Source organism: Mytilus californianus, unplaced genomic scaffold (assembly GCF_021869535.1).
Source record: "Mytilus californianus isolate M0D057914Y unplaced genomic scaffold, xbMytCali1.0.p SCAF_6, whole genome shotgun sequence".
NCBI lineage: Eukaryota > Metazoa > Mollusca > Bivalvia > Mytilida > Mytilidae > Mytilus > Mytilus californianus.
In genome coordinates this window covers 66154715-66298893 of record NW_026262712.1, presented here as the reverse complement: position 1 = coordinate 66298893, position 144179 = coordinate 66154715, and the positions used below count along the sequence as shown (strand labels likewise).

Below are 144179 nucleotides of genomic sequence, written 5' to 3'. Positions count from 1 at the left end.
ATTCATATAAGATAGCTCGAATTTCAACTCAAAATCTTAATTAATCTAAATGAGACTTAAATTCGAATCTTACTCAAATTCGACCTCAAAAAGTGACTCAAATTTAATGTTGTAACTAGAACTCTACCTTTAAATATGACTCAAACTCAAAGTCCAACTCGAAACTAAATGCTTACTAAAACTTTAATTCTAATAATGACTTGAATTCGAAATCGAAGACTAACTCAAAGTTTAACTCAAACAGTAATCCGAACTTTAATTTGAACTCTAATTCGATGGACGGCCACACTCATCCAATGCACATACAACATGGAAATCTATCTAAAAATAGAACTGGTTTTTCCGAATTGGTCACGTGATTTTACCTCATCAAGTAATGGGATAACCACATCAAAGAATGACAGGACCACATCAAATAATGAAACAAACACATCATGTAGTGTAAAATCGTCAAATTTTGAAACATCATTACGTAATGTTAAAACCATATAAAGAATAGGCAAATCATCATTACAAAATAACAAAACCACATCATGTAATGAAACAACTACATAACGTTAAGGCACATTCACATCAAGTAATGTTAAAACCACATTCACTAATGACACAACCACATTAAATAATGGTGAAACCACATCGAGTAATGACAAAACCATATTGAGTAATGACAAAACTATATCAAATCAATACGAAACCATATCGTGTAATATCGAAATATCATTAAGTAATGACTATTCCATATTGAGTTATATCAAAATATCATTACGTAATGTCAAATCCATATTAAGTAAAAACAAAATATCATCAAGTAATAACAACATAAAGTAATATCAGAGTTCCACATAAGACAGCTGTGGCGTTCCATACCTTCGCCTAGTTAGCCCTGCATAGCGGCTTTTAATGTTGTTAAAGAATTTACTGCGATATTATAATTCCAAACAACGTATATAAAAATGATTAAGTCTTTCAACGAAGGTTATAAATGATTAGCAAGGATGCAAATACAAACTTTAGAACCTAAATAAATATATTTAACAAATGAATTTAAAATAGCAATATCTATTAAATTTAACAAATATGTACTGAATAAGTGTCATGTAAATCGTTTAATATAGAAACACGCAATTTCTATTTTTAAACAAGGGAAATAACAATTACATGATAATCCTATCTGCTAAATGTATTTAGAAACAATTTGTTTTTATAAACAATTACTAATTAGAAAAAAAAACCACACACATGAAGATAACATGTGTTTTAGTTTTAATAAACAACTGCCAACCTGTACCAGAAACAAACACTGGTTTGGAACAAACTATACACTACGAACGACAACTCGACCTAGTATGTTACTCTTATTTGTTGATAATATAAACAACAATTGATTTAAAAAAAGCGGTAATATGTAGCGACTAATAAAAATCAGAATGCCGTAGTAAAAATCATCAGGAAATTGATCTGCTTTGCCGCCCGGAGATGCCGATAAGTGAACTTGTACAAAATCATATTTTCAGGGGACGTAATGAATTGTCCTTGCCAAATTAACAATTAATTCAGGTATCTAACATTGCTAACATATATTGATACCACGATAATACTGTCTTGTTAAATATACCTTATTGTCAAAGAATGCAGCAATAGTGTCGTCATCGACGGCCAAAGAAAAAAAACCGTGATGATAAAATATGCAATTCCGGAAATTGACCGTCTCCGAAAATATTAAATTCTAAAATTGAGTTATCGTCCTTTTCGCTCCAGACGACTATTGAAAAGGCTAAATATAGTAACAATCTGGAAAAAACTGAACTTAAATGGCACGGTTATTTAAGTTTTCGTTTGAATTTAGAACGTCTTCTGTACCATTAAAACTGACCACTATAAACTTATAATCAGGACACGAATGATTTTTATTTACAAGGACAAAAATGAAGGACACACACAGCTAATCTGATTTCATTATCTTAAACTATTTATAACAGTGATTAACATTCAATCTACTGATTTTTACTGGAATTTGTTCTTTTTGGTTAAATAATGTTTTTGCGTATAGTTTTCGTGGTTTTACTCATTTCGAACTACATTTCTGTAACTTTCAACATGTGTTAAACGATAATGATGTTTTACATTGTCTACAATTTCAATACTGCCTGGTGTTTCATATATATTTAAATAAGTTTTAAGTTAACTATCATACTATCACAAGGAAATATGAATCTGTAATTTCAAATGATGATGAATTGTTTTGTTTTACAAAGGAAATATAACTTCCTGTGAAAAAAAACTGTTCATAGAACAATGAGTTGATGGTTTAAAGCTCTTTGATAAAAACAATCAGAAAATTGAACACAATGATGTGTTTAACAATTAATATTTGAGTTAATTTTCGGGCCAATTTATGTCATACTTCTGTAAAATCTTTATTAGGTTGGACAAAGACATATCGTATGGATCGACCATACGATGTGTCTTTGTCCAAACTAAACCTGTTTTAGACGAATTCAACTTTCATGACCATTATGTGGCAAAAAACCAATTCCAATGGAATATTAACTGCCCTATGACAAGATTTTAAATTACACTTTAAAAAATAAAAACAATAATCTATCAGTCTATAATTATATCATTATACAAATATGTTCTTCTTTGTTGTTTTAAGAGGTTTCTTATTCATTTTTTATCTTGATTTTCAAATTAAATAGCAAAAGCATTAGATATTGTTCTCTGCTCTCCTTCGAAAGTGAAAGCACTAGACTGCACTCAAGTACCTTTTTAAAATTATACATTTCAAAACAAACAGCTTTTAGACGGAAATATGAAATTCATCATCAACACAGGAAGTTATTTTTTTTAATATTAATGAGAACTTAAATGGATCGCTGTATGTATTGGGTATTATTTGAATTTATATGTGAGTAACATTTTAAATGTTTTAATATGTACATTCAGCTTGAATCAGGTTTCTTGTATAATTGAATGGTCAAACCAAAATATCGTACCACGGAAGTAGTAAGGTCTCATTCAGAAAGTTTTTATAGCTGAGAATTTACAATTCTACACCCTGAATTCATACAAATAAAATCCCAGATCGTCATAAATTCTATTGTTAAACCATTACGGTAAACACTTTTTTGAGATGAAACCAGTATCTATACTATTAAATGAGAAGACCTCATTTTGTGTGTCGCTTCTTTTCCTTCCACATTAAATCACTCATCAGGTTTTTATGTCCTATAGGTACCATGCATAGTCGCATTTGTTATCCTCGCTTATTAATATTTCGTTGGGTTTTTTTTTGGAGAAAAACGAAAATAAAGACGTCCGGATATTGTTTCCGTCATCGGACTGACTTTTAAGTCATAGATAAGACTTCCGTTTAGGACTTAAAGGTAGCACGGTAGTATTTGCATTCCAGAATTTAGGTTGCTCTTTTGTGTACCCTACTTAGGTCAATGTATCTGAACAGTGTGATTGGACTAAAAATACAGTATCAACTGAACATACTTTCCCAAACTGAGGGATGAATCAGGTGTAGAAAAATATGAAATAATTTTACATACAGGTGAAAATGAATTTTTGAGAATTTTTTTAAATTTTGTATTCACTGCATGATAAAAGACCTAAAAGCACTAGTGGCCTTAGGTTTTTAAAAATAGCAAAAAAAGTAAACGGTCATGATACATATTCAAATTTATTTCTGATTAGTATAATGAAAGTACTTCAGTTAACTGTGTATGTAGAATTTTTCGCAGTGCTAGAAAGTGGTGAAAATCCTAAAAAGGCTATCATTATCCCTTATGGGCCAGGAAATACTACCGTGCCACCTTAACTGGGATATATATGTTTACACAAAATCAATAAAGGTATTTTTTTTACCTATGCAATTTGTAAGTTTATCAATAAAAAGTTGATTAAGGGCAACTAGAATAAAAACAGCCCTTAAATTTCACCCCTGGGAGTGAAAATTGCTGATTCAGCAAATTTTGCCTGATCTGTGGGTAATAATGTTAAAATTTACCTAGAAAGTAAAATTTCTTTATTTTTAAGTAACTTGCAATACATTTTTAATTATAAAGTTTCGTTTTAACTTTTCGCAGTGTCTGACACTTGTGCAACAACTGGAATTTGAGACGCGACATATTTTAGTTGCCTGTACATCCTATAATTTTCACCGTAATAAATAAAGTGCATAATTTTTAATTTTTTTCCACACAAGTACAGCTATACTAGTTTTCTTCAGGTTTAATTTGTAGTTCTGTGGTAACATGACACCAGTTAAGAGCTTTTTTGGAACTAGTAAGTGGTTAAGGGGTCCTTACTTATTCATTTAGCCCTCATATTTAGCTGAAATAGAGATAGCATTAGGGGTTTCTTTACATTGACAAGACAATTTTTTGGACAAAGAATGTGATTATGATTGTATATCAGCAAGATTAAATAGTTTATTCATTTTCCATGCAAATGTCATTAATTTATTTGATTTTCTGACCCTGAAAAGCACAATAAAGCTAAATTGATTATGTAAGGGGACATAATTTAACTGAATGCATACATGAGAAATAGACAATGAGTCAACTTAAAGATATATTCTAGTACATGTATTGTCAAAAAGATCTTTAAATAATAGTAAACTGCCATCTAAAGAGTCTTGTTATATTGCCTTCATAATCTGGAAATGCTTAAAGGAATGTAAGGCATGCTGTAAAATGTGGAATGGACTTTACTATCATTTTTCATGATTTGGTGCTTAAACTGTTTCTTTCAGTCAGATTAACTATAAATAGAGTTGGCATTCAAATAATTCCTCCTGAATCACCATGGTTTACTTCTGTGTTGATTTGAAACAACATATATTTGGGTTTTGTTCACTCCTTAAGTTAAAATGTTCAGATGAAAAAAAAGTGAAAATCTGCCAGCTGGGGTAGGGGTATACTTTTTGATTTTTTTTTGGTAAGAAATAAGTGAAGACTAGTATTCTTTATTGTAATATGTTTCCTAGTAAGAAGTCTATGCATCATAGGTGTCATGACTGATTTCAAGTTTGTAATGTCTTGGTTAAGGTAGCACGGTAGTATTTGCATTCCAGAATTTAGGTTGCTCTTTTGTGTACCCTACTTAGGTCAATGTATCTGAACAGTGTGATTGGACTAAAAATACAGTATCAACTGAACATACTTTCCCAAACTGAGGGATGAATCAGGTGTAGAAAAATATGAAATAATTTTACATACAGGTGAAAATGAATTTTTGAGAATTTTTTTAAATTTTGTATTCACTGCATGATAAAAGACCTAAAAGCACTAGTGGCCTTAGGTTTTTAAAAATAGCAAAAAAAGTAAACGGTCATGATACATATTCAAATTTATTTCTGATTAGTATAATGAAAGTACTTCAGTTAACTGTGTATGTAGAATTTTTCGCAGTGCTAGAAAGTGGTGAAAATCCTAAAAAGGCTATCATTATCCCTTATGGGCCAGGAAATACTACCGTGCCACCTAAACTTACACATTATTTTCATAGGTACAAGGCGACAGGACAATTATTTTCGCGTTTTTCTGTATATTCTGAACAAACATACATGTATACTATATAAATACAGTGTATTTGCTATTTGCTATCAATTCCAAGTTTAATTCCATGGATTGATAATAAATATAAAAAAAACTGTATTTATATAGTATATGTTATTATGTATGTTCATAGTGTACAGAAAAAAACGCTAATACAATTGAAATTAACAGAAAAAAAAAATAACGGACTTTGGGAAAAGGAGGAGGGCTAAAAAAATTGTACTGTCCCCAAGTACCTTTGACTTTTAATAACTTTCCTGAAATACTCCAGTCATAAAAAAATTCATCCTACAACAACGCTCTAAATGCCCACGATTTCGCGGGTGTGTTCTAGTATGCAATTATACAAGCAAACTGGCACACGCATAGACAGATTGACAAACTCGAACATATAACAGAAAAATCTCCAGCATGAACATCATAGTTAACTGAGAGGGAAACTAAATTTGATTATCAAAGTTACAATATTAGATAAACTCAATCACTTTTTACTTTGTAGATATTGTTCAAAGCCAATGTCACATTTGCCTCACATGGAGTTTACATGAAAACACATTAAGACTTAAATGTTTAACCAGCATGATACGTTTCAAAATCTCGTTTGATGATCCTTATAGTCAGAGGCAGGGGTATTGCGGTTTTCCTTTTCCATCAACGCAATGTAGTTCCTACTACCGGAATGGTACTATTTACCAGTCACTAGAATCAAAGGAGACCGTTTTTGAAGTAAAAGGCAAATTAGGATCAAACATAAATGGAGAATGGGCTTGTCATCATGGTATTAATATAGACACGGCATTTGCAAATGTACATATTTTTAGCAGGACAGGTAATTATTGTTTTACATTGTCTAAGATCGAACTAATGAAAAGCATATCATTCATTGTTCACATGCAACTCGAATAAATAAACATGGCAGACTATGAATATTATTAAATGCAACTGGATAGAACAACTAACTAGAAACAAAGATCAACGTAAACAGAGATTATTTCATTAATAATTACACGAAACATATACTAGTTAGAGTAATTAAACAGCAAATATGAAAATAGAATGGCTTTTCTCAAAATCTTGTTGTATCACAACTGAATATCATGATACGGGTTAAGTTCTTCTCATATATTTTATGATGGTATGGAGCTGGCATGTCAGTAACTGCTAGTAGTCCTTTGTTAATGTATGTATCATTGTCATTTTGCTTAGTTTCTTATGTTACCTATTCTGACATCGGACTCAGACTTCTTTTAAACTGAGTTTTACTGTGCGTATTGCTATGTGTTTCTTTATTCTACATTGGCTAGAGGTAAAGGGGGAGGGTTGAGATCTCACAAAATATGTTTAACCCCGCCGCACTTTTGCGCCTGTCCCAAGTCAGGAGCCTCTGGCCTTTGTTAGTCTTGTATGTTTTTTTTAATTTTAGTTCCTTTATATGTTTTGGAGTTTAGTGTGACGTCCATTTTCACTAAACCAGTACACAATTTTATTTAGGGGCCAGCTGATGACCACCTCCGGGTGCGGGATTTTCTCGCTGCGTTGAAGACCCATTGGTTGTCTTCGGCTGTTATCTGCTTGTTGGTCGGGTTGTTGTCTCTTTGACATATTCCCCATTTCCATTCTCAATTTTATTAAACTTTTTATTTTATGGCATGACAGTTTTACATTCGAATAGCCAATTACAACAGAGTCATTTTAAGCAATTTTGTTGTACGTTATGAGTTGCCTAGATGTTTTAATTCTGACCAATGAAATCAATTTGAACTTAGTGAAACAACTGAAAGAGCTGAAAGAATTTCTATAGCATAGAACATACCAAAATTCTTTAAGTAAAAAGATATTGATTCTACAAAAATAGATATCCAGAAAAGAAGTCATACATTTGATCAATGTTCTATCCCAAAAATTTGGAAGTATTTCATTAATTCAGAAAACATCTATCAATCACAATTAAAAACTGACCAACGCATGAAGAGTAAAAGACACGAAAGAATCTATAAAAAAGAGCATAAGGTAGAATAATTTAAGCATAAACACATGAACAACACAGTAAAAAACAAAAAAAAAAACATTTCAGGAGACTATAAAAAACTGAACATTTGCTTATTGAGACTGATGATTTTGTGACTTTTACACAATACATGTAAGCATTATTTTTAAGATGGGAGAAATAAGACCTACAAAATTAAAAAAATGCAGACATGAATGATCCCCATCCTCCACTTACAAAAAAAAAGGTAAGACTAAAGACCACCACTTCAATTTCTGGCGGTAAATATCACACCAGGTAACTCTCCTTAAATGGTCAATACTGGTCGAATTTTCAGGTTGGTCTTTGTAACACTGTGAATAGAGGGATATATTCCAACTTCTTTACAATTGCATGAATGGGTTTTCCCAAGATTAAACATATTTTTATCAACTTTACAGATAAATAATTACTTAGTCATTTGAAGTTATGATATTACATACGTTAAATAAATATAAAATGACTATGTTATTTTTAATATAAGATATTTTTTACTAGAAAATGTATGATTTTACACGGTGAATAAAATTACAGGTGAATTACCACCTTCATCGTGGCCAAGTGTGCTATGTATGAATATGTAATTACTAAAGCAACAACCCCAATAAATGTCGTAATAACAGGGGAGAAAGTAACAAAAGTCATATTTCAAAATACTTTCCTTCTATTCAGTGTAAAAGAAAAATCACAATCTATCAATTCTGTTTATTCACTCCTCCCCATATAAAGAATTATTGGCCGTTTCTTTCATAACACTCTTATTTTTTTAAACACCTTTCACCCCCTTCCTTTGCAATTTTTTATATATGTTACAGTAAAATGGTGAAATTAGGAAGAACACGTAATTACTAAAATTTAGGAATTAAATGTAATTCCTGATGCACTTGTTAAATACAAGTAGTTCCTGAAAATGCCCAGTTATTACCAGTAATCACTATTTTTTAAAATGAATTTTTACACCTATTTACTAACTGTTAAAACAATGTGTAATATGGTCAGCTGAACAAAAATTAAAGCAATACTAATTGGAAGATCAGCGAGTACTATTACAAAGTGATCATCCTCATACATGTTTATACATTGATATTAAACTGTCTGAAACATATTTGTTGAAAATGGGTGTTGGTAAATAGTAAATGTTTACTGAGAAGTTGTTCAATTTGTACAATGAAAAATGTGATAGAGTCTTATTGTCAAAGGAGAAACTAAACATCAAAATCAGCAGACTGAACATTTTGTTTGTTACTGAAATAACAAAAAGACAAAAGATGATTACAATCATCTCTCAAGGTGAATCATGGTTTTCATGACTTTTCTGTTGTATTTCAAATTAAAGAACCTTTCTGTGCACGCTCAAATACACTACGGCCCTACATTGTCACTGGGAAAACAAAATCTCAACAGATTCTGAAGTTCAAAGATTCATTACTGATTCAAAAGTCAATTGATAAACATTGCTTGTGTGAACACATCTACATATTTTGTCCTTATTATCTATAGTTTCATGACATACTGTTGTGTGATTTCAGAGGAGTTGTGGTAATAAAGTAATGCAGAAGTATATTCAGGCCAAATTTTTAAGTTCAAATAGGCATGATTTTTATACATAGTATGTCCTAACTATCTTAAAGTTTCATGAAATAATGTTATGTGGTTTCAGAGGAGTTCGGATGACAAACTGTTGTAGTAGTATGCCTAAACAAAAAGTTCGAAGTTCGAAGTGGCATCACTTCTAGAGAAAAAAAAACATAATTTCCTGTCGATACACACATCAACATAGTATGTCCTAACTATCTACAGAGTTTCGTGACATAAAGTTGTGTGGGTTCAGAGGAGTTGCGATGACAAACTTAGGCCGAAATCCCAAGTTCAAAGGGGCATTACTCCCAGAAAAACAAATGAATTGTAATTTCCTGTCGATATGCTCATCATCATAGTATGTCCTTATTATTTACAAAATTTCATGAAATTATGCTTTGTGGTTTCAGAGAAGTTACGATGACAAGAACAATACTGACTGACGGACTGACAGGTCTAAAACATTATACCCTACGGAACTTTGTTCCGTTCGGTATAATAATTCGACACATAAAAGCTATTTAAAGTCCTAGTTAAAAGCTGCAGTAAAGGGAGGGTTTAATGGGTGCATGTGCACCCCTTGCTTTGTAAGCCCTAAACCCCTACCAGGTCTCTTTCCTGGACCCGTTTGGTGCTATCAATTTAAGCCTATTCAATATGCGGTGGGGTTAAACTAGTTCTGTCGTATCAATACCCTCCCCATCTATCTTTGTGATTAATGATATAAATCAATAAAGTCGTAGTCACGTCGTCAAAATTTTACCACAAAGCACCAAATCTATCCAGAAATAATAATGTCTGTTGGCAAATCAGGGCCAGATCTTGGCAGATGAAACAAAACATCAAGTTAGTAAATAGCTTTAAAAAATCAGTGATTACCTGTAGTCACCGAAACAATCAGTAAATGCATGTAATTACTAATTCGACTAGTAATTACAGGTATTTACAGAATTGTTTAGTAATTACGTTTTATTCCTAGTTTCACCCTAGTTTTACTGTAACATATATATATATAACAACTCACAATGAACTATCAATATATTATTGTATTCATTGAACGTATTTTGTTACGTACATATTCGTTTGCTTTTCAGCATGTAAACATAGTTTTGTAATTTAATTTTTGACTTTAGGGAGACGGATGTCTATAAGAGCACTGCTCTTGTTTCCTAATCCCAATTCCCAATTATTGAATCATATGTATATTTCGTCTTTATTTCTTTACCCTCTTAGCTTTACATAACGATTTCTTTGATAAAATATGTTTACACAAAAGACAAATCTTCTAACTTTAAGGAATAGAAAGTTTAATATGTGATGTACGGTTTCCAACAAAAAACATATATATTGATGCATAAAATAATCTTTAGCGAACACCTTCGTCTTTCCAGCTTCTGATGTCCATAACGCTACTATATTATAAGAGAAAATGCTGTTTTCAGTGATTTCAATCATTCGAACTTTGTTCTTTCCATACATATTGTACTTTCATTTGAAAAAAATATAATCAGTAGAAAGCGTTTTATGAAATTGAACTCAACTGTGTTTACAATCCAATCATCGATGTCGGACATTTCAGATGAAAAAATATTGTCTTTATTATGGTTAATTTCGCACTCAATGACTTAAACTGATAAGGTCAACCGTGTGAAAATTTTGTGTTATTAAAAAACCTCTAGTACGCAGAAAAATTATCTACATAGTCCAGTTTGAAACGTTTTCTCGACTTGGAACCTTTGATATCATTAATTTGTCATGTGATAGTTTTCTTATTAAAAATCATGATATCAAACACACTGGAGTATAGGACAAAAAAATGTTTATTCATAAGGTTTTTAGCAGAACAATTACTCGAAACATGTTTTAAGATTAATGTTTATTGATTTTTTTTTTTTTTAAATTTAAAAAGTTAAATTTGATATAGATTGCTTGTGTAAACAATTTATTTACGCCTTTAATAATCAAAAGATAAGATACCATTATTTTACTGGTTTTCACATCCACAAAAAATGTCTATCATTCCACGGAAAGTGAAAGAGTTATAAAGGAGAAAAGATTTATTAAAATTTTAAACCAAAGTTTAAATTTGGTATGGAAGACATTAAGCCGATTCTTTTAACGTCACAATGTTTTTTTCTCAATGCCGATATTGGTATAATCACGGGTATATTTCTGATGATATCATTGACACCAGTCGGAATTTTACATAACTAAAATAACTATCTTATTGCAAACCTAATAGATTATTTTTAGTGTAAATATTAATATATGATATAAAAAAGAAGATGTGGTACGATTGCCAATGAAACAACTCTTCACAAAAGACCAAATGACGCAGAAGTTAACAACTACAGGTCACCGTACGGCCTTCAACAATGAGCAAAGTCAGCTATAAAAGGCCCTGAAATGACAAATGTAAAACAATTCAAAGGAGAAAATTAACGGCCTAATTAATGTACAAAAAAAACAATGAACAAAAAACAAAGATGTTACACAGCAACAGACGACAACCACTGAATTACAAGCTCCTGACTTGGGACAGGTACATACATGCATAATGTTGCGGGGTTAAACACGTTAGCGGGATCCCAACCCTCCCCCTAACCTGGGACAGTGGTGTAACAACATAAGAATGAACTATAAAAATCTGTTGAAAAAGGCTTAACTCAGTAACTGCGAGTACTCTCAAATCGTACTTTCTTGTTTATGATCTGTTGATACTAATTTTAATGCTTTTTTTGTTATTTTATGTTATTCAGGGTTATATCTGGTCTATATACCAGCTTTGATAAGTGTTTGGTGTTACTATAAATTTTCACTTCTTCGTACTATGAACATCAAAATTATTTTTTTTGTAAAAATATTTCCTTTCTCTATCTGAACTGTACACGTAAACCTAACAACAAAATTATTTTTATTTACCTGTGTTTAAAGTAATTGCAAATGGCTGATATTTTTGTTCAAGTATATTGTTTTTCTTAAATTGTTTAACATTTCACAGCGGGTTAACATGTTACTTTAATTATTCTTCCCTTAGTTTATTTATTTTGTATTTGCATTGTATCATAGATCAAATTTATTTGTTCAGTGTATGTTCACCGGTGTAAATATGTCTTTTGATTGAGTTAAGCCATTTCAATGGATGTTTTATAGTGTGTTTTTCTATGTTGTGATGTAACACTATTGTTTCCGATAAGGGTGAAGGTTGGTACCTATTAAAACGTTTAAATCCGCTGCATTTGTTTGCACCAGGAATCTGATGTTCAGTAGTTGTCGTTTGTTGATGTGGTTCATAAGTGTTTCTCGTTTCTTGTTTTTATATAGATTAGACCGTTGGTTTTCCCGTTTAAATGCTTTTACACTAGTAATTTTTGGGACCCTTTATAGCTTGCTGTTCGGTGTGAGCCAAGGCTCTGTGTTGAAGACCATACTTTGACCTGTAATGGTTTACTTTTACAAATTGTGACTTGGATGGAGAGTTGTCTCATTGGCACTCATACCGCATCTTCATATATCTATGTATGTAACAATGATATTAGTTTGCTTTTAATTTGCTGATAACAAAATCAACATTAATACCAATAAAATTAATATTCAAAGATCTAATTACAGTGTTGAATTGGTAACCTTATAGAATAAGTTTATTTAGAGGATCGATAAGTTTACCAGCATCGTTTCTAAATTTCCTGGCACGGTGAACAACATCTTGGTTAAATGAGAATATGCTATCCCTTTTAAAATAAGTTTTCTACAGGTAGAACCAAACTTCAAAATCAAATCTTTATATCTATGGAAGAGTTTAGTATAGTTTTAAGTAGTTTAAGGTAACGAAATCCTTGACTTAATAATTTCCCATTAATAGATAGATTACGCTCACGAAAGTAAAAAACGTCACAACAGACACGGGCAGAGCAAAAGAGTTGTGAAATATAAACACAGTAAGATGTTGCCAAACGGAACATCACTATCCAAAGAAGAAAAATTAGCAATAGGCAGAGTATGTATAGGACAAAAGATGAAATGCACTCAATATTTGTATTCAATATAAGTTATCGCATTTTGTCTATCTAATTATCAAATTATGTCAAAAATTATCTCCTTAATCTCATTTCGGTTTCACTGTTATTCATGTTTATATTTATGGTAAATGTTTTAAAAACAAAAATAACGAGACACGGTAATAAAACAACTATACATCAAAGCTCAAATGATGTGGATATCAGCAATAATAGGCAACCGTACTGCCTTCAACAATGAGAAAAACCCATACCACATCAACGACTATAAGAGATCCTGACATGTAAATATAAAACAATTCAATACATACATTTATATATATAATATATATGTGTGTTCATTATTTAATAATTAAAGCCACAAGATATATGCTGCATACATACGTTGATTTGAGTGGACCTGCCGTGGTGAAAAAAAATGAACCTGTATGGTTGACATGTTCGTCGAACGTGCCATTGGAGACGAAAGAAGTTATCATCTATGTAAATAATAATCTTTACACTAAACTGACTAAAAACAGTTACACTTGTTACTCGTCATTTCATAATGGGGTGTGCAAATCGGATGAATGCCAATGTTCTAAGGATGGACGAAAGTATTTCATAAAACATGACGGGTTTGAAGGTGGAAAAACTTATCCTATTGAGTGTAAAATGAAGTACGAATTGCTGGTAGAAATGTCCGATTGTTATATGCTAAAGGTTATGGGTAAGTATTGATTTTTCTATTCTGTTATATGATTTAGAGAGGCGAAAATACAAAAGGGCCATAATTATAGCATTTCCCTTGATATGTCAGAATTCACATGCAATACTTCTATGTCAATCCACCTTTGGTGGAAATTAGCCTCAGTGATGATCATATTATATCTTCTCAATTTCATATTAATTGGATGGATCATATATGCAAAAAAAAAAAATCTACTCAGCTGATGTCGTCTGAATGTAAGAAGGGAATGACAAGAAATTCAAATTACACATATTTATTTGTTTGTATTGTTTAAAATATAGAAACTTCTATCTACTAATGTATCTAGATATTTGACTAGAAGAGCAATTGCATCGATCCTAGAAAAACAACTTACTCAAAAATTCAGTTGTTGTCAGCTTACTTTCCGTTTTAATTTATAAATAACTAACGGTTTATCGATTGATCGATTGATGTGATGTTAAGTGATGGTTTAAAAAAGCCCAGGGATGAAACATCTGGAAGTCGGCACACGAAGCGAGACGATTTATTTGTACATTTCGACTTCATTTTTTTTGTATTTGAACTATAAAAAAAGGCTGCAACTTCCTCGAGCATGATTGAATTCAGATAATTTTGACTGTTCAACTAATAAGTAAATGTTCTCTTACCTCTAATGTACTACAGTGTTTTATATTTTCATATTACAATAAAATTGAGAATGTAAATGGGGATATGTCAGAGAGACTATAAATATTTTAAATTTTAGCTGCGATTTATTTAAAAAAAACATTTTTTAAGTCTTGTCAGTGTCGAAAAAATTACTAATGAGCTGATAAAATCACCAGAGACTAGTAGTCTACCGAATGCAGCAAGCCAGAATATATAACCGATCTCTATTTTAAATTAAGAAGTTTCAATATCTTCTTACAAGGAAAAGATATTCACATCTCGAGAAAAATCGGGGATAATTCCATATCAGTCCCCGCATTAATATGAAATAGAGATTGGACTTGATTTTACGGAAGCATTAATAGAGATGACAAATAAAATGACATACGCATTCAAGTCGACATACGTACCAAGCGGGACCGGCTTTCGTCAACATACAAGTTTTTTCTTAAATACGTCGCTTAAGTCTTAACAGTCTTCAAAGACTTGTAAACTATATTATAAAATTTCCTTCCATATTAAAGAATCTTTACCTGATGTCAATTAAAAGAAATCGTGTTTTCTTTTATCAAACACGTGATTTTCAAGATTCATTAACTTTCACTGTCATATGATCACGTATAAACGCCTATCCAATATAAAAATAGGGAGATGTTGTATGATTGTCAATCAGACAACCATCCACCAAAGTACAATCAAGTAGATGTTAACTATTATCGGCGACCTTCAACAAAGAGACAACCTCATACCGTACACCTTGTTATAAAAGCCCCCGACATGAAAAATTCAAATGAGAAAGCAAAAGGCCTAATTTATAACAAAACAAGTTACGAAAAAACAAATATGACAGACATGAACCAACGACAACCACTGTGACAGGCACATACAGAATGTGACAGTACACGATAAGATCAAACTCTAAATTACCTATCATAGAGGGGGTGGACAGGGGGGTACCCTTCTCCCACCTACCGCCCCTATCTTTCACCTCCCACTTGTTTAATTTTTTTTTTATCCCACCTATTTTTTGTCTCCCACCTCCCGCCCCCACCTCCCTACTCCCTCAAAAGCTGTCCACCCCCTCATCATACGACGGGTTTGAGTTATCTTCCATGGTTTTAATAACGACACTTATATTTCAATATACTATGTAGATTAATATTCAAATATTCTACACAGTGTAGTTTTTTTTCCTCATAAGATATTTGGTTTCTTTCTTTCTTTCCTTTCGTTCTTTCGTTCTTTCCTTCTTTAATTATCTTTTTCTTTATTTCTTTATATTGATTTAATGGGGGAAGGAATTATTAAAAGGACATTTTTTCGACAAGTTCAGATGTATCAAAATCAAAGTGTTTGTCAGAATTTGTATCTTGAAAAAAAAAAATGTTTTTTTTTATAAAGCATCTTTTCAAACTTTGAAATTTAAAAAAAATAAGAAAATGAAGTTGATTAATTATCGCTTCCCTTTCATCTGCATGTTCTTACATTTAACAAACCATGTTCTTGTGTTACTCATTTTTCTATTATCCATCAATTCTTTTTTTCCCTCTCGTAGTTAAGTATGTACTTCTCAGTCCGGTTTCGAAGGGGCTGGGTAATAAACGTGCAAAAGTATGTAACTTTAATCTTAAATTTTGTATAGCAAGTACAACTTATTCTCATCCTATGTCCCTCTCCGATTTCACGAGCCATAGAAAATACAAAAATCGAAGAAAACGTCTGCATTTAGGGTTGAGTGCCAATTCCTATTGTTGATTAACTATCCAGTGCATATTAAACAAATGTCCCTTTAGAAAAATGTTCAGGTATGACTAAACACTAACAGTGAAATCATGGTAATCATTCAACTATTTCATGGAATTCAGTGGTATACTAATGCGCGAAATTGAACGATTAAAGGTTCTCTATTTGGTTAGTCGAATTGAATTCAATACAACATGTTAAACATGTATAATGTTTTTGGAGGGAGCAATAAACTAACGAACCTATGAAAGGAATGAAACCTTTAAAACATTAAAGCTTACATGTTTCTGCCGGTAATAATTGTATGTAGATTAAGTAAATTAAACTAGAATCGCTTAACTGTCATTTCATGACACAAAATCACTAGACGAACACGAAAACGTCAAAAGCATAGAAACAGCTAGTGATGCCTTCATTATAGAAAAAAATTCTACTACTACGATTGAATGCAAATTTTCTTTCGTTGAAATTTTTTATCCCAATTTGTAACATAATATTTTATCTTACCCTAAGTACATGTACGGAAATGGTTGATTACCTATGGAGAACATATGCCCTCAATGTGTTACTGACTGCCATTATATTTGTTTTTTTCATTTAATGTTCTATCATAGAAGAGACCTTTGGTTCTCTCGTTTTAATTGTTCCACTTGTTGTCAAGAAGCTACGATGATCAGAATTGTAAATCAACAAATCTCGTCTACTGATTAAATTGTAACGGATTACGGATTGATATATGTCGGTAATCGAAAAGAAGCTGTATAAAAATATGGACGTCCATATATCAGACATTAACAACAACGCCAATAAATTTGTTTATCCGCATTTTAATTAGTCTGATCATTTAATCAATTCTTTAAGAGTTCGCAGATCGAAAACATATACCATATGACTAACAAATAGCATCTTGCAACACCCCTCCGTCGAAAAAAGGATTTTGGATTGAGAAATTGGACACCTTATGGAAAGTCCCTTATCAAATTGGATAACCAAACGTACAAAACCATCGAACGAATGGAAAACAACTGTAATATTCCTGACTTAGTACATGCATTACCTTATGTATGGACTGGCGGATCAAACTTTTTTTATAACTTGCAAAACCTTAAGCTTTCACCTAATTTCTATTATATTTACAACAAACATAGAAGGTAAAAATGTCAAAAATGAGATACAGCAGATAACAAAAATGAATGTGTTATAATCTTAATCACAAAAAAACAAACACATATGTCAACAAAGTAAAAAAAATGGCATATTAACACTCTATAGACAAAGCACGTAGTCAAAAACGAAAATAAAAAAAAATGACCATTGCACAATAACATAAAGGTGTGATTTATAAATACCGAGCAAAGTCAAAAGGATATTACCAAAATATGGACTAAACAGTGTGAAATCAAATGATCTGGCGTCTTTGGTCTTTTTGATTTTGACAAGTGTTTAAAAGAACTCCTTCTCATATGAAAACAAGAAGAGGTTGACAAGGGGAAGCGCACAGTTCATTCTCATAGGAATGCCGACAATTTGTTGAAAAAGTCTACCTCAAAATTCAACAAATTGGATGTCATGACGGAATGCAAAATTTGTACTGACATGAGCAACACGATGGGTGCCACATGTGGAGAAGGATCTGCTTACGCTTCCTGAGCACATTATATCACCCCAGTTTTTTGTAAGGTTCGTGTTGCCCAATTTTTAGATTTCTATGTTGTTTGTACTGTTGTTTGTATTTTCGTCGTATTTCGTATTTTGCCATGGCATTGTGAATATGTTTTCAATTTATCAGTTTGAATATCCCTTTGGTATCTTTTGTGGCGAAATCAGACTAATCCTTTTATTTTAAGTTTAATAAAAATAACTCCATTGTAAAAGTTATTTACAGTATGTACAGTATGTCAAATTCAAAAAATATCTCATTGGAATAAACTGCTATATAATTCTTCTTTTCCTTTCTTGTTCAACTGGTATTACTTCTCTACTACTGTTAGCTACTATTTATACCATGATTCATTCACAATATTTCAAATAACAATGTGAATAACATAAACAATGTTAACTATAGGTCAATTGTCTTTATAATTGCGTACTGTTCGCAATATCTTTCGCCTCTCTTTTCAGGCTTGACCTTTTATCTCTTACTATATGGTATGGATTTTGTTTATAGTTGAAGCCTTTGCAGTGATCTATAACTGCTTACATCCACATACTCTGCTCTTAGTGAACATAGTGAAACGCGATATCTGGATAAAACTGTTATTTGGCACTCAAGTTCACTAAACATGAATATGAACACTAAGTTTCAAGTTAACGAGACAAAAAAAAAATCACGATTAAAAATTAAACACGAGAATGTTCTGGTTTCACATCATCACATTTGTACGTTTACAAAATGAAATGTGCACTAAGTTTTGAGTTGATGCTATTACGACCTCATGGTACATTAACTAAACCGAAATACTTTAAACTTTAATAGGATGAATAGCCAACTTAACAGCGGACAGATGGACGCGTATACTAGATACCAATATGCCCCCATTATCGGAGGCGATTGTGTCGAAAAACCTTTCTGCAATTTGAGCTATTATAAGTCTGATAATTTCTGGTAATTTTGAGTTTTTATCACCTATTATACTTGTAACAAATGATTTTTGTTTGATTAAAACATTATCGTGCTTAATCATACTAATAGGAAAGGTTGTTTCAGATATCGAGGGACCCAAAATTGTACACGAGAAAAGTTTGCCTTTCCTTGGAACAGATTACGTGGAATTGACATGTTTTGCATACATCAAAAGCATTGATATTCGACTAGTATGGGAATGTTTCGATTTGAAACCAGATTTTGAGCACACAAATTTGACATTTTTAAAATCTGTCTTGTCATTTGAAGCGACGTCAGCAATGAATAAAAAGTCTTGCAAATGTAAAGCAATATGCGCGGACTTTGAAATATCTACATCATTGGAAATAAAAGTTGAACGTAAGTAGTATCTTAGTTAAAAAAATTAAACACATTTATGTTAATAAAATGCAATTAAAAACTAAGAGTACTCTTGATGACTAAGAATTCTTAAAAATATGCGATTTGCATGGTATACAAAGAGTAATCTTTCAGAATAAACTTCGTTACCGAATTCTCACTTTACCTTCTTATTCATATTTACCATTTCAATATAATTTAAGAGTATCTGTTTTATGAAGTAAGATGCGTTTTTCTAAGTTTATTGTTATAATGTAAACTCAGGACAAACTACCTGACATATGAATATGACAAACGTTATAAAGAACTAATATTGACATCGATTGTGGTTGGTGGCCATATTTTTACCTCTCAAACATCGGTTGCTTTGCATTGCTTCTTTCTCTAAATATTTGTATATCAATCCATCTTATTCAGGTGCTCCAGTTCTTTCATTAAGTAGCTCATTCGTTTGCAATCAGTCGACTGCGATTAACATTTCTTGTAAGGCTAGTGGAGAGCTAGCAGTGACAGACTTCGGGCCTTGGGTGCATACTTATAATGGATATTTCATCAGACATTTAAACGGTTACAGAGACGCAAACATATCTACAATATTGATTAGAACATGTAGCCTTGAAGATGAGGGAGATTACATTTGCCAAGCCCGGACCAGTGAACAAGGAGTCAGTTTTTGGAACAACATTTCTCGAAAGCTTGTTATTACAGGTTTGTATATAATATCGTATCAATATTGAAGGCATCAAAGTTTTCGGCCGAATATATGTTAAAATTTGGTTTTTAATCTTCCTTCATATAATATTTTCTAACACACGGCACGAGTTGCATAGCTATGTCATGCTCAAATAAACAGACGTTCGGAATGAAGCTGAAATAATTGAAAATTGAATTTGAATATTTATCATTCATCATTTACAAATTTGTATGTGATCACATTTAATTTATAAAATATAGTTTTTTCTTTTTTTATTGTGAGCTGTATGATTGTAAAAAAGATTAAATCATTTAAAAGAAAATATTCAGTCTCAATTGGATACCACATTTGTTCTTTATTCTTTAGATTATTTCTGCCGACGGTCATATGTAGAATACATGTAGTACCCATATCAAATATCTCGACAATACAAAAAAAAGTGAGCAGAAACGACTGGTCCCCGATTGAATATGATATTTCTGAGCTGGTGTCCGTCTGAATGTGTACAAAAGATAAGACGACAAAACAATGCTTAAATAACAATCTCATTTTTGTATTATCCTTGTGATACGATGAAATAAACCAAAATTTAATGTTTTATTTAATTTCCTAAAAACTATTATTCCACTGTTTAAACATATTGATAGTTTAATCAATATTTGATTGGTTGAGACTATCCCACGTGTCATTGAACAAATCTTCATATTCCATTCTGAGGATCATATTCCCCTCTGAAAAGTCGGGATTACTTCGTGCGACGTTACGCGCGGTTAATGTACATAACGTTTTGAACTTTTTTAAAAAAGCGATAGCAAAAATCATAATCATGTTCAAATTTATTTCAGACGATAAAACAAAAAGACTTATAATTAGATTTTGATCCTTACTGTTTATCAATGGGTATGTCGTGTTTAGTTTGACTTACAAAAACAAGCGGATAAGGAAAAAAATGTATGCAAAAAAATATTTAATGTGTTGATAGTAAACAAAGCATAGGCAGTGGAATAAAACATTCATTTACCTTTGCCTCGGGAGATATGAAGATTTGCTCACCCTCGAAAAATCATATTTCCCTCGGGCAGAGCCCTCGTGAAATATGAATATTCTTGGGTGAACAAATCTTCATATCTCCCTCCGGCACGGGAAATAAATGTATAATATCCTTTTGATTAGACATTAATGCGTGGTTATTATGATGACTTTCGGTTATTTCAAATTCCAATCTGATATTTTTCTTACTTCTAGTCTTCAAAAAGTACTAACATATTTTTTCATTGAGTTCTGTGTAAATTGTTTTAATAATTTTTTGGTAAATTTTCAACACGTTTCCGATATTTTATTCAAAGGTAGCAACCCTTGTTTGGAATTGCTTGATTATTCGTTAAGATGATTACAGAGGTATTCCATAACCAGGAAAAGTAAAATAACAAAAACATCCGAACAGCAAGGAAAATTTCAAACGGAAAGTCCTCTATCATACGACAAAACTCAAAGCTTAAACACATCAAATTAATGGAAAACAGCTGTCCTTTTCCTGACTTGGTACAGGTATTCTCCTATGTCGTAAATGGTGGATTAAACCATGTTTTATAGCTAGCTAAATCTTTCGCTTGTATGAAAGTGTAGCTATTGGTCATTATTCATTCAAAGGTCCTTTCAGATTTTTGACGTTCAAATGTAATGATACTATTGAAATTAAGATTTGGACATATGTCAAAGAGACATCAACCAATCGATACAAAATACAGATTAGTTTCATTTATGGAACGCCACATCTGTCTTATGTGGAACTCTGATATAACGTTATGTTGTTCTATTATTACTTGATGATAGTTTGTCTGGAGATAATATGGTTTTGACATAATGTAATGATGTTTTGGTATAACTCAATATGGAATAGTCATTACATAATGATATTACGATATTACATGATATGGTTTCGTATTAACTTGATATAGTTTTGTCATTACTTAATATGGTTCTGTCATTACTCGATGTGGTTTCACCATTATTTGATGTGGTTATGTCATTAGGCAATGTGGTTTTAACATTACTTGATGTGTATGTGACATAACGTAATGTAGTTGTTTTATTTCACGATTTGGTTTTGTTATTTCGTAATTATAATGATTTGTCAATTCTTTATAGAATGGCTTTAACATTACGTAATGATGTTTTGAAATTTGACGATTTTACACGTCATAATGTGTTTGTTTCAGTATTTGATGTGGTCATGTCATTCTTTGATGTGGTTATCCCATTACTACTACGAGGTAAAACCAAGTGACCATTTTGGAAAAAATATGTTCTATTTTTAGACCGATTTCCATATGTCGTTTGTGTGAGCAAAACTATATCAAGTCAATACGAAACCATATCATGTAATATCGGAATATCATTAAGTAATGACTTTTCCATATTGAGTTATATCAAAACATCATTACGTAATGTCAAAATCATAATATGTAAAGACAAACTATCATCAAGTAATAACAGAACAACATAACGTAATATCAGAGTTCCACATAAGACAGCTGTGGCGTTCCATATTTATTCATTACACGCTGTTTGAAGTGATTGAGACGTCCAAAATCGTTCTGCATGTCTTGTCATGTGAAAAAATAATGAAAACACATTATAAATATCATGCGTCCGAAGCGCCTTTACCTTCACCAGGAACGATCAAAGCCGAATATCAAGAGATTTGTATAAAATATAAGAAAGCTAATTCAGAAACGCATTTTTCTGTGAATTCATAAATTTTGACAAATTTATTATAAGTATTTCCTTAATTGTAACAGTTTACTTTTCAGGACCACCGTTCATAACAAGTGGGATTGTTTATTATGTTTACAAGGAACGTAGTCTTATGATTAGTGTACAGTTTTATGCAGTACCACCGCCTGTTCATACATTTTGGTTTTTCGGTGACAAAAAAATCAAAAATTCAACTCAGAAGGTTCAGTCATTTTCTGATAGTTTTATACAAAGAGAAATGTATGGAAGAATAATGAGAACAGTCGGATATTCTGCAAACCTTTCAATACAAAATCATTCCAATGAATGGACAGAAATGAAATACTCAGTTTTTCTGCAAAACGAGATTGGCAATATATCTAAATATTTTAATACACATGAGAAAGGTAGGAAACATGTTTTTTTTTAATATTAAGTGATTTGTAATCTGTTTAAGGAAATATCCTCGCTATTTATTCATTTGAGAGAGAGAGAGAGAGAGAGAGAGAGAGGATATTATGTCTAATCTCAACACAGTCTTCTGGTCGGTGGGTACGTATAAATACAACGAAGATAACTGGATAATCGTTCGATATTAACGAAAATGTTTTTTTTCTTGCAGAATCTATTTTATATAAAAAAATCATGATTAGCGATACCGTATGGGTTTTGATGGGAGCATTAATATTGCTGGTTTTTATCATGTCGTCAACCATTCTCTATAAGTATATGAGAAGCAGTGGTAAGTTCATATTCTGTTTTAATTTAAATGTTTCTGTTCATTTTGCTTTTAAAAAGATTAGCATGTATATCCGTTATTCAGATCTTAATCTTCATTTCTTGATCGAAGTCTTTTCCGTTTCTTCTCTTTTGGCATGAACAAATTTCACTTTCTCTCATCGGTCTGTGTGCTTATCGTAATCGTTATGCTGTCTATTGTAATTATAAGACACATTCAAATTACGAAAGTAGTTGTTACAGTGTATACAAAGTGCGGATCCAGCATCTTCCTTTCCCCTGTTTTACGCGAGTATTACAATGGAAGAATAGAGCATGATTGGGAAACAGTTTTGTATATGTTTTGAAAATACAAAATAATTCATTTCATGGTATGTTTTAACGTAATTTTATTAAAATATGACTTAAATATGAACACTTGCAGTATTTAATTCCTAGCAATTTAAGCAACAGAATCTAGAATATTGATTATTCAAAGAGATCCATTTTAACTATAAGTGCGATTATGCATATGTCTGGTGTGGAATTTTTGGTGGTGTGATACATTTTCACTGTGGTTTAATTTGATAATTAGACTTATAAAACAATAATATGTATCTGATGACTCAATATTGATGATATATAATAATAACTTTAAAATCCAAAATTATCGTCCGTGTTTACTCGAATATACACGACGAACAATCGTCGAACACTTGATTCCGGATGTTGTGCCTTCTTGAGCAATAAACATCAAAAAGCTGAGAGAAGCCGATATATGATATCAATAATATACCGAGTTATGTGCACAATTTATATAAAAAATGTATTGTACACGTTGAATGCAAACTCAAAAGTCAACGATATGAGTAAAAGAATTCCAATTTTAATTCGAACTTTACCCATATCATATTGAAAAATAACACACCTAGATTTTGTAGATATTAAACGTGAAACAGCACTTACTGGTCAGGAGTACATATTGAGATTTCGTGAAAATATCCTTAAAAATCTATTATTTTGTACGTGGGGTCAAGGTAACACGAAGGTCATGATTGCTATTCAGTTGAGATTTCGTGAAAATATCCTTAAAAATCTATTAATTCATTCTTGAGGTCAAGGTAACACAATAGGTCATGATGAAGGCGACATGTCGTCTTGACGTTATACACGTTCATATAGTGCATGTTCAACAGAAATATAAGGAGATTTGGTATGATTGACAATGAGACAATTATCCAACGAAGTTCAATTGTCATAGATGTAAGCAATTATAGGAAACATTACGGCCTTCAACAATGAGAAAATCCATACCGTATGGTCGGGAGTAAAAGGCCCCTACATGACAAATATGAAACAGTTCAATTTAGAAAACTAACGGCCTAATTTATAACAAAACAAGTTACGAAAAACAAATATGACAGACATGAACCAACGACAACCACTTGACCTCAGGTTTTTCGGCGAGTTTGCTATTAGTGCATCATAGATTCGAAAATACTCTAGAGTAGACAATCCATGTATGCAACTAAATGTGACCGTCGTCTTTTGATGTTAAGGTGGTTTTATTTCATATATTATGAATAATATACAATGCAATCAGGAAGTAGTAAACTTTGTTTTTCGAAGCTTTGCATACTTTCTTACGACATAAATCTTGGATGAAAAATATGTGAATGTTAATCTACCAACTTTGCTTCGATCGCAACAACGTCCATAATCAACTGTACGGCGGTTTAACTAGTGATGTAAAACCATCAAAACTTGTAACAATATACTGCTCTCAATATGTCATCGTTATTTCAAAATTACGTATTTGCTTTGTAACAAACAACAGTCAAGTGATTTTGAGAATCTCTTGAATAATTTTGTTGGATGAAAAATATGTGGATGTTCTATCTACTAACTTTGCTTCGATACGCAGAAAGGTCCATAATCAACTGTACGGCGGTTTAACTAGTGATGTAAAACAATCAAAACTTTTAACAATATACTGCTCTCAATATGTCATTTTCTTTGTAACAAAATTATTCAAGAGATTCTCAAAATCACTTGACTGCTTTTTATTATTCTTAATATTTACCTATCTATGTATATATTTCATAACTGGGTGGCTTCAGGCGCTATTAGATAAAGGCAACAGTAGTAAACCGTTGTTCAAATGTCATAAATCGATTGAGAGAACACAAATCCGAGTTACACGTCTTCATATCTTACCTGTATCATGAAATTATTTTTAATTTTTATCTTATTAAAAAATCATCAATATTCCTTTTTTTTTGTCATTTTACTCCAGAAATACATGACAGATGCAGTAAAAAATTGTATTTTAGGATTCGAGCTTTATAATCACTATGTAAGATGTCTTTTTGCCTTTCAGACCGAACATAATTTATGTCTACTTTATCTGTGTACTTCAATATACTGACAGACCGTTATAGACCTAAAGCTTAAAATTCCGGCCAAACCGTTGATAGCATCCATATAAACGTTCTATTTAAACGCTTTCTCCGTGCTCAAGGCCTCATCGCGGCTTTGAAATGAATATCAGGAATGAAAGCGCAGTTCGTTCGATTTCAGTTCAGTTAAGTGAGACGAAGGAGGTATTGTCATGAGTTAAATCATCTTTTTTACTGACTCTACGACCATTCTTTTCTTAAACCTGACTTTTAATGTCCGTTTTGACGAAGAGTTAAATTTTCTTTAAGTATTTTTCCACTATCTTCTTCTTATGGGTCTTCCTGGTTCTTCCGGTTTTCGTACACCCATTATTTTCACAAACCTTTGTTTATGTCTTTTGACATTTAATTAACCTATAAATACTATTTTGTGCGATGTTGAGTACAATAGGATGGTGTGTTGCTTATCATGAATCACTTTATACGACCTTAAATTTCAACCTGATGATATAGATAAACGATTCAAGTGACATTTCTTGTCAACATTTTTCCATTGGCATACTGATTTTTTTTTTATATATTTGATACGATGTATCGCCTGCGATAGAAGATGACCACTGACATTTACCTTTGATCTCAAGCAAGGTGTTTTAAGTGCACCCTCATTTAATACTAAGGCTTTTCTACCTCAGGAATAGATTACCTTAGCTGTATTTGGCAAAATTTTTTTGGTCCTCGATGCTTTTCAACTTCGTACTTTATTTGGCTTTTTTAACTTTTTTTGATTCGAGATTCACTGATGAGTATTTTGTAGACAGAACGCGCGTCTGGCGCAAATACAAAATTGCAATCCTGGTATCTATGATGAGTTTATTGTTAATTAATAGTTAAATAATCCATTAAATGACTCAGATATATTTACAATTGCCTTGATCAAACCTTTCTATCTAACATTAAAGAGATTTGACCTGAAGATAACTTGAGAAAAACGTTATATATGATGTTCTAGTGTCTGTGTCATTTTCGCAAAAATATAAAAAAAATAATGATAAGAATAAAGATAAGTAAATAGATAGATCAAGATAAAGATAAATATAAGCGGTTAAACATTGCTATGTATTAAAAAACTTTATTTTTTTTCAGGGAATAGGGTAATTAGTTCTTCAAGAGCTATGTGAGTAACCGTGATATACGCATGGACATAATATAAGTAACACAGGAAAATAGTGTACACAGTCTATTTCTCATATGAAGAACGTATATTAAACTGTTTAGTTCGAAGTCTTGTGTTTAAAAATCACTAATTCAATGAAATGTTAAAACAAAAGAGTATCGCCACCACATTCTTAGCCACATCGTTAATTTACATTGATCTTTGAGACACTGCATTTTTCAATTCGTTCAATTAAAATGTTTGATGGTAAACATTAATTGAAATTTGAATTGTGAACAAGAAAATTGGCAGACAATTACTCGTGAATGAAAATAAAAAATCATTTTGAATAAAAAAGTTCATCGGGAGATACGAAGACCTTGTTGATAATTATTCCATATCAACTTCAACAATAATACACGATGGTCTTGAAGTATAGCTTCTAGGTACTTACGTTGTTTATAATCTTAATTGTGTGTACATGTAATAGTGTTTAATTTGTCTTTTCAAATTATTACTCTTAATGTTTAGTCTATTTTTAGTAATATCCATTGGACGTGGCTCGGTACTTATACATCCCGTCATTGTGTTATTGTGCTATTGCAAAATATTTGTATTCTTGTCTTTTTTTGCTGATGTGCTTTAACTATGTTCCGGACCATATGAGTATTTTGTCCATATGCGTATGGTCATTACCATATGCGTATATACTCAAATGGACTGACCATACATGTATGGTCCGGGTATTTAATAACATGTACGTTGCATTATGTTTGAACCTTTCAGGTGTAATAACTTAACAATTTCTAAATTGAAATTGTGACTTTATCTAATGAAATGGTAATCATTGTTACATTTTAAATGATTTTTACTCACAAATTCAAATTATAGCACAATTATTTTTGCATGGTCATTGGAGATTTTTCCTTACGAAACGCAATATGCCGATGGGTGTCAGGAATGATCAAATGAAAGACCGACCGTAGGGAGGTCTTTCTTTTGGCAATCCTGACACCTGAAGGACAAGAAAAACCTTAAAATATGCATTATCTGACTTATATACCGTCAAAAAAATATTATTTTCTAAATGAATTTGCAGAATTAGCATCCTATTTAACCGACCACACTAAAGTGGGATATTTATTTCTGATGCGTTTAGGTTTTAATACGCCCTAGGGCTCATTTAGAATTTAGAAAGTGAAATAAAAACTCACTTATTAATCTAGATATAAATGTTAGAAATCACTATCCAGACACAATAAAAATGTTACTGTAACCGCATGAAGTAAAACAAAAATGAATTGTTACCTACTGATAACAGTGTATGAAAAATACAAGTCACTTTGTAAGTTATTTATTGTACCTACTTAGTTTATTGAAGGGGGTGCTATGTTGTTTTTTTTTCCTTCTATTTGTAATGAAATTTTTATCGCGGAAAAGTAATTATTTTTTCAACAATTTTTAACGAATGATCCTTTCAGAATTATTTTCTTTTGAATGGCAATACTTTTTTTAAACAGAGAATCAGAACTCTATACTCCCCTGACCTCATTATGAGGTACGTTGCTGTTATTCAATAGAATATGTTATCAGTTGATCATTTGATAGAGTAAAATGTATACATAGATGTAAAAAGTTAAGAACTGACACGTAAGGGACACAAAATCGTGATACATGTACATGTAACATGAAAACGAATATCAATACATGTAGGTCACAGTATGACTTCCTATTCAGTGTGAATTAATAAGATTTTCAAAATCCTACACACGAATGTATTAAATCTGGCTTGTTTTAAAAAGTGTTATGAAAACCTTACACGTCCCTTAATTGTAGCGATAAATTTACAAAACTTCACCATGTTCACATTATTTGTTTCTAAAATTAAAATGCGCGTCAATGACGATGTTTTGTTAAACCTATTAAAGATGGAACTTTAAAAAATAAATTCCCCAATTGGCAACTACAAACTATCAAACGAATTAAATGTTCAAGAATATTATAGTTTGCATTTTTATCAAGGAAAAAATTGACCTCACACAGGTCATTATTTTGTGCTTTGAAGCATATTTCATTGAAACATGGTATCGTCCGGGTTGATTCTTCGAAAGAATGACCTATCGTTCTCAAAGAAAATAACTCCATATAGTTATATAAATCGAAATAAACTGTTTAACAAGAAGTTAATTAACAAGAAGTTAACTATTGAACTCACTGGCACATGTTGCATTGCACCCTCGTTTTTTCATGTTTTTATGCTCATAGTCATAGGATCATACAATACCAGTTACTGTAGTTCATATGTAAAATAAATAAAAACAGAGGGCAGCACGCATAAACTACTGTTATTGTAAGAATGTATGAATACAGTCAAGAACACTTCAAATAAGTGAGAGAGGAAAAGAAGAAATAAAAATAAAATAACCTAACACTGGGGAAAGAAGAAATATCTCCATTCCAACAGTCAACAAGATAAAGGTGTATCAAATTTACTCTAGCGAAGGCAGGCTTTAAATATCAGATACACCAAGATTCAGACAACATGTAAAAGATAACGAATTTCAGAAAGTAACTTGTGCCGATTTTGGTCGGAGAACGAGCTGTGTGTTCCTGCGAAGGAAGTTATGATTTATTTGCAAAATACCTATATGGTCTAAATACTCATATGGTCGGGCCTGTTAATACATGTAACCGAACGTGTATATAATCATATGGGCCGACCATATGAGTATACTTATATGGTCATGACCATACGCGTATGGTCCAAATACTCATATGGTCCGGTACCGAGTCAGGAATATTACAGTTGTTCTCCATTCGTTTGATGTGTTTTGAGCTTTTGATTTTGCCATATTATTATGGACTTTCCGTTTGAATTTTCCTCGGAGTTCGGTATCTTTTGAACGGCATGGTATTAGAAATGACTGGTTTTTGATCATATCATTTATATTCTTTCAAATCATCAAGGGAAATTAGATATAAAGAAGAAAAAAAAACTGTTGTCGTTAAAATCTGAATTCAGCTCTATTATTACTGATTTCCTTCATCCTCTCATGAATGGGCATGAATAATGTCTGTTTGCTGTTCAACATTTTACAACTCTTATTTCGCTTCCCCAAAATTTTGATTCTGATGGCATCAAAACCGAGATAGAATATTTTTCATTTCGAAAAAAAGATAAGGTGTACATTTCAGTATAAGCAAATTTAAACTGCTAGAATAATGGATCTATAATTGCTATTCAGTCTTTAGTGGTGTAACAATTCTTGTGTCCACTGGTAAAGTATATAAGTTTATTGATATGTTACTCTGCAAAATATAAGTAACAATTAACAAAATATTTTTGCATTTTTTACTTCATGGTAATTGTTGGGAAAACAAATAAAAGATATACATGACTATAATATTGTCCGACGGTTAAGTGTATGTCATTCCAATGTCTTGAGCCTATATCATGTATATCCTCAATCTTCAATCTTTATATATCTCATGCAGTTTAGTCGATACTGTAAGTAACTGCTCACTAATGTGTATCCTCATATGCCCTATGAAATATTGTTGGCTTAAAAAATGAGAGAAAAGATTAGTTAACTACAAGTAAAGAATTACAATTGGCGGAAATAATTGAAAAAAACCTCAACTACATTAGAAATAAAAGCACCATATGTTTTGATTGACTTCTTGAAACGGTCTGTCTCTGTCTGTTTCGAGATTTAAAAGGTTTATTGGTAGTAAATTATCTGTTTCGTTGGGTTAAATGTATAAAAAAAATGACTTTTGTGTTGATAAAATAAAGACTATAATGCGTTGAACACCGACTATCATGTTCTTCAACCATTTATTTCTTTTTTATTAAATTATGCATTTCCTATAAAGCTAAATTTGCAAAATTCACCTTAGACGGTCTTGGTTGTTATATTTATGCTTTTTATGTTCTTTTCTTTATATTGAATATAAAATAAGGAGATGTTATCTAACTGCCAATGATCCACCAGAGTTCAAGATATTTGTTCAGAAATTATTATGGATTACCGTTTTAATTTTAATTTCGTTCTATGTCCCCATTTTGTAATTTTGTGTTCGTTTATTTTGCAAATTTGCCTTTAATAATAATCCAATAGGAAACCACGAAAGATTAAAAACCATACATTAAGTTTAATTATAAACAAATGCAAATCAAAGGTAAATTCCCTGTGTTTAAAAACCTACAATCATTACATCTTGATACATTTGCTTGATAAAGACTGATTTGCGAAATAATTTCTATTTAACTTAAATAATTGACGTATATGAAGATCTGTAGTAGTTTCTTTAAGGGAATGTGGTTGCTCTATAGTATTACAAAAAACAACCAGCATTTACTGAGTATTTAAAAAAACATTTAAGACATGTTAATAAAATATTTGTATTCACTGCCTGATAAAAGGCCTTAGGCTTATACATATATCATATAATAATACCGTTGTCATACAAATTCAGATGTATTTCTGAATATTATAATACAAGTATTTCAGTTAATTGTTTGTGTAGGTCTTCGGTCGTGTATAAAATAAGTGGTGAAAATGTTAATTACATTAGGCTATCATTATCTCTATGTCCAAGAAAGTTATATTGCCTTTGTAATGGGTGATGTAACACGTATCAAATAAGAATGACTCTCGTTAAACAGAAAAAAGAAACGAAAATGTTTTTGAACATCAACATAAAAAACACAGTAACTCAAAAAAATAAAAAGTTTAAATATTGCTAACTCTTTAAATCATAAACTTGTTTCAGATATTATGCAGCAGAACCCACATTGTCAACGTTTCATGCATACGAAAGAACAGAACCAATTTCCCAATATGTTGATATAGATGTTTCCCAAAATGGAGAGCATTCGACATATCTACAAGATGAATCTGCAGACACAGATAAAGATTCAGTGAACCAGAACGAAAATGACTATGAGTTACCACATGAATATATGGAGGTCTTATAGAAACTTTGTTAAACGATCACTCAAAAAATTTGAAAGAAAGTTGAGCAATTACAGGACACAGGCGCAATACTGTATATAAGAAAGAAACCCACACAACCCTAGCTCAGTGTCTTCTCTTTAATTCCAACTCTCCCCTAAAAAAGAATACACGGTGCAGAGAATTTTAGCTGGAGTGTCATATAATTTTGTTTTAGAAAACAAGTATGGATGTAGATTGGTGTCGATGGACATTATTTTATTAGTGTCAGTTTGTAAGGCACTATTTTCTCCAGAAAGTTTATGCACAATGGTGCTCCGACTGATGTTTTCCGAGCCTTTTCTGTGTGTTTCTCATAGGGTTTCATGTTAAAATTTTGTCTACGGATACAGCCATCTTGGATTAAGATAACTTGCAAAAACACATCATAAACATAGTGTCATTTATTAAATATTTGGTTATAATATTTAAGACAGCTCTAGAGAAGAAGACATTTCTATGGATTTCCAACTTGATGTTTCAAAGTAGAGACCATTAAAACTCCAAATTAGTAGAGGAACACCCTAGATGCATGATTTGATTTTTACATGTGAGGTGGTTTCTAGGAAGTTGTATGTATGTACTGTTGTTACGAGATTATTTCAAGTTTCACCGTGGTGGTAATTTCTTATCTCAGTCATTTTGGCAACAGAAGCTGCAAAATAATATAGTAATCTAGAATCACTATTGCAATTTTTCGTTTAAATGTGTGAGGTAGTTTCTGAGTAGAGCTTTATCCGTGTCTTTCGCACAGTTCTATGTTAAACCTTGTTCAATGAGGATGACTCTCTGGAATTTAGACCGGCAAAAACCTCATACATCGTAGCAATTTTATATAATCAGAATACACTTTTGACCCTTGTAGCTATTTTAAAACTCAAATCAACGCCAAAACAAATCAACTTTGGTTCTAGTTGGCAAGTACAAATTTGTAGAAGATTGAAATGAGAAAATCTTTTAGACGATGTAATGACGGTGCCGACAATATTGTTCATGACCCTTTTGGCTAATATGTGAGCAAAGTATTCTTTTTGTGTAATTTGATTTTTTTTCTCTTGCGGAATGTTTTCTGTCTGGACTCCCAGTTTTCTGTCTGGACTCCCAATGCCTGTTTGAAGTTGTATAAAGTACAGTTTTACAAATATAAAATAAGTTTTGATAAAATGTTAAATCCAATTAATTTGTTGATGATTCATGATTTCTAGGAGAATACATTGTATATACTTACAGATATATGAAATATGATTTTCTTATTATGTGACTAAATTTGAATGGAAAAAAATATTGCAGAATTATTTATGTTTCAGTTTTTGTTTTGTGGAGCGACATATAAATAATAAACTTTTTGAAAGAGAGGCGAAAGATAATGAAGGGATATTGAAACTTTTAAGCGACAAGACCATGACAAAAGAAGAAAAAGACCAAAAGACAAAAAACAGTATACAAAACACTACATAGAAAACTAAGGACTGAGCAACACGAATCTTACCAAAATCTGGGGAAATCACAGGTGCTGTGGAAGGTTTAGCAGATCCTACTCCACATGTGGCGTGTGTGTGAACAAATGTGTGAATGACAATTAACTCTATCATAGATACAATACTATTAGTGCAATAGGAGCATGCAGTTTTTAATTGTGATAAAAAAAAGAGTTGTGAATTTATTACCACATTTTTAACACAAGTCAGTTATGCTATATGTGAGTTCCGTCCCTTTACTAAAAGATATGTATAAATGAATGACCATTTGTACTCGAGACTCTTCAGTAGGCATGACAGAGGTTAATAATGTGATTTCAAAACAGATGGGGTGTATTTAAATATGCCTTCTTAAATTCGACATGCTGGAAGATGAAACATGTTGTTTCCACGGGGTGGGGGTGGGGGTAGGGTATGGAGTTATGTGCCAGAAATATGGGTCATAATTTTGCGATATTTTATATAAAAATTACCCTCCTTTTTAATGACATCATATATTTACGTTTGATAACTGTATATTGATCAGGGGTGAAATCTACATCATATATACTTATTGAAAATCTTACAATATTCATTGTCAATAATTATATCAATTTAAATAAATTCATTTGAGTTTTTATTCCACGAGGGTATCATCAGCCCAGTAGTAAGCACTTCTGTATTGACATGAAATATCATTGATATGGTCATAATTATAAATTAACTGTTTATAAAACTTTAATTTTTTTAATACTAAGGCTTTTCTACCTCAGGAATAGATTACTTTAGCTGTATTTGGTAAAAATTTTAGGAGTTTTTGTTCCTCAATGCTCTTCATCTTCGTACTTTATTTGGCCTTTTTAACTTTGTTTTTTTTTTTCGAGCGTCACTGATGAGTCATTTGTAGACGAAACACGCGTCTGGCGAAAGTACGGAATTTCAGTCCTGGTATCTATGATGAGTTTATTTGAAAGTTCAACAGCCATTCGTATATATAACGATAAAATGTATGTGCCCCAAACGATGTCAATTAATATAATTTTTGAACTATGAGAGATAATACTGGTTTAGAGCTTATATAAGCATAGGTCATATTTTAAATATTGTTTATTAGTATAGGTCATTTTTTCTTAAATATTATATAACTATAGGTACTGAATTTCAGTGATGTTATATTAAAATGGGTACGTTTTCTTTAGGCAAAAAAATGTTGAATCAACCCCCCGGTTGTTTGTTTCAAAGGGAAATAAAATGCTTTATATAATTTCTCTTCAATGATATGTGTCAATTAAACCTTGTCCTGACGTTCTTCGTATTACGTCACGGTATTGTCACTTCGTTTTCGAGTTAGAATATCAGTATACTGAATCTTATCACAATGGATCATAGTTAAATAAATGCATCAGTAGTATACCGCTGTTCAATAGTCATAAATCGATTAAGAGAAAACAAATCCGGGTAAAACAGAGGGAAGCACATCAACTATAAGAGGAAAACAACGGAACAACAGAAACAATGAACTGCAAAAAAAAAAACGAACGCCAACATACATAGAAACGGACTATTTGATAACAACTGCCATATTCCTATATTCATATAAAACAAATACTAGATAAGCACATTTTATAAAATTAGGAGCTTTGGTATGATTGCACATGAGACAATTCTCTAACAGAGTCTAAATGACGTGGAGATATAGGTCACCGTAAGGCCTTCATCGATAAGCAAAACTAACACAGTATCGGCAGCTATAAAAGACCAAGACTGACAAATGGTGAAAGAATTCAAACGAAAAATCCAACGGATGATTTAAAGCAAAACAAATATGAAAGACAGCAAACAATGGTTATGGATATCTAAATTATAGATGATGTTCTCTCAATAAAAAAATCAACATTTGGTGACTATTTTGAACGCATCTTTCCTATCGAACTTGAAATAAAAGATACAACTGATTCAGTTAAGTCTGCATCATGACTTGACTGAGGGTTGCTGCTCACAAGAAAGCTACTTAAACAAGAGTTTCAAGTGGTGAAGTTGAAATCATTCCTTCTTAAATTTTACGGACACCATGACGGGTTGGTTGACCGTTGTGGAATATCTATGTCGTATTGGACTGATATGAGTTATCTACCAGAGTACCCAGTACATCAATAGTAAATAAAAATCGAAACAGAGATAACATTGCCTATATTGGCAGGATAAACATTACTCGACCCATATTTGATTCTCATGATTATAGAGTCTCGGCGCGAAACCGGATCGATACAGAACATCCAATGTTAAAGTTTGAATGATGTTTAGTCAATTAAATGGTAGTTCTTTATATAAGGATTAACACTAGGTGGTTCTATCATATCAGTATCATACCATATTCCTTCAACCCAAACAAACAACCAGAGGTTTAACATTCACTCGAATGAATCAGCGAGTATCTCATGTATTAAACATTTTTTGGTCTATTTGGGCAATGCATGAAAGTTATTAAAATAAACAAGAAAAAGGTGAATAGAGAAATTTTTACTTATCAGAGTAAAAATCTTTCTTAAATAGAAATAAGCAATATATATATATATATATATATATGTTTGCGGTATACCATCTTTTTCGCAAGTTTATTGTTTTCTGTTTGGTATTAAATTAATATAATTAAGATCCATTGTGTTACATCTGTGATCCGTTTATTTGGCAATGACATGGCAGTCAGCAGGGTTTAAGAACATCCGTTGTTCGACCTGCTAGTCAAATGCGTTTTGTTAAAATATACTTTTTCACTTTTTTGGTCTTTTGGAAAATGTTGTTTGTGCTGTATTTAGACCCCTCTACAAAGAAATTTGTTTTGCATGCACACGTATAAAAATTGCGGTTTTTATCCAACGCAATCATAGGTTTGAACGTTGTTTTCAATTTAGACTTGTTTATATTTTTTCGTTTGGGCTTGTATTGTATTTGCCTTCGGGTTTATATGATCCGTTCATCCTATTTCGACTCTTCAAAATTCAAGAGTCAATCCCAAATTGAGGTAAATTATATGGCCTTCCAAATACCGTTTCGATTCCTAACATCACTGAAGAGACATTAATTGTCGAAATCCGGATATGGTGTACAAATTTTTGCACCTCATGTTTGCGGTATACCATCTTTTTCGCAAGTTTATTGTTTTCTGTTTGGTATTAAATTAATATAATTAAGATCCATTGTGTTACATCTGTGATCCGTTTATTTGGCAATCGCCATGGCAGTCAGCAGGGTTTAAGAACATCCGTTGTTCGACCTGCTAGTCAAATGCGTTTTGTTAAAATATACTTTTTCACTTTTTTGGTCTTTTGGAAAATGTTGTTTGTGCTGTATTTAGACCCCTCTACAAAGAAATTTGTTTTGCATGCACACGTATAAAAATTGCGGTTTTTATCCAACGCAATCATAGGTTTGAACGTTGTTTTCAATTTAGACTTGTTTATATATATATATATATATTAACGCCTAAAAAGTGTACACAACAACACCAATAACAGAAAAAGGAACTATAAATGTAATTATTTATAAATATTTCGGATAATAGATATCCTTCATCAGTAAATATGATTGTGATGTTGAATGAATCATATATCAATCTACTTAGATTAAACTATAACAATGTTGAAATTTATACAATAAAAAAGTCCAACCGGACATCAGGTAAGACGCTTGCACAATTCTAAATACTAGTATGTGTAAACATGACATAGGTTATATGACTAGTTCAAATATATGCTTTAAATAAAAATAATAATGTGCGATATGAACTAGCACAATTCTAAAGCTTTAACGGTGACGACAGTTATGATGTTACAAGAACGATTGCGTCAATAAGAATTCCAAATAAACAGCACTGAATGATCTAAATTTGTAAATATTTCAAATTTGACAACGGTAGAGTAGTTACAACAGAGTCTGCGTATTTAAACATCGCAAACAAACGGCCGTTAAAATATAATAATAAATTTTGACTAAGGTTAACTAGTTGAACGTGGCTTGGTACTTTTACATCCCTGCAAAAAATTAAGCAATTTAAATTGGTATATTCAACAGATTTATCCTGAAACATCGGGGCTACAAAAGAAAAGACATTGATAAAGGTTTTTCTCGTGCTAACAACATCAGCCGAGATGAACTTTTACAATATAAAGTCAAAAAGGTCAACAGGAGGGTGCCTTTTGTATTGACTTACCATCCAAAATTTGACAACTTATCTCACCTAATCCGCGAAAATTGGAAAAAAATCGAAAAACATCCTAAACTATCCAAGATCTTTCCCGAGCCACCTGTACTGGCTTTCCGTAGGCCCAAAAGCCTTAAAGACTTGCTGTGAGAGCCGATTTATCCTCTCAAGCAGGCTCTTCGTCTGTGGGCTCTTGCAAGGGTTGCGGAAACAAACGATGTCAGACTTGCAAATAAATACTGGTTACCCAGACTTTTAACAGTCACTCCACTTGTACTGAATACACCATATTTTGCAATGTTAATTGCAAGACTACAAATATTGTGTATCTCCTACAGTGTAAATGTGGTAAACAGTATGTTGGCGAGTCAGAACAGCCGTTTCACAAACGAATGAACGGTCATCGTAGCGACTACCAATGCAAGCCAGACCTACCTCTCAGTCGACATTTGAGATCCCTTGGCCACTCTAAGGCAAATCTCAATCGACTGACCATTACAATCATTGACCACAACTCTACTTGGTCTAGGGAGGATAGACTCACTCGGGAAAGATTTTATATAAGAAAATTAACAACTTTGGCACCAAATGGGATAAATGAAAAGATGTAGTTCGACTTCATGCAGTGGTTCACATTTGGGTTATATTACTTATTATTACAGTCTCTGTTTCTCTTTCTTTACATTACTCATCTCTAAAATAAATCTGTTGAATATACCAATTTAAATTGCTTAATTTTTTGAGGGATGTAAAAGTACCAAGCCACGTTCAACTAGTTAACCTTAGTCAAAATTTATTATTATATTTTAAGGGCCGTTTGTTTGCGATGTTTAAATACGCAGAAACTGTTGTAACTACTCTACCGTTGTCAAATTTGAAATATTTACAAATTTAGATCGTTCAGTGCTGTTTATTTGGAATTCTTATTGACGCAATCGTTCTTGTAACATCATAACTGTCGTCAACGTTAAAGCTTTAGAATTGTGCTAGTTCATATCGCATGTTATATCATGTCGGTTGGACTTTTGTATTGTATAAATTTCAAGATTGTTATAGTTTAATCTAAGTAGACTGTTATATGATTCATTCAACATCACAATCATATTTACTGATGAAGGATATCTGTTATCCGAAATATTTATAAATAATTACATTTATAGTTCCTTTTTTTGTTATTGGTGTTGTTGTGTACACTTTTTAGGCGTTTATATAATTTATTTATTGTGTACATGTATCGTTATTCGTAACGATCGAGCGCCCTCGTGGGAAAAAGCGTTGACTATTATTCAGACGTTTTATATATATATATATATACGAGTCTAAATTGAAAACAACGTCCAAACCTATGATTGCGTTGGATAAAAACCACAATTTGTATACGTGTGCATGTAAAACAAATTTCTTGGTAGAGGGGTCTAAATACAGCACAAACAACATTTTCCAAAAGACCAAAAGAGTGAAAAGTATATTTTAACAAAACGCATTTGACTAACAGGTCGAACAACTGATGTTCTTAAACCCTGCTGACTGCCATTGACAATTGCCAAATAAATTGATCACCAGATGTAACATGTTCTTATATTTAATTTAATACCAAACAGAAAACAATAAACTTGCGGAGAAGATGGTATACCGCAAGCATGAGGTGCAAAAATTTGTATATATACATATGTCCAACAAGATAACAATGAATGCAAAACATAAAAGATAATAAAAAGAAATACAGAATACAATAGCATGTCATAGAAAGGGATCAACTAAGCCACCAGGAAAGATTCAATATGAAATCCCAAAATAAAAATCTTTATTACAAAACTATCGATCTGTAGATCAGCAAGAATGTGTAATAAGATACATAGTGTAGAAGCTGACCAATGGTCATCCAGCCTAAAGATCTTATTGCAGGGGTTCCACAAAGGGCTAGGAAAATACTCTAAATTAAGAAACAAATTAATGGTTTTCATCGTTTGCATAAAATTAGTTATTAAGATAACTTGCGTTAGATCAGTATTCTATAAACATGATAAAGACATCTATCTTACCTCCAATACAATTCAGGGATTATCATTGGTTAAAAGCGACCGATTCCATGTTTAGAGATTGTTTATATCATCTGTTTTGTCTTTAATGTAACTTAAGTTCTAAACAGAGTTTTATTTTCGATTCTAGCAGAACAATATAAAATGATGGAAACATCTACGATATCAATTTCAATCATACGGTATATGTGCCTTTAAAGCTATTATTTTTTTCTTGATACGTTTGAATATAAGGAGATATAGTAAAATTTCGATTAATTCAATTATCCACCAGAGATTAAAAACTATTGTTAACCTTGCGACCTTCATTAATGAGCGAAATCTAACACTTCTTGTGCAGTGTTATAGCTACTAAGAAGTGAAATTGATATGATTTAGTTCAGTTTCAATACATCTTACGTGGATGCATTTTGTGTATTTTAAGTAACCTTTTTTGTCAAAGTAAATTGATTGCATTTTTTCTTGTCCGAATATCCTTTCACCATTTGATTTAAAGCCCCATTAATAAATAAAGAAATAACTATTTATTTCATGTTCTATCAACCTCAGGCAAAGCTGACCTTAGATGAATTTTGTTCTTTCAATGAAAATTATAATTCTAATAAAAACGGGCTTCATCATGGTAAAAATTACTAAATACTCCAAAACGGTTGTGTCGCTCATCTGGATATATGTGCAGTTTCGACAATGGCCACTGTGCGTTGACTGCAATATTGTAGACTAGAATATTATTCATGAACAAAATATCGTTTTTATTGATCTTGTATTGGTGATAATTTTTGCTGTTTACAGTTTCTGTCTAAGTAACAAACAGTTTTTGTTTGTATATATATTATGTCCAAAACTAAACGTTTCTACCTTTCTATTATGGTTTTAATGTATCAGGCATTGAAAACATGTAGATAGCAAAAACAAAATCGTCATTCAAGGGCAATATAACTGCTTGAAGAAATCATCTTTTGAACATAAGATCATTACTGCATTTTACCCGTATGTTCTATTTTCCACCATGGCGGCCATGTTGGTTAACTGACCGAAGAAAAAAAAAAACCATCACAAACTTTAAAATAGATACCAGAATGATCATTTAACCAAACTTTGATTGAAATTTATTCAATAGTTTCAGAGAAGAGTCTTAGTAAAAGTATACGCAAAAAAGTATACGTTTTAATTTTTATCCATATATATAGTGTAGGATATATACCAATGCGGACATTTACCAACACGATTTAGTACTACTATTGAAAATCAATAACATGTTACTTGTGTTATATTTCATTTGAGAGGATATTTACAAACAATATTATATTATCAGATGTATTAGTTCAAGAAGTATGATTTTTTTTAAATATTAACATTACTGACAACTATAAACAATAGAGTACATTGATTTTGTTTGTTTTGTAGAAATTAATAGAAAATAATACAAGAAAAACAGCAAGTAAAATTATCTTTATAAAATCATTCAATGTGAGTGTTATTCAAATAAAATGTATATAAACTTCAAGGAAATCAAATTATGAGTTAACACTGCGATGACATTTAGCAGAATTTATCGGAATATTTCATCATATCAGAGGAACACCTCAACTGAATATCATAAAAGAGAGGCGAAAGATACCAGTGTTACATTCAAACCCATAAGTCGAAAATAAACTGACAACGTCATGTCTAAAAACAGAAAAGACAAACAGACAAACAATAATACAAAAACACATAGAAAACTAAAGACTGAGCAACACCAATCCCACCAAAAACTGAAGGTGATCTCAGGTGCTTTGGAAGGGTAAGCAGATCTTATAACGAATAGGAAATAGGTAATAGAAATTTTTGAAAAATATACACAAAAAGAAAACTATTCTTTGCTGTTGAGAAAATGATCAATTTCGGAAAAGGAACCTGATTTGTGACGGAACTAATGGAAATTGGACTTTCCTCCATATACAATGTAAGAAAAACGCATAGATTGCGGAACATAATTCAATATTATTTTTTGAAATCATCTTAGTTTTATGATATGGGATATCCATCCATGACACATAATCAGTCCATTCACAGCAATAAAAACAAAAAGCAAAGGAACAGCGCTTTTATTGCTTTTCTTTATTTCAAAGTCACAGTGAGGTCTTCAACACGGAGTAAAAATAATTCTCACTTCATTGCAAGTTTGAGACGGTACCTAGCACCGGTTTGAGCGGAATTATTTGCAAAAGGACGATCACGCCATACCTGTGTGTTAATTTTTCAAGTTTAATTTCAGAAAATTACACGAACAATCAGTGATACAAAAATGTTTATCTCAGAATAGCCAAAAAGAATATATTTTTTTTTACGAAAATGAATAATTTCTAGAGGAAACAGACATCAAAAATATTTCCCTGGGAAACTATAAATTTTCAACTGGTATTCATAGACAGTTTCCCAGTGAAAAAGAGAGTAAGCTGGTATCATTTTAAAGTTTTTCAGATATTTTGCACCAGATATCTCTAGTTTTCTTATATGGTTTTCCTATGAAATAAATTGGCGACAACTTTACTAGTTCAGCAGCCGTCGTGTTGGTCAAGCAAATAAAAATTTTGATAATACGTCGCAATCGGTAACGCCACAAATAAAGAATGAGATAGTAGAACATATTCGTGGTCATATGTGCCATAATCATCAACCAAATCATAAAGACTTTTGTAAAACATTCGACTAAATGACTTCAACTTAACCAATTTGAACTCACGCTCCTGTACACAATGTTGCTTTGGATAATACAAAAAGTGCTTAAACACAACAGCCAAAATTGTCTAAGGTCAATGTGCCAAATGGAGATGCAAGATTTGTTTAATAATAGATTTACAATTTCATAAGAACTAAGTTATCATAATATATAATCAATATTATTCAATATTGAACAACTTGCTACCGAAGAAGAGAAAACCGCCAGAACAAGAAGCGTTACACACCAAATAGTAACACAAACGAATGTTATAAAATACTCTTCCTTAACAGGTATTAATTGAAAAACCTTCATTGGTACGTTCAAGCATAGCCATGGGAAAGCCAATCATATAACATGTTTGAGGGAATTAAACCATAATAATCTAAACAGACCGAAAAAAATCCTTATTACAGCAGACACCTTTAGGGACAAATCACATGCATATAAACGAGCTGTAATAACTTGACTTAGATTAATTCGTGTCACGAAATACAGATAAAAATTTTACTCTAAAATATTAAAACAATCATGTCTTATCCTCCATCAAAGTATTTTACCGATGCTTAATGGCGTTTTTCTTAATCTTAATGGACTCATGCCATTTATATCTTTTGTCAATTATTTTCTTTAATAAATGAATATGCATATGGTATGTGGTAATTGCAGAATCAGATATTTTGTCTGAAAACTTTCTTGCGTGCAACAGTCTGAAACAGTACTACTCTAAATTAGGATTCGATCTTGACTGAGATAAGGACATATAACCCTTCTTGGACTTATCTCGTTGCCGCAGTAAAACCCTTAATACAGATTGCGTCCATTTGGCTGTGAGGGATGAATAAATACGCATCAACGTTCAATTTGTATGGGGACGTTACATTCGATTCCTCGTGTAGTAAGAGTGCCGCTAGAATAAACCTTTCAATAATTCTAGCTGATCAGTAATAAAAACGTAGTATGTTATTTTTGTATTCTTGTCTTTCATTTTTGCTAATGTGCTTTTTCTATATGCCTTTTTGTGTTTATTTCATACGTATGATGTGGCTTTGTAATTATATATTCCGTTATTGTGCTATTGTAAAAATTTGTATTCTTGTCTTTCATTTTTGCTTATGTGCTTTGACTATATGCCTTTTTGTGCTTCTTTGTTTGTTTTTATAGTGATTAAGATTATAACACAATGTTGACTGTTGCACCCCTATTTTTGACATTTTTACCTATTATGTCTGTTTGTTTTGTTCACACATCGTTATCAATATAATGGAATTAGATGCGAGAGGTTTAGCTAGCTATAAAACCAGGTTTAATCCACCATTTTCTACATAAGAAAATACCTGTACCAAGTCAGGATTATGACAGTTGTTATCCATTCGTTTGATGTGTTTGAGCTTTTGATTTTGCTATTTGAATAGGGATATCCCGTTTTGAATTTTCCTTGGAGTTCAGTAGTTTTGTGATTTTACTTTTTACATGGCAATATTTCTGTCCCTATTGAACTCATCCACATATTCAAGTGACAGTTCAAATTTCCTCGCCATTCATCTTGGTACACCTTCACACTACGTTCAACAAGAAAGCAAACAACAACCAAACTATGAATTGCAATCATGTGAATACACCTTATTCGAATATATCTTTTGTTGACATCACGTTGCTATTTTCTAGACCCAACCTTGTACAAGAATAATAATATCAACGAGAAATACCTCAAAAATCTTCCTCCAGTCCAATTGCTTCTTTAGATGTGCTTTTAATGCGCTGTTGATATTTTCCTTAAATGTAAAAAAAATATTGAGTGTATTATATTTTCATTAAGAAGTTTAGTTTACGACTGCTTAGTTTTGTTAGTAGAAATTTGAAGTTAAAGCATGGTAATCAATCGTCATCTTGTGTGCTCACATAACTTCATATGGAATACAATATATTTTGAATACTTTTGCAGATTCATGAATAGAAAAAATGATTAACACAATCAGTGAAAACATACTGAAGTAAACAAGCCTTCATGGACTTTCCGTTTTGAATTTTCTTCGGAGTTCGGTATTTTTATTATTTTACTTTTTATCATACTCTCACCTTTCGATAACAATAATAGAATCATTATTACTCCTGTTATGATACCAATAATCATCAGGACGTACTTGAAAAATCCTGTGAATATAAATAAAAAAACAGTCTTTAACATATTCCCCATTTCAATTCTCAATTTTATTTAAATTTCGAACATATTTTAGGAGTATACATTGAGACAATTACAATCAAAGGATGCAATGAACAGGCTTTTGTTAATGAATCAAAGAGAATGAAAATCACATTTATCATCTTATTTGATTATTCCTTATATATTTCTGCACTGGACATAAACAAATGCAATCTGCCGGATGCATGGAAAATAGACTTATACAAGAGGAACCATTAACATAAAAAGTGATGAGTGCCACATGTAAATGCACTTTATAAATGATACATGAACGATGAACGCACGTATAATGCAACATACACGATGAATGAAAAGCATATCAAAGGCAGAGCATGGAGAAAAAGTATACTACATGTAAACCATTGTTTTGATAAAAGAGAATTTCGTTATAGAATGTCAGAGTCATGTCAGTTTAAAAGGGTAGACCCGGAAAACAACAGGATTTCACCACGTTTGGTCATATTTTCACCAAGGCTTATATATGATATTTTAAAATTCCGTTGTATTTGATGATTAGGATATACTTAAAATTACACTTTTTGGGGTTCTACAAAATCAATTAAAATCGATTAAAATCGATTAGCCGAAGACACTAGGCCCTTTACTGTTTTCGATAGGAAAAGACATGACTGAAAAAATGCACAGTAGATACATTTTCAAATTAATCTGTAAGCCAGAGGTATGTTTTAATGATTTTAATTAACGAACATGTTGTAAATTTGGGCAATTTCATATGACACATCATATTTTTCAAAAACTGCCAGACAAACAAATTGATGTTTCATTCCGGTTATATAGTGCTGAAACAATTATATACATTAGAAATCACAGTTTGTTTTGCTTTAACAAATATGCGCGTTTGAAATCACAGTTTTATTTACAAAATTATAAATCAATTTCAAAATTGAAAAAGACAACTTTTAACATTTCAGGTACAAAATATTATACAGTCTCACTTTTCAATATAGTGTTTTTGAGTAAGTTAAAATGTTATCAGCCAAATAATATATGCACTCACGGTGGAAAAGAAATTCATATTCCTTAAGGGACGATCAAACTTTTGCAATTTTCTTTGATTCTGATGCATCACCCTTACAATAAAATGTTAACAATATATATGTTACATGAGTGCTTTATACTTTTTTAAAAATAAATTTCATATGGTAAAAACGCATTAATAGCTGTTATACATTTGTAAGAGTTAACTCGCATATCGCAGGTTTATCCTCTGGAAGAAGGATGCATTTTGAGAGTCACTGCTTGAAAAAGCATATATGATATTGAAATCATCTATCAGGTAGTGTAGAAAAGGATACACAGATACTTCAGAATATTGTGGAAACATACGCCTTATACATCTTTGCTGCTTTCAGAAGTTGTTTCAGTATGTATGCGTGTCAAAATTAGTTTCAATATCATTACTTCGTCTAAACATCAGTTTTCACTCATAAAAGTAAAGGTATTAAAAAATGACCAGAACAGCAGTTTACCTGTACAACGGCCTAGTTCATCTATAGTTCCGATGAAAAGAGGTACAATGATCAAAATAATACAGCAGAAAAACATCAGGATACATTTCAATACTGAAAACAAGAAAATATGATATGGGTGTTTTATATATTGCAACGATTCATTATTTTTTTTTACAGTATCAATGATATTTATTTTAGTTTGTGAATGCTGAAGAATAGTTAACTTTTTAATATACCTTTCAATAATACCAATTCATATAATAATGAAGTTTATTTTTGTCATCAAAATTTATGAAATTAATCTATAATTAATATAACTATATATATACAGTTACAGTTGCACGGTTGAACTAAAGGCAAGACTTTTGTTGTTTTCAATTATAACGATAAAGGGTGTTCACCAAATTGATACCATTTCATAAATAGGATGCGTTACAAACATGTTTGTCGTTTTGTAGTGTCCAGTTTTCTAAAATTGAATTCCTTTGGGTTGGTGATGTGCCTATTTAGCTGTTCCCTTACTCCATGAACATAGTTATATCTCTCACAAGAAACGCAAGACACTTTAAAATGGTCCTTGAAAGAGGGGCGACAGATAGCAGAGGGACATTCCAACTCATAATTCTCATATGATTTGCATATTAGGGAATACGTTTATATGATTGGTGAAGAGGGCTTTCGGTGGTGGCTCTTGACGTTATTTATTTTTCGATAGGCGACGTTGACCGAACTACTTTTTGTAACCAATGTAAACCAGATGGCGGCGACGTTACAAATATTTATCTTTTCTTCGCGTTCGTCGTTAAATTTAATGATAAACATAAAACATTCATTTAAATGATTATAAGATATTTTTGTAGCTTATTTTATCAGATAGCACATTTCATGGAGTACATTTTTTTTTTGCGTAAACAAAAAATAAATTCATGCGCCAGGCCATTTCAATGACACAAATATACAATCTACGTATGATACAGATTACGAGTGGGAAAATTGAATTCCTTATCTCCAATTTCAAAGAATTATAAGGATTTAACGCCTTTTCAAAGGAATGTATAAAATGGACCAAGTCACTCACAAACATATCATAAAAGTCCTTCGGACTTTTATTTGTTTGTGAGTGAATTGGTCGAGTTTATACACCAATACATTCCTTTAAAAAGGCGTTTAATCCTATAATAAATCGAAAATAAACTGACAACGCCATGGTTAAAAAAGAAGTAAAGACATACATTGGTCGGGTTGTTGTCTCTTTTTGACATATTCCCCATTTCCATTCTCAATTTTAAACAATAGTACACAAAACACAACATAGAAAAATTAAGACTAAGCAACACGAACCCCACCAAAAAACTGGGGGTGATCTTAGGTGCTCCGGAAGAGTAAGCAGATCCTGCTCCACATGTGGCACCCGTCGTGTTGCTCATGTTAGTACAAACCCGGTAATACGTCTAGTTTGGTAGGTCACATTCGTGAAAAGGGAACGGGATTGTAGTTACGACATAAGGAACACATCCGCTATCATCTGTGAAACGGATATTCCATAACGGTCAACCAACTGGTGATGGCGTCCGTAAAATTTACGAAGGGATGATTTCAGCTTCACCATTTAGAACTCTTGGTTTAAAAGCTGAAATCATCTGTTTTGTCGTAAAGTTATGTTTTCAACCGACCTTCATTGTCAGTTTTTAGATGTAAGTCAAGATAACTTAACTATATCTGTTGTATCCTTTATATCTAATTCGATGGGATAGATGCGTTCAACATAGTCACCAAATTTTGAATTATTTAGTGAGAGAACATCATCTATATAGCGGAAAGTAAAGTTAAAGGATACTGCTAACTTTTTTTCTTTCTTCTTAAGAAGTTCCTGTATGAAGTCAGCCTCATAAGAATAAAGGAACAAGTCGGCAAAATAGAAGATGACAGAAGATCATTGTCACTGCAAAACGCTTGATTTCAATCGTTATCTTAACGTTAAAGTATTTTGATTTAGATAACTTTAAATTGCGTGCGTTTGTTTTGCATAAAATGTACGTCAGTGCATTGACCAAAGGAATGAATATCTTAATTGGAACATTTCCATATCACAACTCAACATAAGATAGCTGATTTAATCAATATATTTCTGTAGTTAGGATTTTATAAGGGAGAGACGAAAGTTACAAAAAAGACATTGAAACTCATAAGTCGAAAATAGACTGACAACGCCATGGCAAAAAAGAAAAAAAAAAAGACAAACAACATAGTAAACTAAAGACTGACCAATACGAACTCCACCAAAAACTGGGAGTGACCTAAGGTGCTCCGGAAAGCAGAACATACTCCACAGGTGGCCCCCGTCGTGTTGCTCAAGTAAATATAAACCTAGTGATAATTCTAATTCGGTAGGTCACATTGTGGAAAAAGGAGGACGGGATTATGTGTACGACGATTGGAACATATCTGTCATCTAAGAAAGAGAAATTCCATAACGGTCAACCAACTCGTGATGGCGTCCGTACAATTTTCGAAGAGATGATTTTAACTACGTAACTCGGAACTCAATAGCTTCCTTGTGAGCAGCCCTGTAATATCAACTGGGGGATATATACTTCACATGCTGGCACTGCTGGAATGTTGATATATAGAAATGGAAAGTAACAATTTGAAGGTGAAATAATCAAGTCTGTTCTGAACCGACCCTCATTGTCAATTTCAAGATGTAAGTCAAGATATGAGGCGGACTTAACTGTATCTGTTGTACCCGTTATTTCGAGTTCGATGGGATAGATGCGTTCAATATAGTCTACAAACTTTGATTTATTTATTGAGAGGAACATGATCTATACAACGGAAATTGAAGTAAAAGAATAATGATAGCTTCTTTTCATTCTTCCTGTCAGACTCATAATTGTCATAACAATACAGACTAATACTTGTAAAAATTAAAGCGGGGAAAATTATCCTGTCTTTGTGGATGCAGGGCCCTAGTTTGCCAATAAACATATTTCCTGTTTTTTTCTTCTAATGGAAGTGATGTGAGTGAAACGTATCAATGGTAGCCGAAAGCTACCCTCTAAAAAACATACACAAAAAAACACACAAAAAAAGAAAACAAACCAAAAAACAAACAAAAACAAAGAAAACTTTAAAAAAAAATATTTGCATTTCAAGGATCCGGCCTTTTTTTCTCATACTGGCATTACTTAGAATAATATTGATAATAAATGAAAATATAACATTATTAATGGCATGCGTCCGAAGCGCTTTTCTGGATTTACCTTCTTCAGGAACGCTCAAAGCTAACTATTTGGAAGCCAATGATAAAAAGATAACTGAGATTAACTTAAATAGTTTCGTAGTTGAAAATATTTGACAAAGACGCCTACAAAAGTTTCTGTCGTTGAAAGACATACAGGGGTCTCGGTTGCCGAGTGGTCTAAGTAGTCGAACTTCTGTATCACTAGTCTGTCAACACTGAGCTTGTGAGTTCGAATCCCGTAGTGGGCAGGTGCACTCGACTTCAATCTTTATTGACTAGGATTGTCAGTTTTCCTACTGAAGGTCGGTGGTTCTCTCTGGCTCCTTCCACAAATAAAAACTGACCGCCACGAAATAGTACAATAGTGTTGAAAGTGGCGTTATCACCGATCAATCAATAGTACATACAGTACATAGTATATACTTATCGATAACGTACTAATTAAGTAAAGGTTGTTGATTACATTAAATAATAGATATAGTTTAATTTTTTTTAATTTGACAAAAGAAAGATTGAAATAACTGAATTGTCTTAATGGAATAGATCTGGTATATATCTGACAAGTCTAACAAATTCTAAATTTAAAAGTTATCTGTGCGTTTTAGCCTAGCAGTAATTGAAAGAGTGACCAAGCATTTATGTTGTTTACATTTGATCATGAGTATGATGAAACAGCATCTACAAACATTGGACAAGTTTGACTTCCCAAGCTTTAAATTAAAGAATTACTTTCATTTTCTAAAGATTCACACCTTAAAACCTAAATAGACAGATAATAAACATTTATACATGAAATGAATATACAAAAATCCATATACTAAGGCATTTTCAAAATTACTCTTGATTTTAGAAATGATTAAAGAGCCAAGGTTTCAACTCCCACAGGCAAAGTTGACTTTAGATAGATTTGATGCAATAGAGTTATAGTCTGTTGACTCGATAACGGGGTTATTTTCAGGTAGCAGGAGAAGGAAACAAAGTTTAACAAAAATACAAAACACAAAGGCAAATTCAAAAAGGTGAATTTTGTTAATACTGACAATAGCAAACACTTTTAATCAATGAACCAAGTGAAAAACAACTGCCATATTCCTGACTAGGTACAGGCATTTTCCAAAATTAAATGGTTGGCTAAACCTGGTTTTAATTCTTGCTAAATTTCCAACTTATAAGAAATTTGTTTAAACTTCCGTTATTTTGACTTCATTGTGTGAGCAACTCAAACAGCAATAATAGTAATTTTAATAAGAAAAAATTGATTTACAAGGTTTTATTAACACTTATGGTTTAAGCAAATGTTTGCAGAAATTAAACGATGATTTGTTTTCTGTCTAAGTTTGAAAAATTAAATTTGTTATCTGAGAATGCCTGAATTTTTTACTTAACTTAAACATAAAATGCAACAGGGAACTTCAGGACTTTGACCAATGATGCATGGACCCGTACCCTTTATGGTGTAAGTGTAAGAAAAAAATTAAAAGATATGAAAATGTTGTGGTAACCAAGGGCTACCCTTGAAACTACAACGTTTTACAACGGAATGTCAATATTTAATTCGATTGTAATTACAATTCTGATGCAATTATTTTGTATCAATTGTTCTGATTGGACGACAATAAGGTTAAAAGTATCTACCTCCCTGTCTGTAACTAAGGAAGCCGAAATTTAATACCGGAATGTATTGACATGTTATTTTCAAATAATCAAAATCTCACGTTTACACCTAGAAATCTTTTTTTTATCAAATTTTATTACATTTTGAAGCGGACAATAAGCCAGAAAACGACAGATGTTTATGTTTGATGCCGGAAGCATACATATGACGTCACCTCGTTAAGCCGCGAAAGAAGATAACATAATTTCGCGGAATTTTCGTTTAATGAAAATTTTACACGAAAATGAATACTTAAATTGAATGATTTGTTTATTTAGCATCGGAATAGAAATAACTGTATTGTATTGGAAGCTTTGCGGACATCCATTGGTAGCTTTACTGACGCAAATATCCGTTTACATGTCTCCCCTATGCGTCGCCAGGTAAACTAAATTTGCAACATTAAAACTATCGATGGACGTTCGCATAGGTTCAAATACAATACAGTTATCTCTATATTATACGTAAACTGTAGCAACAACACTTAAACTCAAATACTTGAAAAACAGGGATGTACTTTAGAATGTTAGATCTGTGACCAAATGGTATTATAAATAGATCAGCAAAAGTTATCTAAGGTCAAATTTGCCCGAGGAAGTTCGAACATTAGTTTAACCTTACATACTTCCTTAATTAGACATTGTTTGAAAACAGATTGGGTTTCTCCGTCATAACCTATTTGGTTCGGTTTTATGAGAACAATAAAATACATGAACTAACAAATCGCTTATGAACAAACAAATGAATTTGGGTCAAATTTTTTCTTTGGAATGTAAAAATATCAATCTTATTCTGAGCATTGCTAAATCTCTTGAGAACAAGTTAAGATGTACTTTCAATACTTAGAATATAACTGGATTTAACTATACTAGGGAGTGTTCAAAGACCTAGTTTACCCATGACGTTCTCGCAAGGTCGGTAACTATCAAGGATCTCATATATAACAAGTGGCCCCTACGAGCCTGAATCGGTTACCTGGATTTTTGTTAGATCTTGAACCAATGATAATTTTTTTCCGAGCAATAACTTCTAAAAGCGGTAAATTGATGATTTTCTGCAAAAACACTAAAATAGCAAAAAATTGTCTTTCAAAGGCAATAACCCATGTAATGATCTATTGACGATTTTCGTTATTTGACGTATTTGTAGATCGAACATTGCTAAACATGTTTCTATCTATCTTTATGAATTTGAAAGATAACAACCAAAAGCTGTTCATAATCACACAAAGAAAATTTCAAGGGCAAAGACTAAAAGTAAAATTGATTTGTCGAATTTCATAGCACATACATTTTTACCATTTTAGTTAAGTTCATACATCCTGGTAAAGTTTTATAGTATTTGGTTCAGTGAAATTTTCAGAGTAGAAGACTTTTGAAATTTTTCAAGACGGACGCCAAGTAATAGCTCATTATACCCTTTGAGTTAGGTAAGCCAAAATTTAAGTCGATCTATAACTATAAAGATTGAATAGTCTTTCTACATGCAAGATGTTAAAATAGTAAGCAGAAAAAAAATATAATTGTCTAACTATTTGTTTTACGTACACATAAATACCAGTTGGGAATAGTTTTCTTTGCAAAAGTTTGTGATGAACGCAAAAGAACAGAATGCAACACACCAAAGTACAATTACTCGTCTTTCTACAAAGAAGAAAAGCAGAAGATAAAAAAAGGAAAAGTATTTAATAATTCTAAAAATGAAAAAAGTATACAGACTTCAATCTTAAGTCTGCAAATTACAAAACAGGAATACATTTGGAATGTATCAAACTGTATATAGAAGATAAAATGGATTTATTTGAAAACTTAACTACTGAAAATATTTTTATATCTTATATACTTGCAAAATTTGTATCATCTTATTAAAGATTCTTATCTCACAGGACGCATTTGTATATTTCTGCTGCAAATGCAATATTGCTTGCAATATAGGTAGATAGAGCTCTTGTATGTCCACAATGTGTACAATGTTACTGCGAGACATTCATATTATGTAAGCAATCTCAATAGCGTATTCAGACCTCCCACAAAACTCAAATGTAAAGACAGAGAGCCTATCACTATCGAAAACATATATTCAACCCAATCAAACCGATTTAAGAAAAAAAAAGTATCCAAGAGTCATCTTATAGTGAAAGGCGAGTATATGTATAGTTCATTTATATATTTTTAGCTTTGTCTTTAGTATATACTACTTTAATTGTATTTTCATTAAAGGTCGTTAATCTCTCATCGTAATATGTGAAATATGTGAAGACGAAAACCCATAGTCCGGTCGAAGCACATAGATTCTGTAGCAAATAATGACAGTTGATAATCTTAATGTAATGAAATCAGGTGCATCTGCACGGTGAGTATTAAGAAAAAATACGACTCCTGCCATATACAAAAGCAGGGGAAAACAACAAAAACAATTAAAAAATTAGAATGTCTGATTGAAAGTTGAAACATTGTGGAAATTAAAACAGTAATTATGTTCCAAGTATTGGGTGAACATAAAAAAGAGATGAACTTAGTCGTTCTGTTTTATGTTTTACCACAAATTAATTAAAACCTTGATTTAATTCTTACAAGGATACAAAGATGAGGCTTGGAAATTTGGCTGTATCTGTTGAAAATTTATTACAAACTGTATAGGACATCCTAATGTTTAGGGTGATGTTGGTTATCGAAACCGTAAATTTATATACGATCCGGGTAAAAATATTGATCCTCTAAAAAAAACTTATTCTAAAAGGTTACCAATTTAACATAGTAATTAGATCTTTGAATATAGTTTTAAATCTGTATAAATATTCATTTTGTTATTTATAATTTAATAGCCTAATTTATGAAATAATATTTCGTTACAAGCAGTCAGTTTGGCCCAATATATCAAAATAAGCTAAACAATTATGTATCATTGACTTGCAAGCCAATAATTTAAACTCAAGTGAATCCGTATTCGTGTGATCTACAATTTAACCCCTCAGCTGAAGATAAATTATACATGTTCTACGTGTGATCAGCTATTAAAAGGAAAAGAATGTCAACTTCGAAAGTGAAACAAGGATGAACCATTTCATTGACTAATTCAAAAATCATTCTTATACAGGGAAATTGATGACTAACAATGTGTGTATGTAACGTACAACATGCAATCAAACAGACCTAAAAAATCCACTTACATGTGCTCGCTATATATGTATATTTATATTTATGTTTTTATCTAGTTATGTCACCGTCGGCGGTCTGCGAAAGTCTTCTCGAAGGTTAATAAGATTGCGTCTAGACTAAATTACACCCAATTCATTGATACATATTATCGAGTACATACATTGGTAATTGTTTATTTTAGACTTTAATTTACGTAAAACACATTTTAGTATGCTATAAATCAAATGTGAAAATTTGAATTAAATCGGTGAACATAAGTTTGAAATCTAATGCTCTTTTAAATATTAAACTAGTTTCAGCCGTCTCATTCATTTAAATATTTCTACAAGAAGTCAGGATTATCAAAAGAATTGTCAGTTGCTCCCTAGAATTTAGCATTATGAAAGGCACTTTTTTGAAGATTTGTATATTTTTCATGCTTTCAATTCTTACCCTGTTTATATTCCATAAACCATAATATTTGACGACTCAACATTATAGTACTAAGAAATGGCACATTTGTCCATACAAGACATCCATATGCTGTAACTGAATATTTTGTCTCTGAAAAAATAAATTAACAAAACATTCAGCACGTCATATAAGGGCTGTATTGAGTTTCAAACCATACGCTTAAATCATATTTACCGAAACACAATCGAACAATGGTATCTGATATACTTTTATGTATCTTTGGTATTTTTTGTCATCAACTGTATATTGTATACAACTAAAACAAAATGAACTGTATTTTACCTATCACTTTGCAAAGTCTATGCATTGGTTGGGGGCCCCTGAAAGTATTGTGATCAAAAAGAAAAAAAAGAGATGTACAATGACATTATTATGTGAAGATGTTGAGAAAATTTAATCAAATTGTGATTACAATAGGTGTATAAGGCTTTAGTCTCTGATGCATGATTGTGTATTAGTTATTATTGACTTTGAACTAGCTGTCAGTAACTGCGAGTACTCTCAGATCGGTACTAAGTGTCTTTTTTTTGGGTTGCATAACTACCTTGCCACGTGCGTTCTGTGTTTTTGTTACTTGTTGTTTTGTTGTTTTGTGTTTTGGCTTTTTATCGATCTGTTTATTAAAGTATTTTCTTTTGTTGTGCGGTTACAACCACTGTCCCAGGTTACGAGAGAGTTGGGCTTCCGCAAACGTGTTTAACCCTGTCACATTTTGTATGTGCCTGTCCCAAGTCCGAGGCCTGTATTTCAGCGGTTGTCGTTTATTACTGTATATTATATATGTTTTTCGTTCATTATTTTGTACATAAATCAGACCGTTAGTTGTCTCGTTTGACTTGTTTTACATTTGTCATTCTGGGGCCTTTTATAGTTGACTATGCGGTGTGAGTTTTTCTCATTGTTGAAGACCGTACGGTGACCTATAGTTGTTAACTTCTACATCATTTGGTCTTCGATGGAGAGTTGCCTTATTGACAATCATGCCAAATCTTCTTTTTTATATAAGGGATTTCAAATGTGTACTTTTGTGTATACGTCGTTTGCTGAGGTAAACGGAGATAAATCTGATCAAACGACAAAATAGAGGTACATAGTAGCATTATATGGTTAATATATGTGTTAAAAAGTTGGTGGTGCACAAAGGTATTATATGGTTACGATTAAATGCATGGACAAAGGTATGCATGCACTTATTTTCAAAAATATCAAACATGTATCCGCCCAGCTAAAACTGTTCACTGTGTGCAATCCACACAATTTACATGTGTTTGGATAGAACCTATATGTCTACATATGTAAACCTGTTGGACCGATCCAACAAGTCTAAGTCAAAGTAAACATATAGTATTGATACAAACATACGTTTACCGATGTTGATACCATACAGTTAAGTAATGTAAAGTGAACAGTCTTTATAAGCGCAGACATGTTTAATCTATTTTGTAAGATGGCAATATCATTTTTCGACCTAGAAATAGAAAACATGTATCATGTACTACGTTAAAGATGAGTTTGATCAAGCGAACGGTATATTTGTAAGCTTCCTTTCCATCAGGGAAACGTGCCTTCTAATTAATCTCAATGGAGACATTAGAATGTTGTTTCTGATATCGGTGTCGTTAGAACAATGGGCAATCTATCTGGTTTCGACCAAAACGTTTTATGCATATAACGTTCTTAAAATGGAAGTTCGGCAATAAATGTAAACTCTGAAGTGTACAATTAAAAAGAGATAGCAAACAAACAGGACAATTTCTTCAAAAATAGTTAGTCAATCTCTATTAAAATTGACTTGTGTTTATACCTCTGATAGTACATGTATATAAAAATAATTTCAAATTTTGATACAGGACAAATTCTCATGAATAACCTTGTCTTTTGATGTTTCTAGACTTTGTTAAGTAATTTCCAATAGAAAACACTTGCAAAACGAGATTAAATTAAAAGACATATTTGGCAAGTTGGATTCAAGTTCATTTGACAAAACAGGCAAAACTTGAAAAGTATATGTTGGCCTAAAATGAAAAACTCTGGCAAATGAATGTTGGCTAACGGGTTGAAGAAGAATATCAATCCAATGTTTGTCACTGGACGTTACGCAAGGAGTTATCAATAAATCATTTGTTTCTAGCAAGCACTGTTACTGCAATTCTTGGGATAATACTGCGACTGATGTAGTATAGAAATGAAGCAGGCAGATACGAAGTGAAAATTAAAGATCCAAGCACTACCGACTGACTTTCTTACTCCAACCAATAGTCTTTAAACATTTATTTTTGCAAAATTAATCAATGTATTTTTAAATCTTTAACTCATTTTAAAGCTTAAATGTTATAACTGCCAAAAAAAAATGCTCTTCCAGCTAGCATGACAATAGTACATGCAGGTCAAATTGAGGTAAACATTTGTTTAAATCTCTTTAATTTTCTATACACCAGATTTTTTGTATGTATGCCTCTAGTTAAAAGATAACTGTTGGGTGCCTTACCTCATTTAACCTTTGATCTCTAGGGACCTATTAATTCATTCAGAAACAAATCATCCAAAACTTGGGACACAGTTTTTTTTAAATAAAAATAACGAAGCCAAACCAAAAGGGTACCAAATCAATTTTATATTACAATTCTGATGAAGATTTTTTTTTTAAAACCACATAAAGACCTAATACTCGTACTATTGACAACAAAATTATTTATTTTGTAAAAAATATTTCCGTTCTCTATTTGTACTGTATACCTAACGACAAAATTATTTCCGTTAACCTGTGAATATTATTCTATTTGGCGGCGTTTTGTTCAGGGTTATGGTTGTTTTTCTGAAATCGTTTAACAACTGATCCCTTATTTTATTGATTTTGTATTTACATTGTGTCATGGATCAAATTTATTCGTTCAGTGTATGTTCACTTGTGTTAATATGTCTTTTGAGTGAGTTAAGCCATTTTTATTTTTTATAGTGTGTCTTTCTATATTGTGATGTTACACTATTGTTTCAGATAATGGTGAAAGTTGGTAATTTTTTAAAACGTTTAAACCCGCTGCATTTGCTTGCACCTGTCCTAAGTCAGGAATCTGATGTTCAGTAGTTGTCGTTTGTTGATGTGGTTCATAAGTGTTTCTCGTTTCTCTTTTTTATATAGATTAGACCGTTGGTTTTCCCGTTTGAATGGTTTTACACTAGTCATTTTTGGGGCCCTTTATAGCTTGCTGTTCGGTGTGAGCCAATGCTCCGTGTTGAAGACTGCACTTTGACCTATAATGGTTTACTTTTACATATTGTGACTTGGATGGAGAGTTGTCTCATTGGCACTCATACCACATCTTCTTATATCTAACTAATACCTCATTCAAACCCCTATAAATGCAAAAAAAAAAAAAAAAAATACAAAACCCCTCTCGGAATACCAAAAAGAGTGTTCTTAAACCATTATTGTATCTATTTAACAACCAATTTTGTGTCTTTTATACAGTTAAAATGTACATTGTGCACAGCTTGTCCCTTAAAAGCACTAATTTAGCATTTGTTGCGAATTTGGCGTCACAGTTTTAAACCAACATCTGTAATGTAGTAATTCGATATGGTCAAAGCTCCTCCACTGTCCAAACAGTATAACATTAGACAATATTAAAGACATTATCAAGACCACCCTCGTCTGAATAGACTGTCCCGAATGATTTTTGAGGTAATGGAAACTAAAACTAACTCATTAATGCAAAAACTGTTAAATTTCTAATCTTCCAACAAACAGAAGGCATGTGCATGAACTCAATGTAGAAGACCAAAGGGAAGAAATGTATGCATGTTTCATAGAAAAAAAAACACTTTCACTATAATACAGGTGATGTGTCTAGATTTATGATTGTTCTGAATGTCATTGTTACTGGTGTCAGATACTGATAAAAGGTCTTCTCCCATAGAGAGAACATTTGTCATTACAGTTTCAAAATCAATAGTTTAAAAGTAATTTTTAAACACCACGAATCCTTTTTTTATTATTCATTTATTCTTAACTATGCCCTCACCATTTAAAAAAACAACCCGTACGTTTTGTGACGTTTAATATATCGTTCTAGAAATAAACTGGACAATATCAACGCCTGAGTTCTAGGTGAAATGCAAGGAAAAAGTAAAATCACAAAATTACCGACCTCTGAGGAAAATTCAAAACGGAAAGTCCCTAATCAAATGGCAAAATCAAAAGCTCAAACACATCAAACAAATAGATAACAACTGTCATATTCCTGACTTGGTACAGGCATTTTCTTATGTAGAAAATGGTGGATTAAACCTGGTTTTATAGCTAGTTTAACCTCCCACTTGTATGGCAGTCGCATAAAATTCCATTATATTGACAATGATGTATGAACAAAACAAACAGACATAAAAGGTAATAATTTAAAAAAGGGGTACAGCAGTCAACATTGTGTTATAATCATAATCTCTATAAAAACAAACAAATATGTAACAAAGAAACACAAAAAGGCATATATACAAAGCACATTATCAAAAATGAAAGACAAGAATACAAAATTTTACAATAACACAATGACGGAAAGGAAATTATGCGTTGTATGTGCAATTTCCCGAATACTTATAACGTAGTTATCATTAGTCCGCAATCGGTCACAATTATTCAATTTCACAGCGGTTTTGTCTAAATTGTTTACCATTTAAAAGATAAAGTTACATATACTGTCACAGAAGGAACGGAAAAACGTATAATATTTTAATGTTATTATTGAACGGATAGAACTAGAAGTTTTGTTATAAAGATTTGTTTGAAATAAATAATTTTTTTTGTACGATCCCGAATTTTTCTTTAGAGGGGCACTAGGTGTCAAATTCATGTTCACTGATTAGACTCAAATTCTCATATTCGATTTATAACATACTAAAACGTATGTCCAATTAATAGAAAGTCTCAAAAACAATTTACAATGCATATGCTCGATAGTTTGTATCAACTTTTCGTGTGTATTTTAGTCTAGACGCCATATATTTAACCATCATGATGACCCCCGAAGACTGCAGAAGGTCATATAATCCGATACAAACATAAATATAGATATAACTAGATAGAGAAATCGTGCAAGTGCATTTTTCTAGGTCTGTTTAATTTCATATTAGAGGCTAAAAATACATGTATATGATAATCATCGTTTTTTCTTGTATAAGAATGAGATTTTGTGGATCGAATCAGTCAATCAAATGCTTTCCACTTGTTTCACTTTCAATGTTGACATTCTTTTCCTTTTAATAATTGAAAATTTCATGCGTTACCAATCTCTACCTAAGGAGCTAAATTGACATTCACATGAATACGGACTCAATGAGGTCGAATTATTCACTTACCTATTTCTTATATTATTTTGACAAAATTGAACCAAACAGGCTTCTAAAAGCGAATTATTATTTCATTATTTCACTTTCATTGATGATGAACAAAACAATTACCATATTTTATTTTTTTTAAATCTCGTGGTTCGTGCCCATTATTACTGATCTACCTTCAATAGACATGCTCCAACAGAAACATTAGAAAGTCAAGGATGTGAAATATGTTGAAAGGTTACAATCATCACAGATAAAGATAATAAATACTAATGAAAAAGAAACATTTTTCCTATCTGATCGAATTCTCTTTCTTATTTTAAAATAGTAATTATGGTCCTGCTTAAACTACATAGACGGTCAATTTATCATTGTTGATATCAGATATCCTACCATTATAACCATACCTTTAAAACGGAGCACGGTGACATTGACACTTGCTACGTCTAAATTTGTTCCATGCAGACATGACCACTGTCCATTAATGTTGTTGCCTCCTTTAACAATTAGAGATGTTACGTTTGTTGAAGCATTTTGGGTTATAGTGGAATTTCTATACAAGTTATAACACTCTGGAACTGGAAAAGGATGTACACAATATCCTAGCGTTTTGTGATACTGATTGACAAGGTATACTTTATAACGTAATTCGTCAACTTTGCAAGACAATGTTAAAATCTTTTCACCCACAGACCATGTTAGACAAATTCGAATATTGCATAAACTTATTTCTGAAAAAAAGAAAGAATCAAATAATAACATTATTTACTCTTCAACGAATTAAACATAAGGATAATGTATGACTGGAAAGTTTGTATAATACATAAACATATAATCAAATGCAAAAGCAATAGTAACGAGTTTATGCCTATTGAGTGCATGTTCAGCACATATTTATTAGCAAAGCCTCTTTAACGGCATATGATACAGTTACAGGGGATGTAATGACGTTGCTAACGTAAAATGTTATTTTTCGCGACGTCAAAATGAGACATATCGGGAAAAGATGCATTATCGACAGATTTTTATCATTCAAACTGATAAAACTTGAGAAAGAGTTCATGGACCCCTCTTTTATAAAATGACATAAGTTTGATTACATATGAAGATTATTTATACCAATTTTTATGAAAAAGTCAACAATGAAATTTTGTTTAAATCAGATAAATATACAGCAACAAAAGCCGTTTATTTTTCTAAAATCCTGAAACTTTGATAAAAAATAATTATTTCCAAAAAATTGATATACAAATTTAGAGCATAATTATGTAAAGAAGATTGACCAATGTTTTCACAAAAATCCGCCTCTGTTTATCTTTTAAAACAAAAAAAGTTAGGTATGTCTATCGAAAGAATAGAAATGTCACCAAAAAAACTAAATTTTGAGTAAATGTCTAAAATTTCGACCCAAATTATCTCTTAAAGTAGCACATGCAGGTATATTTTTATTACATATTTGAATGTCTTAGGTAAACAGTAGCTTGTATGCAAATGTTCGTCAAAAATTTAACATGGGATCGAAACTGTATCGTATGCCCTTAAGGTTTGGGATGGTTAAAGGCAATGTTGATCTCTAAAATCTTTGATTATATTCACCGGGACAGATTTAAAATATTTTTATGAAGAAGTTGTCTAACTGGGTTGACTGAGAAACCAATGGTGTTTCTTTGAAACACCGTGATAAAAGAAGTAAAGATGTGTTCTTAAAATATAAAAAAAATATTAAGATGATGCATAAGAAAGCGTAATCATGTATATTATGATATTATCCTATCATCGAAACAAACTGTTGGTAACAAAGATCTGAAATATATTGATAAATTCTACAGATTTACAGACACATTTAACCGATAATCATAGACTAAAACCTTTTTATACAATTATGCACACACAAAGATAAGTTAAACATTCAATACTACCGGGAAAAAAGGAGATACAAAAATACACATCACCCTTAATTGTTTCTTAAATCATAGAATTATACATATTTTAGCACGCATTTGTATGCATAACTTTAATAACTATTTTCGTTCTTTACATGAGTATTATGACATTTCTGGATGCAAATGTCATCAGTATAAAAACATATATGCCATCAACACAGAACTGCTTGCTTATTATTATTTTAAACTTCAAAGGATATGTACTTTTTAATAATCTGTTGACATAGAGATCTGTCTTGCCTTTTTGTAATTTTGATAGCAAAATGCAAATGTTGAAATTAAAATGGCAATATCTAAACATGGTAACTTTGCAAAACATCAAAGTCAATGAACCACGACAAAGGCCAAATAACCTCCATGGAATTTATATTTACTAATGGGTATAAAACTGCATAAAAAACATTGACTGTTTATAAGTGGTACACTTAAAATTAACCTAAACACAAACTTTAACTTGTAAAATATGCAAAAGGTTTACAGTCAATGAACCATGAAAATAGTCCGGAGTCACAAATAAGCTCCATTGAAATGATACCATTTATTTTACATTAATTTACTGATTTTTCTTTATCTGATATAACCACAAACATTAACATGTACACTATGCATAATATTCAAGGTAAATAGACTATGACTGAAGGGGGAGTAAAATAATATCCATGGAAAAGGAATGTACCAATGCTTATACATCTGCATATACTATCATTGAACTATTCCTAAGTGTTCCCCTTGAACTAACCTAATGAAAGTCAACAGACCATGACTGAGCGGCGGTGTCAAATAATGTCCATGGAAATAAGATGTGCCAATGTTAATATAGCTGCATACAAAATACTACTAACCTACCAATAGAGGTTTCCCAGAAAACTGGCCTAATCACACACTTCGTCGAAGCGAGACTAAAATTTGTTTTCATTCTTTATCATTTTTTTATTGAATTGTTGCACAATTAGTCATATCCGAACACTTCATATCTGAATATACCTTATTGGTTTTATTCATTATTGAAGGCCGTACGGTTGCCTATAGTGGTTTACATTCATTTCAGGAGTATTCTGGTGGATAGTTGTCACTGAAAATCATACCACATTTCTTATTTTAAGTAGCTGAGACTTAAAGTTGGGAGTTAAATACATAAAACTGTTATACAAAAAGCCAAAATTAGCCTTAATATTCTTATATTTGGTTTTCATTATCAAATTATGATTGATTGATTGATTGTTGGTTGCTTAAAGTCAATGTGCAAATATTTCATACATGTTCATACACTGAAGTTGAAGATGAAATTCATTTTCTTCTTCAGTGTCCTGTTTTAGTTAATAAAAGATCTGATTATATAAATTACTTAAATAAGGTTAACAAAAACTTTAAAAGCCTCCCAAATAAATCAAAATTAATATGGTTAATGTCATCTGAGGATAATGTTATCATTAAAAAGGTAAGTTTATTAATGTGTACTTTATATAAAGAGAGAAATTTAATTCTCTGTAAAATATAGATACAGTTTAGTCACCGGTATTTTGTCCATCTATATTATATTATACAACTTTATATTATTTCTGTACAAACTGTTCTGCTCAGAGAGAATTGATTTTGTTTATTTTTTTAAATAATCAATGTAATCAATGTGTCATCACTTGTATGAAATTTAACTTAAATGTTCTCCTCAAAATATTGGGCGTCATAATTGACAATAAAAGACTTTGTATTTGTATTTGTTCAGAACGAAAACAAATTAACAATAAATACAATAGGTAGGTTTTTTAACATAGGTCGTCCGGGATTAAGGCCGGAAGAATTTCGACTGCCACTGGAAAATGAGGGTATATTGGATATGGACAGAAATTTGGCGTTGCAACAGGCTACCTACGGACCTCTTAAAGAGTTGTTGCAATTGTCTTAACGTGCTAAGAAAGTGACTCTCTCTCTACACAAGACATTGGATTTAATGTCCCATTCTGACCGGTGGTGGCTGCGTACTTGATACACCCCGCACAGCAAAACGGACGCCCCACTTTGACAAAGAATGTACTGCCGGTCGAAGAAAGACCTTTGATGAACATATTTCTATTCCCAAGTCACCCTTAGGATGTCAAATTATGACATTTCTACTATAGTGTAATGTTTCTTAAAGCAATATATAAGATACATGTACATATATATGAATTAATTAAAAAAAAATAGGTGGATAATAGGTTTATATAAAGGTTTTTGAAGCAGCCGAATTATTTTACTTTTATTTTGCCATATTCACTTTATACACGAGAAAATGATGACTTCAAATGTTTTTGTCTTGTGAAATATTTAATTCCGTAAACTCCTTCTTCGTGCTGTCAACAACAATCATTTGTAAAATATATATGTTTTTTTTTATTTCAAAAACATCTATTAATGAAAATTGGTTGCCACATAGAATGAAAAGAAAGTTCACAATTTAATTTATCTTTTTTTATCAAACATTTTTACCAGTTAATGTTATTAAAATACTTAAACTTTTGTTTGTGTTGAATGAGAATGCAATAATTTCTATATTTTGATAGAAATTATGAACCACCATTTGATTTCAGTACTTTTTGTACATCAGGATTGGTTGTTTTTCATAAAATCTGCTGATTTGCAGGGAAAAGATACAGAATTTTTGTACGTGTTGCTTAAAAATGCAAATATTTCTTCTTTTATATCAGGAATAATGCAACGTCAGTTGCAAACAGTCATTATAAATGCATTTAGATAAGTACTTGTGTATAAGATGTGAATAATTAAAGGATAAATATGCATAAACTTTTGTTTTTGTTGAATAAGAATGCAATCATTTCTTTTTGTTAATGGAAATTATTGACCGCCATTGAATTTTTGTACTTTTTATAGTTAAGGATTTGTTGTTTTCATAAAATTAAAAGAATATCAGAGAAAATATACTAAAATTTTGTTTGCATTGTATAAAATTACCAATTTTTCTTCTTATGTTAAAAAATAATGCAATGTTTTTTGTAACTAGTTTTTTCAAAGGCCTCAAGATAAGATTTTTTTAAGAGAATTTTAATAATATAAGGAGAAAATACTTAAACTTTTGTTTGTATTAAAAATGAATGGAATTATTTCTCTATTTTGATAGAAATTATTAATCGCCATTTGATTTCAGTGCTTTTTGTACATCAAGATTGGTTGTTTTTCATAATTTATGCTGAATTTCATGGAAAAGATACTAAATTTTGTTCGTGTTGCTTAAAAATGCAAATATTTCTCCTTTATATTAGAAATAATGTAATGTCAATTGCAATCAGTCATTATAAATGCATTTAGAAGTACTTGTGTATAAGATGTGAATAATTTAAGGATAGATATGCATAAACTTTTGGTGTTTGTTGAATGGGAATGCAATCATTTCTTTATTTTAATAGAAGAGGGACGAAAGATACCAGAGGGACAGTCAAACTCATAGATCGAAAACAAACTGACAACGTCATGGCCAAAAATAAAAAGACCAATAATAGTACAGATGACACAACATAGAAAACTAAAGACTAAGCAACACGAACCCCACCAAAAACTGGGGGTGATCTCAGGTGCTCCAGAAGGGTAAGCAGATCCTGCTCCACATGTGGCACCCGTCAAGTTGCTTATGTTATTACAAATCCAGTAAATAGTCTAATTCGGTAAGTTACATTCGTGAAAAGGGAAGGGTATTGTAGTTACGACATAAGGAACATATCCGATATCATCTGTGAAACGGTTATTCCATAACGGTCAACCAACTCGTGATGGCGTCCGTAAAATTTACGAAGGGATGACTTCAACTTCACCATTTGGAACTCTTGGTTTAATCGCTTCCTTGTGAGCAGCAATTCTCTATCAAGGAAATCATGATAGGAAACACAAGCCCGGGAATATCGTATCAATTGGGAGATATATACTCCGTATGCAGGCGCTGCTGGAATGTTGCTACATAGAAATGGAAAGTTCACAATTGGGAAGCTGAAATCATCTCTTTTGTCGTAAAGTATTGTTTTCAACCGACCCTCATTGTCAATTTCTAGATGTAAGTCAAGATATGAGGCAGACTTAACTGTATCTGTAGTATCCTTTATCTCTAGTTCGATGGGATAGATTCGTTCAACATAGTCACCAAATTTTGTATTATTTAGTGAGAGAACATCATCTATATAGCGGAACGTAGAGTTAAAGGATATTGCTAACTTCTTATCTCTCTTCCTAAGAAGCTCCTGTATGAAGTCAGCCTCAAATTATTGACTGCCATTGGATTTTTGTACTTTTCATAGTTTAGGATTCGTTGTTTTTCACAAGATTAAAAGAGTATCAGAGAAAATATACTAAATTTTTTTTTCGCATTGTTTAAAATTACCAATTTTTCTACTTTTAATTTGTTAAAAAATAATGCAATGTTTTTTGTTACTAGTTTTTTCAAAGGCCTCAAGATAAGATTTTTTATGAGAATTTTAATAATATGAGGAGGAAACACTTAAACGTTTGTTTGTGTTTAATGAATTGCCATTTGATTTCAGTACTTTTTGTACATCAGGATTGGTTGTTTTTCATCAATTATGCTGAATGTCAGGGAAAAGATACTAAATTTTTGTTCGCGTTGCTTAATATATCTTTTATATCAGAAATAATGCAATGTCAATTGCAATCAGTCATAATAAATGCATTTATATAAGTACTTGTGTATAAGATGTGAATAATTTAAGGATAAATATGCATAAACTTTTTTGTTGTTGAATAAGAATGCAATCATTTCTTTATTCTAAAGGAAATTATTGACCGCCATTGGATTTTTGTACTTTTTATAGTTTAGGATTGGTTGTTTTTCATAAATTTAAAAGAATATAAGAAAACAATATACTAAAATTTTGTTTGCATTGATTAAAATTACCATTTTTTCTTCTTTTGGGTAAAAAAAAATACAATGTTTTTTGTAACTTGTTTTTTCAAAGGCCATAGGATAAGATTTTTTATGAGAATTTTAATAAAAAAAGCAGAAAATACTTAAACTTTTGTTTGTGTTGAATATGAATGTCATAATTTCTTTATTATGATGTAAATTATGAATCGCCATTTGATATCAATACTTTTTGTACATCAAAATTGATACCTTTTCATAAATTATGCTGAATGTCAGGAAAAAGACACTAAATTTTTGTTCGTATTGCTTAAAATGTAATTGTGTATGAAGCGTGAATAATTTAAAGATAAATATGCATAAAGTTTAGTTTTTGTTGAATAGGAATGCAATCATTTCTTCATTTTAATGCAACTTATTGACCGCCATTGGATTTTTTACTTTTTTGCATTATTATTGGTTGTTTTTCACAAAATTAAATGAATATCAGAGGAAAGCTACTAAAATAACACATTTCTATAGAAATGCCTATTTTACCGGCACCAGCAATATGGTGAACTTGTTATTTTGCCGGTTCTTTGTAAAGAGGGAAATTTAATATTTACTTTTGAAAAGTTCCAAGAAAATGTGCACTATCAACACAAAAGAATCAAATAATTACTGATATACTAGTATTAGAATAAGAAAACAGCTAACAATATTTGAGATACATATAATCGTTTAAAAACATTTATCAGTCAAAGTGAAAATAAGAATTTATAACAAGAAAAAACAAGCATTCTGTGAGTATTGCATGGCAATACATAGTCCCCTACCTGTTAAAAATTCATTGTATTGGAACAAAATTCCAAATTGATCTATAACTTGTCATGGTATAAACTATATAACAAATATCAAGTCAATATCTTCAAGCATGACGCAAAAAAGTGCTGAAAACTGATTATTTAAGTAAATTTTTAAAGTCCAAGGACCATAACTCTGCACAAAAATCATCAGACCGGAACAAAATTCAAACTTGATCTGTAACTTGTCATGATAAAACTATATACCAATTATCAAATCAATATCTTCAAGAATGACAAAAGAAGTGCGAAAACGGATTATTTTAGTGAAATTTCTAAGTAAAAGGAGCATAATTCTGCACAAAAACATCAGACCAGAACAAAATTCGAACTTGATCTGTAACATGTCATGAATAAACAATACACCAAATATCAAATCAATATCTTCAAGCATGAAGAAAAAAGTGTGGAAAACTGATTTGCCGGACTGACGGATGAACGCACAGACAGACAGACAGACAGACAGACGGACGGAGTGCAAACCAAAAGTCCCCTTCGACTTCGTCGGTAGGGGACTTAAAACAATTTTGAGCATCCATTTGTTGCAATGAAATCATATCAAAACATGTAGCTGTAATTATTTCTAAAATCAGTCAGTCTAATGCGACAAGTATGTATAAGAATAAAATCACAGATTTTTTAACTGTATTTTATTTTTGGCCATGACGTTGTCAGTTTGTTTTCGATCTATGAGTTTGACTATCCCTCTGGTGTCTTTCGTCCCTCTTTTATAAAATCAATACACGTTAAAAATCTCATTTTATCAAAAATTTGTCAAAACATTATACAATATACCAAAGTCAATCACATATATGTAGCTTAAAAAATCAAAAATGTTTAAATTAAACTTGCCTTTGAAATAATAGTCAGTTCTTTGAATTGCATATGTGTAAACAAAAAAGATAACCATTTATATAGAAGTATGTTATTTTGCCGGCTTAAGTTTGAATTAAGATATTTTAATGAGAGCCGGCAAAATATTCACTGCCAAAAAAATAACAATCGCGATGAACACTCGATCTTTGAAAATATATAACCTAATAAAAACGAAAATCACCATTCTTTCATAATAATATTTAAATTTAATTGTATCTGCATATTTCTCTTCTTTTCAAAATTTCTAAAACTTTGCTGAATAATTATTAAAATATATGTTGAGCTTTTGAAAGTTTTGTATTTTCCATGGCGCCATTTTAATTAAATGAAAGAGCAGAAACATATCATCTACTTTGCATATGTGTTTTACATATTACTCAGTTTCGACATAACACACATGTATGTTCACACTATGTGGACCTCGTTAGTTGGGGTGAAATCATTACACAAAATTAGATATAGTCCAACAGAGATATAAGGAAGAACGACTGAAATCAAAAGTACATAAATGTTACAATCAGCGTCATGCATTTATTGACCAATACTCTGTGTCTGTGTCACAACTCACTAGCGTCATGTTGTCGTTGTATTAAATTCTAAGATACCAATACAGTCGTGTGATCTGTAACTTTACCAATTTTGTCATATTCGCGATTGTGACATTTTGACAGAATTTCGATTCGCATGGTGGGAATGCATGCATAGCAGGAGACGCTTACCCTTTCGACGCATCCTGCATGCAATTCCTTTCGATTTTGTGTGTTGCAAAGATTTGAACATCGGTTAATACTGTCGTATCAATGTGTGACAATATATTTTTTTTTTCAAATTAAGACAACAATAATATTAACACTTAATGGGACATAAGGGATCTCGACTCAGATGAAGAACAACGCGATGTCGAAATTCCAAGACTCACTTGCCACTTTAGAACATATTATGACAAAAATAAATCCGACGTAACAAAATCTGTCGACCGCCACTTCCCAGAAAACAATTTATAATAACAAGAAAATGATGGTGTGTGGTTGCTTCAAAATAGACACAACATTATGATCAAACAAGCAGATAAAGGCAGCGCTGTTGTCGTCATAGACAAATGCGATTATGATTATAAAAAAAACGTGCCCAATCTCCCAAACATGTTCAATTGAAGCCAAAACGTCTCTTTTTTGGGAGAGGTCAGTGGAGTCCATATCTTAAAATGCCAAAAACGTATCCTACCTATTTATTTTGTTGCAATTATGTTGTCCTAAACATGCATGAAATATTTGCTACTGAAAGCAAATCATCCAATAATCTGTTAGTATAAAACTAAGAAGATGTGGTATAATTACCAATAAGGCAACTATCCACCAAAGTTCAAATGAAGTGGATGTAAGCAAGTATAGGCAACCGTACGCCCTTAAACAATGTTAGTCGATTATTACCTTGCTAACTATACATTTAACGTAACGTGACAGATGATGCACATTTAAAATGACTAAAAGATTCACAGCTTATAAGTTACACATACTGTTTTAACGTACTTTAAAGTTACCTTTAAGTAATACATGTTTTTAAACGATTATAAATATGCAGCATGTATGAGGGATGCTAATACTACATGCAAAGTTATTTCACTTGTCTATGTCGCTTCATTGACGTCCCTGAGAACATATTAGCGCTAAAAGTTTTGAGACGTTGTTGCGATCTTAAGTGGACACGTTTTGGCGAACAACATTTATTGGACACATTTGGCGAAGTGAAATTGGACACATTTGGAAGGAATTGGACAAACTTATGGGTATGAACACGTTTGAGAGTGTTACATATATAGAATATAATCACTTACACAGACACCTTATTCCCTTCTCTAACTATAGCTGATAAAAATCAGCTTTCGTGTCGGGAGGTGTTACCTTCTCGTAGGAATTAAACAAGGATATCTGATACAATACACGAAGAATTCTTTTAGTGTACAGAAATGATCATCTACTCATCTCTTCAGTATATATATATACTAGTCAACAACAAAAAACGATACATGGCAATGTATTTTCCCTTTAAATGAAATTGGATACACTGTACCAAGGTAAAAAATTGCCCAATTGGTCTAATATTTACAAAGTATTTGTTTCTTTCTGATCGAAACCATTGATGTAAGGTAAATACGAGTCTCAAACAAGTTCAATAACACGGTATTTTCCCACTTTCGAGTTTGGTCAGGTTCTTTTAATCATATACATTTAACAGTTTTTCCTATTATGATATTTTGTGGTAAATTTGAGTTCAAACTTGTGTATCGTTACTTTGTTGACAAATGTATATGTGGGTGTCTTGTCTGTTACACAAATCAGCGGTGCTTTGCGATAATGTACTTAAATGAAAGCAAATAATGTTGTTTTTTCAATATCTACAATGTACTTTCGAGTTTCACCATTGAAAGTACGAATTTCTTTTTGAGAGGGCAATTATTTAACACGTATTTAATATCAATATTTAATATAATAGCAGGTTCATTTTGAAGCAGTCAAAGTTTATAAAAAAATTATCAAGCATATTATGAGAAGAATTGACTCTTAGTAATACATTACAAACCTCGTACCAGGATTAATATGTATAATAGCTTGTATGCATACATATCATCTAATTTTTACTTCAACCTACAAAAAAAATAATGCTTATTAAACATTTGTAAAACAAGCACATATTTTAAAATAAAAACAACAATTTATAATTTTCAATAATTTATTACTAAACAGAGACGTTTTGGCTTCAATTGAACATGTTTGGGAGATTGGGCACGTTTTTTTAAAATCATAATCGCATTTGTCCATGACGACAACAGCGCTGCCTTTATCTGCTTGTTTGATCATAATGTTGTGTCTATTTTGAAGCAACCACACACCATCATTTTCTTGTTATTATAAACTGTTTTCTGGGAAGTGGCGGTGGACAGATTTTGTTACGTCGGATTTATTTTTGTCATAATATGTTCTAAAGTGGCAAGTGAGTCTTGGAATTTCGACATCGCGTTGTTCTTCATCTGAGTCGAGATCCCTTATGTCCCATTAAGTGTTAATATTATTGTTGTCTTAATTTGAAAAAAAAAAATATATATTGTCACACATTGATACGACAGTATTTACCGATGTTCAAATCTTTGCAACACACAAAATCGAAAGGAATTGCATGCAGGATGCGTCAAAAGGGTAAGCGTCTCCTGCTATGCATGCATTCCCACCATGCGAATCGAAATTCTGTCAAAATGTCACAATCGCGAATATGACAAAATTGGTAAAGTTACAGATCACACGACTGTATTGGTATCTTAGAATTTAATACAACGAAAACATGACGCTAGTGGGTTGTGACACAGACACAGAGTATTGGTCAATAAATGCATGACGGTGATTGTAACATTTATGTACTGTTGATTTCAATCGTTCTTCCTTATATCTCTGTTGGAATTTCTTTTTAAGAGGGCAATTATTTTACACGTATTTAATATTAATATTTAATATAATAACAGGTTCATTTTCAAGCAGTCAAAGTTTATAAAAAAATCATCAAGCATATTATGAGAAGAATTGACTCTTAGTAATACAAACCTCGTATCAGGATTAATATGTATAATAGCTTGTATGCATACATATCATCTAATTTTTACTTCAACCTACAAAAAAAATAATGCTTATTACACATTTGTAAAACAAGCACATATTTTAAAATAAAAACAACAATTTATGATTTTCATGCGTTCGAAGATATTTCTGGATTAACCTTTACCAGAAACGCTCAAACCAATACAATTTAAAGCCAAGCTATTTGATTAAAAGGAACATAAAAACTTTGCCTTAAGTGAATTAAAACTAAAGTGTTTTTCTTGTCAGCAAGAATCAAAATACCTGATACTGTTTTGTGACAAGTCAATAATATGACAGTTGTTTTCGATTCTTTTGATGTTTTTAAGCTTTTGATTTTGCCATATGATAAGGGACGTTCCGATTTGAATTTTCCTCAGAATTCTGTATTTTATGTTTTTTAAATTTTTCTGTCAGCCAAGTCTCCAAGCTCCTTTAACAGTTACTTGAAAATATACTCAAACATTATAGGAAATGAAAAATGGATAGCAACCTGTAAATGATAATTTCATATATAATAACCAATAACTTTAATTTGTTAATTCGTGCGTTTACGTTAAAATGTTACTACACTTTAACGGGAAATTCTTACACACACAAAAATTACTGTCTCAACAAGAATCAAACGCTTTCTCATCACTCTTAAACTCGAATAACATCTACATTAAAACACATCAACAGTGTCTTTTTAACGGTATTGCTGGAAGGGAGCTGAAGTTTTCTTTGGAAATATGGGATTTTACCGCGCTAACGACTTCGAAATTATTCATATCTGTTCATCTAATTTTGTTCTAAAAGTAGGTTAACCTGATCTTTTTGTTTTTCTTTGTGGGGAGCTTAGTCACTTACATATGTTTGTTTTGAGAAAACAATTAATCTTTAAAGTATTAGTTAAGTATTGATACTTATAGACCAGCTTTTTGTATATGATGTATATGAAATATCATATGACGATGCATATCAAGGTTAAAGGAATTGGGCATGCATCTAATGTGTGCGATTCGTTATTTAGTCTTATAATGAACTATACTTGAATAGACCAAAATAATAATGAGATATCGTTTTGATATCAATAAGACACGCGTTCAAGACCAATATCTGCAACCATGATCAGCAAATTTATATAATTGTGAGAAATAAAGTTTATTTAAAAATGTAAAGTTTGATTTTTGTATTGAGAATTATTTAAGCTGTAATTATAATGTTCACATTATTTCAAAGTTACGAAGCGGTACATTTAAACTAAATGTTGGAGTTGGTTGTTTCTCTTATTTACTAACATATCCGCTTTTATGTGTATGTTATAATTTTTGCGACGTTTATAATGTTCTTGGTCGAATGCTATAAAATAATAAGGTTTGTTATAAGCTACGCTAGATCGCTTATAATTAAGCTGCTCTGTTATTTGAAAAATGCACGGAAAGCTAGGTCTGATATAATTGGTTAGTTATATTATTTTGTATTGTTCTCTGTGTTTTGTTACATTGTGTATATATATTATGTATTGCCAAAGCATGTCATGCCTGATATTGCCGTTAAATATAAATTCACTCATTCAAAAATTAAAGCTAATGCTTTGGTTTTGAAATCCAACATTGCAATTCAAAAGTTGATAATTGGAGCAAATTTTAAAAATGATGTAACTGTCTGGTGATATGAAGATGTTCAATGCTTGAGATAAATTTATATGATAAGTTTGACAAAGCAAAGTAAATTGGAAAGAAAGTAGCTCTTGTAAAATTATATATTTCAACATATTCAAATGAGAAAATTAATATCAACTAAACCTTTTATGAAAAGCAGTCATTTCAAAATGTCAATGTAATGCATAACAAGGTATTGTAGCAATTGATTATTATTTTTTTTAAACTTAAATAACGTTTATACAGTAACTAAAACACGTGATTGAAATTTACAAAAACAGATAAAAAATCATGGATGAGGTCTTAAACTTATACAATGTCATCATGTCAAGTATAAAGACAACCTGAACATAGAATCTATATACAGCAGGCCTTGGCAGCTGGGTATTTTAAAACATGCATGCATGCATGCATAATATGATTATTTAAGAAACAATTTAATTTACATAATAACGTTCTCTCGATTTTACTATCGAATATTCATGAAGATTATTGGCATAAATGGCTGCGTTTACAACTCAAAATTTGCTGTAAGTACAAACAAAATTGTGCTCTTTTCTTCGTTCATACAGAAGGTGCAAAAATAAACAAATTTCAGAAAGAGGTGTGAGAACGTTTCCAAAGGTAATAATTGAAGTGTGTAGTATTGCTTGACATGAAAATAGTGGGACAATATATACATGACTACCTATTGCCACTGAATGGACCATAACAAATGAAACTCAAGTATTTGTTAATTTGATCATCTTCTGCAACGACGAATAAATGTGCAAAGCATAATCCAGTTAAGTTTTTAATTTTCTAAAACATAAAATGTATTTGAATTGTATTTATCTATGTTACGCTTTGCCGTAAAACTATTCTAGATGCAAATATTGAAGCAATAAAGTCCACATGAACCTTAAACCAACTAGTGTTGTGCAGATATTAATTGACTCTCCATTATTCATGTCAATCAATACAGTTCAAACCAATTTACATAAAGGAATCTTCTTCAACATCTCTCTCGACTTATTTTATTTTGCACCTTATGTCGGAACAAATTTATTAAAGTTTTTTTTTTCTCCGAAAAATAAATGGGCTCTTAGATTATTAATATAGATCCTGCCATAAATTATGTATGGATTCACATGGTAGTAGTTGTCAATACCCTCATTATACCCTTTCGTCAAATATAGCTGTATTTAGACAACGAATTATATTCTAAGTAAAGCCAAACCTTTGCGACGGATATCTAATGATGAAAAGAGGTTTGAGAAGCTCTCTTCATATAATAAATATGTTGAATATGTTCATGCTTGCCATTTGTCTGTTTAAAATGTAATGTAGTGGACATATTTCTCAAGTAAGCGTCTTCAAAATAAATTGACCTTTTAATTGTTTAAAACAGTGATTGATAATCTTCTTGTCTGTATGAAAACAAACAGATTGATTAAAACGAGTCCGATTAATAAAGAAACCAGATAGACAGACCAATGCATGAAAATAACAAAGAAATAACCAGTGTATCAACATTTGTTGTAAAGATAGTGGTTACACATGAGCAAATTATCATTGACAGAATAAACACCCGTTTAACTGCTTCGGTTACGTATTTAGCACGTTCTCGACAATGAAAACATATATATTATGAGGAAGAAATTACAAAACATCTTTTCATAGATATCATGTTTTTCATGTTTGATTAAATACATGTATCATGTAATTCTTTGTATCTATGAAAGAATTTAGTAAAATGTTTAAGAAATTTATCGAAACGAAATCTTTAAGTCATATGTTACTTGAAAAGGTTGAGTTCGGTAAAAATCTTATTTGACCCCGATTATTAAATCCATTGTTTCCAGCAAACAACATCTTTATAGTTGATAAAAAGACACACGAGAAGGGAAAATGACTATGTTTTCCATACTTTCCTTATAAAGCTTTGACGTAGACAATTGAAATATAGAGATTTTGGTGAAGTCTGACCAAATTCATGCCAACGAAACACAGGGCACAGGCTTCAACAAATGAAGTATTCAAGTCAGATACTAGTATGTAAATTGTTATAACCAATTTATGTTAAAAGAAAAGATCTTTTTGTCAACGTATGCACTCTATGTTTCAAGCCCTAAAAATCACTGAAATTGACATATTCGCATCGACTTTTCGTGGGAAATCAAAATGTGTTCGTCATTAATAGAACAGTAATACGTAAATTTTTATCAAAAAGGTTTATTTCCTATATTGTCATTAGTTTAGAATATATCCATCATAATGATTCGTTGTGATATTGTTCAATATCCCATAATTGTTTTTGGTGACAATCAGTACCATGTTATGCCTCATCGAAACTACTCTTTAATAAAAAAAAAGTTGAATAATTAAGTTTAATACATTGTATACTTCAATGGCTAAATTTTACTATAAAATACGTTGACATGGGCCTTTTTGAAAAGAAAATCCTATTTGTTATTCAAATATATAGGAAAAAGTAAATTCACAAAAATACTAAACTCTGAGGAAAATTCAAAACGGAAAGTCCCTACTCAAATGGCAAAATCGAAAGCTCAAACACATCAAACAAATGGACAACAACTGCTATATATTAATAGATTATAACATGCCCTTTTCCATATTGGCCCTGGTATCATCCAAAGACTCCCATATCAGCCAGAGGCTTTAGCCGAGGGCTGATATGGGTCGAGGGATGATACAAGGGCCAATATGAAAAAGACATGTTATAATCTATCTATCACATATTAAAGTTCTGCAGAAAAGACAAAAACGTTCAATTATAACTATCTGATTAACCACAAAAGGTAAAATCTAAAAAGATTTATCACATTTTCCATATTTTTTTTCATTTACTGCATTGTAACATTTCCCCTTATTTTTGAATATGGTAATACACAAAAGCAATTATTTGGCATAACTGACGCTAGATCGATAATAGTTAGTTGCACATTGTTACTAGTAGCTATTGTAGCAAAATTCTCATAACTTTCAATACAAACTTCGTCATTGTTCGCCATTGTCGTTAGAACGCAATGACGTCACGTCTTTTGGAATCGGGGCACAATAACCAATAAACACTTTTTTGCCCCGGGCAGCAATATGAGTAGGACAATTTTGAGGTTATTACATGTATGCAAAACCCAACGTTTTCGTAACAAATATGGAATTAATTGATTTATTGTATTCATGTTCTCTTATTCACCGACAGATTTTTCGTATGCAGTTCTCTTCGGCATCATCACAGCATACAATTGAAAGTGAAAATTTGTGATGAATGAAAAGGTAAACAAACGTTGAAAAAAGATAGAATTAATTGGTTCTGAAATAAAATCCCAGCCAAAACTACAAACTTATTTACACTAAGTTTAAAATGTTAATCAACAATGGGAACGCCTGCATTAAACATATGAATAAAAACACACATACATCGGTTTATTATCTCACTTGTTTCTTACTTGCTCAACGATTCTGTGTTACTGTGAATTGAATGTAAGTGTTGCTCTCCACCTATTATAGTCTTTACTGACCTAACTGTAAAATGCGTTATCAAAATAAACTGTACATTTTCAACTGTTGAGACGTTATCACCAACTGATGTAGAAAACCACAGTCAAATCATCAACCTACAACATGATAAGATAAAGCATACTTATAATCATATAAGACAGTAAGTCCAGTTCATTGCTATTACGAAAATTTAGTTATAAATATATCTGCAGATTGTTATTGTAGAGTCATTCGAATGTTGAGAAGTAGTACCTTTTGATTTCCTATAAAAATGTTCTACGTAAGTTTTTGAAATATTCCTTCTAAAATAATTTTGATTGTCTATACACGCTACAAAGCTTTCGTTAAATGAATATCTATATTACTTAATGTTTTAAGCTTTAAAATATTCTCTTAAGTTTTCAAGGGCAAAACGATCATTCTTTAAAAAGATCAACGATTTGAGATTATCCCACTTGGAAACAACATATTGAAATTTCACCAACTTTTTCGTTATGAATATAGCATGCTTAAATGAAAACTTTTGTCTGATTCTTATGAATATAGAAGAAGTTTTGAAAAGTCTAACGTTTGGTTTAGACATTTTTTGTTAAACTCCCTTTTTGAATTTACATTGGAGTTAGGTATTCTTGAGAGCAATTGATTAATATTTTTGACCAGTTGAACAAAGTGGTTTGATAAGACAAACTGCAAATGATCAGAATTTTAAAAGAACTGCAATAGATGGACAGCAACTCTTACAATTAGTGGCAATAATTATTTGTCAATAGGCAACGATCGGTAAACTTCGACACCAAAACTTTGAATTGTATTAGCAGTCAAAGTTTTTGATCAATAATCACATATTAATTAAATAACCATTGTCGATAATACGTTATTGATTTATAACCAATGTAAAATAAAAAAAAAACAAGTACATAGGACTTTTTTTTAGTATTTTTGTATGCTTGAATTGGTTCAATAATTTTCTTTGCATTAATAGTAAAAAGAAACTGTTTTCCATGACTTTTATGATTTACAAATAAAGGCAACAGTAGTATATCACTGTTCAATAGTCATAAATTGACTTAACTGAAACAAATTCGGGTCACAAACCAAAACCAACCGAGGGAAACACATCAACTATTAGAGAAATACAACGCAACAACAGAAATACTGAACTGCTACGAAAAACAAACGCCAATATACATAGAAACGGTCTTTTTATAACAACTACCAGTTATACATATATTTCAAACATTGAAATTAAAAACATGATTAAAGACATAAGGATAGCGGAAAATTTGTAAAAGTACACACACCGTCTCTACTTTTTCTAAAAACAAATTGTTCGTCGGAAGATTTCAAGACCTTGTTGATGAATATTATGTATCAACTTCACAAATAATACCCGATGATATTGAAGTATAGATTCTAGGTATTGACGTTGTTAATCATCATAATTACGTGTTATAGTGTTCTTTTATTTGTCTTTGTTTATTATTAGCCTATACTACATGTATTTAGTCTATTTTTGGTAATATCCTTTTGGTGTGGTTCGGTATTTATACATCCCGCAATTGTATTAGTGTGCTATGTTAATTTTTTGTATTCTTATCTTTTATTTTTGCTGATGTGCTTTGTCAATAGAGTGTCTTCATGCCATTTTGTTTTTCTTTGTAGACCTAATTGTTTGTTTTTATAGTAAGATTAAGATTATGACATGTTGACTGCTTTACCCAATTCTGACATTTTTATCTATTATGTCTGTTTGTGTTGCTCACACGTTCTTGTTAATACAGTGGAGTTTTATGCAACTGTCATACAAGTGAGAGGTTAACCTAGATATATAACCAGGTTGAATCCATACATTTCGTACATAAGGAAATGCCTGTACCAAGTAAGGTATATATCAGTTGTTTTCCGTTCGTTTGATGTGTTTTAGCTTTTGATTTTATCATTTGTTAAGGGACTTTCCGTTTTGAATTTTCCCTTGAGTTTTTTTGTTATTGTGCTTTTTTCTATTATTATTCATCCAAATTGACATGCTGTTCCTAGCCACAGAGACAAAGAAATATTATTTCTTCAAATAAATAAATATTCAGGGAAACAATAAGATGAAATAGGTTAACAATAAAACCTGAATCTGAATTTACATATTCAAAGTAAAGACTGGTGTACAGTTACACTTTGTCCAGGCTATGAAAAATACTATTCTACATCTCAGTAAGAACTTTAGACTAATTATGTATATTCAACTTTTATTTAATAAAATAATGTTCGTAGATTAATTAAGAAATTCGAAAGAGTCTTTAATACTATTTATGTAAAAATTGATACCTCATATAAATAGAACTAAACGTCAAAATTGAAAAATACTGTTTTTACAAAAGTTTTTACATTTAAAAAAAAATACAGCATCTACAATAAAGTGAAAAGCATGTACCAATTTTTTTTACATTAGAAAAACATAGCACTGGATTGTTTTCACGGGCATAACTTTTGCTATTATTTTACGATTGATCATATTTCAGACTTGTGGTGTGTTTGAATTATTATACATGACATATTCACAATTTGTATATCCATAACGAAATGTAGCCTTGTTTCTTCCCGTTAAACAGATGAACTTTCAAAAAGCAGGTAATTATAGATTTCCTACTCCATTGATTTGTATAACTATTTTAGTTTATTTCGTTTGAGATTTATTTTAATATTAAGCGTATTGTTCATTGCTTAAAACATCGTTTTCTCATGAAATACCTGCAAACTTTTAATTTAATATTAAGATATATCGCCACTTCACGTAAGAAACAGTTTTTTCGATTCGCACTTTCCATAGACTGATTTTGTGGTGAATCTTTTATTCGACCGAAACTGTTCTTAAATCTTTGTTTACATATAGTTAATACTTTTAAAATCCTACGAATATCAACTTTATGATTTTTAATCGACCGACACTTTACAAATACTGTCACAATACAATCCCAACCCCTTAATTGTGTGGCATCACAATCGGATATAGGTACCCCGAAACAAAGAAAGATTTGATAACAAAAAGAATCTCTAATCCCCGTACAGTAAACAACTATAAACAAGTTTTAACTCGTCGTATGTTTTTTTGAACAGGTACCCATGTCCGATTCTATTGATTTGTAGAGAGAGAAATCAAATAAAGGATCATAATCAGCCCTAAATATAGCTTTAAAATTAGGAATCAGTACCACAAAATTTTACTAGTCATTAAAACGTAACATATAATGAAAATATGAAGAATTGACCGTACCTGACTTTTTCCACCGCTTCTGGGGGACACCTATATCCGGCGGTGATACTACACAATGGCCCCATGTCAGTATTTTCCTGTTACCATGGAATGAAAACAATTCACTACACTGTTTAGACATGGCTGTATGAATAACAATACATATGTAAGTACAGCGTAATACCATTTGATGTTTTCAGTTATGATTTGATTTTTTCATACTTGGTTAAAAGTTTAAGTTATAAGGATATGAATCATTTCGGTATTTTGAGTAAAGAGATACATATAAAACTTCAAACAAAGAATGAGATATATTTAGGTCAACCTACATATGGGTGATTTAAAAAGAATATTGAATTTTCAGTACACCTATGCTAATTTATTTTTAAAGAAAATGCAGTTAATAGTGTTTAAATGAAAGTGTGTAGAATTTTTTGAGAGTGAGAACATCGGTAATAAACACGGTTTAGATCTTTTTAAATAATTTTAAAATATATCATTTAAGTCCGATTTTCTACTTTTTTAGTCAGGATAACATATCTAAATGATTTTCCCCTAATTTCTGATTACCTTTTATTTTTTAGTATATATAAACGTATATCTGAAAAGTTCCTGTATGTAAATACCTTAGTCGTCCAGGTACCAGACTGAGAATTTCTGTTAAAAAAAAACCAGCCATCTATCCAGGGGTTATGGTAGGCTAAAAATGTAGTCCACTTTTTACCTTCGATTTACAATTAGTTTCGAAAATATATCCACATGATTTTAGAAGCATATTAACCTATACATAAACTTCAACATAACCCTAAATAGTAGCTATATAATTAGGAATCAGTATAACAAAACTTTACGTGTTACCAAAATGTAGAATATAATGAAAATAGAAGAATTGACCTTACCCGACTTTACTTTTTTTCTCAACCCTTCGGGGGTACATATATCCAGCGGTCATACTGCACAGTGTCTCAATGCCAGTGTGATTAATAGGATACACACACACACACAAGATATGCATTTAAAACAGCACACATGATACATGTGATAGTCTAACACTTTTTATTTCATTTTCCGATGTTACTCTTTTCAAAGTACCAGGGTGTAAAAAACTTTAGGAATCGGGAGATATGACATTCAGTATCGTGTTACCTTAAAAGATCTTTAATTTTTTGTATTTAAAACAGAACGTACTCGTATTTCTCGAGCAGCTTTGAGCTGGTCAAAAATTTTAAAAAATCTGCCAGTCATCTTTTCATCTGTTTTATTGGATGTGTTAGTTTTCTAAAATACCCATCTTGTTTTTTCACTTCATAATCTGAATTATTGGCATTTAAGAAACAACAAATTCTTTATTCTTTGCGGAATATCAGGGAAAACAAAGATCATATACCAAAGGCAAAAGTACAATGATCATTTGGCAAAGATCAAACTTTCAAAATCAGAAAATAAGGCAACTATAGACTATTACAATTTAAAATGGTATAACAATTTTTTACCATCGGATGTTTGAAAGACTGGTAACTAATGTAATAGAGAATATTGAAGGAAATATCTAAGTTTATATTTTTCTAGAGGAACTGTATGGTATTTTGGGTAAAACACACGAAGAAATGTCAAAGCGGTCTATTATTATTATAAAACGTATAGTTAAACAATCTAATAATGGCTTTGCAAGCATTTTCCACGACTCAATTGTACTGTTTCTTCCATTTTGTAAAAGTTGTAACATGATAAAATATGCATAGAGAAGGGAGTAGTATTAAAACCCGTTTTATCCAAAGAGTTTTATAGAAGAGGACAGGTTGATTTATTCGATTTCCGATAAAAGTAAGATAAAAACTATGTTTTCATTATGGTGTACCAAGATCCCATAACAAATACATTACTAGAGCTCTTACGTCAAAAAGTGCTTCAAAAGTGGTTTCTAATTTAGTTTATGTTTTCACAATAATTGGTGTGTCATATAAACAGCAAAGGGACAAAGGATGTGAATTTACAGCTAAAGTTATATCTGAATAAATGCTAATGTGGTTAGATAGTTAGATAGGTAATAGACTTATAATTTGATACGCAAGACGCGCGTTTCGTCTTCATACGACTCATCAGTGACGCTCAGATCAAAATAGTTAGAAAGCCAAACAAGTATAAAGTTAAAGAGCATTGAGGACCCAAAATTCCAAAAAGTTGTGCCAAATCTAAGGTAATCTATGTCTGGAATAAGAAAATCCTTAGTATTTGTATAGAACTAGTTATTGTTTACCGGAAGCCAAAACATCTCCAATCACATGCTAGTATTGAGTGGTCAAACGGAAATATTCCTGACATGCTGCATACTGCATAGATGAGGAACAACGAATAAAAAGTGGTCATTAGAATCAAATTTGTTCATATACAAAAGAATTCTGCTCTACACAAAGATATATATTGGACGATCACCAGGAACAAATCCCTATAAAAAATTAAAACAGAAATAGTCTGTGCCATAACTCCGCACCAATAGGTAATAAATGAATTGTAATACAATTATCTATCAATATAAAAATAAGGAGATGTAGTACCATTGCTAATAAAACAATTATCCAACAAGTTTACATATATTTTAACAGTTTTATTCATTGAGTTTTAACATCAATATTTTACTTATGATTTGTATTCATGTAATTCATGTAATTGACATTCAAACTTCAGTTCTTATTTTTCTATTATGTACAAAATGTATTTTTACTTTGAATAAATTTCTTTTTATTTTCTCTCATTTTCATTTTAGGTATTAACATTAATGCCTGGACATAATGTTCAGGATTTAAGTTTAAATTCTAGGATTTAAGAGTAACGCCTAACATTATTTAGGCAATAGACTTACTGCCTAGGCGTTACTTTATTCCCTAGGATTTAAGCTTAATGCCTAATTTCACTTATTGCCCCTAACATAAATATTGATAAAATTCATAGTCCAATACAATAAATCATAGAAAATATACCTTTGTTTAAAGTTAATATCATATATTTTGTCTAAATTTTCATTATCATTGACTTCAATTTTGTAGTATCGATGATGTCAATGCCTTTTATATGAAGAACAAATTTTAGATTAATTTGAAAGTTATATTTCCAGATATGATAAATATCTTGATGTGCTATTAGCGTTCTGTTGTATTCGATTGATATCTGCTGTGTTCGATTGATATTTGTTGTATTCGATTGATATCTGCAAAAGGATTTATTTTAGAAAGTAAAAAATCACAGTTTCTTTATTATTCTACGTAACGTTTTGTTTTTCTACTAACTAAATTCAATCGGCGTACATCAAATGCACGTCTATACTGTTACCGCCGCTAAATCAACTATTGAACTGTTTCTTCCTATGAATTTTGCACTATTCAGTGATGATTTCAAAAGCACAAAGCATCTAAAAAATTTAACACTGCACGTTTCTTTCATAGCAGTGTTGAGAAAAGAAAATTCAAGACATTTAGGGAAAAAAAATAGTGGGTGCCCTTTTATCATGTCTTAATAATGCTCTTACCAATAAATTTATTAATTACTACTATACTATACACAAAATACACAGAAGAATAACAGTATCACTGCACCAAAGAGGTAGTTATTTTACAACAGCATTCATAAATTCAAAAAGTTGTTCAAAAACAAAATGACAATAATACATAAATAATAACAGACTACTAGCAGTTACCGACATGCCAGCTCCAGACCTCAATTAAACTGATTGAGAGTGTATGTCTTCATCATATGAATATCAGGCACAATCCCTCCTGTTAGGGGTTTAGTATTATACCATCATAAAATATATGAGCAGAACATAACCCGTGTCATGCCAACAACTTGTTTTAGAATAAATATGTTTAATTCCGATGCAAAGACCCTATAAGTGAATCAATATTAAAGCCAAAATATGCAATCTTTAATGACCTGACAACAGTATCGTAACTATATCCCTTCTTAATATATAAGAATATGTTTAAAGGTTTTGTTAGCTTTTGAGGTAAATACTGACATTTTTGTGCTTTGTAAAGAATATTACCATAAAAGATTGAATGTGAAATACCCGAACGTAGAAGATGTCTGCATGTTGAGTTATATTTACGAATGATGTCCTTATACCGATGATAAAATTTAGTAAATGTTTTGACTATTTTATGATATCGAAAACCCTGGTGTAATAATTTTTCAGTAATACATAAATTTCTCTCGCTAAAATCTAATATGTTGTTACATACACGAGCGAATCGTACAAATTGAGATATATAAACACCATAAGATGGTGACAAGGGAACGTCACCATCTAAAAATGGATAATTAACGATAGGAAATGAAAAATCATCTCTTTTATCTCTTTTATATATATATACATGTATATGAATTATATGATATCCAAATGATTTGGATTTTAAATAGAACAGCATATTCACCTGTGGAAAAAGAATATTCACCGAGCAAAACGTCGCGTGCTTTTTACAAGTATCGTTTGATGTACAATTCGATTTCAAATTGTTAAAATTGCCATTACATACATTTTTTTTCTCTCGGACTACGAAATAAAACAATTAATGTCTCTTGTTTCGGTAAATATATGGTTTAATTGAGTTTTGAAAAATTGATAGTGATGTCGGCCGTTGGTCTAAGTAAGTATCCGGTTGATTTTTCAAAAGTAAAAAAAACTATATAATTACCTCATCAAAAGACAGTAATTGTATTATCTAAGTCAGTTTTCCTACCTTAGGTCGGTTCTTCTCTCCGAGCCGTCCGACTTTCTCCACCAATAAAAACTGACCGCCACGAAATAGCACAATAGTGTCATAAGTGGCGTTAAAAAACGATCAATCAATCAATCAATCTTGTTCATCTACATGTTCAAAGCCTTCAAAAATTGTTGGCTTAAGTCTAATCATAATATTGTGTGACTATAAAAATGTGGTGGTTTTATTAACAACTATTTTCGATTTGGAGCTATATATCACTTGACATGATGCATAAACACTTAGTATATCTCATGTTGAAAAGTATAATCTCTAAATATCTGTTGGTTATTTGTGTTGTTTTCAAATGCGTGTTATTTCATTCGTTATATCCAGGTTTTGTATCACTAAATTATAATGTAACGAAAAGTGTTTATTCTGTTTCATAGATCTATCTATATGAGAGAAACAGTGACAGGTTGGAATCAAGTTATCACTAACCTTGATTATCATGAACAACGTTAGAAAGATAGCTTTCATAATAAATGTGTATTTATTTGTATTCAAAGGTAAGAATTTCTGCACTTTTAGAAAGCTATTAAGGTTTTAATTCAACTCATATAAAATGACACATAAGAATAAAAGACTTACCTGTAAAAAAACTAACTTATAAACAGATATTCACTCAATAAATTAATATTAATACTATAATCCGATTTCATGGTTTTCATGAATAATATTGATCAAGTATACTCAATCTGTTATTACAACAAATATTCTTGGAGTAAAAAAAGAAAACTTTTAAACTCACACAAACCTTAACAAAACATAATATATAAAATGAAAATTTACAAATACGATGTATCATTTGGCATTTCGTGTATATCAAACCACCAACGCAATGACTATTTGTTGTTTCTAACATGTAAACACTGTAAAGTAAAGTGTATGGTCTGGTTGTTTATTAGCCTGACCTATAATTTCTTCTTTAAAAAAATCTTGTTGATTGAAAAGAAATTGTGCAATTATCTGCCTAGAATATCGACTATGTTGTTATCCATTCGAATGATGTGTTTGAGCATTACATTTTGCCATTTGATTAGGGACTTTCCGTTTTTAATTTTCCTCGGAGTTCGGTATTACTGTTGAGTTTACGTTTAGAAACTTTAAATGACATGCACCTAAATTAATATACAATTCAAAAACAGATAAATAATCATTGATCTACAAAAACATTCCAGATGAGCGATCCAGGCTTTAACAATATAGGAGCCTCTTGTCTTGTATTAATTAAGCAATGATAACTTTTTTTTGTTTCAGCTGAATCACAAGTTGAATCGCGGTTGTCATTATCAGCTGAACCGGAAGAATTTCACTACATCACTAATGTGACCTTTAAGTGTCAATCTTCGATTGAAACTACTGATTGTTCAGCGGATTTCCTTTACAACAATATATCTATTGATAGTTTAAAAGCTGTCAACGGTAGTTGTTATCATATTCAAGGATTATGCAACACCAAAAAATGTACATGCCACAATGATTGTAAAATATTCACTTTAACAGTTACGAACACGAATTATACGACCGGAGAAATTATTAGTTGCAGAGTACATTATAACAGCAATGGATTTATACACAGTATGACAGCAACAATAATATATAATACAAATAGTAAGTAAAGTTCTATTTTGAAATATTATCTGCAACTGTTAATAACAAAACCCTACCCCCCCCCCCCCCCCCCCCCCCCCCAAACAAAACCCATAAAAACCCGAGAAATGTAAATATGTTTTTGAAATAAAATTGGGTTTACCCTTTCCTCCCTCAAGGATGTATAGACCACTTATCGATGAAAACATAAGACCCGCACAAAATCACTACGATATTTGATAATGGCAAAAGAGAAAGATGTTACAAACAGGTCAATTTAAATAAAAAAATTTAAAGAGCGTTAAAAGACGGAAATACCATGAAAAAACCCCGAAAACTCCAAACAATAGTTTACACGATTCTTAAATGAGACTAAAGACTAAGCAATACTTTAAAAGACGTTAACCGGGAACGAATTCAAGCGCTTTGGAAGGGTACATAGTTAATGACAGGTGAAATCCGTAACGTTGCTTTGACAAATAACCATTATCAAAAAGTAAAATCACAAAACAACTGAACTCCGAGGAAAATTCAAAACGGAAAATCCCTAATCAAATGGCAAAATCAAAAGCTCAATCACATCAAACGAATGGATAACAACTGTCATATTCCTGACTTGGAACAGGCATTTTCTTATGTAGAAAATTGTGTATTAAACCTGGTTTTATAGCTAGCTAAACCTCTCACTTGTATGACAGTCGCATCAAATTCCATTGTATTGACAACGATGTGTGAACAAACAAAACCAGACATAATAGGTTAGAATGTCAAAAATAGGGGTACAGCAGTCAACATTGTGTTATAATCTTAATCACTATAAAAACAGACAAAGCCGCGGTTTTTCAAGAGGAGTATGATTTGTACTATTTAATAATGATAGATAATTTCTAAACAGAGGCGTACCCCTTCCACAAAAAATGCTCAGAAGAGTAACGACAAAGAATGACTGACACATACATTTTACAGTCACTATCAGGAATTGGTTGTCCGATACGTAGTGTCGGTATCTCAACTCACTAGCAACATGTTTTCGTGGTCTCAACAGAAACCAGTGTTGTAGTTTTGTCTATAATTTCGCGCGATATCCTCAGTTTTTGTTTGTTATCGTTTATTCATAATCTATTTAGGACATTTGAACACCGGTATTAAAGATAATTTCGCTTTAATTCATAATCACTAAGCTTCCTTGTAAGCAATTAACATCTGCACAATTAGTCATGAGTGTAAATGCTGCTGGAATTATAATATGATAAAATAGTAAGGTAGAAAATCAAAATCATATTTATAGTCGTACATGATAGTCCTTAAGCGACCGGACTTTTAAAATTGTATGTGTAAGTCAAAGTATTAACAGACCTAGTAGTAACAGATAAAACAATCTTTTTTGAATGTAAATTCTCAAAGGTACCATCTGCTACATAGTCAGTGCTTCGTTAAATGCATCATTTGAATAATAGATTTTGTCTGTAAATGTCAAGTTTATAAAATTTTGTAATTTTCTGAAACAACTTTGACACTCCTCGAAGGAAATTTGATCCTAGATTTCCGCTCACGGATAGCACATAATTTATATTTTTTCCCCTCAAGAACACATGATATGCAAATGATCATGAGTTTAAATAAATTTTGGACGTTACAAATAAAATTAAGAATGGAAATGGGAAATATGTCAAAGAGACAACAACCCGACCAAAGTTCGCCTTTCGTATAATAATTTCCTAGAAAGAAGGCTGTTGCTTCCAAGGGAGCTTTTGAAGAAAGATTTAAACTTGCAAAGTTTAAATAATTCCTTCAAACGTTTTTCAACGAACGACACTATGAATTGGTTGGATTATATAAATCATCTTTGTCCCAATTGTCGTAACACCAATCCTGAATTGTTTTTCTAGATTGTGACATCACCGTATTAGACTTATCACTACATTTTTACTGACCTTTAGTAACTTGAGACTATTGTAGCAGGATCGATCTTTTTACCCTTCCTGATCACCCGAATACGTTCTCATCTACTTAGTAAAATTAGAAATTCTCATATGCAACTTAATTCATTTTTGTGTGATAAAGCTACATCTTTTTGCCTGATTGTCATATAGGTCCTTTTCCGTTAAAGCAAGATCCAAACTATACATCATTTTAGCATTACCCTTTTTCATAGGATGCTACAATGAACTATTTCAACACTAAGAAAAAAAAATGAAGCAATAAAACCTTCATAAATTACTCATTCTACCTTTTTGTTATACTTTTGTGCCATTTTTGCAATATGTATACAAAATTGCATTTATCAATCTTTATATCAAATGTTTAAGGGTGAATAGTATGCTAAATTCAGTTTTTACTCTCTTGCTTGAATGTGTCAGGTTTCTATTTCTGCATACAGGCCTGTTGTATGTTCATATCTCATGTAACTAATACATGTACATATAGCATGTCTGTCAGCCCGCATACAGATCTTGTGTATGCTGAACTTTTAAGGGAGATAACAAATGTCTTTTATTAGTCTGTATGCCTGCATACCGACCTGGCGTATGCTAAACTCTCACTATGTGTATACTAGTATGTGTCAGGTATGTATGCCTGCATACAAATCTGATGTGTGTAGAACCATCAGCATTATTTATTTTGGCATAGCTGTGGTCTGTATGCCTGTTGGATTTTAAACTCTTATTCTGATACATGTTTGTAGTGGCAAGTCTGTATGCCTGAATGCAAAGCATTTAAAATGTAGTGACATTTCTCATCTATTTATTTCGGCTTAACTAACCTTTATCAAAATAAGGAGATGGTGTTCTATGATTGCGAAAGAGACATCTCTCAAAGGCCAAATGACATGGATGTAAGCAATTAATAATGCATAGCCTTCAACTCCTTTTTATTTTGACAGAAAGCTCTCAATTTTTAGCTGCCACACTCAGGGGTTTACTCGTGTATCAACCCGTTTTGCGATAAACTCTTGTGAAAAGAAATTAAAAGTGGAATGCATAGGTATGTTTGTCAGCATACCGACCTATAGATACACTTTTGAACATTTAAAAGTTTGCATATTTCCTGTCAAGACCTTTTTAGTTCACGGTAATCTAATTTTATGTACTTGGATATACCCGATCTAATTGCCTGCATACCGACCTGTGTTCTATTGCATTATAGTTTTATATACATTTTATATACATTTTAGTATGGGAAAACCAGGCTGGTGTTCAAAGAGTTGTGATTTTACAATGTACCTAGTGTAATTGTGTAGGGTTTGTCTCCAGACAAAAAAATGTCTTCATATTTGGTGGAACGTATTGCTTATTTAGCAAGCTGAACGGTTTGCATTCTAACCAGTTGTATGTTTTATTCATATTTTAAATGGTTAAACTATTATTTTTCATCATGTTCACAGTTAGTAACTCCAATTGATGGATATTTAATTCTGGTTCAAATGGCAAAATGCATACTAAATAGATACAGCATATCTGCATGTCAACATGGTGTATGACAAACTTTTTGTTTGGTATTTTTTACATCTTCGCTATCCAAGGGTTACGATCCAGTCACAGACTATCCACTGGATCATATCCCTTGGCTAGCGAAGATGTATTTTTTAAAACTTTTAGGGGAGAGTCTGTCTGTATACAACTTGATGTACAATGATGTATGACAAACATGTACTTCAATTATCGGTTATTTAAACAATTTACTTTGATCTGTCTTGACTGAATATCATAAGTTGATATCTAACTGGACTTGCTTAGATATGAAAATTACAGTGATTATAGTAATGCAATGGTAAAAATTGTGATATATACACATGAGTTCTGAAAAATAAATCCTTCAAGAAGGAATGCCAAAGATCTGATGCTATTTCTATGTGTCGTCTTTTTCTAGTGGGGCCATTTTTTCTTTATTAGCAGGAACGGGAAAAGGTCAGGTGCTGTTTTTAGGTGTTGCAGTTTTCAGGGAAGGAATTGGTTTAACATGTCCAGTCACTAAGAATTGTTACAATTCAATTCATTAGCAACACATAAATAGTTACATGAAAAAGGTATAGCCACTGTTTGAAAATTGTTGAAACGAGAAATGGAAACTACATATTATATATACATATATCCCTAACATCACTGAAAAAAACATTAATTGTCGAAATCCGGATATGGTGTACAAATTTTTGCACCTCATGTTTGTGGTATACCATCTTCTCTGCAAGTTTATTGTTTTCTGTTTGGTATTGAATTAATAATTGAGATCCATGTTACATCTCGTGATCAATTTATTTGGCAATCGTCAATGACAGTCAGCAGGGTTTACGAATATCAGTTGTTCGACCTGTTAGTCAAATGCGATTTGTTAAAATATACTCTTCTCTTTTTTGGTCTTTTGGAAAATGTTGTTTGTGCTGTATTTAGACCCCTCTACCAAGAAATTTGTTTCACATGCACACGTATAAAAATTGCGGTTTTTATCCAACGCAACCATAGGTTTGAAGGTTGTTTTCAATTTAGACTTGTATATATGTTATTATTTTGTACACGTTATTACTTGTACAATTTTTATTTAGAAAAAAGGATAATAACTTGTACAACTCATTATTCTACCTTGGCTATTTGATATTCACAACAAATTAGTACATCAGTAGACCTGGTAGATCTAATGAACCTGTCAGTGATATTTACAAAATCCAAACAGTTTAACAGTGGTGATAATGGTTGCACAGTAGTATTTCATGGCCCATAGGGATAATGATAGCCTTTTTAGAATTTTCACCACTCTCTAACACTGTCCACAATTCTACATACACAGTTAATTCAAGTAATTTTTTTCCTTTTTTAGAAACCTAAGGCCACTAGTGTTTTTACGTCTTTTATCATGCAGTGAATACAAAATTTCAAAAAATTAATTTCCACCTATTTTTCTACACCTGATTCATCCCTCAGTTTGGGAAAGTATGTGCAGTAGATACTGTATTTTTTGTCTAATCACACTGTTCAGATACATTGACTTACACAAAAGAGCAACCTAAAATCCGGAATGTAAATACTACCGTGCCAACTTATTGACACCTTCTTTACCTGAACTTTATTTTTATCTATCTGGATAATATTTTTAAGTTTGATTTTATGTCCGTAATGTTTTCCTTTTATTGTAGCATAAATCTTTTTGTCTTTTTTTTTTTAATTCCGTTATTTCGTCCAATCAGAGTAAAGATTTGTGACATCATGCATGCCGTTACCTAAGTGAAGCTTCCTTTATAAATTGATCACAAACCAAAATTATACTGACTGCATCAGAAAAAAGAAAATAAGACCAAACACAATATAAATTTCAAAAATGCATACGCTGAATGATGACTTCTAAGCAAAAATAAACAAAAAAAAAAAAAAAGAAAAAAATAGTAAAAGAAAAAAATAACCAACAAACTATTCAAATTCAAACCTAACTTGCAGTGATGTGAGAGTTTTTTTTGCTCCGTATTGAAGGCCTCACTGTGACTTTGAGATGAAGAACAGCAACAAAAGCGCGGTTCCTTTGCTTTTTGTTTGTTTTTTTTGTTTTTGCTGTGCATGAACTGATTTTTGTGTCATGGATGGATACCCATATCGTTTGTTTTTCTTTTAAAATCAATGACAAAACCAAAATAACAAACCCAAAGAAAGAATTTGTTTAATAAAACATTTAAAATAAAACAGGAGGAAGAAACAAATATAACTCAAACATAGTGAGTTGTACAAGTTATTATCTTTTTCTCAACAAAATTTGTAGTTGTTATTACGTGTACAATTATATTTGTACAAGTAATAACTTGTATAAGGGCATCATACAAGTAATTACTCGTACAAACTTTCTGTACAAGTAATAACTTATATAAAATAATAACATGTTCAAGACATATTATATATAAGTACGTCTGATCCAGTGACAACTCTACGACGGATTTTATCCATCGGCTCACCAGTGATGGTGATACAAGGCTGAAAACACATTCTGTATATATAATTCGTCTAAATAACAGCACAACAATGTTAGATCTGTAAATTTGCGGAAGCAAATTTTTGTTCTTCCCAGGCCGGGATTCGAACTCATGCTACTGAAAGTAACTCGCGCAATTCAAGGCCCTCTGTGATTCCCTCCGCCTTACGTCACAAGGTCCCTGACGTCATTAATGTTGTTAACAACTTGAACAGAAGTACAAATTTTGATCGCCTCATTTCTCTGTGATTTCAATATGCAAAAACAAAACAAATAACATGCATGTCAATCAAGTGATCATAGTCGTGGAACTTGAGAATCGGTTATCATTCAGATTTACAAAAAAATTGCTTTGAAAATTAACTCTACTGTTTACCTGACGGGAAAAAATATAGAGGTCAGTCATAGACTTGTAAAACTGTAAATCGGTATTAAACACAACCACTGAAGTAAAGGATTACGGTAACACAATGTGTTACAGCATCCTCGATTCGTATGCATTACATTGAAGATTCTGCAAACACACAGGTTCGTATGTAGGTATACACACCTGCGAAAAACAACATCAGGTTCGTATGCAGACACTTAGACCTGAGAAATACAAGTTAATTGATTAAAATTGAGTTCAGCATACATCAGGTTTTCAATATGCCAGATTGACGATTTTCAAGTGTTCGAAAAAAGAAAAAAATATTTTCCTTTATTTTTCTCGTATTTGCATACGTTTGTCTTATGAGCAATAATTCGGTCATTTGAGTAGGAATTATGACATATGACCGTGAATGAGAATTAATAATTTTAGATGAGAACGTATTCCTGAAATTCTTTTACATTTTAGGTTGGATTCGTGTTGCTTAGTCAAAAATTTATATATTGAGTGCTTTATAGACTGATTTGTATTTTCGTTGTCTTTCTTTTTTTTCGCGATTATGAGTTTTTAATTTCCACTTGGTATCTTCGATGTCTTCATTTTTCCAATACATCATGTTATTGTTTTACTATCTTTCAGATTATATTGTCATCATATGTTTGTTTTATATATTGAAACTCGTTATGTTTGTTAATTTCAGAATTTTCTCAAGTTAATACCACTTTTGGTGTTGTTGCTAAACCAGATGAAAGTTCAAGTTCAAATACAGACCCTAACAATGGAAACTGTAATTTGATATTTAGTTACAAAAATACAGCTTTTTTAAAATAGAAATTTACAAGATTACTTACTTAAACATGTTAAAAGGACAGTTTGATTCTAAAATATACGACAAAGTTCAATGAATAATTGCTTTTTTTGTAAAAAAATCATTATATGGGCTCATCATTATTTCAAATGAATTGAACTCGTTACCCTAATCTTTGTCTCAAATGTTATCAAAATAAGTTTGTAATAATTTCCATCTTTTAAAATGACATTTGACAATTATACATTATGACAACACAAGAATGAGAATCTGGCAAAAGTCTTGCTTAAACCTTATGTAATTCGACCATTGCTCCATTTTTTCCCGATATATATATATATATATTTGTGCATTGCTGGTTTCAGTAAGTATAGGTTGAAAGGGATAAATCATATTTCATTAACTACAAGTGTTTTTTTTTCTAACCTTCAATTAGTAATATTAAAAGGAGATTAATCTCTTTGATCTCCAGTCAGTTCAACACATTAGTCTTGGCCTTTATTCTTTGTTCATTTTTTTTCTACAAGATATGGCAGCTGCATTTTCCAAAATCGAACTGAGATCAATACTTTGATTTAAATTTAGATTTTTCCTAGAACTCTGACCCCGATATATTTTGTTAGAAATATCTAAATACTTGTTTTATTTCTGACAAATCTTTATCCTCTGCGAAACATTTTTAAAGAGACAAACTTTTTGGCATCCGAAATACAAAGTCTTCTTCATATCCAATCGTTAGACTTTAACATGTTTACATTGTTTCGTTCCACTAGCATGATCATACAGAGGGTTGTATTCTTAAAGTAAAAGTCTTAACAGGGTTGTGAGGATGAACGACTGATTTGTCAGCTAACAAGTTTTACGTTTACAGTCACAAATCGGTTGATCAATACAAAGTGTCAGTGACTGAACAATAGAGCGGAATGCTGTAACAATTTTAGATATAGCATATAGTCAACATAATCGATAAACTCACCATACGTTTCCGTCTTGGAAGTACTTTATGCAAAATTTGATATTTTATGCTCTCAAAATACCCACAGATATAAAAAAAAATATAATTAACAACACAAGCGCTAGCAATGTTATAGTTAATGTCAATGTTCGGTTTATTTCAAACCGGGACGTGAACCCCTACATTTCCCTCTAACTCCTTGACAGGACCCCTTAGCATTACAAATCAATGACTATTTCATTCAAAATTGTGGGCATTTGTGAAAAAAAATGTATTGTTTTGTTCGCACGAAAATTCATGTTTCTTTATTTTTTTCAAAGATAGCTATGAAACACCAGATTGACAAACTAGAAAATAAATAGTATTGCATCTCCTAATTTTGCTATTACATTTTTTACGAAGATTTTATCAGCATGAAAGCTTGAACTACTAGATCTATCATGAAAAAGTAAAATAACAAAAATACCGAACTCCGAGGAAAATTATAAACTGAAAGTCCCTAAGCAAATGGCAAAATCAAAAGCTCAAACACATCAAACTAATGGATAACAACTGTCATATTCTTAACTTGGTACAAATTCTACAAGGCATTTCACAAACTTAGAGGAAAATAAAGGATTTCGGTGGAACGCCACAGCTGTACTATTACATGATATGGTACAATTGTATAAATTACTACAGTTAATCGAAGCTTAATAAGGTGCTTAAGTTACTTATTGTTTTGTTGATATCAATCAATGTGATATTATAGTCATTACCTAATGAAATTTTGATATAACATGAAATGGCTGTGAAGCAACTTCATTGTTGAATATGATTTCATCATTATTTGATTTGGTAGTGTCATAAAGAAATATGGATATAACATTACGTGATGTGTGTTTCATTTCCTGCGGTGATTTTATTATTTGTAATGAGGATTCGTCAATTTGTGTTATGGCTAGATATTACAATAATCTAAAAGACATTATCACTTTCAAATCTTGCATAGACGTTATTCAATGGAGTTCTAATGTTAATAGGGTCACTATTTTATAAGTTTAATATTACATGATGTTGTGTCATACATGGAAAACTTTACATCATATGATGTTTAGGTTCAAGTAATTAAAGTGCTTTGCCATTCTATGACGTGGTGTTGCCCTTCATTTATGTTTACATCACATTACCTGGTGAGGTTAAGCCATGCGACAATTTTTGGATAGCATATTTTTAATTGCAAATTCATGTCCTCAGTTTTATTATGTTTCTTGGCTTATAACACTTAAGTTGAACACGTTTTCAGGACATAAGGAGTAAAAACAGGAAAACAGGTAACAAAATAAATGTGACTATTAATTATATTTCTATTTCGTTATGAAGTTATAAAAAAAACAATAAGGGCAACAAGAGGCTATCATCAGACACAGCACTATTTCTACATACAAATTATATCGGACATACCCTTTAAAATGTATTAGTTCGTAAGCAATTAAAACTGTAACAATATGGGAGAAGCTTGGCAATCAACATCCATACATAAATACACATCATCTTCTTACAATAATAACACATGGCTGCAAATATATAATAATCTTTATGTATCCATACACCTTATTAATGAGTATGAGCAAAATTCAGTCGCCTCCAAGCTAGAATAATGTGTGCAGGTATGGTGATATTTTTACTTTCGTACTATTAACTTGTGAACTTATACTTTAAATATCGGGTCTAGCGTGTCTGTCTAGTACAAAGCAGAGGTTATATGCATATCTCATTATCGTGTTCTCGTCTTGATATGAATGTTATAATTGCTACTGGAGGTTACGAACTAGCTAACAATTATGAGCTGATGTTTACTCAATTCTGTAAATTCAGAGATTGTTGCGATGGTTTTTGTATTTGCAAAAATTACGACTGATATGTTTCGCAAAATCAAAAACTTCTTAATTCTGAATTTAAGCAGCATTATGTGTATACAGTAATTCCTAAGACCGCAATAATTGATCTCGCACGGTGTCCATTGTTGAACAATAGCAATAATTTTTGAATTTACAGAATTTAAAAAGTTATGTCTAGCAACTCGTAGAAAAATCAGTTAGTTTATGAGCTGGTGCTGTTTTTAACTTAAAAGCGGTTGAAGTCGACAATAAATTTTCCCTTTAGAACTTTAAATCTGTAAATACATGTAAATATTTTCATCCATATCCATGGGAAATATTTCTCTAATGTCCCTTGAAGAGTTGAAGATTGCTTTCAGTAGATGGCCAACACATTTGTAGAAGGCCAACACATTTGTTCTACCTTTCTATTGTTTCCTTTTTAATTAAGGGGTAATAAATTCCGTAGAAACAAAGAAAAATACTCCATGCAGAAACCCGATAATTTTTTTTTAAATTTCCAGTAACAAAGCGTATTGTGTCTCTTTAAATCGCTTCATGTTGAAGCGGTTAAAAAAAGAAAAAATATGTTAAAATGTTGCTGAAACATTCGTCAAGATAAAGTAAAAGAAAACTCTTAAATAAATCGGTGGAAAAACCAAACATGTACACAGTCTTCCAGTGATTAGAAATTACTTAATATTGGGCTTATTTAATTTTTATCCCGCAAAGCGGCCATAAGATCCCCAAAAATATGGGGTACTAATTTTACCAAACTGCAGAAGTAATCATTTATGAAAAATCACAAAAATCGTCGAAAGTAAGAAATTAAAAAAGAGTCGAAAATCAAATTGGGACATAATTTTGACCATTTGTTTCTCGAAAACAGTTACAGGTACAAAATAGGTCAAATTGAGATTGTTCTTTTTTTTTAGCCAAGGAACATAATAAAACACGTTCGATATATAAATATATTTTAAAAAAAGAAATACTTTGCCATAATTGTCACTTGATTTAACCTTATGATGTAATGTGATAACCATATCAAATTATGGCAAAACCATGATGATGATGGATTGTTATTAAACGCTCAGAAAATTCAATGCAAAATTTAGGATAAGAACGTTTTAAATGTTTAAAACGATATATGAATAATAACCCTGCATTGTACTGGACCATCACGCTGAGCCGGATTTTCAACGTGCTGGTTCACAAAGTTACAGTCCGCAAGAAGACATGTCTACCTACGCGGTCACATTTGTCTGACTCCGAGTCAACTTGTGTGTGCACTTAATCCTTGATGCCGCGTTCTTACATAATGAAATGTCTGTACCAATTCAAGAATATGACAGTTGTGTTTATTCGTTTGATGTGTTTGAGCTTTTGATTTTGCCATTTGATAAGGGACTTTCCAATTTGAATTTTCCTTGGAGTTTGGTATTTTTTGTTATTTTACTTTTTAGCAGAGATTCATCGTATCCCATTTTTAAAGTCTTTGGTTTGACCTGACCGGGTTGTGAACCCACAAACTCGATTTAGTACTTTATGTAACCTTGAGCCTTTAGTAGCGCACAAAATCTGTATTGATTAATGCTTAAACTATATCTAATGCTAGTTATGTTTATACAACATTTAAAAGGGATACATTTTTATTGATAAGTGTGATATATAGCCATACTATGAATTAATAAATCCTCATTGCGAAATATAAAAACTGCTGTATTTAACTTTATTTTGTAAATTAAACACACACCATGTAATGTAAAATTACATTGCTAATGACACAATCACATTTAAAAGTCACCGTGAGCTGGTTGGCCGTTATAGAATATCTGTTTAACAGATGACGACGGATATGTTCCAATTAGCGTAACTACAATCCATTCCTCTTTTCCCCGAAAGTGACTACCGAATTAAAATTATCAACAGGTTTGTACTAACATGAGCAAGTACACGACAGCTGCCACATGTGGAGCAGGATCTGTTTACCCTTCCGGGGCACCTGAGATCATCCCCAGTTATTGGTGGGATTCGTGTTACTAAGTCTTCTAATTTGTGTACTGTTGTTTGTCTGTTAGTCTTTTTCTTGTTTAGCCATGGCGTTGACAGTTTATTTTCGACTTATGAGTTTGAATGTCCGTTTGATATTTTTAGCCTCTCATTAATAAATGTTGAAATCATATAAAGAAATGACAAAACTATATCAAATCGAAACGCAACCTTATCATGTATTATCAGTATAGTATACGGTTATGACGATATCATATTGAGTAATATCAAAACTATAGTTAGTCATTCTATCAAAATTGTAAAGGAAAATTTCATTAGGTTATTAAAATCACAGCACGTAGTGTCAGATCGCCACACAATTTAGCTTTGGTGTTCCGTAGATCAAACTCCCACTTTTTGCAACTATATAAAAACAATAATGGACATAATTTGCTAAGTTAATTTCTTGATTTAAACTATTTTATAATCGACTTATTAACATTTTCGTCGCAAAACATCTGGCTTCACGTGTGATTTTATTTTATTTGACTTACCTAACCCTTTGATTTTCATGTGTTTAGTTTTATTCCTAACCATTTTGTTTTTATCCCTATGTTTTCGGTACGTATGTTGCTGGATTCCTTGTTGACATGGTAACGTGTTCCGCTGGGTTTAATTTGTTTTATGCGAATATTGTCTGCCGGATTGACACAATTTGTCCATCGTATATTAAAGGGGCATTAGCTAAAAGATATAAACAAAATTTAAAATATTTTTTTTTGGTTTAATCATTAATGAAAGTAAAATAGTGACATATTAATTCGCTTTAGCAGCCAGTTTGGTTCAAATTTGTCAACATAAGCTGAGAAACATCGATGATAATATATTCACTTGCAAGTGAATAATTCGACCTCATTTAATCTGTATTCATGTGACCTTTAATTTAACACCTTAGCTAGAGATGGTTTACGCTTGAATTAGGCGTGTTCAGTTATCAAACGAAAAGGAATGGCAATGTTTAAAGTGAAAGAAGGGTAAACCAGTTGATTGACTGATTCGATCCACAAAAACCCATTCTCATTTAGGTAAAACAAATATAATATCAAACGGACCTAGAAAAATCCAATTGCATGAGTTCGCTATCTATTCATATCTATATTTATGTTTGTATCGGGTGCTCTTTTTCTTAATTGTTCGATTATTCTTGTGCAAATCAATATTAAAAACTTTCATGTCTTTAATTCAACTCAGAATTGCTAAAATTGTATATATCAAATCGTCTGCCTTTACTTTGTTTGTCATGCAGCTAACAAGATTCAAAGGTAATATAGATTCATAGTGGCTGGATATCCCAATCAACACCTATCAAAAGACAGCCCCTTGTTTAAATTGAAAATTATTATATTTTTAATTAGATTAAGTCTTAATAACTCCTTTCAAATAGGTTATTCCAGAAAAGACATACATGACACGAATTGACAATTTACAGCTTTTGAATTATATGTTTTACTATAATACTAGCGGTATACTACTATTGCCTTTATTTAAAAGGTAATAACAAAAACAATGTTGATGCTTCTTCTTCTTCTTCTTCTTCTTCTTCTTCTTCTTCTTCTTCTTCTTTTTCTGATGATGATGATGATGATGATGATGATGATGATGATGATGATGATGATGATGATGATGATGATGATGATGATGATGATTTGGAAAAGGGGAGGAGGGGGGATTTGGGGGTGGAGGAGGATTTTGTTATCGGGTTTAAGTTAATTGATAGTTGCTATTCACAACAATGAAGTTTTCATAGATAGACAAATTTCAAATGATTAGGATTAATTATTATGTAATAAACTACAATATCGTTAATATTGTATTGTTATTGTTAATGGATTAAAAGTATATTTATCTTTTATTCCTATTTTATTTTAGCAAGTGAAAAAGACGTTGTAGTGGTAATACTAGTAGCAGTGTTTGTAGTAATAGTTATCGGTGTATTTATCTGTCTACTTTTGAGGATGAGAAAAAAAGGTAAATTCAAATAAGGAAAACTCTTGGTTTGTTACATACTATGCATAATCTGAATTCAATCAGAACAAAACAGAAGTGATTGAGAATTTATAAGAGGAGTTCATATATTTAAATGGTTGATATATCAAACAAACATAAATGGTATGGTTTAAAATCGGAATCACTTGACATCAGACTTAATGTTCTGTGTTCATAGACATTCTAACCAATTGTCGCGTGTTCAATATACACCTTTTATGGTGTGTCAAAAACAACTACAATCATAAATGGCAGAATGACATATGTGGGCATGTTGAGTTCGATATATAACTATTGGTTTGATAACCCGTAGCACTGCATCGATAGTTTGATGGACTTCTTTCTTTTTAATTATACCTTAGAGTTCGTTATTTTTAATTAAACTTTTTGTCTAATCATTATTGTTGAGGCACAAAAATAACGAATGAATATTAGATCTTGCGCAGCAGACACATAATTGATATAAAATCAAAAACACAATTAATCAGAGGAAGGAGATAGCAAGACGACATTCAAAACCCATAAGTCGAGATAATCTAACAAAGCTATGGCGAAAAACGAAAAACGACTAAATGATAAACATGTCCAAAAAACACTTTATTTATGTTGTTGAAAAAGTAAGACTGAGCATCGAGCTCACCACACCAAAAACAAAGGATGATCTCACCTTTAATTTCTGGAGGGGTAAACAGATTCCGACTACAAGTGGCAACGCCTTTTTTTGCTGATGGTCAGTACAAATGTGATAATGAATCTCATTGGGTGGTGTCCCAATAGCGTGAAATGTAGTTACAACAATTGCAACATATCCATAGTCATAATTTGCACATATATGCAATAACGGTCAAACAAATGGTGATGGCATCGGTTGAACATTCGACGGAACGTTTTCAACCTGTCCACTTTGAACCCTTTCTTATAAACATAACCCTATATCAAAGAAATCATGATTGAAAACGGTAGTTCTGGAATATCGTATCAACAGCTGCTACATCAACATTACCATTTCTCAATTAGAAGACTGAATTCATTCTTGTGTCGTAAAGTTATGATCTCAACCGATCGTTGTTGACAATTTCTAGTTATAAGTCAAGTAAGGCAGAGTTTATTGTATGTGTGATATCCTTTATTTCCAGTTTAATTGGATAGTTGTGTTCCTCGTAGCAGTCACACTTTTAATTATTAAATGAGAGAATATCATCTATATAGCGGCGATTGAAGTCAAAATATAATGCTATTTTGTGTTATATTTCATGAGAGGCTCCTGTATGAAGTTTGCCTCATATGAATAATGAACAAGACAGCAAGACGAGGAGCACAATTAGTTCTTGTAAGAATGCCGATTGATTTTTGATAAGCATGTCCTTAGTCGCTGAGAATTGATAGTTTCAATCAGAGAGTTGTTTTTTACCAAGTATGATTTATTCATTCCTTAATCTACGTTGGCCATTCTTTTTTTAATTTCATGCCAACTCTCAGATCACATGTACAGATAACGCGTCTTCACACGTAACTTCTTCAAGACATGTCATATATTTTCCTCTGATTTCTACCAAACATTTGAAACTCTAGTTTGTACCAAACAGATAACTGATCGTGGATTTAAAATTAGATATTATAATTTCCTTTATCACAGAAGAACCTTGTTTCTCTTCATAATTTGAAGTAATATTATCTCAGAAATTAACCTCAGTAAGCTCAATAAGGAAACATTTCTAAAATATATGATCAACTGAGGTTTTCAAACTCCATATCTTGGGGTTTAAATGGCAAATTGACAAAATAACTGAAATACTGGCCTATATTATATTTCCTTATACTCATTATCCTTCATTATCAGTTACAAGCTCTAATTATGACACAAGCCTTATTGCATATGTTGTATTAATAATTATCCTGTTGAAAGGAATATATGACATGTAGGTTCTCACTTTAAGGACACCAAATGTTTATTTTAAAGTGAATGTTAAAATTTGTTTTAGAGTACTTATACTCATTTCTCATTCGCTCCTTCTGGAGTGCATGCGATTCTCTTGGTTATTCATTGCATTAATAGCATCAAATTAATTCTTAAAACATCTGGCTTTAGTTTCTATGCAATTTCTTTGTTTAATTTTATTATCAGGATTCAAACAGACAAGGTACCATATGAATAATGCATTGTAAATAATTGCTCAATTGAAACCTACAGTGCTTATCAGAAGTTAGAATAGGGGTCTCTCTTTTTTTTGTCCAATCATAGTTTGTAAAAAATGCAGTTTTATGTAAATATAATTTCTTGAGATTTTGACGGACACCATGGAGCTAGTAATATCTCTTCACGCACTGTCAATTGGAGTCATGCCCTTACGGAAAGTAATATATGTTTGAAACAGATGCAAAAGGCATTGAAAAGCTTTAAAACATGCACGAAACCCTAAGGATAGGGTAAAAAAAATCAAATTTGACATTTATGACATGATCTTGACCTTTGATCTTGACCTTTGTCAAGGTCATTGGTCCTCGATGTCATTGCAAAAGATCATATGTATCTAGGACCTCTTGTTTAAGAGTTACTCCTAATAACGTCTTTTGGCAAACCGTCAATTGGGGTTATGCCCTTACATAATGGTTAAATCAGTACAGTCATAATATAATTAAGTTGCCTCTTAAAGACCCAGACATTTTTCACCATTTATAAAAATTTCTTCTAACTATAACCATTTGAAAATAATAGGGAAACAAAGAAATGTCAAAATCTAAAACATGACCATGACCTATAATTTCATGTTTTGGCCCAAGTGTTTTAATCAAAGAGACCCTAGGTCTTTACGGCTAAATATTCAAGGGGAGATAACTCCTTTAAGAAGTCAATGGATCGCTTCATTAAACTGAGTCAAAGCTGCGACATGGGTTAAGGAACATTTAAAAAAAAATATTTGTCGCTAACTACATGATTTATAACCAACTATCTAAAATTGCCCGTATATAAATTTGGAAATTATACAGAAACTAAGGTTTTAACTCCTTCAGGCAAAGTTGGCCTTGGATGGATTTGGCTATTGTTTTTAGGTCCTTTTTGGTTGATAGCTCTTTAACGTTTTCGGTCCTTATACATCCTTGGCTTTCAAATATTCGGCTTTGAGCGTTCCTGATGAAGGTAAATCCAGAAAAACGCTTCGGACGCATGAAATTTATTACGTGTTTTCATTTTTTTATCGTTTATGAAGAGAAGCAAAAACAATGTTTTTGTGAATGGTGGAGATAACTCTTATAAGCTAAATAGTACTCTTTGGTGCTCATACCAAAAGAAAGATTTCATTAACCCGATACCTGGTACCAAAGATCATTTTGATATGTCGCTAACTTTTTTTGACTTTTGACTTTGAAAGGAGTAGGTCCAGTAAGATCCCTTTTTGTCCCCAAAATATAGCAGTTTTACAAAATTGTTAAAATGTAAACTTTAAGTTATTTATTGGTAGGAAGAATGCTTCTGCTACATAAATATGGGCTGTTTTTGACAATACGATGCACATATATCGGGTACTAGCATCCTTGAGTCAGGCTTAATCACTGAAATCTTCACAATTTTAGCATTTTAGATAAATTTTAGACGGTTTCCGTCTAAAATGAAAGTGGCCGCATTTGTGTTCATTTTTAATATTGAAATGTAAGTTGTATTTGATGATAATACATAACATATATAAAGGTTGAGGATGAACACGGATGCGGCCACTTTCATTTTTGACAAAAACCATCTGAAAAGTGACATTTTTTGGCATATTTGATATATTTTTCATATTTAAGCTTGAATCGGAGCGTTTTTAATGACTAAATCAGTTAAAATCTTTCACATAAACTAATAGAATCAATTGAAATAGACACTTTAGTGTTCAAAAAGTGTCCAATATCCTTCGTCATATGAACCTTAAATTTGAGGCCAAAATTGGCCCTTACCTGACCTACTCCTTTAGCGGAGGAAAAAGAATAATAACTAGAATTGCTATTGCAAGCAATAGCGGATTTCACCCTTCCCCATTGCCACTAAGCAGCAGCCATTTTGAAAATGTTAAACAGTGAATGCATATGTATGCATTGCTATACATCTTTCTGTAAATTTTCAGAACATTTAGAGCATTTTGGATCATTTTGAAATTTTTGACATTTTTGCAGTTTCCATGGCAACGGTGACCATTTTGGAAATTCCAAAGCCAAATGCCACTACACATGCCAGTCAATATTACTGTGAAGTTTTATCAAGTTTGGAGCATTTTAAAATTTTTGAAATTTTTGCTGTCGTTTCCATGGCAACATAGTAGTTCCGATGATTGTCAAAATCATTTAAACCTGTATATAGTGGACATCTACATAGTATATAAATTTTAAGATTTTACGTCTGGGCATATTCAAATAATTCATCAAACCGAAATTTTTATTTTTCACATTTTTTTCTGTTTCCATGGTAACGGCGGCCATTTTTAAAGTTCCAAAAATGGTTCGCCAAATTTCAGATGGTGGTCTTCATTATAGTAACCATTCATTAGGATTAGTTCACTAAACTCCGAGAAATCCCTCGGACAAAAAAGGTGGAAGAATAATAGTAATAATTAAAAGTCAATTGTTCATGAACAATTGAAAGGTCTTTCCTTTTTCTTTTTATTGATAGCCTTCTTAGTACAAACATATATGGTTGCTAAGGATTTTTATGTTCATAACAAGTGGTTGCTCAGGACAAAAATAATTGCTAAGCATAATAATATTACTTCCAGTATTAAAAATGTCAGATTGACTTATATGTCGTTGCTAGGGACAAAAATGTCATTTCCAGTAATAAAAATGTCATATTTATATTATTCATAGCCTGCTTAGTTCAAAAATATATAGTTGCTAAGGTTTTTTATGTCGTTGCTAGGGATCGTGAACTCTGACCTTGACCTAACTTTGTAGATCATATTATGCTGAACAATTCAAAGTTTCTTTCTATCTCTAACCTCGTTTGAGTTATAAGCAAAAAATCTTTATTTTGGACCCCGAATAACAGTTTTGGTGCCCTAGGTCCATAATAGTTGGTCCAATAATTTTGGACCCAACATAACAAATGTAGATCTTGATAAGACACACATTTTCTTTGTTACATTTTATCAGCCATCTTTTGCGGTTATTGAGTAAATCCGATAACAAGCAATGGTCAAAATCTAGGCCATGACCTTGACCTTGAAGAATTTTCATGGTCACATGAACTGATGATCATTGGTGAAAATCTAGTATCTTCGACTTACGGTTTCTGAGTTTTAGTGGGCAACCGACATCGGTTAATTTTCAATGGGGCATAACCCTACCAATGAGTCGTTGTATCTTTTCGATCCAAATGTAACGAAGAACAAGGGTCTGGTCCTGAACAAATTCCACCCTTCGGTGTTTTCTACCTATTATGGCTACGGTGTTTAAATGATAACAAGGTTTTAGGTGTAAGGGGAGATGTTTATGGAAGGTCACTTCCGGTCTCAAATGATAGGATTATGTATACGTATTTAAAAAAATATATAGTTTCTAGGTACTTTTTCATGAAATAAGTGCAAAAATGGCTACTTCCGGTTTACACAAGGTCACTTCCGGTTTAAATTTTTCACGGTCATAAGTCACCCAACATTATGCAAAAGACTCTTTGGCTTTATCATGTACAAAGTTGGAGTAATAATCAATTAACCTGAAATTTAATCATTTCAAGGACAATAACTCCTATAAGATGTCATTGGATTGTTTCAGACCAAATGTATCATATCTTCATCACAATGAGGCAAACCTTTTGCACTAGTTCTTTTATATATATCTTTAAAAGTGACAAAGGAGATCATAAAACAAGGAAAAATCCAAATTTAGAATATGACCTTGACCTTTGACCTTGACCTCAATTTCATTTTAATGAACCAAAGACCCTAAATACATATACCTTAGGTCTCTATCACTTACCATTCATGCCATACATTAATGTATCACTTATGCCAAATACAGAAGGGGAAATAACTCTCATATGGAGTCTTCGTATCGCATCCGTCAAAATTGGACAAAAAATCCTGAGGATATAGCGAGCAATTTGGTAAAATAAATGTGTCGCTTTCTTTTACTGTTACTGATGAGATGCAATAACAAGGAAAACAGTGTTTGGGGAGATAACTCCTACAGAAAAAAGTATTCGGTTAAGTGGGGGGGGGGGGGGGGGTCAATTTCAAAGGCGCATAAAATGTGCGATATCATATACCAAACAGCAAAGCGACACCTTGCGTAAAAAAATAATACGCAAGAAAAAAAAAGGGGCGGAAGAAAAAAAAAAAATAACCAATAGGTCTTTCCAAAAAAAAGTGGAAAGACGTAGTAATAATAATAATAATATTAATAATTAAAGGTCAGTTGTTCACGAACAATTGAAAGGTCTTTCCTTCCATATTTTTTCTTGAAATATACTGTCATACACTTGTCGAACCAACATACTGGTGTTGTCTCTTCATAGAAAGAATTTGTACAAAAGATGGTACTAATACAAGTAGTAAGAATAAAAATCTTTGAGGTTCATGATTGGATGTTATATGCTTTCAATTGATTAATTTTATGAAAGATCAACCATTTATGTGCCAAAATAACTATAATTTAGAGTGATACATTTGAAAGTTTCTGTGACATTTTATTTCCTATTGGAATAGGCTGACTGACAATTATGCAGTGTCGTTTAGTGTGGAATTTGAGAGCGTCCTTAACCACTGCTTGGTGAGGATATTTCCAGATGCTGATTATTTTTTTCATTGAAATAATCTATTATATACTTTCAGCAGATGATGAGTTTAATTTCAGAATCTATGCAGAATTGTATACCTTTTTTCAATTGTCAGTTTCCAAACAGACAATGTACCCTATTGATAATGTCGTTAAAGTTTGGTGGAAAAAATAACAATAATAAATATCTATACTATTGATAATCTTCTGAGTTCAAATATATATTGTTGCTATTGACTTTCATGTTCATAACAAGTGGTTGCTAAGGACAATAGTCATAGTTAAGGACAAAAGGTGTCTACGACTTACGGTTTCCGAGTTTTTGTGGCCAACCGACTGCGGTTAATTTTCATAGGGGCATAACCCTACCAATGAGTCGTTGAATCTTTTCGATCCAAATGTAACGAAGAACCATGGGCTGGTCCTGAACAAATTCCATCCTTCGTTTTTTTCTACCTATTATGGTTACGGTGTTTGAATGAGAACAAGGTTTTCGGTGTTAGGGGAGATAACCGCCATAAAGGAAATGTTACGATGTGGTGCCCTAATCACAAGATAGATTTTGGTCAACCGATACTTGATACCTAATATCATTTCAACGTGTCGCGTACTTTTTTTGGGAAATGTCGTTAAAGTTTGACGGAAAGAATAATAATAATTATTAAGAGGTCTTTCCTTTTTTCTTTTATTGATAGCCTTCTTAGTTCAAAAATTTATGGTTGCTAAGGACTTTTATGTTCATAACAAGTGGTTGTTAAGGACAAAAATCATTCTTAAGGATAAAAATCATGCCTAAGGATAAAAATATTACTTTCAGTATTAGAAATGTCATATACTGTTCATAGTCTTTCAAGTTAAAAAAATAAGTGATTGCTATAAGGAATTATTTGTCGTTGCTAGGGACAAAAATGTCATTTCCAGTATTAAAAATTTCATATTTATATTATTCATAGCCTTCTAAGTTCAAAAATATATGGTTGCTAAGGTGTTTTCTGTCGTTGCTAGGGACCTTGATCTCTGATATTGACCTAATTTCATAGATCTTATTATGGTCACGTAAATTAATGATCATTGATGAAGATCCTAGGTGGCTACAACTTACGGTTTCTGAGTTGTAGTGGCCAACCCACATTGGTTAATTTTCAAAGGGGCATAACCCTACAAACGAGTCGTTGAATCTTTTCGATTCAAATGTAACATAGGACCAGGGTCTGCTTCTGAACAAATTCAACCCTTCGTTTTTTTTCTACCTATCATGGTTATGGAGTTAGAATGATACCAAGGTTTTCTGTGTTAGGGGAGATAACCGCTATTAAGGAAATGTTACGCGGTCGTGCCCTCACCACAAGATAGCTTTTGGTCAACCGATACTAGATACCTAATATCGTTTTAACATGTCGCGTACTTTTTTTTTAGGTCGTTAAAGTTTGGCGGAAAGAATAATAATAATAATTATAATAATAATAATAATAATAATAATTAAAATGTCAATTGTTCTTGAACAATTGAGAGGTCTTTCCTTTTCATAATGTAAAATATATGTTTAAATAAGCATATAATGCATTGAAAAGCTCTAAAACACACACAAAACCCTTAAAATATGGTCAAAACACATAATTCGGAATTTGGGACATGACCTTGACTTTTGACCTTATGACCTTTGTCAAGGTCATTGGTCCACAATGTCATAACAAAAGACCTCATGGGTCTAGGACCTTTGGTTCATGAGTTGAATCTATTTTGTCTATCCGTAAACAGTTAACAGGGGTTATGTTCTTACGGATAGGTCAAATCTCTTCGGTCAAATGTAAAAAAGTTGCGCCTTTATGTCCCAATTATTTTTCACTATTTACTTTTTCTGTAAGTATTATCGTTTTTGAGATATCCAATAAATAATTTTTATGTCAAAGGTCACGGTCAACCTCAAAAAGCTTTAAAACACTAAAAATCCTTTAGAAAAGGTCAAAAACACATAATTCGCTATCTTGGACATGACCTTGACCTTTGACCGTTTGACCTTTGTCAAGGTCATTAGTCCCCAATGTCATTGCTGAAGACCCCATGGGTCTAGGAACTTTGGTTATTTGGTAAAAGCTGATTTTGTCTTTTCAGAAACCTGAAACAGGGGTTATGCCCCTTACAGAAAGTTCAAATCTCTTCGGTCAAATGTAACAAAGTTGCGCCGTAATGACCCAAACATTTTCCACTATCCAAAACTTCTGTAAGTATAATGGTTTCTGAGATTATCCCATAACAAGTTGTAAGGTCAAAGGTCAAGGTCAACATACAAATTTGACCTTGAAGCATTTTTTAAAGTTACATGAATTGATGATCATTGGTGAATATCCTAGGTGTCTACGACTTACGGTTTCTGAGTTTTCGTGGCCAACCGACACCGGTTAATTTTTATAGGGGCATAACCCTACCAATGAGTCGTTGAATCTTTTCGATCCAAACGTAACGAAGAACCGGGGTCTGGTCCTGAACAAATTCAACCCTTCGTTTTTTTTTCTACCTATCATGGTTATGGAGTTAGAATGATACCAAGGTTTTCTGTGTTAGGGGAGATAACCGCTATTAAGGAAATGTTACGCGGTCGTGCCCTCGTCACAAGATAGCTTTTGGTCAACCGATACTAGATACCTAATATCGTTTTAACATGTCGCGTACTTTTTTTTTAGGTCGTTAAAGTTTGGCGGAAAGAATAATAATAATAATTATAATAATAATAATAATAATAATAATTAAAATATCAATTGTTCTTGAACAATTGAGAGGTCTTTCCTTTTCATAATGTACATGATGTTTCAATAGGCGTACAATGCATTGAAAAGCTCTATAACACACTTAAAACCCTTAAAATATGACAAAAAACACAAAATCCGCTATTTGGGACATGACCTTGACTTTGACCTTATGACCTTTGTCAAGGTCATTGGTCCAGGATGTCATTTCAAATGACCCCATGGGTCTAGGACCTTTGGTTCAAGAGTAAAAGCTAATTTTGTCTTTTCAGAAACAGTTAATTGGGGTTATGCCCCTTACAGATAGGTCAAATCTCTTTGGTCTTAATGTAAAAAAGTTTTGCCTCTATGACCCACACATTTTTCACTATTGACGATTTCTGTTTGTATAATCGTTTTTGAGATATCCAATAAAAAGTGGTTAGGTCAAAGGTCAAGGTCAACCTTAAAAAGCTTCAAAACACACTGAAATCCTTTAAATAAGGTCAAAAACACATAATTCGCTATCTGGGATATGACCTTGACCTTTGAACTTTTCACCTTTGTCAAGGTCATTAGTCCCCAATGTCATTGCTGAAGACCCCATGGGTCTAGGGCCTTTGGTTATATAGTAAAAGCTGATTTTGACTTTTCAGAAACCTAAAACAGGGGTTATGCCCCTTACAGAAAGGTCAAATCTCTTCGGTCAAAATTTAACAAAGTTGCGCCTTAATGACCCAAACATTTTCCACTATTCAAAACTTCTGTAAGTATAATGGTTTCTGATATTATCCCTACCAACGAGTCGTTGAATCTTTTCGATCCAAATGTAACAAAGAACCAGGGGTCTGATCCTGAACAAATTTCACCCTTTGTTTTTTTTCTACCTCTTACGGTTACGGTGTTTGAATGATTACAAGGTTTTTTGGTTTCGGAGGGATTACTCCGAACCGACAAAATTTTTTGACTCACAGGGTGAGTTCCGGATAGGTATTCATGACACCGATACAAAGTGTGAACATGAAAGCGACACGTCTTACGGTTAAGGCTGCTAACTTCGTCAAAGTTCGGCGGAAAAAGAATAATAATAAAAATAATAATAATAATAATAATAATAATAAACAGAAGAAGTACAGTAAGGTCTTTCCCTTTTGAAAAAGGAAAGACCTTAATAATAATTAAAATGTCAATTGATCTTGAACAATTGAGAGGTCTTTCCTTTTCATTATGTAAAATATATGTTTAAATAAGCGTATAATGCATTGAAAAGCTCTAAAACACACACAAAACCCTTAAAATATGGTCAAAACACATAATTCGGAATTTGGGACATGACCTTGACTTTTGACCTTATGACCTTTGTCAAGGTCATTGGTCCACAATGTCATAACAAAAGACCTCATGGGTCTAGGACCTTTGGTTCATGAGTTGAATCTATTTTGTCTATCCGTAAACAGTTAACAGGGGTTATGTTCTTACGGATAGGTCAAATCTCTTCGGTCAAATGTAAAAAAGTTGCGCCTTTATGTCCCAATTATTTTTCACTATTTACTTTTTCTGTAAGTATTATCGTTTTTGAGATATCCAATAAATAATTTTTATGTCAAAGGTCACGGTCAACCTCAAAAAGCTTTAAAACACTAAAAATCCTTTAGAAAAGGTCAAAAACACATAATTCGCTATCTTGGACATGACCTTGACCTTTGACCGTTTGACCTTTGTCAAGGTCATTAGTCCCCAATGTCATTGCTGAAGACCCCATGGGTCTAGGAACTTTGGTTATTTGGTAAAAGCTGATTTTGTCTTTTCAGAAACCTGAAACAGGGGTTATGCCCCTTACAGAAAGTTCAAATCTCTTCGGTCAAATGTAACAAAGTTGCGCCGTAATGACCCAAACATTTTCCACTATCCAAAACTTCTGTAAGTATAATGGTTTCTGAGATTATCCCATAACAAGTTGTAAGGTCAAAGGTCAAGGTCAACATACAAATTTGACCTTGAAGCATTTTTTAAAGTTACATGAATTGATGATCATTGGTGAATATCCTAGGTGTCTACGACTTACGGTTTCTGAGTTTTCGTGGCCAACCGACACCGGTTAATTTTTATAGGGGCATAACCCTACCAATGAGTCGTTGAATCTTTTCGATCCAAACGTAACAAAGAACCGGGGTCTGGTCCTGAACAAATTCAACCCTTCGTTTTTTTTCTACCTATCATGGTTATGGAGTTAGAATGATACCAAGGTTTTCTGTGTTAGGGGAGATAACCGCTATTAAGGAAATGTTACGCGGTCGTGCCCTCGTCACAAGATAGCTTTTGGTCAACCGATACTAGATACCTAATATCGTTTTAACATGTCGCGTACTTTTTTTTTAGGTCGTTAAAGTTTGGCGGAAAGAATAATAATAATAATTATAATAATAATAATAATAATAATAATTAAAATGTCAATTGTTCTTGAACAATTGAGAGGTCTTTCCTTTTCATAATGTACATGATGTTTCAATAGGCGTACAATGCATTGAAAAGCTCTATAACACACTTAAAACCCTTAAAATATGACAAAAAACACAAAATCCGCTATTTGGGACATGACCTTGACTTTGACCTTATGACCTTTGTCAAGGTCATTGGTCCAGGATGTCATTACAAATGACCCCATGGGTCTAGGACCTTTGGTTCAAGACTAAAAGCTAATTTTGTCTTTTCAGAAACAGTTAATTGGGGTTATGCCCCTAACAGATAGGTCAAATCTCTTTGGTCTTAATGTAAAAAAGTTTTGCCTCTATGACCCACACATTTTTCACTATTGACGATTTCTGTTTGTATAATCGTTTTTGAGATATCCAATAAAAAGTGGTTAGGTCAAAGGTCAAGGTCAACCTTAAAAAGCTTCAAAACACACTGAAATCCTTTAAATAAGGTCAAAAACACATAATTCGCTATCTGGGATATGACCTTGACCTTTGAACTTTTCACCTTTGTCAAGGTCATTAGTCCCCAATGTCATTGCTGAAGACCCCATGGGTCTAGGGCCTTTGGTTATATAGTAAAAGCTGATTTTGACTTTTCAGAAACCTAAAACAGGGGTTATGCCCCTTACAGAAAGGTCAAATCTCTTCGGTCAAAATTTAACAAAGTTGCGCCTTAATGACCCAAACATTTTCCACTATTCAAAACTTCTGCAAGTATAATGGTTTCTGATATTATCCCTACCAACGAGTCGTTGAATCTTTTCGATCCAAATGTAACAAAGAACCAGGGGTCTGATCCTGAACAAATTTCACCCTTTGTTTTTTTTCTACCTCTTACGGTTACGGTGTTTGAATGATTACAAGGTTTTTTGGTTTCGGAGGGATTACTCCGAACCGACAAAATTTTTTGACTCACAGGGTGAGTTCCGGATAGGTATTCATGACACCGATACAAAGTGTGAACATGAAAGCGACACGTCTTACGGTTAAGGCTGCTAACTTCGTCAAAGTTCGGCGGAAAAAGAATAATAATAAAAATAATAATAATAATAATAATAATAATAAACAGAAGAAGTACAGTAAGGTCTTTCCCTTTTGAAAAAGGAAAGACCTTAATAATAATTAAAATGTCAATTGATCTTGAACAATTGAGAGGTCTTTCCTTTTCATTATGTAAAATATATGTTTAAATAAGCGTATAATGCATTGAAAAGCTCTAAAACACACACAAAACCCTTAAAATATGGTCAAAACACATAATTCGGAATTTGGGACATGACCTTGACTTTTGACCTCATGACCTTTATCAAGGTCATTGGTCCACAATGTCATAACAAAAGACCTCATGGGTCTAGGACCTTTGGTTCAAGTGTTAAATCTTATTTTGTCTATCCGTAAACAGTTAACAGGGGTTATGTTCTTACGGATAGGTCAAATCTCTTCGGTCAAATGTAAAAAAGTTGCGACTTTATGTCCCAAATATTTTTCACTATTTACTTTTTCTGTAAGTATTATCGTTTTTGAGATATCCAATAAATAATTTTTATGTCAAAGGTCACGGTCAACCTCAAAAAGCTTTAAAACACACTAAAAATCCTTTAGAAAAGGTCAAAAACACATAATTCGCTATCTTGGACATGACCTTGACCTTTGACCGTTTGACCTTTGTCAAGGTCATTAGTCCCCAATGTCATTGCTGAAGACCCCATGGGTCTAGGAACTTTGGTTATATGGTAAAAGCTGATTTTGTCTTTTCAGAAACCTGAAACAGGGGTTAGGCCCCTTACAGAAAGGTCAAATCTCTTCGGTCAAAATGTAACAAAGTTGCGCCGTAATGACCCAAACATTTTCCACTATCCAAAACTTCTGTAAGTATAATGGTTTCTGAGATTATCCCATAACAAGTTGTAAGGTCAAAGGTCAAGGTCAACATACAAATTTGACCTTGAGGCATTTTTTAAAGTTACATGAATTGATGATCATTGGTGAATATCCTAGGTGTCTACGACTTACGGTTTCTGAGTTTTCGTGGCCAACCGACACCGGTTAATTTTCATAGGGACATAACCCTACCAATGAGTCGTTGAATCTTTTCGATCCAAACGTAACGAAGAACCGGGGTCTGGTCCTGAACAAATTTCACCCTTCAGTTTTTTTTTCTACCTATTACGGTTACGGTGTTTGAATGATAACAAGGTTTTTTGGTTTCGGAGGGATTACTCAGAACCGACAAAATTTTTTGACTCACAGGATGAGTTCCGGATAGGTATTCATGACACCGATACAAAGTGTGAACATGAAAGTGACACGTCTTACGGTTAAGGCTGCTTACTTCGTGAAAGTTTGGCGGAAAAGAAATAATAATAATAATTAAAATGTTAATTGTTCTTGAACAATTGAGAGGTCTTTCCTTTTGTAATGTAAAATACATGTTCCAATAGACGTTAAATGTATTGAAAAGTTCTTAAACACACAAAAAACTGTTAAAATATGATAAAAATCAAGAAATTCGCTTTTTAGGAGATGACCTTGACTTTTGACCGTGTGACCTTGGTGAAGGTCATCAGTCCACAATGTCATTGTAAAAGACCCCATGGGTCTAGGACCTTTGGTTCAAGAGTTAAAGCTAATTTTACCATTTCAGAAACCGTTAACGGGGGTTATGCCCCTTAAGAATATGTCAAATCTCTTCGGTCAAAATATTAAAAAGTTGTGCCTCAGTCACCTAAACATTATTCACTGTTTACTATTTCTGTAAGATTAACCATTTTTTGAGATATCCAATAAAAAGTTGAAAGGTCAAAGGTCAAGGTCAACCTTAAAAACCTTTAAAACACACTAAAATCCTTTAAATAAGGTCAAAAACACATAATTCGCTATCTGGGACATGACCTTGACCTTTGACCCTTTGACCTTTGTCAAAGTCATTAGTCCCCAATGTCATTGCTGAAGACCCCATGGGTCTAGGACCTTTGGTTATATAGTAAAAGCTGATTTTGTCTTTTCAGAAACCTAAAACAGGCGTTATGCCCCTTTCAGAAAGGTCAAATCTCTTCGGTCAAATGTAACAAAGTTGCGCCTAAATGACCCAAACATTTTCCATTATTCAAAACTTCTGTAAGTATAATGGTTTTTGAGATTATCTCATAACAAGGTGGTACGTCAAAGGTCAAACTCAACATAGAAATTTGACCTTGAGATATTTTTCAGGGTCACATCAATTGATAATGATTGGTGAAGATCCTAGGTGTCTACGACTTACGGTTTCTGAGTTTTGGGGCCAACCGACTGCGGTTAATTTTCAAAAACCCTACCAATGAGTCGTTGAATCTTTTCAATCCAAATGTAACGAAGAACCGGGGTCTGGTCCTGAACAAATTTCACCCTTCGGTTTTATTCTACCTATACGGTTACGGAGTTCAAATGATAAAAAGGTTTTTAGGTTTCGTAGGGATGAGGTGAGTGAGGGTGAGTTCCGGATAGGTATTCATGACACCGATACAAAGTGTGTACATGAAAGCGACACATCTTACGGTTAAGGCTGCTAACTTCGTCAAAGTTTGGCGGAAAAAGAATAATAATAATAATAATAATAATAATAATAATAATAATAATAATAATCATCATAATAATAATAATCAGAAGAAATACAGTAAGGTCTTTCCCTTTTTGAAAAGGAAAGACCTTAATAATAATAATAATAATAATCAGAACAAATACAATAGGTCTTTCCACAGAAAAGTAGAAAGACCTAATAATCAGATGAAATACAGTAAGGTCTTTCCTTATAATGAAAGGAAAGACCTTAATAATCAGAAGAAATACAGTAAGGTCTTTCCTTACAGTGAAAGGAAAGACCTTAATCATAATTAAAAGTCAATTGTTCGTGAACAATTGAAAGGTCTTTCCTTTTTCCTTTTACTGATAGCCTTCTTACTTCAAAAATATATGGTTGCTAAGGACTTTTATGTTCATAACAAGTGGTTGCTAAAGACAAAAATCATTGCAAAGGTTAAAAATATTACTTCCAGTATAAATAATGTCATATCTACTATTCATAGCCTTTAAAGTTGAAAAAATAAGTAGTTGATAAAGACTTATATGTCATTGCTAGGGACAAAAATGATATTTCCAGTATTAAAAATGTCATATTTATATTATTTATAGCCTTCTAAGTTCAAAAATATATGGTTGCTAAGGTTTTTTTATGTCGTTGCTAGGGACCTTGACATCTGACCTTGACATAACTTTGTAGATCATATTGTGCTGAACATTTTTGCAATTCAAAGTTTCTTTCTATCTCTTACCTCGTTTGAGATATAAGCAAAAAAAATTCATTTCGGACCCAGACACACATTTTCTCCATTACATTTTGTCAGCCATCTTTTACGGTTATTGAGTAATCCCGATAACAAAGCTAAGGTCAAAATCTTTGTCATGATTTTGACCTTTGACCATTTTTAATAGTCACATGAATTGATGATCATTGGTAAAGATCCTAGGTGGTTACGACTTACGGTTTCTGATTTTCAGTGGTCAACCGACATTGGTTAATTTTCAAAGGGGCATAACCCTACCAATGAGTCGTTGAAACTTTTCGATCCAAATGTAATGAAGAACCAGGGTCTGGTCCTGAGCAAATTCAACCCTTCGTTTTTTTTTTCTACCTATTATGGTTAAGGTGTTTTAATGATAACAAGGCTTTCGGTGTAAGGGGAGATAACCGCTATAAAGGAAATATTAAGGCGTGGTGCACTAAGCACAAGATAGCTTTTGGTCAACCGATACTTGATACCTAATATCATTTCAACATGTCGCATACTTTTTTTGGGAAATGTCGTTCAAGTTTGGCGGAAAGAATAATAATAATAATAATAATAATTAAAATGTCAATTGTTCTTGAACAATTGAGAGGTCTTTCCCTTTCGTAATTTAAAATACATGTTCCAATAGGCGTAGAATGCATTGAAAAGCTCTCAAACACACATAAAACCGTTAAAATATGACAAAAAAACAACACATTCGCTATTAGGGACATGAGCTTGACTTTTGACCTTGTGACCTTTGTGAAGGTCATTGGTCCACAATGTCATTATAAAAGATCCCATGGGTCAAACACAAGGTTGAACTTCTATGTTCCTTAGCAATAGAAAGCAATGTAGTCAAACATAAAAAGCTTGTCGAAGTAAAATTGAGGTTTTCCTTAGATTCAGTAATAGCTATCAAATTCAGCAATCTAGTCATGAGCCTGATTCAACACTTTCCAAAAAAAGAGAGTGATCAAACAAAAGACATTTCTCTTCAAAAGAACATGTGAACAACATTGATATCTTAACTAAGAATATAAATATAGAAATATGTCATATATGGAAATTAGTAAAAGTGGTAAACTGTTCAGTATTTCTAATGGACAACCTGAACACCATTCAATTTGTAACTAATCATTTTATTTATATGAAATTCCATATATTGCACTAAAGTTAGAGACAAAAAATTCTGAAATGTCTATTATCTCTTCACGATAAATAAGGTGTTGTTCCTGTGTACAAAGCTTCAAATAAAATTGTTTTTGTATGTAAATCGTACTTCTATGAGTGTCTTGTAAATGGGCATTTAGATATTCCCATATATAAAAACATATCATTTGACAAGGATGAGGTATTAGCGAATCATAAGTCCTTCATGGTTTCAATTAACATTAGATCGAACAGCAAATCTGATGACGTACCGTGTTTGTACCTAAGCTTCGCAAAATTCCTTACAAACAACGGTACATTACCGTCTCATCTGCATAATCTCCAAAGAAATTGTCCATCAGATTGACAAATATCTGGCCGCAGTGAAAGAGGGTTTTCAGAAAAACTGCGAACCTGTTTACTCACGTAGTGGTATTAACCCTATGTGGATTTTAAAAAAACTTTAAAGAACTTCTTGATATTTTTAAATCTCGACCTTTCTCTGAAATTAGTTCTATCAAACCTTTGAACTTTTAAAAACCTGTATACCGCCATTCCCAATATGAAATTGAAAAATCGTCTAAAAGAAATAATAAACAATGCTTTTCAATATAAAAATGGCAGCATACGCTATAAATTTATAGCTTTGGGATACCATATGGCATATTTTGATAATAGTGAACAAAAAGGTAAAACATGATACACAGAGGAACTAGTGATTAATATGTTGAAGTTTCTCATTGACAACATATTTGTTGAATTTGGAGGTAGACGTTTTCATCAAGTTGTCGGCCTGCCTATGGAAACCAAGTGTGCGCCTTTCCTTGCTGATCTCGTCTTGATTTCATATGAGTCGGAGTTCCTTCAGACACTTGTCAAAAACAAGAAAATCAAAGAAGCCCAATTCATTCCATTAACAATCCAAACTTTTTTTCTGATTTTGTTCCATTAGTATATCCTCTAGAACTAGAAATTAACGAAACAACAGACACGGCTTCCTCCGCCTCATTTTTAGACTTATACCTCAAATTTGACATAAGTAATCATCTCAATACCAATTTCTATGACAATCGAGATTTTAACTTTGAAATTATAAATTTTCCCCACACTAGCAGTAATACACCAACTTCACCTGCATATGGGATAAATATTTCCAAACCCATTCGATATTCAAGAGCTTGCAGCTATACTCAGACTTTATAAAACGTCATCAGTATCTGAGCAGAAAGTCGATGGGCCAAGGTTATGTCAAAGAACTTCTTGTCCTGCTTCTAAAAAAGTTCATATGAAGATACCAAGACCTTGTTGATAAATATTCCGTATCAACTTCACAAATAATACTTGATGGTCTGGAAGTTCAGATTCTAAGAACTGACGTTGTTTATCAACTTTATTACGTGTTTAAATTCCCCTTGTTTGTCCTTGTGTATTTGTAACCTATACTGTTTATCCATTTTTGATTATATATACTTATGATGTGGATCGGTACTTATACATCCCTCCTTTGTGTTATTGTGTTATGGTAAATTTTTAGTTCTTGTCTTTCGGTTTTGCTAATGTACTTTGTCTTAATGCCATTTTGTGTTTCTTTGTTAAAACCGTTATTTGTTTTTGTGTTTCTTTGTTAAAACCGTTATTTGTTTTTGTGTTTCTTTGATAAAACCGTTATTTGTTTTAATAGTGATTAAGACTATACATATTATAATGATTACTGCTGTACCCCAATTTTTGACGTTTTTACCTTTTATATCTGTTTGTTTTGCTCAAACATTGTTGTCAATATAATGGATGTTTATGCGACTGTCATACAAGTGACAGTTCTAGCTAGCTATAAAACCAGGTTTAATTCATCATTTTCTACATAAGGAAATGTCTGTACCAAATCAGGAATATGACAGTTGTATTCTATTCGTTAGATATGTTTGAGCTTTTGATTTTGCCACGTTATAAAGGACATTTCGTTTTGAATTCTCCTGTTTGGAGTTCGGTATTTTTGTTATTTTACTTTTTTTAATCAACAAAATATCAATTTAAGTCACATGATTAATTCATATAGATTTACAATTGAAAATATACAAAATTCCAATCTATCACAAAAGTAAGCAAAGACTATATTCCCAGTCCAAAAAAAAACCCCAATATAATAAAACAACAAACACTAAACACTAATGTGTTTTTTTTTTAAATTTTACTGTTTCTGTTCATATCGGCAACCCAAGAGGCAATTTATAACCTATAGTTCTCTCATTCTAATTGTTATGAATATTGAACCTTCATCAAATAGGTTCTGTAAAAGGAGATGAATACAGCCAACAATGTATACACAGAAAATTTTAATACTATGGTAAAAAAAAAATAGATAGAAAAAAAAAACATAATTTTTTCAGCAAAAACTAAAAGAAAGTGATTTATTTGAATAATACCAGTAAATAGAGGATACACTTTGAAATGCATTTGATTTCTGAGAGGTTAACTTTTATCATTCCTTTTGCCTTAAAGTTGTTTAAATTCCTATGACAGTTTTTGTTTGTACTTCTTCTAGCCTTTATATAACGTTTAAAGCGTGAAGATGAAGAAGTTTTATTTCTCCTACATTTATTTCATCCAAAAAGCGTTTTTCACAATTTTTCATAAAGATGACTGATTTTTTTTTTCGATGAAATAAACCCAAAATATGGCAAAAATATAAATTTGGTTGTATGTATCAGTTGTGGCCATTCATAATGATTTTTCCATTTATAGCCTGAATACCAATGCTGGTTAAACACTAAAATCTTAATGAATGCAACTTCACCTGCTAGATTGATCAAAAGTCTCATTTGAGATGATCAAAACAAAACAGGGCAAACACAGACCATTCGAAAACTATTTCAATCTTTCGATATAGTACAATGAAATAATTCAATAATTCTTAGCCGAATCATCCCTGTTCTTACCAATTGATTATCTTTATTTAATCAACATTTGATTTGTTTGATTTCGGTTTATTCATTGGTCAAAGTTCAATAATGACGTCGAAGTGTCTTGCTTTCCTCGACATTTTCTTTTGTGATGTCACGAAATATATAAATCGACGAGTCTTGCGCTTTAAATTTGAAATTTAACTGTCTTGAATAGAGAAATGTCGTATTACACTTGATGCAGTAGTAGGGTCTATATTAAGCCCTGTCCTTTCCAATTGTTCTTTTTATCTAATCAACATATGGTTAGTTTGATCTCAGTTATTCTTCGGTCAAATCAATTATGACATCCAATTGTCTTGCTTTCCATTGCATTTCCTTTTATGATGTCACAAAATAAATAACTTGACGAGCCTCGCGTGTTGAATTTAAAAGAAAACAGGTTTTTTTTTTGGCGGAAATCATAAAAAACATTAAAACAAATTAATTGTGTTAAATGTATCTGTTGTGGCCATTTTAACAATTTGACAAAGTATTGCATGTATACATATGTCTGTAAAATACTTTAAATTTAACCATGATATATTTGCTTGCCATTCTTTATCAATCTGATCGGGTAATACGTTCATTATTGATCAACGATTTCCTTCGACCCCACATGAAGTAAATGTCATTACATATTTGTCATGTTTTTTTTCATATTTCTGTAGAGTCTCCCAGAAATAAACCCAAATGTAATCAAACAAGAGAGAGTACGGTAACAGATAACTGGTCAGATAAAGGGAAAGGTAATGTATATACATATAGCTCAGCAAGGAAAAACTTCTTCCCTTACCATAAAAGACAATAAAAAAAAACCACGTACATGTATATTTAAAAAGCTAAGCAAACATCGATTCCATTCCTAACAAAAAAGCAATGATACAAAATGATTAAAAACAAACACCAAACACCTAAAACCAAACGCTCAAACACACCAACCTCCCTCCGAAAAAAAAAATATTCAGTAATATATATACAAGTAGTGATACTTGAACGTGAAACCAGCATACACAGCCAATTTTAATACTATGGTCAACCTTGCTTGACTGCACAATACATAATTTATCAGCTGGAAATTATAACTAAGTCATAGTATATCATTTAAATATTAACAGCTTATGGAGGTACATAAACAAAAAAGCATGGGCTTTTCTGATGGCTTGAATACGGAATCTTCAAAAGGGGCATTAGCTACGAGATATGAAAAAAATAGAATAATTTTGTTTGAATCGATCATTAATAAAAGTGAAATAATGATTCGCTTTTAGCAGCAAATTTGGTTCAATTTTGTCAAAATAAGCAAAGAAACATCGGTGATAAATTATTCACATGCAAGTGATGTGCGACCTCATTAAATCCGTATTCCTGTGACCTTCAATTTATCCCATTAGCTAGAAATTGGTTGCGCATGTATTAATCGTGTTCAGCCATTAAAAGGAAAACAATGTCAACATTGAAAGTGAAACAAAGGTGAACCATTTCGTTGACGGATTCGATCTACAAAAAATCATTTTTATACAGGTAAAAACGATAATTAACTTATGTTTTACCTATAACATGAAATCAAACAGACCTAGAAAAAAAAACAAAACCACGAGGTCGCTATCTGTTTATATTTATGTTCATGTTTATATTGGGTTATGTATAATATAAAAAAGAAAATGTGGTATATGATTACAAATGAGACAACTAATTTTTACATAAGAGACCAAATGACACAGACATTTATAACTAAAGATCACTGTACGGCCTTCAACAATGAGCAAAGCCCTACTGCATAGTCAGATATAAAAGGCCCCTTAATGACAAATGTAAAACAATTCAAACGAGAAAAAAAACGGCCTAATTAATGTACAATTAATTAGAAAAAAAATAAACGAAGAACAAATATGTAACACAGCAACAAACGACAACCACTGAACTACATGCTCCTGATTTGGGACAGGAACATACTGTACATACAGAATTTGGCGTGGTTAAACATATTAGCGGGATCCCAACCATACCCCTAACCTGGGACAGTGGTGTAACATTTACCGTCGGAGGTCATCTCGATAGTTCATTAGATGGCGTCTAGACAAAAATACACACGAAATTCTGATATAATTTATCGAGTACATGCATTGTTAACTGTTTATTTCAGACTTGTAATTTAAATATACGTTTTAGTATGTTATAAATCAAATATGAGAATCTGAGTCAAATCGGTGAATATGAATTTGCCAGCTAATGCCCCTTTAATACACCAAAAAGATAATCATTTTTATTTTAAATATTATGATGTTTTTTGTATTCCTATTACTTTTACTGGTTAATTTTCACCTTATTTCTATTTTTAAAGTTTTTACATGATGACGTTCCGTTTTTAGTTGATTGCTTTCCTCTGACAGAAAAGAAGGACACCATCAAGATTCTCATTAGAGCGTTTTGATCACTTCAAATAAATTAATGATAAATTAAAGTTACACCGTAGAACTTCTAAACACCGCTCGGGACTTCTAGGCGCATAAAAAATGCATTCAAGATATACAACTGTATAATCAAAGTTAACATCAAAATTAAAGAAAACATCATTTGGGTACCAAAAAAGTATTTCTAAAATTGAAATTCGCAATTGAATTTTCTTTTATATCACCAAAGTAATGTTTATTACCGTAAACATGTTTTTCTCGGCCTGTGTTATATGTTTTGATATGTCATACGTGACCAATGTTTAGTTTTCCAGTATTTCTAGTCGTTTTGGTCAAATGTTTTTAATAAACAAGTTTTGAAAATGAAATGATAAAAATACATTTGATGGAAATTTATATTTGCTTTTTAAAGATTGTTTTCAGAAGTGAAATTATAATAAAAGGATGACTGTTATATACACATACATGTTAGCTTGCTATAGCTATAAACACACACAAAAAGTTGCATTCTGTGAAATATCAAAATATTTCAAACAATTATTTTTAGGCTCACCTTCTTTAATAAGGTTTTAGTTTTGTTTATTCTTATTGAAGCTATTTGAGAAGTTTGAAATATTTATATATCGTCAGGAGAAATTACCTTACCTTCCATATATATTTGAATGCTTAGAAATAGTATAAGCTCAGACCCTAAAATCTATTTTTGTTAAAAAAGAATATAAGGGTCGAGACCCCCCACCCCTCCCCATAAAAAAAAAGGTAAAAAATTGTATATCATCCAAATTATTGTTATAAAACTATCTTTTCCCAGTTCTTGGGAATGAAAAAAAGATTATTTATTACCTTCATAATTGGTATGAGAAATGTCTCCTTTTTATCACAACGTTCTTTGACACTACACGTCTTTTTTCGGATGTGAGGGCAAATAAAAATCGAATAAAGTTTTGCATTATCCCGCCCTCCCATCCTCCCCCACATTTCTCTCCCAACTGAGACTACTATAACTATAAATGTTATAGTAGTCTCAGCTCCGAACCACACACCCTTTTTCAATAATTTTCGAAAAGAAAAAATATTCAATGACACATAAATGATACTATCGAGTATGAATCCCACGGCAACAATTCTTTTACTTTGAAACGTACCTTTATCGGACATACAAATCTGCTGCATGTGATCAGATATAGTATCACGCCACTATTTCATTGACATATAGAAAAGTGCAGTAAAGTTTTATTGGACAGGATTTAATCTTTGACATGTGTCATATCCCATTAATGTTACAAATCATATATAGCCACGCCTAACTCATTAATATATTTAATCCTCTCAAAGCTACGCTTTTCATGAATTAAATAATTAATTCGTAAAGGTGTGCTATATAAATGATATATATAACTAAGCTTTATTTCTATAATAATCTGGTTTTTGTTAAGTAATACACATATGAATTCCTGAAACGAATTTAATCAAAACTAATTATACTTGGAAATAAATTTTGATATTATTATACAATAATATGCAGAATGTTTGGTCAATATATAATTATTTTACGGCTTCCTCTTAGTAAACGTGTGTCTCCAATGACTATAAAACCATACTGTGTGTATTACATTAGAGGTTATAACAGTCAGGCTTCGACTGTGAATTCCTTATACTCACCATCGTCTTTCCTCTGACAGAAAAGAAGGACACCATCAAGATTCTCATTAGAGCGTTTTGATCACTTCAAATAAATTAATGATAAATTAAAGTTACACCGTAGAACTTCTAAACGCCGCTCGGGACTTCTAGGCGCATAAAAAATGCATTCAAGACATACAACTGTATAATCAAAGTTAACATCAAAATTAAAGAAAACATCATTTGGTTACCAAAAAAGTATTTCTAAAATTGAAATTCGCAATTGAATTTTCTTTTATATCACCAAAGTAATGTTTATTACCGTAAACATGTTTTTCTCGGCTTGTTTTATATTTTTTGATATGTCATACGTGACCAATGTTTATTTTTCCAGTATTTCTAGTCGTTTTGGTCAAATGTTTTTAATAAACAAGTTTTGAAAATGAAATGATAAAAATACATTTGATGGAAATTTTATATTTGCTTTTTAAAGATTGTTTTCATAAGTGAAATTATAAAAAAAGGATGACTGTTATATACACATACATGTTAGCTTGCTATAGCTATAACCACACACAAACACACTGACTGATTGAAAAACAGACAGTGTCTCCTTGCTTCGCAATGTATCAGTATTTTGATAAGATTTATTGAAGGTCTGCAAAACGAGGGGGTGATAGTTAAAAACGGAGAAAAAAAATTCTGTTACACAAACTGCTGTATTCAAGTGTTTTGTACTTTGATGGAAAATGTTTGTTTATCAGTTGATTTGTGCTACAACATTATTGTGCTACTGAATTAATTGTTACTCAATTTTGCGTGTGTTTGCATTTATAATATAATGACGTAAATGCAATATACAACTTTGTCTTTCAACCAGAACAGATGACAATTTACCAGAGACATAAAATACATTTTTGTATTATATGTCTCTGATACTACTCTCTGTAAAATGAATTTTACCGACCGTGCGAGGGCTTAATAGTCAGTCAAGATAGTTAAAACATCCGTCTTCGTCTGTTAAATGAGAATAAAACTATAAATTTTGGGCGTTCGAAGCGCTTTTCGGTATTTATCGTCATCGGTTACGCTCATTTCCAAAATATTAAAAGCCAGGGATGTTTGAATTCTTGAGGACTTTAACTGTAATAATCTTAATTGCTTTGTACGGCTCTTTGATGATCATTTATTAAACCTGGATTTTTATCCTTTCTAAAGAAGTCACACTATAAAGAAGAATAAAACGAGTTATGGTTCATAAATAAAACAGCAAAATATATATAGATGGCATTTATAGATCAGTTTGGTCGAAGCACGTATAAAGATACTGTAAAAGCTATTGTGAGATATAAGGGAAAATAATCGAAATATTAAATATGTTTTTAAATCTTAAACACAAAAATGGGAGGAATATTCCATGCGAGAAACAGTGGTGAAATAAAGACGCAATTAAGATTTTAGACAATTATACCGAGATAAGTTTTACTGGTGCATTTCGTGTAATTGCAGAGTGTGACAATACCTCACTTTCATTTGTTAATTGAAACTGTTCCGTAAATTTCCAATTCACAGTTTATAAGTATAAGTGTATCGGAAATGAAGGTGATAACATGCCTGGGAAGTTTTGGAAACATTGCGAGGAACTACATTTTCTTTTAAAATGTTCTATTTATAATTATTTGAGAGATAACCGCATTGAAAATTAAATAAGGGTCTATTGGACAACACGATTTTTTCTTCATCATATGTAAAACCTTGACATTTACATGGACTAGTCAGCAGTGATGTGTTTTGTGACTTATTTTTGTAATTCTCCAACAGTATTTAAAATTTTGAGAATAACTTGAATGAATGATTGTGGTAAGAAACTCTATGTCAAAAAAGACTATCGTTTTCATTATTTTGTTTTCATACTTATCCAGTGTCACACCTTCACTGTACATGTTTAATTGTAGTTGTCTGTATTTTGTTGCCATAACCATCTAATGTTAATGTGTTAGTGCTAATAAAGTTAAAGCTATGTAAGTCATAAGAAAAATAAGTTATAAAAAAAGAGTAACAAACTTGCACATTCAGTACATGTCTATGTAAGGATAACAAAAATAAGTCACAAAACACATCACTGCTGACTAGTCCATGTAAATGTCAAGGTTTTAAATCGATATAACACAGAGAATAATTATTTTCTTTTCATATCAATCGTCAACATGAACATACACGGCCTTTACAGAATATACTTTGGGAAAAGTGTTCAAATGAAGGGGTTCGTAGAAGTACTGAAAATGACCTCCTTAGTGTACTGTAACGGAAATCGGTCTTAGTTTACTTATTTTGCTGTAAAATACCAGTTGTCCTTTCTATAGATTGTGTTTCTATATATATATAAGTTTCACCATGGTTAAAAAACAATGTTACTTCAAAACACCCCTATAGTTGGTATGTGCTTGATTTTAACTTACCGCCCCATTTAAGTATATGAGCTAATCCAGACGGTAGTATATAAACCAGCTCAAGACAGTGAAACGCTGTCAGTTTTGTGTGAGCCATTGAAGGATAAACTTTACGGAATATTCCAACTGGTAAGTAGACTGAATTTAGTAATTCCGAAGGATGTAAAATGATGAAACATTGTGTTTATGCATTGTGAACGAGGTTCTTCACCTTGCATTTTGATTTAGGTGCATTGTGTTGTTTTTTTATTTTGCATGGTGAATCCATTTAAGGCTGTGTTAATTGTTTTGAATAGGACGACTGGTTGTGGTACAAAATTAAATTTAACACTTGAAATCCCGATGTATTCAGGTACGGATCCATTGATCGCCCGTTACACGTTACAGTACTCAGAACAGGATTGTTCACAAAGGACCTGATGGGCTCATATAGGTGACACAAATGACATGAAATATAGAGATAGACTAGGTTAAAATAAATAAATAAATATATCTATATTAATAAATCTTATAATCATATTTTAAGAAATTACGAAGTTATTTAAGGAAAATGTACCCTTCTGTTGTTTCACTGCTTAACATTTGGAAATTTTATAAAAAATCAACAACCTTTACATTTGTATTCTAACATTTGACAATTTGGCAAATAGAGTATTATTGCATGCAGTGCTAGCAATGATTTCCTTAAAACAAGTTTATAAATTAGGATATTGGTTAAAAAAAAATAAATATGGACAAATTCAGGTACACCCTCTAGGGTGCGCTCAACTTCAATAACTCAGCACAAGTTTGTTTCGGAATGGAAGGGTTGTTTAAGACTTTTGGTAAACAATGAACGCTAGCACATCAAAGACAAAGACAAACAAGTTAGTTATCTATGTTTAAAATTTCATAACGAAAATTTCTGTATTATGGTCTATAGATTTTCTGCAAAAATCTTGGCTTCACTTGCCACAAAATCCTCGTTTTATATCCAATGCAATGAAAAAAGAAATGATATTTCTTTGAACGAAGTTTCCCTTTGGTATATGTCCAAAAAGGCACATCTCTAATATTCATTATCTTTGCTGGTTTGATACTTTTGCTCTTGGAAAATACACATGGCTACAGAAGGGGTCATAAACCTTAATTTATAAATTGACACGTGCCACACAGAATTGATTGTCACTTGTGTTATCGATTGAAATTCATGTCCATTTAACCAAGACCAGTTTATCACGCACGTGTATACAGGTTGAACATGTTTGAATTATTTATGCATGTTCTAGGTTTTTTGTTTAATGGTTCTTGTTTTTAAGATAACGAAATCAAAATTTTATTTATTTTTACGCACCGGATATACAGCTGTTATTCAAAATTTTCATCTTTTTCCAAATAAATAATTAATAATAGAAAACCAATTAAAAACAATAAATAGTTCTTAAACATTTTAAATGGTTTTATTAAAAGAAAATCTTAAAATAAAATAAGGTAAAAATGCAAGGTAAACAATAATTTAATAATAACTTATGAAACTATTAGTGTAACCTTATTTCCTGCGACTTCTTTTCCTGTGACTTTTTAATGACTTTTTACCCATGACTGTTTTCCTATGACATTTATTCCTACATTCACCAATAAGGAGATAGGACAGAAAGTCACAAGAAACATTGAAGGACAAGAAGTAATACTTTAAGTTTTAGATAATTTTTGGCAAATATCTAAAACTAAAGATTTAAAAAAAGTTTATCGACAGGTTGTAGTTATTCCTATGGGCACTAATTGCGACCCTTTAATGACAGACTTGTTTTTGTACTGTTATGAATCACAGTTTATGACCAAACTCAGTAAAGACCTGTCTAAATTGCATTTAATTGATAAATTCAACAACACTTACCGTTATCTTAATGATATTTTTTCGTTAAATAATCAAGAATTTTCTCAATATACTGCCGAAATTTACCCAAAGGAACTTACTTTGAATAAATCAAATTTAAACGGTAACAACTGTCCTTTCCTAGATTTAGATATTTCGGTTTTACACTGGAAACTCCACACTAAAATTTACGACAAAAAGGACGATTTGTCGTTCCCTATTGTTAATTCTCCCTTTTTGGATGGTGATGTTCCTTTGGCACCATCTTACGGTGTTTATATTTCACAACTCGTTCGCTCTGTTGTGCCGTTTTTGATTTTAACGAACGTTATCTATGTATTACTGGTAAATTATTAAGCCAGGGATTTCGTTACCACAAATTACTTAAAACCTTTACTTAATTCTTCCACAGATATAAAGATTTGGTTTTGAAGTTTGGTTGTACCTGTAGAAAACTTATTTCAAACGGGATTGCTCATCCTCATTTTTACGGCAATATTGTTTACCGTGCCCGGAAATTTAGAAACGATCCTGGTAAACTTATCGATCCTTTAAATAAACTTATTCTAAAAGGTTACCAATTCAACACTGTAATAAGATCATTAAATATTGTTTTTATTGGTACTAATATTGATTTTGTTATCAGTAAATTTAAAGCAAACTAAATATTATTGTTATATACATATACACATTCATGGATCTACAATATGTCGATACCTGTATCTTGGCATTGCACAAGGTCATGTTTTTCTCTGACTGTTTATGACGTCTTTACACTAAATCCATTGGATGTTGGATGTGTACGGATTGATAATTTAGTCTTAGATGCATGATTTTTTTTATTAGTTGTTAGTGGCTTTGAACTAGCTGTCAGTAACTGCGAGTACTCTTAGATCTGTACTTCGTGTGTTTTTGTTGTTTGAATGTACAAGTGCCCGGCCACGTCCACTTGTATTTGTATTATTTGTATTTTTATCCATCTGATGAGTTAAGCCTCTTTCAACTGATTTTTATAGTTCGTTCTTATGTTGTACTGTTACACCACTGTCCCAGGTTAGGGGGAGGGTTGGGATCCCGCTAACATGTTTAACCCCGCCACATTCTGTATGTATGTGCCTCTCCCAAGTCAGGAGCCTGTAATTCAGTGGTTGTCGTTTGTTTATGTGTTACATATTTGTTTTTCGTTCATTTTTTGTACATAAATTAGGCCGTTAGTTTTCTCGTTTGAATTGTTTTACATTGTCATTTCGGAGCCTTTTATAGCTGACTGTGCGGTATGGGCTTTGCTCATTGTTGAAGGCCGTACGGTGACCTATCACATATCATAGGGATATATTGACTAGCTACACGGCACCAAGAAATATATATATCTTGTGTATGTATGGTTTAAATTTATTTAATCTTAATTCTAAAATGCCAATATAAAAAAGGAGATATGGTATGATTACCAATGAGACAACTATCTACGAGAATACAAATGACAAAGATTGATCAATTAAGTGTGAGACAATCCAAACGAGAAAACTAACGACCTAACTCATAGAATACAGTTTACGAAAAACAAAAATGACAGACATAAACAACGACAACCAAACAAATTAATTTTGAATGTCTATCCTGACAATTTTATTTCTTTCAATTTTAAACTGGAATATTCTCTGCATGAAACAAGTACAAGACTGAAATAACATGCACTGTTTTGTACATGCGGAATTAAATTGATATTGTGTGCCGATTAAAAAAGACCACTAAAAACTTCAAATCTATAAGTCAAAGACCTTCAAAGATAATTAAGGACACTATATAATTTTGAAACTAATGTGCAATATATCTATATGGTATGGTAATAAATTCTGCTATGTGGAGGCATTTGGTTTATCTTAGAACTTACAATTTGTTGCATTTAACTAAACGACATCGACAGAAGAATACTAAGAGTTTCATTGTATATCACATGAAAGTTGAAAAAAGGAGAAAAATACAGTCACTACTGTTCCTCAAATTGCGAGATAAGATAAAAATTGTTCTGATTAGAACATTTGTCTTTCTGAAATAGTTTAAGCCCTTTATATTCTCTGTTATTGATACATTGTTCCCTGTAAGGTTCCGTTTCTAATAAGTTTCACCTCAAAATATTTTCATGGTCCTGGTCCCAACCTGGAACATTGCCAGTTGTAATAAGGGGTATCTTTTGCCGAGTTTTAGGGTTTTTATTCTTATTAAATAAATTCAGTGTTTATGATAATATTGTCATAGTCTCTATTTAAGCCATGATTGAATTTTAAATTGACTTCATAAGCTATTAGGTGTTGTTGGATTGCAGTCTCGTTGATTTATATATTTATCTCCTCTGATTCATATTTATTTCCAAATAACGTTGGTGACATATAATATATATTGTCACTATTATTTATAGGAATTTTATACAGATCGAGGCAAATTATATATTATAAATCCTTCCTTGGCACATTAATGCCTTTAGTGTACTAGTATATTGTTATAACCATGCAGTCAGCTTTTAAAAGAACATTCATTTTTATGGAACAATTGAATAATATGTAATGAAAGAATCAAAGTGTACATGAATATTGCAAAAGACTATTTTGTTAATCACAACAACAACACACACACACACAACTTAATTTGAAAACTTGTTCTAATTGCTCTATATTTTACTGTAATCAGAGTTTATTTGAAGTTGCATCATGAGTGCAATTATCTATGCGAAACCATATAGTATCTTGTTGAAAATTGCTTACTGCAACAATCTAACATAAATCCTGTATTTTCAGCAAATTTCAATTTTTCTGGGATAAAACATTCAAATTGAAAAACATGTTTCCATTGTAAATTATTTGTTCCAATGGAAAGAATAATTGTTCCAATAGAAAGAAATGATTATTCCCGTAGGAAGAATAAATATTCCCATAGGAATAAAAAATGTTCCCATGGCAAAAGTGAAATATCTTCATTTAAGAGAAACATTTGGATTAAACCAATTCTTAATAAGGCTCACTACATATAGCATGACTACATGAATGCATCACAATCAATCTACCAATATACATATACAAATTTAAACAATATTTATAGATTTCATAGCGAGTGAGAATTGGTTGATATCAACTCGAGTTATTTAATTTCAATATAATAATAAACTAGCCATCGGCGAGTATTTTATTACTTTTTAAATTAAATAACTACGTGCAGTGTGATACGAAATATATCTATTCATGCAAGAAATAGATAACTGGCCACAACCATATGAGAAATTTATATAAACATATAACAAGAATAATACATCTAAAGTATACATTGTAGTTACACTTATACATCTAACACTTTGTAAAAATATAATAACTTGTAAGAGTATTTGAATGAAGATACAGTATTTTATTTTTAGATTTCTCTGGAATGTGAATTCCACACTCTTGAACCACAAAAAGAAATTTTACGTTTGACTGTCTTTAACATACGTTTTGTAATCGTAATATTGAAAAATAAAGGCAACAGTAGTATACCGCTGTTCAAAAGTCATAAATCGATTGAGAGAAAACAAATCCGGGTTACGAACTTAAAAGCGTTTCTGCAGCTGATGTAAATGCAAGCTGCGGCAGTTTCCATGAAAATTACCTCATTGTTTATGTTATAAGTCTCATCGGGCAGATATGAAACCTCGTTTGAACATAAGTCAAAGTCTCCTTTTAAAATATCTATATCACATAGTTGTTCTTCTCACGCACCGATGTCAACAAGTGTAATGGCATTTAAAACTTAAGTACATATATAAGTGCAACTTTGAGTTTTATGTAGATTAAATTTCCCCTTTTAACTTATGTAGGATACTTTTATACTGTTATCGCTCATAAAGATTACGTAGATTTTAGAGTACTAGAATTATTTAGTAAAACTTGTAAACCCCTCCGTCATGAGTGTTTGAAATATCTATCTTCTCTCAACATTATCATATTTACTTAATCTTAAAGTTGTTTTTCAATAACTTAATATTCTCAAGAAATAACTTACTGTAAGGAACCACAAAACTCATTATCATTCTTTTCTTTTTTTTGCAAAAAATATTATAAAAAACAAATGGTCGATGTACATATAATACAGGAAAACAATATTTTAGTCAAAGGATGCGATTAATGTATTACAGTGGGACGTAGACAGTACTGAAGCCCACTTAAACATGTTATCTGCTTATAACATTAAAACATCTGTACGTTTGAAGCTGTCAATAATGTTTGAAACACACATTATACAAGACTTATGTCCAGTTTATTAACATTAATTTGTTCATATTTTAGGTCTGAAATATTGGTGTTTTAAAAATTATATTATAAATCAAGTTAAAGCCTTCCGAGCCCTATTTCTTTGACAGCCTATGATATCAATGGACGATCATTTATGATATTGATATCAATGCTTACGATTTCTACCCTTTAAGAAACTGTATTAGGTCGGATGAAGACAAAAATATTGATAAGACAAACAAATATAACTTTCGAATATATTGATACAAAAACCATACGATTAACGATGTTTACCCAAGACATGGTCATAGTTCAGTTTTAGTACAACTACAAAGTTTTTTTAAACTAAAATCTGAGAGAATTAAAATGCATCATTTACGTTTTGATAGTAATCGGAATTGGATTTGTCTCATGTAAGCAACGATTTACTCGCTTATAAACTGGGTGTTACTTTAAATTTTTATAAAGTCAACCACAAGCGAATACTTGACTAGCGATGTAAATGAAAAATATGATGCCAATTAAAAAGGGTACACTTTTTTGTCTCACCTTCACGGAGTCAAAAAGCGAGACATAGGTATGCTGTTTCCGGCGGCGGCGACGGCGGCGGCGTCAACAATGTATTAGTTTGTGATTAGGTCTAGTTCATGGTGAATCACTAGTGGTAGGTCAGTGATATTTGGTCTACAGTTGTATTAGCATTGGCATATCTCATTTCCATGGATAATAATTGGTCCTTACCCCTCAGTCATGGTCTATTGACTTTGAAACTTTTACTTAGTTTACATGTATTAGTTTGTGATTAGGTCAGTTTAAGATGAACCACTAATGTAAAGTTAATGATTTTCGGTATGCAAATGTATTGGCATTTGCAAGTTTCATTTCCATGGAGATTATATAACCTCACCCCCTAATTATGGTTCCCTGACTTTGAAACTTTTATATAGTTTACAAGTTAATGTTTGTGTTTAGGTTTGTTTAAAGGGTACGACTTATGAAAAGTCAATGGTATTTGGTTTGCAGTTGTATAAGCATTGGCACATCTCATTTCAATGGAGATTGTTTAGCCCTATACCTTCAGTCATGGTTCATTGACTATGAATATTTGCATAACTTACATGTTAAAGTATTGCTATTTTAATTTTAACATTTGCATTATCAAAATAACAAATAGGCGAGACATATCACTGTGTTAACAGTTTATTTAGTACTTTTAGTAAAATACGTTGAAAAAACCAATTGTGCAAGATATTCAAAATAGCAGAAACGACGAGAACTTTTAGATCCAATCATGTCTAAACAATACGACCAAAAAATAGTCAGTGTACAATTTCTCTAGAGTGATGTAATTATATATAAACATACATAAAAAGTATATGGTAGCTTACACTAAAATATTGTAAAAATTAATTATGTAGTAATCAATTGTATATTGCAACATCTTCTATATCTTACATATACCTTTTGATGGTCCATTCAAATCGAATTGTTCAGCGGTGAACTTAGCCATCACTTTGATTTTTGTTGTTCATTATATTGCTGTATTGCTAGTAACAAAATATCAAATTAGGTTTACAAATGATATAAACTATATTATATGAATATAGATTGTGATCATGAAGTAGATTTTACTGAACGAACGTATTCGTTTGTTCGTAGGTAAAGTTTATACATGCATTATAAATAGTATTCATGTTTTATTCTTTTTTTCCTTAGGTTGCTACGAATTTTTATTTCCTATATCAGCAAGTTCAGAATTTGATGCCACAGGAACGGTGTTAGGTACGCTGCCATTGCATTTCGAAAAAAAATCATTCATTATTATTATCCTAACTTTATATTTGCCTTCAAATTATTCATAATAAAATTGAGAATGGAAATTCCATATTTTATACCCAAATATAATTAGAGTTCAAATTAAATCATCGAGGAAAAGCTATGTAACTATAAATTCCTGTAAAAAAAGCCGTGGTATATTATCTTGTTTTTGTTATTCGACAACATGTTAATTACTTATTTTAGCTCATGAAAATTAAATACTGCCATGTAAAAACATAGATTGCATCATGCAGAAATGCTTACGTCAAATTTTACAGACATGATGTTTTCTTCCGTGAATTAACATACTTGTTTATATCATAAAATAGTTATTATGTTTTTATCATGTTTTTTCTTTTTCTTTAGATAAAAAAAACAAAAGAACAGTTTTGTACTCGGCAGATACAGAAACAGGTAATTACTATACATTTATCCAAAGACCGGCTGAAACAATCCGAAAAAAAAATCATTGTATAGGGTACATGTTTACCTTAGCAAAACCTCTAATCACCATGATCACATAGTGTTAAAGTATGAAGAGTAATCCAGTAATAATGTTCATAGTATATGTATATCATTACCAAGTAGGCTTATAAATAGATGACACCCCGTTAAAATTTTACAACTTGTATGTAATTACGATATCGTTTCACTTTTTCTCCGTAGCATAACCTTAATATAAAACAACAAGACAGGTAGAACACAATAAAGGACCAATACAAACCATAGGTATAGTAAAACAACACAATTGTCAAAATGAACAAGAATGGGCACGCTGAAAAGTCTTGTCTGCTTATTAAATGCTTATATTTGGATTTATTCTTCAAAAAGCACATTGTTAAAATTTTCAAACAAGTGTAACATAATCAATGTTTCCATGAAAAATAAGGCGAAGGTCAGAATTCAAAACAAATCTGCATTTGTGTCAATGATTAATCATTATCAATATTATTTCTTTCCAACAAATATTATATTTATTTAGTTTCTATTAGTCAATGATTTTTCCTTCGCCCCCTCCCCCATACCCTGCGAAAAAATCAAATAGTCGATGTACATTATAAACAGGAAAAGGTGTTTTGGTTCAAGTTAGCGGTCAATGGTTTACATTGGGAAGTAGACACTTAAGATCACTTAATCATATTATATGCTTATACCATTCAAACATTTGTACTTTTGAAGCTGTCAATAATGTTTGAAAAACACATTATACAGAATGTCCAGTTTATCAATCTAAAACAGTTCATATTTTAAGTCGTAAATATTGATTTTTTTTTCGAAATTATATTACAAATCAAATAAAAGCCTATTTCCTTGAAAGACTTCGTTCTCAATGGACACTCATTTATGATATCGATATCAATGCTTATGAATTGTACTCTAAAAAAAACTGTTTTAGGTCGGATGAAGAAAAATATGTTTATGTCAAAACACGTATAGATTTCGAATGTGTTGAAGGTAATACCGCCAAATCATAGTACGTCACATCCGGTTGCATACGAAAAAGGGTAAACAAAAATATTCCCTTGAAGTTGACACTTGTAGGAAATTAATCCTACATTTCATTGAAGTCATAAACATATATCTTAGGTGTTTCAAAGCAATTTTATTTGGTGTTTCTATAGAATATTTTGGAAACTTGAGGTTACATGGTTATTTAAGCTCGTACTTAGGAAAAAAGGGTGAAAATGTTATTGGGTAACCTTCAGTGATGGTTAATTTCTTATATGCAATGAAATGTTATGCGAAATTTTGTCTATAATACTGGACAGGATAAAACTTTACTCATGCCGGAAAGTCCCTAATCAAAGTGTGTCTTTATTTGAAACAAAGATAAATTCTGCACAATTTTTTTTAAAGTGCAAATTTGAAAAGACTAATAGTGGAAAATCACTGGTGGTATTACACCTTTGACCTTGTGTGTACTCTCATTTGAGAACATTTCATGCCATTTAAGTGAAATGTTCCAAAAATGAAATATTAGTGGAATGAGTCTCAAAAACACATTTTATTAGAAAATTGTCTTGAAATAGGACTCTACAATGAATATTTGTAGACAGATCATTGTTTTGAGTAGCTTTTTCTGACTTTTCTCCTTATTTTTTATATTTTGTTATAATAGAAAACTTTCTCCTACGTAATACTTTAATAAATACATAGTTATTAGTAAATAGAATTATTTTTGAAGCAGTAACAACAAATTATTCACAAAAATGTAAGTTTTTTATGTCCTTCTCTGGAACGCGGCGCAAATTTAAGTTCTACGTAAAACTTATTGAAACCTCCTTGGAGTCAATACATTTTTATATGGATTTTTCATTCGGCTTGAATACTTCAATTACTTATTTGTTATCACATTTCCTTCATAAACGAGTGAAAGTTACCCCAAAACATTTATTCATTGGCCTAAACAAATGAAATTTTATGGAAATGAAAGAGATATAAATGAACCAGAAGGGACACTATATTGAAGAAAGAAGGTCCATTAGTGATATTTATCAGCCTAGAGTCATAATAATACTTCACAAATAATACACGATGGTCTTGAAGTATAAATTCTTGGTATTGAGAATCTTAATAACGTGTTATAGTATTCTTTTATTTGTCTTTATGAATATTACTTTTACTGTTTAGTCTGTTTTTGGTGATATCCATTTGACGTGACTCTGTACTTATACATCCCGTCATTGTGTTATTGTTCTATGATAATTTTTGTATTCTTGTCTTTCATTTTTGCTGATGTGCTTTGTCTTTATACCTTTTTGTATTTCTTTGATACATATGACGTGGCTCTGTACTTATACATCCCGTCATCGTGTTATTGTTCTATGATAATGTTTGTATTCTTGTCTTTCATTTTTGCTAATTTACTTTGTCTATATGCCTTTCTGTGTTTCTTTGATACATATGACGTGGCTCTGTACTTATACATCCCGTCATTGTGTTATTGTGCTGTTGTAAATTTTTGTATTCTTGTCTTTCATTTTTGTTAATGTGCTTTGTCTATATGCCTTTTTTTGCTTCTTTGTTACATATTTGTTTGTTTTTATAGTGATTAAGATTAAAACACAAATTTGACTGCTGTACCCCTATTTTTGACATTTTTACCTATTATGTCTGTTTGTTTTGTTCACACATCGTTGTCAATATAATGGAATTTGATGCGACTGTCATACAAGTGAGAGGTTCAGCTAGCTAAAAAGCAGGTTTAATCCACCATTTTCTACATAAAAAAATGCCTGTACCAAGTCAGGAATATGACAGTTGTTATCCATTCGTTTGATGTGTTTGAGCTTTTAATTTTGCTATTTGATTAGGGACTTTCCGTTTTGGATTTTCCTCGGAGTTCAGTGTTTTTGTGATTTTACTTTGTTTGTATCATATTCAACTGTTTGTAGGCAGATGATATAAAAATTTGATCATTTAGTGGTCCACACTATATTCTATCATGATGCGGCTTGATTTGGATATTTCGAAGAAGTTTTGCTCGAATCGCTGTAGATATCGTCTTACATTATACTAGACTTTTCTCAAACTATTGATCTGATTATGACAAAACTTGACCTAATGCTTGAAATAACCAGTAATACAAAGGGAAAAAATCACATTCAGTTTATTCAACCAAAAAGTCTTCTTTAGGAATAATACCACCAAATCTTAGTACTTCACATCCGGTGCATACGAAAAAATGGTCGAAAAAAAATATTGACAGTTGTAGGAAATTAATCCTACATTTCTATGAAAAAAATATTTCTTAGTCATAAACATATATTTTGGGTATTTTAAAGCACCATTAAGTTTTTTATTTAGTGTTTCAATATAATATTTTGGAATTTTGAGGTTGCATGGTTATTAAAGCTTGTACACAGGAGAAAAAGGGGTGAAAATTTGATTGGTTAACATGCAGTGATGGTTATTTTTTTTATATGCAATGAAATGTTATGTGAAATTTTGTCCAAAGTACTGGACAGGATAAATCTTTACTCATGCCAAGTATTTCTGTTTTTAAAACAAAGATAAATTCTGAAATTTTTTTGAAAAGTGCAAATTTAACTTAGACTTGTAGGGGAAAATCAATGGTGGTATTACACCTTGAAACCAAACCATTAACGTTGATCACCCAAGACATGGAATTATAATTAGTTCAGTTTTACTTCTAATTACATAATTTTTTGAACAAAAAATCGAGAGAATTCAAATTTATTATTTACATTTTGATATTAATGATCGAAATTTTTTTGTCACAAGAAATCAATAATTTACTCACTTATTTAATAATTGTAACTTTAAATTTTAATATAGCCAACCATAAACGAATACTTAGCTAGTAATGTTAATAAAATTATGCCACCAATTATAAAGCATACAACAGGTTTTATGTTATTTACCTTTCACTAAAAATGGTTGAAAAAACAATTGTGATAGATATTCAAAATAGCAGACACGTTGAAAAGCATTAGATCCAATCGTGTCTAAACAATATGGCCAAAATTCGTCGCCAAAATTTCTAGAGTGATGTGATTATAAATATATATATATAGTCTACATTGGCTAGAGGTATGGGGAGAGGGTTGAGATCTCACAAAACATGTTTAACCGCGCTGCATTTTTGTGCCTGTCCCACAATCAGGAGCCTCTGACCTTTGTGAGTCTTGTATGAAAATTATATGGTAGCTTACACTATCATATTGTAAAAATGAATTATGTAGTAACTTATTGTATATTGCAATATCTTCTACATCTTACCTTTTGATGGTCAATTCAGATCGAATTGTACAGCGGTGTGTAAATCCTGGCTATCGAATTGAATCCAAAAAACATTAGATAAAAGAGATAATTCGGATACCCTTTGCTGACAATTTTTGACGGAATCTCAAAAGCAATCATTTCACTGGGATCTTGTATAGTAAGTTTGATCGATTCATATGTATTATTTCAATCAATGCTTCAATTTTAGTATTTATGTAGAAATATTTAACTGATCAAGGTCGAATTCAAAATTAAATGAAAAATTAATAAAAAGAAGAGACATTGTAAATACCCGTAAACTTAGCCATTACTTTGATTTCTGTTATACATCATTTTGTCGATATTAACAATATTCATAACCATTTATGTTTACAAATGATATAAACTACCTTATATATATATATAGATTGTCATCATGAAATATGTTCAGAGTAGATTTTACTGAACGAAGGAAGATATTCTTTTTTCATAGGTAAAGTTGATACATGCAATATAAATAGTATTAATGTTTGATTAATTTTTCCTTCAATTTGACGGATGTGTATTTTTTATGCCAGCGACTTCAGAATTTGATGTGAGAGAAACAGGGGAAGACATAGTGTTAGGTACGTTATTATTGCATTTCTTTAAAAATAAATCCTTTCTTATTCTATAAGTACTTTAATTCATAAGTTCATATTTACCAAGACCGGTTATCTAAATAAAATAAGAGTTCAAATTACATAAAACAGGAAAAGTAACGTAGATACATGCACATTCCTGTAAACGTAGCCATGATATATTTTCTTGTTATTCGACAACATGCATGTTTAACTAAACAAAACCCTAATCACGTAGTGTTAAAAGTGTAAAGAGTAATTGAGTAATAATGCTCATAGTATCTGTATATCATTACTAATTAGGCTTATAAATAGATGACACCCCGTTAAAATTTTATATTTGTTTGTGCTTGCAATATCGGTTCTCTTTATGCCATGGTGTAGCCTAAATTTAAATAAAAAGACATGTAAAAAACAATAAAGGTCCAATACAAACCAAACGTATAGTAAAACAACACAATTGTCAAAATTAACAAGAATTGGCACGCTGAAAAGTCTTGTCTGCTTAACTGGTTATAATTGGATTTTATTCTTTAAAACATTGTTCGTTGGACAGTGCCATTTTGAAGTAGCAAAGACAATGGACCCCTGCACTAATAGAGCAAAACAATTGTCTCATCCTTCCCTCTCGTTTCACATAATACAAGTTGTTATACCATGGTTTTTCTATCACCACGTATATATGTCTTTTCCATGTCTGGCAAAACTGTTAAAATATGTTTGGTTTTCAATGTTCTTTAACTCCCGTTTTCATTTGGACTCCCCATTGTTTTGATAACAGATACCAGCGCCTCTGGTGGGTCTGATGTAAATGAAACGTGTGTCTGGTTACTATTGAATCAAGATAGTACCTTTGATGAGATTAAGAAAATAATTATAAGAGTTTTTCCATACTGATTTTTTAAAATATATATTTCATTTACAGGTGATGCTGTGGTATGTTATGTAATAACTAGTCTAATGTACTTTTGATTAAACAGAAAACGATATCGAAAACGACAAAAGAGATGCCTAAAAAGGTCGTCTATTAATGTTATAGATATAAAGACACAATTCGAATGTTCTGATAAGAAAATTCATCACAACATTGGCAGTGAAAATAATCGGTAGTCGCAAATAATGTGGGGGTGCAGTATTAGCACATTGAAAAAATCTCCAGCTAAAAATAGTTTTCCTGGTGATATTCTTCGACCCTTATCTGAATTTAACAGAAACGCTTACTCACATGTTCTTACGGATTCAACATTTAAGATTTACAAATCATTAAAAAAAACATTGCTTATGAGCGTATGATGGTTTTCGAAATAAGGAATTTGAAAAAAATATGGCTCGATATGGCTCGATTCGTAGAGTTACTGTATCATTCGTATAATAATATATGAAAAGAAACAAATGGTTTAAAAAAACAAACGATTATAAAATAAACAACCTTACAAATGATTAAAAACATTCTTTAAACATATTAAAAATAAAATACTACATTAAGAAACGGAACATTAAATGTGTCATAGATATGCTCGTTTGCAATGATTTATTTTATCTACTTAATTTCTTATTCATATGACACATGTCATGTATGATGTAGATCACCGGAGACAGTGCAAAGTTGGAATTGGCTTTACAAGAAGCGAGAGAAGAAATTAAACATTTAAAGGAAAGTATCAGTAAGCTACAGCGTGAAAAGGAATATCCATTGTTAGAAATTAGAGAATTACAAACGGATAGAAAGGAAAACATGAACATACAAAAGTTGGGAGAATTAAAATAAATAAAAAACAAGAAAGAAGGTGCTGAAGAGCAATTAACACATTTGTAAAGTGAATTTGTTGTCAGAGACAAAGTACAATTACGCGGAGAACTACAAGAAACAAAGAAAGAAGTGATATACCTTAGAAAAGAACTGATGGTATAAAAAAGGCAGAATATTCAAATGGGGGACAAGATTGACTACCTGATAAAATTGGTTTCTGGAAAAACAAAATTGGTTCTGAAACAACAAAAGAATGACCATTTATGCAGAAATACATCATGTCAATCTTTCTTTTTCCACTAAAAATATTCTTTGATTCTGTGACTTCTGAGTACTGGACGCTCTTAAAGATTCGTTGGAAAATTAAGAAATGTTTTCGATTGTGAATTAAAAACAAATCTGCATTTGTGTCAATGATTAATCATTATCAATATTATTTCTTTCCAACAAATATTATATTTATTTAGTTTCTATTAGTCCATGATATTTCCTTCGCACCTCGCCCATACCATGCGAAAAAATCAATTGGTCGATGTACATTATAAACAGGAAAAGATGTTTTGGTTCAAGTTAGCGGTCAATGGTTTACATTGGGAAGTAGACACTTAAGACCACTTAATCTTTTTATATGCTTATACCATTCAAACATCTGTACTTTTGAAGCTGTCAACAATGTTTGAAAAACACATTATACAGAACTTATATAGATATAAGAAGATGTGGTATGAGTGCCAATGAGACAACTCTCCATCCAAGTCAAAATTTATAAAAGTAAACCATTATAGGTAAAAGTATGGTCTTCAACACGGAGCCTATAAAGCTACAAAGGGCCCCAAAAATTACTAGTGTAAAACCATTCAAACGAGAAAACCAACGGTCTAATCTATATAAAAAACGAGAAACGAGAAACACTTATGAACCACATCAACAAACAACAACTACTGAACATCAGATTCCTGACTTAGGAAAGGTGCAAACAATTGCAGCGGGTTTAAACGTTTTAATGGTACCAAACCTTCACCCTTATCTGAAACAATAGTGTAACATCACAACATGTCCAGTTTATCAATTTATGTCCACTTTATCTATCTAGAACAGTTCATATTTTAGGTCGTAATTTTTTATTGTTTTTCGAAATTATACTACAAATCAAATTAAAGCCTATTTCCTTGAAAGACTTGGATCTCAATTGACACTCATTTATGATATCGATATCAAAGCTTACGAATTGTACTCTGAAAGAAACTGTTTTAGTTCGGATGAAGAAAAATATGTTTAAGTCAAAACACGATTTCGAATGTATTGAAGCTGTAATACCGCCAAATCATAGTACGTCACATCCGGTTGCATACGAAAAGGGTAAACAAAAAGATTCCCTTGAAGTTGGCACTTGTAGGAAATTAATCCTTCATTTCATTGAAGTCATAAACATATATCTTAGGTGTTTCAAAGCAATTTTTATTTGGTGTTTCTATAGAATATTTTGGAAACTTGAGGTTACATGGTTATTTAAGCTCGTACTTAGGAAATAATGGGTGAAAATGTGATTGGTTAACTTTCAGTGATGGTTATTTTCTTA

The 144179-nt window shown here is 31.6% G+C and overlaps 1 protein-coding gene and 1 long non-coding RNA gene across 7 annotated transcripts; one reads left to right on the top strand and one right to left on the bottom strand.

Annotated features, from left to right (window-relative positions):
- Positions 1–30310: 30310 nt before the first annotated feature.
- LOC127704391 (uncharacterized) lies at positions 30311–80514 on the bottom strand. 6 transcript variants are annotated; one of them, XR_007983245.1, is made up of 11 exons: positions 80446–80512; positions 77129–77296; positions 72001–72065; positions 70988–71052; positions 60293–60616; positions 54534–54644; positions 52491–52586; positions 46064–46156; positions 44450–44524; positions 44080–44145; positions 30311–30534 (listed from the first exon to the last, which is right to left on the bottom strand). It is a non-coding gene; the product is annotated as an uncharacterized LOC127704391 (long non-coding RNA). The 6 variants fall into 6 exon arrangements; XR_007983247.1 differs by having other exon boundaries at positions 77201–77296; XR_007983248.1 differs by lacking the exon at positions 70988–71052 and having other exon boundaries at positions 80446–80514.
- Positions 80515–80552: 38 nt separating this feature from the next.
- LOC127704390 (uncharacterized) lies at positions 80553–143071 on the top strand. The gene is made up of 10 exons (XM_052208429.1): positions 80553–80590; positions 85568–85687; positions 86439–86792; positions 93791–93877; positions 100631–100729; positions 121761–121838; positions 135404–135469; positions 135872–135919; positions 140809–140856; positions 141776–143071. The coding sequence occupies exons 2-10, from the start codon at positions 85630–85632 to the stop codon at positions 141820–141822; spliced, it is 885 nt and encodes a 294-aa protein (XP_052064389.1). The 5' UTR covers positions 80553–80590; positions 85568–85629; the 3' UTR covers positions 141823–143071.
- The last annotated feature ends 1108 nt before the right edge of the window (positions 143072–144179 follow it).

Bases quoted from the DNA above. Each gene is read 5' to 3' on its own strand.
- LOC127704390 (XM_052208429.1), top strand. From the start codon at position 85,630: ATGAACAACGTTAGAAAGATAGCTTTCATAATAAATGTGTATTTATTT. The intron at 100,730-121,760 runs GTAAATTCAAAT...ATATTTCTGTAG, and splicing joins TTTGAGGATGAGAAAAAAAG to AGTCTCCCAGAAATAAACCC. The intron at 135,920-140,808 runs GTAATTACTATA...TTTTTATGCCAG, and splicing joins CTCGGCAGATACAGAAACAG to CGACTTCAGAATTTGATGTG.